The 143,017-nt window shown below is 53.1% G+C and overlaps 1 protein-coding gene across 2 annotated transcripts; it reads right to left on the bottom strand.

Moving 5' to 3' along the window:
- Positions 1-39,209: 39,209 nt before the first annotated feature.
- BMP7 (bone morphogenetic protein 7) lies at positions 39,210-128,366 on the bottom strand. 2 transcript variants are annotated; one of them, XM_004430245.3, is made up of 7 exons: positions 127,429-128,363; positions 95,722-95,914; positions 72,029-72,177; positions 53,231-53,428; positions 45,987-46,063; positions 44,334-44,444; positions 39,210-41,277 (listed from the first exon to the last, which is right to left on the bottom strand). In XM_004430245.3, the coding sequence occupies exons 1-7, from the start codon at positions 127,844-127,846 to the stop codon at positions 41,128-41,130; spliced, it is 1,296 nt and encodes a 431-aa protein (XP_004430302.1). In that variant the 5' UTR covers positions 127,847-128,363; the 3' UTR covers positions 39,210-41,127. The 2 variants fall into 2 exon arrangements, with proteins under 2 accessions (XP_004430302.1, XP_087301216.1); XM_087445090.1 differs by lacking the exon at positions 53,231-53,428 and having other exon boundaries at positions 127,429-128,366.
- Positions 128,367-143,017: the final 14,651 nt, after the last annotated feature.

The raw sequence follows: 143,017 nt of genomic DNA, 5'->3' as shown, positions 1-143,017 counted from the left end.
CAGTCAGCGGCTGTGGGGCGGGGAGGGAAGGCCGGCCATCAGTAAGGACCACGTCCCAGCACTGGGGCGTGAGCGAACACGGAGTGGGCTCCGTGGGTTTCAGAAACACAACTTGACAACACCCTGCAGTGTCTCTGACTCTTGATCTCAGGGAAACGGGCTGGGAAGGAGAGAATTCTCCAAGAGAAATATTATTTGTATTCTATCTTGTAAAGGGAATAACCCTCCCCCATCCCAAAACAGAGGAAGGGAAATCTGAACCATGTAATTTAGAAGCTGGGCTACAAGTGGGAGGGCCCGGCTCCCAAGGTAAAGCTGCCTGGGGCCTTCTGCAGGCAGATCTGGAGGCTGAGCCGCTCTAACTGTTGGGAGGAACTTTCTGAAACTCCACAACCTGGTTGACCCTCCTCCTGCTAGGATTAGGTTGCTCACAAAATCATGGTTTCACAGAATGCAAAAAAATAAAATAGAGCTTCGAGACCACTTAGGCCTCTGAATTCCGCTGGGTCTCATCTTGGGGGTGAGTCCTTACGTGGCAGTGGCTGCCTGGGGCACTGCCCTGAGCAGGTGTGTGACGCGGGAGCTGAACTTAATGAGATGGAACGCTCTGCTGTGATGGATTGGTCACGTCTACCGTGGGCACCGACTGGTACAGGGGAAGCCCGTGTGCCGTGTTTTCTGGCCCTGACCACGGTGAAGCCCTTCATTTTGTAGAGGAGGTAAGTGAGGCTCTCTGAGGGGAAGCAAATTGCTCTGAGCCTTGTGGTAGCTGAGTGGGAAAGAGAGGGCAGTTCTCCTGAATTCTAGTCCAGTCTTTCTTTCACCATTAGTATCTGAGATTGGCCACTGGAACTTTCTCCAGAGCAATTCCTAATGGGCGTCCACACTCCACTCAAAGAGGAGTCGCTGTTCTTCCAAGGAAATCCGTCTCACTTTTTCTTGATTTGCATTCAGGTCTGAGCACAATTAGAAGATGGAGAGTTTGATATCGGTAGTCAACATTCCGCCCCTGAGCAACAGTAGGAGTGACCCTTGTGTGCTGCTGTAACAAACAATCGCCAAACCACGGTGGCTTAACACAGTATGGCAAAGATGACCTCAAAGATGACCACGTGCTAATGTCCAGAACCTGTATGATACTTCATATGGCAAAGGGATTCTGTGGATGTGAGTAAATTAAAGATCCTGAGATGAGGCGATTACCCTAGATTATCAGGGTGGGCCAAGGGTCCTTATAAAAGGGAGGCGTGGGGGCTGGAGGGAGGGTCAGAGAAAGAGAGGAAAGAAGAGAGAGATGTGAAGATGCTACATTCCCGGCTCTGCAGACGGAGGAAGGACCCAAGGACTGAAGGTGGCCTCTAGAAGCTGGAGGAGACAAGGAGGCGGACTCTCCCCTAGAGCCTCAGGAAGGAGTGTAGACCAACCAACACCTTGATTTTAGGGTTTCTGACCTCCAGAACTGTAAGATAATAAATTTGTGTTGTTTTAAGCCATTGAGTTTTGCGTAACTTGTTACAGCAGCCACTGGAAACTAATACACACAGTAAAAGTTTACTTCTTGTTCACATCTCAATCTATGAAGGGAGGTGGCTTTCCTCCAAGTGATGATCAGGCCTCCAGGATCTTCCCATCGTGAGGCTCTGTGGCCCTGGGCGCTCCAGCCGGCGTGCACAGAGAGGGGGAGAACAGATGTCCTACGGGAGATCCCTGGTGCTGGCGTGGATGTGCCCTCCACCTACCCTGCATGGGGCAAACCAGTCACACCGCAGCACCGAGCTGCACATGCCTTCTGGGAGCCAAGAGGAAAATCACAGGAGTTTGACGGACATGTAGCATTGTCTCTGTACTCACTCATCTCCTTTTCCCTCCTTGCCAACACCCCCTCCCCTAATTCTTTAGGTTCTTGAGAATCAAGCAAACCTGGTTCTGGTCCCAGCTTGCCACTCAAAAACCATGAGCAACTCACTGGGCCTCTCTGACCTGCTGTGTCTTCGTCTATAAAATGGCCGCGGGGGGACAATTATTGTTGCAATCGTGAAGATATTATATAATTATTATAAGCATATTATTATATAGGTTTAGATGTTAAATTAGATGATGGGGCACAAAGTAAAATCATTTCCCAGAGGTCCTCAGCCTGGGGGCATCCCCAGAATTGCACGTTGGCTTTTTAAAACCACGGAAGTGGGCACCTCCAGGGTTGGGGGATCCCCCACGTGTGATGATTCTGCAGCTGGATTATTACTGCTCAGCGCAAAAGAAAAGTGTGGGGAACCTAACACCCACTCTCAAGAAAGGACCCGATATCAGTCATTTAAGACACTGCGTTACCATTCCCAGGAGCATCTACATTGTAAATCTGAGCTCAAGCCTCGAAAACAAAATGTTACGCGAAAGCAGCCAGACACAGAAGGCCACATAGTGTATATTCCCTGTGTATGAAATATCCAGGATAGGTGAATCCACAGAGACAGACAGTAGATTAGTGGTTGCCTGGGCCAGGCAGAGGGAAGGGGGAAAGACTGCTTAATGGGTACTGGGTTTCCGTTTGGGGCGATGAAGATGTTTGGAGCTAGACAGACGGGATGGGTGCAGAGCACTGTGAATGGACTCAATGCCACTGAATTGTACACTGTGACATCGTTCATTTTATGTTCTGTGCATTTTACCTCAATTTTTAACAAGTACATCATCTCTTACAGAGACCTCAGGACCTGTTTTGAGGCCAGGATGCCCCCCGGTAGCCTTGAAATTAAATGGGACATTCCTGACTGCTTTGCCTGCACATGAAAGGCCTTCCTGTGTGGACCTAAGGCCCCCACGGCATGAACCATCAGTGCGGGGACCGTCACGGGCTGTCCAGACGCTGTGATGCTCGGTCCGGTCCCCCCATCCAGGGCCCCGGCCTCCGTTCCCCCAGCTGCCCTGCGGAGCTGGCGGCCACTGCTCTCGGCTGAGTCTCTCTCTGTCTCTCTGGGACTTGGCCTCGGCTGAAGAGAGCCACATCCCCAACACCACACCTCCAGCCCAGGACACCAGCCACGGCGTGTCCAACGGACAGGGTAATGGTGGCTCAGCGGCTGGGCCCCTTGCTGGAGATGGGATAACTGCAGGAGCATCCCGGCTCCAGAGCCTCGTGGGACCAGTCGAGCCCCCGTGGCCACCAAATTACCATTCGAGTCCTCTGCCCACACTGCTGCCCTGCTGCCCTCAGTCTCCACACGTGTTATCCCGGGGCCCTCCCTCAATCAACCGCCTGCAGGCAAGCCTCCCTCTCAGAAACTCAAGGCACCTTCCAAACATGAGCCAGGCCACCAGGGTCCAGAGCCGTGGTTCTCTTGGGGGGAGACTGTCCCCCAGGGCAGGGGGGCGATGTCTGGAGACATTCGGGTTGTCACAGCTCAGGGGTGGGTGCTACTGGCATCTAGTGGGTAGAGCCCTGGATGCTGCTAAAGATCCTACAAGTTACAGGACAGGCCCCGCAACAGAGAACCACCCAAATGTCAGAGGCATGGGGGTTGAGAAACACCACTCTAGAGTATGAGCCCCTGACAGCACGGCCTTCTGGTCACGGTCTCGCTCTGACCCCTGCACCTAAGAGCGCCTGGCGCAGAGCAGCTGCTCAGTAACTTCTGGAATGAGCGAGTGAGTGAGTGAGTTTGGGAAACAGTGACAGCACAGCCTCCTCCTCTCAGGTTAAGTCTCCCAGAATGTGCATCAGCCAGGCTCCCCATTTTCATTGGCGTCTTCACCCCGCAGGTCAAGGCTCCCATCCTCTGGCTCTGCCCACCATTTGGCCTCATTTCTTACCATCCTCCTCCCTGCCCACAATGTTACAGTCTCCTTGGTCTTCTTGGGTCCTCAGACACCCTGGGCTGACCAGCACCTTAAGGGCATGGAGCCACGGTCCCCCAGCTCCTTGCAGGAAGGCTCCTTCCCCCACCGACCATCCGTCCTCACCTACAACCTGTCCCCCGCCTGGTTTCTCGAGACCCCATCATTCTATTATTTGCTGCATAGCCCTTACTATCATGCAAATATCCCTGCTTTGCTTGTTGGCTTTTTCTGTTTGTTCTCTGTCTCAAAGTCACCACCACGATACAGAGTCGTCTCTGCTTCACTCTGACCCCACCACTTGCCAGAGGTCGGCACACAGTAGATACCCAGAAATAAGCGGTGATTGAATGAATAAATGAACTGGCAGAACAACTTCTACCCTGGATTAAGATCCTCAGGACCAGCAGCAAGCCTGGCCTCACTGAAGTTCAGGACTGACGGAGGCAGGAAGGGCGGCCCCGCTGGGTGCCCGTTGGTAACAAGAGCTCCTGGAGAAGAACTTCGAGGGGGCTCGGTCGGGCTTTCTCTGGAGCTGTAAGGGAAGCGGCTCCTCCGAGCAGTGCAGAGGGGTGGAGAGAGGGAAGGCAGTGAGAGAGAGGGAGGACCGGATTTTGCAGCGGAAGGTTCCAGGCAGAGCACACGCAGGCTGTGCTTTCCCAGGGCGATGTCGGCTCCGCTGCCCGGGGGAGCGCTCTCTATTACACTGCCCAAAGCGAGGCGCCCTGCTCGCCGTGACCCCGAAGGCCGTATATTTCCCTCACACGCTCTCTTTTGATCATCCCCCTAAGGTCACTTGTATTCCAAGGCCTGAAGACAAACTGTCAGTTTCATGGGGTCAATTTTACTCCCACCAGAAAATCAAACAAATGCACTGCATTGCGTTTGGGGAAATCGGTGTGTGTTCACACGTGGATGCCTCCCTTTGGAAGACGAGGGCATTCTCGGCCAGGACGCTGCTCTCCCCTGCAGGGATCTGCCCGCCGCTTTCTCCCGAGCAAAGCCTTCAGCACACGTTCCTTACCCGGGTGTCACTCACAGGACAGGCAGCAGCCAGGTGGGGTCTGTGCGCATTCAGCCTCACCTGTGCACAGAGAGGGGAGAAAGTCGCTTTTTGAACGGACAAGGAGCTTTCAGAAATCTGTAAGGTACAGCTCTCAAAAGACCTATTATTGCGAATCTCTTTATGAAGAGAAAACTGAGACAGTCAGATGTTGAACAGCATGGTATTGCAGGCTTTACCAGGCCATACTCTGCAGCCCTGAAAACGGATGTGAAGCAAGTGTATTCACTGACCTGGAGAGACATCTGTGTTATGTGCAAAGGGAGGTGGTGGAGGGATTAATGACGAGGACTCTAGCAAACGCTGCTGGGGCCCCACCCCATCCCCTTGGCCTTCACGCTTCCTGGGCATGTGACCAGACAGCTTCCAATGTGGCACCTGTGGGCACTCCCCAGCCTCGCCAGCGGTGACATCCTCCCGGGAGCGGCCCTCGGGCAATGACTGATGGGGGCTGGGGGGTAAGTAGTCTGGCTGCCTCACAGGGTACCTCTAGGGCAAGTCTGACGCTGTCTCCCGGAGGGCCCCAGGGGGACTGACCCCAGGTGCCCACAGCAGGAACCTTCTCTCCTCTGTCCACTCAGCTAATGCATCCTGGGATCAATTCCCAACTCAGTCCTTGCCAGGCAGGGCCTGGCAGGTGGAGAAAGCAGGGGTTTGTGGCTGGAAGCTGTGGGGTCACCGGCAGGGGGATGGCGAGTGCAGAGGGGGCCTGGGACTCCTGCATGTCTGCTGCGAGGCACATGTTAGAGCAGTGCCCGGAGCCCAGGAGTCTGCATCTCAGACAGGCACCCCTGTCCCCCAGGGATTCAGGGCTCGGCTGGGGTGGATCCCCTGCCAACCCCATCTGCCAAGGCCACAGAGCTCAGCTGCGGGCCACGGCAGAGCCTGGGGAGTGAGTTAGAGAGACTGGCATCAGCCCCCGCCACGAGTTGGACCAGGCAGGCGTGCAGTGGGCCCAGGAGTGAGCACATCACACAAGCACCCCAAGCAGTTCTGAGTTGGGGGTGCAGGGGCCACATCTTGAAGAACGCTGGGCTGCAGAGTGGACAGTTCCACGGGACAGAGGCCACTCTCTAAAGAGAATGTGCGCTGCTGTCCCTCCTCGCAATGGCCAAGGAGCACGCCTATTATCTCCCCTTGGCGCCCAAGACACGGGAAGGAGAAATGCCATTTGTATTAGTTTCCTATCACTCCCCAGACAAATCACCACCGACTTAATGGCTAACACGACCATCACTCACTGTTGACAAGCTGCTGCCCCATCTGCAGGTCAGAGGCAGAGGGGCTCTGGTCCTCCGCTTGGGTCCCACAAGGCCAAAAGCCAGGCGTCGGCGGGGCTGCACTCCGTCGGTACTGGAGGCTCTGGGAAGAATCCACTTCCAGGCTCCCTCGGGTTGCTGGCCGGGTTCAGTTCCCTGGGGCTGCAGGGCTGAGGTCTCCACTCCCTGCTGGCTGACGGCCAGGGCAGGTCTTTGCTCCCCCGGGCTGCCCACCTTCCTTCTGGTGCTTGCCACGTGGCCCCTCCAGCAACAGCCCGTCGAGTCCCTCTCCTGCTTCAAATCTCTGTCTTCCCATCTGCCACCACTCTGACTCCAGCCAGAGAAAGCTCTCTGCTTTTAAGGGCTCATGGGATTAAACTGAGCCTACCTGGAAAATCCAGGATAACCCGCTGTCTTAATGTCCATAACCTTAACCAGGTCTGCAAAGCCCTGTCTGCCATGTACCATACATACGCACAGGTTCCAGGGACTAGGGTGTGGGCGTCTCTGGGGGCCATTATGCCCTCCAAAACGCTGTATCACAAACAAAAGCTGACGTAACTCCCAGTCTCCTTGCTCATCTCAAATGGTTCTTTGCTCAGGGACTGTGCTTGTAGACCTGAGACAAAGGACAACAGAACACAGAGGAGCTGGGCCTGCATGGAACTGAGAGCAAAGATTTTCCTCGCTGACAAGAGCAAGGTGTGGGAGGAGAAGAACCTGCCTTGTTCTCCTGCTTGGAAAGCTGTCCTGTTAAGGATGCTTGACTTGGAACCTTGGCAGCCATTTTGCCACCATGAGACAGTGCCCAGCATGGGGAGGGCAGGCCAGGAGGGGCCCAGGAGAGGGCCACTGCTGATGTTAAGTTCAGGCGTCAAACCAATCCTGGAACCATCTGTCTCCAGACAATTGGTGAGATTACTAAATCTATTATTTAAGCTATGTTGAGAGGAGTGTTCTGTTCCTTGCTGATGAAAGCATTCCTAACAGATATGCGTGACTGTTGTGATAGTTGGGATTACTGTTCAGCAAATAGTGGCTCCCCTCTCCTTTCCAGTACGGGCAGAGCATCCCTCCCCACCCTGCTGACCATGCACTTGGCCACGAGACTTGCTTTGGCCAGTGAACAGTAGCGGATGTGAAACAAGCAGTGGCCTTTAAATGCTTACACGCTTCCGCTGGGCTCTTGTGCCCCAGGGATCCGCCGTGGAGAGACTATGCCCGTGGTCAGCTGCTGCCCCTTCAGCCTGGGCCCCAGAGCAAACATGCATGGAGCTGAGCGAGCCCAACCCGCGTCCTGTACCCCCAGCCCTGCAGACCCTCAGCCTGAAGCACAGACCCCAGCAGAGCCCAGCCTGGGTCAGCCAAGCCACAGTCTACCGGTCCTGTTGCCACAGGCCACGGGGCTCAGGGGCAGAGCCCTACACAGCACCACTGTGTCAACAGCTGACTAACAACGACGACCATGCCAGAGGTCTGCACCTCCCCCTTGCCCCAGGACTCCCAAAGTTAGGCAGATGGGGCGGGACAGACCCGCCTGATACTTTGGGGACCCAAGAGCACAGAAAACCCACGCCCACCATTTGTAGAGGAGGATCCAGGGCCTGGCCAGCCCAGAGACACATAGAGGGGCAGCTGCGGAAGAGATGTCTGTCAGGGGTGCTCGGGAGCTTAGAGTTTCCTCTGCTCAGAGCCCCACAGGATCCAAAGACAGCTCACCCTAGGGAGGCTCTGCTCTCAAGACACAGAGGGCACTTGTGTGGCCAGTGGGGATGGAGGACCAGGGCAGAGGGGAAGGAGGCGGGCTTGGCAGATGCCCAGGGCACCTGGGGACAGCCGGACCAGACACCACTTGCCCACCTGGGGCTATAAGGGCCCCTAAACAAGAATCCAGAGAAGGGAGGAGCCCACATCCCTAAAGTTAGGTGTCTGCCCCCTGGCACAGGCACTTGAAGGAGAAATTAACCTCAGTTAGAGTTACACACCAGTCTTTGCACACCAGACAGCAGATGGAAATTCACACCCACTATAGACAGAGAATTTATTTGGTCTTTGGGTAAAGTGGTCAGCTTGCTTCAGTTTTGTGTCTCAGTTCCTACTCGGATAAACCCAGGCTGGCAAACCAGGGCCCGTGGGCCAAATCCAACCCACTGCTGGTTTTTGTAATAAAGTTTTATTGAGACAGCCATGCCCATTTGTTCACATACTGTCTGTGGCTACCATGGCAGGACTGAGTAGATGCAAGGGAGACGGTCTGGCCTGCAAACCTGAAAATACTTATCATCCGGCCCATTGCAGAAAAAGCTTGTCAACTCCCGCACCAAACCATCCCTGACTTTCTTATCAACTCTAAATTCTAAATGCCCACCTACTGAGCTCGGCCTCCGATAGAGGAACTCAATGACGGCTTGAGAATGATGGGCATTCCCAAGAATGGGCATTAACAGGAGTCACACTGGCTTTCTAAGAGGAAACCAAACCCCTGAGCGGGCCAGGGAGCTATTTCCCACACGCCACAAAATTCTCCAGACTTCCCCTCCAATTAGCCACGGGATGTGTCAGGGGCCTGCCTGGATCACGGCATTTGTACCCATTCCCGTCCAAGAAAAATGACTTTTCCTCTCACTGCCCGCATTGCCTCCCCGCCAACCCCATCCCCCAAACGCGTCTCACAACCCTCCCTCACCAAAGTGTTCCTCGGGAGAGGCCGGAATGAGAAGTCCCAGGGTCTGAGCTGCACATGGAAATCTGCTCGGCCGGACTCCACCCAGCGCCGCGGATGCCAGCAGAAATCCGATGTTTGTCTCTGTTAATCACAGGCGGAATCTGCAACTCAAGCCCCGTGCACCAGAAATGAATGGAAAAAGTGCAACCTGACCACAAAAGTATTATTTTATAAATAAGACCCTTCAGTAGTGGTTAATTGGATACACATTTTGCAAGATTTGGGGAACAGTCAAACTATCATACTCAACTTGACTGGCTGGGTTCGCGTTACAGCAATGGCCATTTTCTCAGCAGTGTCAGGCCCCAGGTTGCAAATTCTATCTCAGAGACTATTTTTCCCTTAAGGATGTCACTGTTCCACTCCCACCATTAAAAAAAAAAAGAGCAAGATTGATTTAGCGTATGTTTAATAGCTCCATAAATCACTCAACATGCTCGAATCTCATCAAAATTCTGCCAGGAATGATTTTCGCTAAAGCAGATGGCCTGTTTGGGAAACTAATTTGCAAGCTTTGGTTTCCACCGAATTTTGATGTGGTCCTACTGTGTGCCTGTCTACACCAGCACGGGAAGGAACTGAGAGGAGTTGTGTCCAGTACCTGGCTCCACATCCCAGAGGAAGCGAAAATTGCAAGTGCTGAAGTAGAAGAGGATGTTCAGGAATTCAGGAAATCGGCGAGAAGATCGTGAGATGCAGGCCACGCTCCTGTTTGTTCTGGGGCGGGTTAAAACGCACAAATTTCTCATGGAGACAGAAGATCAAACCCAAGACAAGAATTTGGGGGGGAGGACTAGAAGGAAGGGTGGCAGGCTGGGGAGGCCAGAAACTTCATTCAGCTTATCTCGTTGATCCCTCAAAACGACCCCACAAGGAGGTACTATTATTACACCCATTCACAGATGAGAAAACCAAGTCTCTCGGGTTTCTCAACTTTTCCCTCAAAATGCTTCTGATGCAAGATGAAAAGGGGCAGACAAGCGGGGGATTTGGTGGGGTTTCCCAAATATACTTGCTGCAAAAGCAAAATTGCTTTGAAGTTTTGGTTTTTTATGTTGATCTGTTTTTTACACTCTGCTCTATAATCTGTTTGTTTTAATATAAAAATGATGTTTTTAATTGTCTATCAGTGAAATTCCACAAACTTTCCCCCCAAAAAAACTTGTAATAAAATTCATTTTCCCAGAGGATGTATCTCACTCCCTCTGGGGCTTTTCCAACCCCTTCACCCTCTGACTTGCACCCAGAGGCTAAGCACGGTCCAGTGTAAGCTCAGCCAGAGAGCGGGGCTTGTAAACTGGTGGCCTCTGGTCCTCTGTTTTTGTTTGGCCTCTGTAGTGTTTTTAAGTTTTCACAAAAAAGAATCCAGACTTTCAGGTTGTCTTGAAAGATGGTCCCCAAATAGCCATCACATGGCCTCAGGTGGGATGTGGGTTCTGTAGTTTGCCACAGTCCCCACCACTCCCTAGTGTCTCTGGCTTATATACTCATTTGGACCCTGGAGGCATTGAGTATGTGTTCTTGTCTTAGAACTCTTGGTATTTGGGGTACAAAGTGCTGAAAAGCCATGGGGTCCTCCCTGGGAAGACAGAGAGGGCCACAACAGAAAGAAAGAAAAGCCCATTCACAAAAGAACCCACAGAGCCATGTCAAGGAAGAGGGAGGGAAAAAGCCCAAATTATGCTCAATGAAGCCTTTTTATTTTCCACTCCACCTCTGATGCTGCTCAAAGTGATGGATTAGAGAAGCTCATTTCCTTTGGTTGAAAAAAAACCAAAACAGAATGCAAAAGAAAAAGCCAGTGTTCAATAAAACGTGGAGGGATGACGCAATGGTGCCTGGAACCCTCTGAGCGGAGCTGTTAATTGCTTCCTTCCCCAGGACGCTGGTTAGCCCCTCTCATGGACTTGGACGTGTTTGTCAAAGAAAGTATCAACCCTCCATAACTCTCCGAAATGATACAATACATCACTTGAAAGTAAGCTAGGATCAACACGTTGTTAACTGTTTGATCCTTCAAGTCAGAATTAATGATAGGTATTTCGCACAAAGAAAAAAATGAATGTTAAAAGCCCATTTACATTAACTCAAGACATCCCTGCCGCATTGGGTTGAGTTGGAGGCGATTTCCTGCGGCGCAGCTGGTCCACGTTTGCTAGTCTGCGGGTGGGTGGCAGCCACCGGTAATCAGAGCCAGGCTGAGGGTGCGGGAGCCAAAATGATGGGGGAACAGGAACCAGCAAAGAGGAAATCCCAGTGACCGACCGGAAAGAGGGGGCCCCGGGGTTAGAGCTCAGAGCGAACTCCTTTAGAGCTCTGGGGATCAGTTTCTTCATCTGAAAAATGGGCTTCATTCATTCATTCTGAAAATACTGTACTAAAGAGCCTGGGCCAGGCACAGGGCGTCCAGTGGGGAACAGACCAGGTCCCTAACCTCATGGATCTTACATTCTCCACAAAAACACTTTAACCGATAAGGAAACAAGTAGATTAACAAATAAAAAGACTACAGGTCACGATGATACTATGACAACAACAAACAGGGTGACGTGTCCAAAAGGGACCAAGATGGTGGTCAGGGAAGGCCTCTCGGAAGAGGTGACACTAGAGTTGAGCCCTGAATGGAGTGAGCCAGGCAAACACTCCAGGGAAGAATGTTCCAGCAGAGGCTGAAGCCCACGCAAAGGCCCTGAGGCAGGAATAGGCTTCAGAGTGTTCAAGCTACAAAGGTGGCCTGTAGCTGGAACCAAGGGAGGGAGGAGAGTGATGGAAGATGACGCTCGGGAAGCAAGGACAACGGTGTGTAAGGCTCCGGAGCAGAGTCTGGCCTTGTTCTGAGTGTGAAGGCTCCACTAGAAGGGTCTGAATGCGAGAGGAACGAGATTCGATCTTCATTTAGAACATCTCCCTGGCTCTGGCTGGGGAATAGACTGTGGGGGCAGTGGAATCACAGAGAGCAGTGGCTGCTGGAGTTGTCCAGGCCCGGAGGAGGATTAAGCCAGATGAGGCAGGCAGCCCAGGGCTAGCACAGCCTGAGCCAGGCTGGAACCAGGTGAGGCGAGGGAGGCACTCACCGCAATCGCAAAATTTAAGGTTAGGGAGGGGGACTGCCGAAAATCTCAGGAATAAAGATGAATCAGGACACGATCAGTACTGCTGATCTTCCCTTTTGCCTCAGGGTCCAGTACTGGTCCGCCCAGCGCTGTGACTGATCCTGTCTCTATTGAAAGTTTTGAATATTTTGTTCATAACGGATTTTTTTTACTTTTGATTTTTTAAAACACTGCATTGAAATATGATTTATCCGGATGACTGCGTTTTTCGGTGCCCCCTGACATTTTGCTTCCTCACCCTAATTCCGCCCCCGCACTGAGCAGTCAGCAACTGCGAGCAATCGCTGTCACTGAAAATATGAAAAAGCTTTCCTGGCCACCAGGGGAGGCAGGTGCCAGGTGGCTTCTGGAACCTTCCACGCTCCCCAGCCCACCCAGGTTCCTGAGGTGGTGAAGAGCGGAGCCTCTAGAGCCGTATTCTCAGGAGTCTCCGGGCCGTGGGCAGCAGGACCCGCTCCCACCGGCCCAGGCCGAGGGGCCTCTGTCGAGGGCACCGAGGCATCTCGCGGCCCCCGAGCGGGGGCTGGAACGGGGCCAGCCGCGCACGACCGTCCCCTGGGGGGGCCCAGGGGACGCCGACGCTCCGGCCCCCCCAGCCCAGCCCACAGGCACCGCGGGGCTGCGGCTGCGCCCCTGCCGATTCCAACTTCCAACCGCGTGGAGAACCCGAGCCTGAGCAGCCAGGCCTCGGGGAGGGGTCCACGCTGCTACTCCCGGGGGGCAAGGACTCGGGGGTGACTTCGGGGCACCAGCGCCCGCCTGGGCTCCGGGGACAGCCGGGAGAGGCCGGACGCACACCGAGGCCTCTGGGCAGGGTTTCCCCTGCTGCCCCTGCTCTGGCTCTCTCCGCCCGAGCTCCGCAGAGAGGGCCTCTGATTGGCCCACGCGGGTCACATGTGGCCCCTGAGCCAATCAGCTGCGGCTGCGCGGGCAGGCTCTGGGCGCAGACGTGGCGCCCGGGGGCCGCTGTCTGGCGGGACGTCCTCTGGAGGGAGCCGTGTGCGCTGCGGGTGCTCCCGGTGCCTGTTTCCACAGCAGTATCCCCTGCTTGCGGGGGGCTGGCGCTAGGCTTGGGAAAGGCTGGCGAGCTGAGTGAAGCCCCCACCTGAGGGCCAAGGGGCCGCTGAAGATGCTCTGAGCGCAGCCCGGGGAGCGGCGCTCCTGGACGGGACCCGCCTCGCCTGCGCGCCCTCCTCCCTCTGGCCGCGCGGAGCACCCTCTGATTGCTCGGACTCGTCGGAGGCTGTGCCCGCCCGAACAGAGGAGAGGCTTTCGAGAGTCAGGGACCGTCAGGGAAGGCTTCCCGGCCGGCTCAGCTCCCCGAGTGGGGACGGGTTTCCAGGCGCCAGGCAGCCCCCGAGGTGTGAGGCGGGCCACCAGTGTCCCCGGCACGACGGAGGCCCGTCACGACCCCGCGCCCTAGTGCAGAAAATGGGAAGCCCCCAGTCTCCTCTCAAATGTTCCAGATCATGCTATCATCAAATATTGGTTAGAATTAATCAGTCATATCTTGCATTTATAATTTTTTTGTATTGCAAAGGATTTTCACCTTTATGAGTTTATTTCGGTGTTTCACAAAGGCTGTTCTGAACACCCCTGGTGGCAGGTGAGACGGTTTTAGGCAGGACAGTGAACTTTTTTTAATTTTACGTATTTACTTTTAACTGTATTAGAAAAAATACAGCAAGCGCATCAAACACATGGTAAAGATAGTTGGCTTAAGTCAGAGCTAAAGTGGTTATTTAAACGTGGGAAAAAAAGAGGAGACTGTGGGGTTGATTTATATAAAATGTTGAATAATACGATCATTTAATGGGTACAGGTAAAAATCATGAAGGTGAGTGACTGAAGTTTGGGGAACACTTGCTCAGTTTTGGGCCACAAGTTCTGGAGAATCCATTTGAAGTGTGCTGTTGTCTCAAGGTGACAGATGACGAAATAGAGGGCATTGAGAAACGTCTCTCCAGTCACACATGGTGATGAAGAGCCAGGCCAAAATGCCGGATTTTTTAAACTCTTCAAAAGTCTTGTCACCTCCACCAAGCTGAGAAGTCATCTGTCACCCTAAAATGTGACTTTTGCAAACTCATCCCAATGTGGTGTTTCTTGAGACTTCTCTAGAAGCAGAGAAAAACACGATAAAATGTGATTTTCACTCTGTTCTCGGTTTTCCTTCTACAGCAGTGGTTCTCAGCCGGGGTGGCTTGGCTCCCAGGGGACGTTTGGCAGTGTCTGCAGACATGTTTGGTTGTCACGAATGGGGGTGGAGGTGGGGTGGGCAGGGAGGCCAGGGATGCTGCTTAGCATCCTGCAGTGCACAGGGCGCCCCCACAACAAAGAAGGATCCAGCCCCAAAGGGCAGGAGGGCCGAGGTGGAGAACCCCTGCTCCATAGTGATGACCCCTCTCACTTCACAGAACCGAACCTCAGACTGAAGGCTCAGAAGTCTGTCTCTCTGTTGAGTTCCTGAAGTTTGCTCAGAAATTAACATTTTGTTGGCTAAAAATGTAGGGCATGTTTTCTCACAAATAGCCATTGTACGGTAATATCTTTAATAACAGCTAACATTTATGGAGCCCTCATGTTGTGCCAGACACTGGCCCGACGACTTTGCATGTAATCCTCACAACCACCCCATCAGGTGGGTACAGAAGAGGAAACTGAGGCACAGAGAGGTGAAGCCACCTGCCCGAGGCTCCACAGCCTGGACCTCAGAGGCAGGATTTAGCCGCAGGCCGTCTGGTTCAGAGCCTGTGCTCTCCACAACGCTGTTATTCAAAACAGTGTGAGGCCTAAGTTGTAAGAGTATATATTTTCTGTGGGACACACTTTAACGATTTTCGTTATTAAGCGGGGAACACATGCCACACGTAAGACTTGTGTTTTCCTGAGTTGGGCTTCGTGAAGAAAGAGGACGCACCGCTGTTCCAGTTGTTCTGCTTGATTGCGGTTTCTTCCTCTGCAGTTTCCCTGGTTGGCCTTCATTTCCTCTCAGTCCTCGAGTGCCGTGTAAGCTAGAGGGGAGGAGTTCATGGAGAGGGCTTCTGTCCAGCTCCCCGGCCCAGGCCAGCTCGTCGGCTTGTTTGAGCGCGACTTTCAGGCTGGGCCGTGTGAATGGAAGAGTTCTAGGCTGTGCACGTCTGACCGTCGACTTCCAGGGAGCCAGATCCAGCGAGTTCTTATCACGTGCCAGGCGCCCTGCAAATACTTCCCAGGTGTTATTTCATCTCAGGCCCAGCTCTTTGGGGGTAGATATTGGTTTTTTTTTTTTTTTTTAATTGAGATAAAATTCATATAACAAAATTCAACACTTTAACAATTTTAAAGTGTGGAATTCAGTGGCTGTTAATGTATTCACAATTTTGTGCAACCATCACCACTCTCTAATCCCAGAACATTTTCATCACTCCAAACAGAAACCTCATATCCATTAAGCGCTCACTCCCCATTTCCCCTCCCCCCAGGCCCTGACAACCACTAATCTACCTTGTCTCTATGGATTTGCCAGTTTGGGACATTTCCTATAAATGGAATCACACGACGTGTGGCCTTTTGTCACTGGCTTCTTTCACTCAGCATCATGTTTTCAAGGTTCATCTGTGGTGTAGCATGTGTCAATACTTCCCTCATTTTTTTGGCTGAATAGTATTCCATCGTATGGACACACCACATTTTGTTTATCCATTCATGTATTGATGGATGTTTGGGTTGTTTTCACTTTTTGGCTGTAGTGAACAATGCCGCTATGAACATTCGTATACAAGTCTTTGAACACCTGCTCTCAATTCTCTCGAGTATATTACCTAGGAGGGGGATTTCTGCGTCATACGGTAACTCTATGTTAGGTGTAGTTTTACAGATGAGAAATCTGAGTCACAGAGTAAACTTGCCCAGGATCACTCACTAGTGAGTGTTAGGGCTGGGATTTGAACCCAGACTGCTGGTCCCCGCTGCCCGTCAGAAATGAGGCTTGGGAGATGGATCGTATGACACAAACCCTCACTTATTTATTTTAACTTTTATATTTCTTTGGTTTAATTTTATTTCATTATAAAAGTAATGTGTGCTCATTGCAGCTGCCAAATGATTTTTAAAAGCAAGTATATTTAAAAAACATGATTAGTGGTCCACATGCTTCGAGCGTTCTTACTTCTGAGATGATTTTTATCATCAGTAAATGCGGTGATGGCACAACACTCCGACAGAGTGGCGCTCGGGTTTAATCACTTAATCTTTGGGAAGGAGGACGGATCCTCAGCGGCCGAGGGCTACACTGTTCCTGGGGATGGGAGTGGGGGGTTCGGAGGGCCTGAGCTGAGCCCTCCTGGGAAGCTTTTGTGCCCTCCGCAGCCCCTGAGGCCTGGCTGACAGTAATGGCCACCCGGAGCCAACAGCATCAGCTCCCAGGTCAGGGCAACACCGTCTGACCTGTGTTTGAGTCTCAGGAAAACTGCTATTTTCCCTCCCATTTTTTGGATGAGGAAACTGAGGCTCTGACAAGTGAACTGACTTGCTGAGTAGCGAGGAAGTGGCTGATCTGGGTGTCCAGACCCACTCTTTCTGAACTTAAAGCCGGAGAGGTTTCCTTACTCTATACTCTCTCCCTTTATATCCATTATCTCGGTTTTTTTTTTTTTTGAAGGTTTTTTTTTTTTTTGTGACGAAGATCAGCCCTGAGCTAGCATCCGCGCTAATCCTCCTCTTTTTGCTGAGGAAGACTGGCTCTGAGCTAACATCTATTGCCAATCCTCCTCCTTTTTTTTTTTCCCCCAAAGCCCCAGTAGATAGTTGTGTGTCGTAGTTGTACATCCTTCTAGTTGCTGTATGTGGGACGTGGCCTCAGCATGGCCCGACAAGCGTTGCGTCGGTGCGCACCTAGGATCCGAACCCGGGCCGCCAGTAGCGGAGTGCACGCACTTAACCGCTCAGCCATGGGGCCGGCCCTCCATTATCTCGTTTGATTCACAACAATCCTGTGAGTAGATGCTTTCATTGTCCCTAGTCTGCAGAAATGGAAACTGAGGCTCAGAGACAGGGAGTGATTTAACTGAGATCATTTGGCTAAAGGTGGAGCCAGGCTTAAACTCAGATGCCCAGTCTGAGGCTCTTTGTGTTACAAGAAGGTGTTCTCTGGCAATCCAGGGGATCATGAAATGCATTTCTTTTTGGCTTTCCATCCCAATGCTTAAAGCTTCTAAGCTTCCACCTTGGTTAGCTGGATGGGCCTTGTATCTTACAGATAGGCCTTGGTTTCAAATCCCAGCTCTGGGCAAGTTGCTTAATGAGGAGTTGAGCTAAATAAATTGAGGCATATCTAGTCCATGGAGAAATAATAAAGAAATAACCAACTCATCCAAAGAGCTTATTTTGTGTTGGAAACTGACAAAACACTTTCTATGCATTAATTAATTTAATTCTCACAGCAACCCTTTGATCAAGGTACTGTTTTTATTCCCATTTCATAGATGTGGAAACTGAAGCTCAGAGAGGTTAAGTGACTTGTCCAAGGTCACCCAGCTCCCAACTGCCAAGGCTGGGATTTGCAACCCTGCAGCTCTGGGGCCTGTGCTCTCAGCCACCACTGCTTAAAATCACGCTGTAGAACTACATCCACCCGCATGGAAAACTCCATGAGTTCAGTTTAAAAAGTAGGTCACAAATCAGCACAGATACAGATGCCCCTGTTTATTTTAAATTTATATGTAATACCGCGTTTCTGGAGGGCTGACTGTACTGGGCACTAAGGTAAGCACTTGGACTCTGTTGTTTAACTTAATCTTTAAGCAGCCCTGCGGGGAGGGCACTGCCATGGACACATTCAGATGCAGAATTGAAGGCCCAGAGGGGTTGTCACTTGGCTTCAGTCACACAGCCCTGAGTAGGAGCTGGGATTCCAACCCAGATACTCAGGCCCCCAGAATTCAGCCACGTGGATGCACTCGCTGACCAGCGGTGGCACAGCTCAGCTGCCGGAGTTCTGAGCGCCTTCCGCATGGCCCATGAAGTGGTGCGAGGGCCCGTGGCTGGTGGCTGTGATCTGTGGATGCACAGTGTGGCCCTGTGTTGTCCCTAAAGACTCACACCCCCCACCCACCCCCACTTTTGCAAGGTGCTTTTCAACATATTTAATAACAGACAGTTGGAGCAGGGTGCTGCCCCTTTAGATGCTAGACTAGGGGGCGGTGAGGGGGGTCCGGGGCAGTGGGAGGGGCGCTCGGAGGGCTCAAAGCTGCACTGTTCGCCAACGTGCAGCTTTCCCTGCAGTCACAGTCAGCATCAGCCTGGTTCTTTCCCTGGAGAGCAGGCTGGCTGCCGGGGTTTCCTGCATCTCCCCAGGCGCTGCCTCCAAGCCTCACCCCCAAGCACCTCCAAGTGCAGAGCTCTAAGTGGGAAGCCAGAATCTGCAAGACGTCGGGCTCATGAGCAGCTGCAGATACGCAGCAGAGGGGACTTGGGGGGACGCTGTGGCTCCGATGACTGCCCCTCCATGTGCAGGCCAGATGCAGGCCGGGACGTGGGAACCGCATCAAAGTGGCGGGCACCCAGGCTGGAGCGGGAGGGGACCGAGGAAGTATGCAGCACAGTGATAAAAACCCGAGCCCCACAGGGCCACCGCCATCTGCCAGCATAGAGCCCCGCCAGCAAGGGGGCAGCAGTGACAGTGGCCTGAGTGGGCCCACGGCCAGGATGGCACTGAGAACTGGGGCTCCCTGCATCTTGGGGTGGAGAATGTGGGCTTGCTGGTCAGCGGGCCCCGGCAGGGCTGTATCTCCACCAGTGCCAGCAAAGGGGTGTGAAGCCCCAAGCCCTACAGGGGGTAGGAGCACAGGCTGTGGACCCAGAAGGCCTGGGTGCGAATCCCACGTCAGCCAATCATGAGGACTAAAACCTTACAAAGGTTATTTAGCCTCTCTGGGCCTCAGTTTCCCCATCTATAAAATGGGAATAATAGTGCTGACCTCACGGGGTGTTGGAAGGTTAGAGGGTGTTTAGGACGATGCGTGGCACATACTGAGCACTCCAGGAGTTAACACCCCAGGCACGGCCCTCGGCTACGGTGGACAGAGTTGGTGGATAAATATCCCAGCATCCTCGCCGCTCTGACATGCATGCTCCATCCTGTCCCCCAGAGTCCCCAGCAAGATGGAGGCTCGACTGCCACAGCCATAAGCTGTCCCTCTGTTGGCTGCCTCCCCTCCGTGTCTGACTTCCCCGCTCCCCTGCCTCCCGCACACACTGCTCGCCTCCCGTTGTGGCTGTTGTCACCGCCTCAGGCACGGCTTTGAGAAGAACCCAGTGGTTAGAACCCAGTGGTTGACGTCACCCCGGCTGACAGCACGGGCTCTCCATGCTGTGAGCAGACCTCAGTTCAGATCCTGCTCTGACACTTGCTCGCTGAGACCTCAGACAAGCCAAGCAGTGTCTCTGAGCCTCCGTTTCTCATTGTAAAACGCAGACAACAATGGCAGCCCCCCTCTAGGTTAGCTGTCAAGACTCCATACGCTCTGTGGGTCGAGTCTCTAGCTTGGACCCTGGCACATAATAACCAGGGGACAAGTGTCAGCTGTTCCTATTACAGTCGGTTCCCTCGTCTGTAGGGTGGGGTGACAACATGGTAAACCCACCCTGCAGCAGTGATGTGGGCAGAAGAGTGTGTGCCCATAAAAGTGCTTTGCTAGTAAAAAGACAAATAACCCAATAAAACACTGGCAAAGGACCTGAACAGATATTTCTCCAAAGAAGATGTACAGATGGTCAATAGGCATGTGAAAAGATGCTCAACATCGTTAGTCATCAGGGAAATGCGAGTCTAAACCAAGGTAACATAGTACGTCACACCCATCCCAATGGCTAGGCTCAAGCAGACAGACGTGACAAGTGTGGACGAGGACGTGGAGAAATCAGAACCCTCACACGCTGCTGGTAGGAATGTAAAATGGTGCACCCACCTTGGAAAACAGTCTGGCAGTTCCTCAAGAATTAAAACATGGAGTTACTCTGTGACCCAGCAATTCTACTCAGTATCAACCCAAGAGAAATGAAAACATATGTCTATACAAAAACTCGTACATGGATATTTATAACAGCATTATTCATGATAGCCAAAGTGGAAATACCCATGTGCCCCTCAACTGGTGAATGGATAAACAGAATGTGGGCTAGCCATGCAGTGGAATATTATTCAGCCATGAGAATGAAGAAAGTACTGAAATGTGCTACGACATGGATGAACCTTGAAAACATGATGCCAAATAAAAGGAACCAGACGCTGACCACATGGTATGTGATTCCACTTACACAAAATGTCTAGAAGAGGGAAATCCGTAGACACAGAAAGTAGGTTAGTGGTTGGCAGGGGCTGGGGGAGGGGTGGAGAGAAATGGGGAGTGACTGCTTCTGAGTCTCAGGTTTCTTTTTTGGGGTGATGAAAGCGTTCTAAAAGTGATTGTGATGATAGTTGCACAACTCTGTGAACGTACTAAAAATATTGAATTGTACCCTTTAAGTGGGTAAGTTGTATTGAGGTTATATTTTTGAAAATGTGCTGCTGTGCAGACTCCAAAGTGCTGGACAACAGCTGTTAGGATGATGGTCACAGCACAGCGCCCCTGACTCCCACACACTCACACCCCATGCACGCACGTGCACACACTCACACCCCCATGCACGCACGCACACATACACGCACACACTCACACCCCCATGCACACACGTGCACACACACGCACCCACTCACACCTCCACATGCACATTCACACACGTGCACACACTCCCCACCCCCACGCACACAGTGGGCACACACACACATGCACACATGTGCACACATACTCACATTTGTGGTCCTGGCTGCCTGTGTGCCAGACCTGCACCACACCCCTGCTGGATTCTCTGTGTTTATTCTTCATCTTTAGGAAAACACGTCCACTGCCAAGTCCTCTGGGGAGAGGCCCCGAATAAATACGCCAACGGGAGGACTCCCTCTTCCTGCTGCCCACTCCATCCTGCATTCCAACGTGGAGACAGAGGTCAGAGAGAGTCCCTGGTGGGACGACATGTGATGTGGACCCTCCCCAGGGCAGGGACAGCTTTCTCTCCTTGCCAGCGGGTAAAGAGCCTTCTCGCCTTGTTCAGGCTGCAGATGACAGAGGGCTCAGGACAGTGGTGCCCAGACGGGGGCTTTCTAGAGCAGTCAACGTTTAAACAAAGTTGTGGGGACTCATGTGAGGTCCTCTCCTCCTCTCCCTCTCTCTTTCCCTCCTGTCCCCTCTCTCCCCCCAGAGAGTGTGTGTGTGTTCCCCTCTGACCCTCTGATTCTCCTCTCTCTCCCCGTTTCTCCCTTCATCCTCATGTTCATCACTTCGTGGTTGCAAGTTGGCGGTTGTGCCTCCAGACATCAAGCCCACGTTCCAGGCAGGAGGGAAAGGCAGAAGGAACATTAATCAATGCCTCAAAATATTTTTCCCAGGGGCTGGCCCAGTGGCATAGCAATTAAGTTTGCGCGCTCCGCTTCGGCGGCCTGGGGTTCACAGGTTTGGATCCTGGGCACGGACCTACTCACCGCTTATCAAGCCATGCTGTGGCGGCGTCCCATATAAAGTGGAGGAAGATGGGCACAGATGTTAGCCCAGGGCGAGTCTTCCTCAGCAAAAAGAGGAGGATTGGCAACAGATGTTAGCTCAGGGCTGATCTTCCTCAAAAAAAATATATATATATATTTCCCAGATATTTGTGACAGTGATGCAAGTCAGAAAATGTTTGAACACTCCTTCTTTTACCTAAGCACCCCAAAATCACTACCACTAAAGAGGATTTCATATTTCGCTTGCTCAGTTTTCTCCCCTTTTCCATACCCTGAAGGTTGTTCCTGGGCTTTTGTGAGGTAGAAGGGGGAGAATCAGTTGGGGTAGAGGGACTGGGGAGGCAGGAGGCACAGGAGGGAGAGAAGGAGGGATGGGCGGCTTGCGGAGTCTTGGACGTTGTGTCGGTTCTGGTCCTTCAGCCCTGTGGGCTTCTGCCAAACCTGCGTGCGCTCGGCCAGATCGAGTGTTTTAGCTCACTCATTCATTCATTCTGTCGCTCATCAGACTGTGGCGTGATTGCCTGGTACGTGTCGGTCTCCCCATGTGACTGCGAGCTCCGCGAGTCCCTCTAGGGTTGGGGTCTGGCGTGCTGCATGTTTGTTAGACAAACGAAGGTGTGCGGGGCCTGTGCCACGCTGCTGCCCGGGGCAGGCTGGGAAGAACTTGAGTCAGGAATCTCTGGGCCGGAGGGGATGGAGACAATGGACCTCCCTGGGTGGCTTTCTCCGTGACCCCTTGACGTTGGAATCTTGCTGCCCTGGTCTGGCTCTCCTCCACGGGTGGGACCCATGACCTTGACTGGACCCCTGTTTAGCACCTGTGCTATTACAAAGCCTCCAGTGATGGAGGCAGGTGGAGATGCTTCCAGGAGGTTGGCTGGGCTCTATCCTCTTCTAGGACGTGCTGGGCAAGTCCTCGCTGTCCCCCGCTTGCTGTGGGGTGTAGACATGTCAGTGCTAGGGGAAGGGGGATCTGGTTAAATGGGCCGGCTGGTTAGTTGTGTTCCAATTAATTGTGGTCTCACTTAGCTGAAGGATGGCTAAAGGTCTGCTCTTTCCCGTGCCTTCCACATCAGGAGGTGGCGACCTCCGGCAAGACGGGGATAATTTCCACCGCAGAGTCAGATGGGTCCTTTGAAGAATGGCCAAACCAGCCCAATCATTGTAATAACAGCAATAACAACACCAGTCATGGCACACTTATTATCTTCCATATTATCATGGTATGCCAAGCACGTGATAGTTTTCTTTTTGTTCTTCACAACAGCCTGCTGAAGGAGGTGTATAATTATACCCAATTTGCAGATGAGGAAACTGAGGCTCAGGGAGGCCAAATAACACAGGCAATCAGCGGGGGAGCTGGGATTTAACCGCAGGTGGACCCACTGTGGAGCCACGAATCTTGGTCCGTGCCCCTCCTCTGCTGCCGTCCTGCGGCCTGCCCCCCAGCCACTGCCTTGTGCTGGGCTTCCCTCCCTCTCTGTGGAAATTAATTTACTCTAATGTGTGAGTGACTGCTAAGCTCAACTCATCATAAAGATATTTGCCTTTTTATTTTAAGTGCTAGTTCATCCGAATGCGTGCTTAATTGATGGAATGTAGAGAAACATCGAGCAAACAAAAGGGCGCCTCCCGTTTCCGTGGGGTGCGGAGGAGGACCTGCTGACTCCCCTTCCACCTGCAAACCCAGTGGCAGCAGAGACGGTGAGAACATCACCTCCAGCCCTGCCCTTGGCCGTGAGTAAGTCCTTCCAGGCCCTTCCATGGCGGCTGTTAATCTCCAGCCCTAACAACCAGCCTGCTCTCTGCGCTTCCAGGTCTGGTTTGGACTGGAACAATTTAGAATGCCGTCTTATAATTACAGAGGTGGTGCAGGCAGGGGCTGCGCCGCGGGGAGGCCGTTGGGCTTGCGTGTCTCTGCTGCAGCCAGCAATTTCAGTAATGATAGTCATGCATGCCGTTTATCTTTGGGGTTTCCAGAAATACAGGGACTTTTCCAGACATTCGTGAGTGTCTGTGATGTGAGTGGTTCGGGCTGCATCATGCTCTGAGGCTGGGAGGACTCACATCCTGGAGGAGCTGGGGCACATTCAGTGGCTGTTTAGGGAACGCTAAACTCAGATGGGTTCAGACAATCGGTGAGGCGAAGGAGACTCAGAACTTACAGTAGGAGAAACACAGTTTTCTCAGGACCAAGGGATTTCCTGGGATGCAGGATTTCAGTTTTAAACCCAAGAAAGTGCTGGACGAACCATGACAAATTGGTCACCTTGTTCCTGGTGAACCCAGGGAGTTGAAACTTTTTTTTTCTCCATCCAGAGACTTTCAAAAGAGGCAACAAATAAATTTTTAACCTAGACCTGAAGAACAATAGGGGAGATAGAAAGATAGGATAGAAGAGGGGGCAAGAGCAGGTGAAGGACACCCACAAAATGTTCTAAAGTGGAAATCAAACGATGGGGACGATCCGCTGAGCCCAGCAGAAAAGCTGGCCGCTGAGAAGCATGGGTACAACATGCTGAGAAGCAAGGCAACAACGGAAGGCCCAGAAAATTAGGTTCCCTAATTCTAGCCCTCTCTGGAAGGAGATGGGAGGCCTGCCCTGCGGAGAGGTTAAACCTGAGACTCTCCAAAACCGTGACGCCAGCACGAGAAGGACCGGGCGGGCCTGTTGTGAAAACAGGACACTTAAGTGCAAGTGAGTTTGGGAAATGGCGAGGCCTCACCCTTCTCCCATCATAGGGACCGCCACCACATCAAAACCAGAAACCAAAACATGCAAGCAGAAAACAATGGAACATAGAGGAAACAGACGATTTGGAAAGAAGAAACATGCTTGAGAAAAAACAGAAAACATGGCTAATATCCTCACAGAGATCAAAGATCAGATTCATGAAACAAGGAAATGTTATTTTTTTTTAAAAAAGAAGAACTTTCAGAGAAACAAGAATGCCTTCTTGTAAAACTGTAATAAAAGAGTAAATAGAATAATTGAGAGATAAAAGTGAAGAAATGCCCCCAAACCTGGCATAAAAACACAGAGATGGAAAACTAGAAGTAAGAGATAAGAAAGTGAGAGGTTCCATCCTAAGACCCAACTTCCAAATAGTCAGAGTTTTAGCAGGAGGAAATAGAATGGAGGGAGAAATTACCGTATCAGAAAACAGGATATAAAAAAGACACTTCAAGTTTTCAAAGAGAAGGAAGGGGGAAAGTTCATATACAAATGGACAGGAATCAGAATAGCCCTGATCTTGTGAACAGCAAGACTGGAAATATTGCAACTATGAAGAGCATGGAGCCAAGCCTTATTAGCCTTCCAATGTCTGGAGGAAAGTTATTCTCAAACAAGAATTTTGTGTTGGGCTAAACAGTCAAAGTGTGAGATAGAATAACGGTGTTTTCAGATATTAGAAGTTTCAAAAAGTTGCCTTCCGTGATTCTCACCCCAGGCAGCTCCTGGAGAACGTGTTTCAACCACACAACAGTGTAAATCACGAAAGAGGAAGGCACAGGGTCCAGGACCTGGGGGCCCATTGCAGGAGGGAGGTGAAGGCAAGTCCCAGGATGGTGGAAGGGAAGTCGCAGCAGTGCAGCAGACCTGGAAGCCAGGCAACCAGGAGGAATAACTGAAAAACCAAAAAAAAAAAAAAAAAAGAAAATCACCCAATAGGTTCCCTGGTGTGCTTGTGATGAGAGAAACTGTAGAATTCTTTTGGAGAGTCGGAGAAAGACGTAATGATGGATACCCAGAAAACTAAGCAGATTATTTTCTAAAGGCGATTATAAACTCCAGGAAAAACAAAAGGTTGTACAAGAAAGGAAATGATGCCCAAATATACTACATGGTGTAGAGGCAAACAACATTTACATGGCCATAATTATGTAAACACTAAATATTCATGTCATCAGAAACTTGGATCAACAGATCAAGAGGATGTGGGAGGAGAAGTCTATATATGGAGGTGTTGTAAGGTTTTCAAACCTCATTTTGCATATGAGAATTCAATGGATAATGTCTAAAATAGAAAATCAAGAAAGAACAGTATGGGCATATTATTTAGATGTATAGAGGGATGTATGAGAAGAAACAGCTAAAAAAGTAACAAGGAAAAGTGGTTTCTTCTTGAAGGCTCTAATGTCCAGATTTAAAGTGCCCATCAAGTGCCCAGTACAATAAATTTGAAAATGATGGATCCCAGTCTGTATCCCCACTGGGAGTAGGAGCTGGAGGGGCCAGAGCACAGCTGCTCTTTATTATAAACCTTGTATTACAGTTTAACTTTTATTTACCTCTGCACAAATAGAAGTTAAATTTCAAAAGTAACAAAATGACAATTTTCTATGGCAAAAAAAAGTAAGAAAAAGAATTCACTGGTATTCACATCCTCAAAGCAGGGAAATAGCCTGTTTCAGGGACAGCTGGATTCAGCAGCTCAAGTGATGTCACCAAGGGCTAGGGTGGCCAACTAGACCCGGTGTGCCTGGGACTGTCTCAGTTTTACCACGGAAATCCCCACACCCTGGGGAAACCTCAGTCCCAGGCAGGACAGTTGGTCACCCCAGCAAGGGCCCCGTTTTTCTGTCTCTCTGATCTGCCTTCCACGGGGTCAGCATCGTGCTCAGATCCCACAAGGCGGCCCCTTGAACATCTGTGTGGTCGTCCCATCTCAGGTGCCCAGCGCCATTAACCTCACTGCTCCTTCTTAAAAACCTCTTACTCCAATTTTATTTAATCTTCCTATTTTTCATGTGTTTAAGTTTTTTGTTAAGCCTCCCACAAAATCTTTTTTGGGAAGCAGTCCATCTATAAATCCTAAATAAATAAATACACTACTCTCCTTTCCACAGCTGTCCTGGCGAGAGCGGCGTCCACGGAGGACCTGCCAGGCTTCCCGATGGGCTGGGATGGCCGGAGCCAAGAGAATACTTTAGCCTGAATTATCAGGTTTGCTCATCTGAGTGGTCAGCAAGCAGAACGATTGCCAAATCCCCTCTTCGTGTTGTGCTCAGTAGATGACCGGTGAGGTCACTTGTTTTTGTTTTAATGCATCCACATGTAGGTTTGGGCAAGAAGCTGTTTTCCTGGACTCCAGTTCAAGTTCTCAGACGGTGGGCCCCACACGTGTGATGTTCAAGGCCGAGGGCAGAGACCAACGGGAACAAGAAACGATCGTCGGTCTGTGGAGCAGAATCATCCGCTCTCCCCTCACCTGGCGGGGGGAGCACTTTGACGAGTGGAATAGCGCTGGGGGCAGGAGCAGGGTTGGGAGTGGGACAGGCCTGGGTTCAAATCCCTGCTCCCAGCAGTGTGCCTGTGGCAAGTTACTGCCTCTCTCTGGGCCAAAATCCTTTCCTCCGGGCCTCTCTGAGCCTGCCCAGTGCCTGTGTGTGAGTAGGGAAGAGGGGCCTTCTGGGTAGCTGTGGTCCGCCACACGGCTTGGGGCCAACCACAGCATCTCCCTCAGGGTGGACTGGGGCGACGGATGGAAATGCCCAGACTGGCACCCGGCCCACAGGAGGTTTGAATGCCTGGAACAGCAACTAGCAGACAGCTGTCCTCTCCTCTGTCTCTGGTCCTGCCCCTTCCCCTAAACAGTTCTGAGTGGTTGTAAACTCCCCTCAAAAACATTAATTCAAGTCAGAAAATTCAAAATTCAATTAACTCACCAGAACTTGTAAAATGAAAAAGACAGACATATCAAATGTTGGCGAGGATGTCGAGCAGATGGGACTCTCCTGTGCTGCTGGTGAGGATGTGGTGTCAACCATCTTGGAAAGAGTTTGCCAGAATAGACCAGAGTGGACAATTCACAAATCCTATGACCCAGCTCTGCTCTTCCCTTCCTGGGACTAGACCCACCAGAGGCACATGCATGTGTTCGCAAAAGACAGACAAAGAACGTTCATAGAGGCATTTTCTTATCAGCTGGAAACTGGAAATTACCACATGCCAATCAGCAGTAGACAGATTTCCTACATTCACATTTGGAATATTACACAGTGACGAAGATGAACAAGCTACAAACACGACATGATGGGTAAATCTTATAAACATGATGTTTATTAAATCTTATAAACAAGAGGTCAGACACACAGGAACAAGTGTGTCTTATACTATTTTGTTTGCGTGACTTTCGAAAACAGGCAAAACCAACCTACAGAGTGAGAATTCAGGGCAGTGGTTTCCCTGGGGCAGGGCGATGACAAGAAGGGGTCCTCTGGGGACCGTGATGCTGCTTCTTGATTTGCTGCAGGTGCAGAGACGGTCACTCTGTGTGCACTTGGTGAATGTTCACTCTCACAAGTGGTGCCCTGTTCTGCATGGATATCGTTCTTCAGTAGAAAACTAGAAATGAGTACATCACACACTCTTCATTGTGTTTCCCTCGTTCAAGGGGTCGTGGGGACTGGGTGACTCCCCTTGTCATCCTGTCTCAGCTGAAATGTCGCCTTCTCAGAGGAGCCGTCTCTGAAAACCTGTCCCAGTGGGCCAGTGGTACCTGCTCCGCTTGTTGGTGGTTTGTCACTTGCTTGTTAGGTTCCATTGGTTGATTGTTTCTTATCCGTCTCCCCTCCCAGCCTGCGAGCACGGGAGGTGGGACCCTGTCCGTCTTTCTCCCTCCTGCACGTCCTGTTTCTAGAACAGTGCCTGGTGCAGGGCCAGAGCTGACGACGTCCTTTTGAGCATTGGATGTTGAACGGACCAGTCAGACATTTGTGAACAGCACAGAGTTGTGGAAACATGTGCAGTGTTTTATGTCCAGTGAGAGGAGAAGGTTGGATTTATGGGTGATTTTTTTACCTTTTCCTGTGGGCTGTTCTTTATTTCCAAATCTAGGGTTGGGCATCTGATGATGAGCCATGGGCAGCCAGACAAAGGCTAAGGCACGACATTGAAGAAGAGCACCCCGTAGCCAATGGCAGGGCAGAGGTCACAGCTGGGCAAAGGCTGGGCGGACATGCCGCCCAGGCTGAGTCCACCCTGCATCCGGGTGCTCACAGGCCCTGCCCTGGCCGAGGACACGTGGGCAGAGGCAGTGGCAGTCCCTGTGCACACATGACTCTTGGTGGGTGTCACGGACCCGGGTGCCAGGCTCCACTGCGACGTCACGCCTGCACAATCAGGCACGGAGCCCGCTGGACTATTTATACTTCTGGAATGTCACCAGGCCGGCTGGGAAGCAAAGACCCTTGCGATGCATCAAGCCCACGGCCGCCACCGTGTCTCGGCCCAGGGCTTCCGCGAGGCCCGCTCAGCGTTATCAGCAGGCCACTCCGGAGATAAGGAGCCGCCGCTTGGCCCCGCTAATGGTATTATTTTAGGGACCACTCAGAGGACAGGATAGGATGGGGGCCCAGGTCATCTGTCATCCTTTCCTTCATCGCCATGCTAACCAAGGGTGGAACAAAGGGTAGCGCTTGTTTGGGGAGCTGGAGAGGCTCCACTGAGCGGAAAATCATCCTCCCCAAAGGCAGCCGGGAAAGGAATCCGCTCAGAGTGACTATTTCCATTCCCTTCCCAGCACCTCCGGGCGACGCACCCACTCACAGGCCAAGGGGCAGTGCCAGGTGGGGGGCAAAGCTGTTGTCTCTAACTCTGGGCTCGACGGAATGGGCAAGATGATTTCTACTAAAACCTCCTAAAATAGAGAGATATTGGGTCTGGATTCGGTTAGAAAGGGTCAGAGCTCAAACATGTAATTTCTCTGTTGGCTTTAGCGATTGAAACGATTTTTATTCAGCATTTCTGTAACTTAATGAAGGTGGACACGCGCCATTGAGGCTCAAGCTCAAGGGGGCGACCTCTGAGCAAACTGGCCCACGTGTCTGCCCCTGTTCCCCCTACCCCCCGACACACACACACACACACACACACACACACACACTTTTCTTGGGGATTATTCAGTCTGTTACTCGGCAGCTTGCTAGTGGCATTAAATACTGATGTGAGTTTGGGAGAACACGGATCTAGGTCGGATTCGTCGTCCCTCATTTCCCCAGCCACTTCGGTTCCTGGAGCAGGAAAAGGGGGGAAGACAGCTGGGGGTCCGGGAGGGGAGCCGGCGGCCAGCTCACCGCTCCGTGGAGCACACTCCGGGGCACACCTGAGAAAACGGGTCACTGGTGATCCAGTGCTGCCCACCCGCCAAAGGAGCCCACCAGATGGAGCCGACCGGGAGCCCCAACTCTAAGCCTGAACTGAGGGGCGCCGAGGGCCAGGTGAAGGCCGTCTCCAAGGTCCTTCAGCTCCCGGAGCAGAGCCCAAGTCTCCTGGTTCCAGGCCTGTTAACAACATTAATGACACTTATTCATCAAAACATGTCAAGGGAGCTCTGCTTTATGCCAAGCCCTGGGCACAGGGGACACCACAGTGACCCAAACAGACTAAAGTCCTTGCCCTCCGGAGGGTGAGATGGACAACAGCCACATAAATAAGTCAAACGTTTGGCTCGCCAGGTGGTGAAGAGCATGATGGAGAGCAGAGGCGGGGAGAAGGTTGGGGGGGCCAGAGGGAGACTGCGGTAACCAACAGGTCAGACGAGGCTCACGCACAAGGTGACTTGGGGCAAAGATCTGAAGGAGCTTAGGGAACAGCCTGCAGCTATCTGGAGGAACAGCGTTCCTGGCCTGGGGCAGAGCCAGGGCAAAGGCCCTGAGGCAGGCGCGCACCTGGGGTGTGGAGAATGGCAAAGAGGGTGGTGTAGCTGGAGCAGAGTGTGTGAGGGGAGAGATGGAGTGGGGGTGCAGGGGGCTGAATAACCGCCCCTCAAAAATGTCCATATCCTAATCCCTGGAACCTGTGATACGAACCTGTGTTACTTTGTATCAACTGTTTTCACTCACAACACTTCTGACACCAAATGTGTGGGTTTTTTCCCAGCACCAATTCTCCAAATCTCAGACACCAGCTGGGTGTCCTACAATCCAGTTAAATTCCGACACTAAGTCCCCAGAGTTAGCACAGACCCCACAGCTTAAGAGCTCAGCCCCTACTTCAGACGAGTTGCAAGGCCTAGGTTGCCACCTTTCCCTCTGACCAACTGCCTACAAATCGGGGTTTCCGTGACTCCCTCCTCAGGTTTGATAATTTGCTAGAACGGCTCACAGAACTCAAGAAGTCACTTTACTTACTATTACTGGTTTATTATAAAGGCTGTAACTCGGGAGCAGTCAAATGGACGAGCCGCACAGGGCAAGGAGCAGGGCAAGGGGCGGGGCCTCCATGCCCTCCCTGGGGTTTGGACGCATGTTCCACTCCGTGGGCGTGATCCAGTAAGTCCCTGGCCCTTGGTGATTGACCCCATCCCCAGCCCCTCTCCACCCCAGAGGTCAGGGGGCGGGGCTGAAAGGCCCAACCCTCTCGTCACAGGGTCCTTCCTCTGGTCAGTCAAGAGTCACCTCATTGGTGTGAACTCAGGTCTGGTTGAAAGGAGCTAATTATGAAAAACAGATGATGCTCCTAAAACTCCTGTTCTTTCCATCACTCAGGAAACGCCATGGGTTTTCGAAGCTCTGTGCCAGGAACGGGGACAAAGACTAAATATCTATTTCTTGTTATACCCCACCTTGCAAAAGGGACTCTGCGGATGTGGTTGAGTTAACATCTTGAGGTGGGAGGTCGTCCGGCCAATGTGGGTGAGCCCAGTGGAAGCACAGGGTCCCCGTACGAGGGAAGTGGGAGGATCCGAGGAGATGTGACAAGATTGAAGATGCTCCCCTGAAGCCAGTGAAGGGGCCACAAGCTGAGGAGTGGGGGGTGGGGGGGGCGTCTAGGAAATGGAAAAGGCGGGGCGCCTCCAGAGCCTCCAGAAGGAGCCAGCCCACTCTAGACCCCGGACCTCCAGAGCTGTAAGGGGATAACTCTGCATTGCTTTAAGGCACTGAGTTGGTGGTAATTTGTGACAGTGGTCACTGGAGACTGCGGGGGGGGGGAACATCCTGTGGTGCCTTTTTGGTTACTTTCCTCTGAGCAAGGTGGGAGTTTGTGAGGGTTTTGAGCAGAGGACACTTCTTTAATAGGGTCACTCAGATGGCTGCAACAAGCCAGGCGCCGAGATAAGAGCTCTGCTTTCATTGTCTCATTTAATGCCCCCGACGACCCTGAGAGGTGATTATTACTGTGCCCATTTTATAGAAGAGGAGACTGAGGCTTCCAGGAACTATGTGGTGGGCCCAAGCTCACTCAGCTCATGAGAGGCTCCAAATTCATCCTTTAGTAGGGCAGACAAGGTCCTCTGTCCAGTGGCTCCACTTGCTGTAGGAGTTTTCCCTAAAATAAATGCCCAGCTCTCTGCTCTCCCCCTCACTGCCTCCTGCAGGTCCCTACGGCCCCCCGAAAGAGGAGACGATGCCAGGGAGCAGACTCAGGAGCACCAGTCCAGCAGGCTGGACATCACTGGGGGTCTCCAGGAGGCAGAAGGGGGCTCCAACGCCCATTCCTTCCCTTTTTCAGTGGGGGGGGGGGTCCCTACATCAGTGGACCCCACCCCTCAAAACTCTCCCCTTAGCTCCCAGGCTTGGGCCTGTGGGCTTGACTGCAGTTTCAGTACTTCAGTGGTTCTCAACCGGGAGTGATTGTGTCCCTCAGGGGACATTCGGCAACGTCTGGGGACATTAGTGGTTGTCGCAGTGGGGGGATGCTACTGGCGTCTAGAGGGTGGGGGCCAGGGATGCTGCTGAACATCCCACAACGCACAGGACAGCCCGCAACAGAGAGTATCCGGCCCCAGCGCCAGGGGTGCCGAGGCTGAGAGCCCGGCTCACCCACCCCCTCCGGACGCCGTCGGCCCCCTCCCTCGGGGTCTGGCGCTCACCCTGCAGGCTCGGGCGCTGTGCGTGGGGTTTCTGTACACTGTGCCCTGCACACCTGTCACCTCCCCCTTCTCACAGCCCCCTCCACTGGCCCTGACTTGAGTGCCTCTGTTTTCTTTGGGCCCCAACACCGGCCATCGTGCCACCCTCTCCTCGACTGTTGATCTGCTCGCGCTCGCTCTGCGGCTGGGTGTGCCGTCCAGGAGAGGGGCCTCCTCGCCTCTGTTCACAGCACATCCTCAGTGCCCGGAACACTGTCCGCAGCGCGTAGGTGCTCAAAACGTGCCTGTTGGACAGTGAATGTGGCAGAATCCGACCCTGGGCCGGCCACCGGCTCCTTGTTCTCACCACTGGGCGCAGGACCAGGATCTGCGCAGCCCGGTGCAAACGGAAAATGCGAGGCCAAGAGGCGTTAAGAATTTCAAGAGGGCAACAGCAGGGCGTTCGACCAAACCCGGGGCCGTCGCGAGCACAGAGCCCCCATGACCGCCCAGGCCGCCGGCCCGCGAGGACGGGGATGGTTTGTACCGTCTTGCAACCCTGTTTGCCGGGGCTGGCACGGTGATTTGTGGCCACACGGCAGGGCTCACAGCACTGAGAGTAGGGCCAGCTCCAGGCCTGACGGCACGGAGTCGGGGGCTTGAGACCCTGCCCCGCCTCGGCCCGCCACCCCCTCCTGCTGGAGCGTGTCTGAGAGGGGCAGGCGGGGCAGAAGGACCGAGCGCGGCGGGGAGCGCTGCCTCCCAGCCAGGTGCACGCTGCCTCCGTCCAAACAGCTGTCGCCAGCTCCGAAGGCTTTGGAGGAGTCTGTGTTTTCCCTCTTCTATTTTTATTTCCTCAAATCTGAGACCAAGAGAGGCGAGTGCCAGAGTCCTGAAGGGGTCTGAGCCAGGAGGAATTGATCCACAGGCGAAGGGGAAATGTCTGCAAGAGGCCACAGTGAGTGCCCTTGGAAGGGACGGACAGACTCCCACCTGAGTGCGGGGCTGGGTCCCGTGAGAGAGGGTCCACCCTGCCGTCAGATGCCCCCCACTTAGGCCTGGGGCGGGGCTGCCTCTGCATCGCCCACCCTGAAGGATGCCGTTGTCAATGACGCCCAGGTGAACAGCGCCCCCTGGAGGTGTGCAGGGCCCAGCCCACCCACACGCAGCAAACATTCCACGGTGCCGCTTCCCCCTCCCTGCACCTTGGTCTAAAGCAGGAAGGGCGGTTGGCGCGCTCGGCTCCCAGGCCTGGCCCGAGGACCAGTGAGCTCGAGGGTAAAGCCCTTCGTGTGCCCTGGGCAGGGGCCCTGGGCCACAGCGAGAGCTCAGGAGCTTGTAGTGTGTTTTGCAAAGATCCAGACGGGTCATTCCATCATCCTTCGCAGGCACATCTGACAGTCGCTGGGGTGACAAGTGACTTTATAAAGAATTTGGGGACTATAGGTAATGACTCCGGTGCATGAGGGTTGCAACTCAAATTGTGCAGATCCCTTGGTGGGTGGGGGGACTCTCAGTGAAAAGACCCTGTATTCAGCGGCGGTCACTATTATTCTCTGCGGGCCTGCAGGCTGCCAGCACGCATTTCTATGTGCCAATTGCCTCAAACACCCTCTGTAAGGTGAGTCGTGCAGTGTAGCTGAGATCATGTGCAAGGCAGAACTCCACCACGGCCCCCAGGATTCCTGCCTGATATGTAATTATCACTCCCAAAGATGAAGGGATTTTGCTGTAATGTAACTACATTACAGCAGTAATTAAGTACAGTAATTAAGGCCCCTAATCAATTGACTTTGAGTTAATCAAAGGGAGATTATCCTGAGTGGGTCTGGCCTCATCAGGTGAGTCCTCAAAAGAAGTGAGAGAGATTCTCCTGCTGGCTCGCAAGAACTAGGCTGCCATGTGGTGAGAGGATACGTGGAAAGCACCCATCAGTGGCCTCTAGGAGCTGAGAGTGACCCATGGTTGACAGCCAGCAAGCACATGGCGACCTCAGTCTCACGACTGCGAGGAACTGTATTTGGCCGACAACCTGAAGGAGCCCAGAGGAGGACCCGAGGTCCAGGGGCGGGTGCAGCCACTGTCCCCTTGATTTTAGCCTGCAAGATCCTGAGCAGAGAAGCCAGCTACGCCCTGCCCAAACTTCTGATCCGTGGGAGATGTAAGATAAACGGGTGGTCATTTAAGCCACCAAGTTTGTGGTAATTGTTATGCAGCAATAGAAAACGAATATAGACAGCTAATTGCTGATCTCCAGCATCCATAAAGTCCTGAGAGCAACAGGCCCCTGACTGCTGACTTCCAACTGTGTACACTGCCACCCAGAATACAAGACTACAGTCGTGCGCTCTGTAATCACATTTCAGTCAACGGCAGACGGCGTATACGGACGGTGTCCCATAGATCAGTACCTGTAGCCCTGGTGTGTAGCAGGCTGTACCGTCTAGGTTTGTGTACGTGCACTCTACGATGTTCGCACGATGATGAAGTCGCCTCATGACGCGTTTCTCAGAACATCTCCCTGTCACTAAGTGACACATGACCGTGTACTTCTCAGCCTCCCCTGTGGCTAGATGCGGCCACGTCACTGTGCTTTTCCTAACGAGAGGTGAGTAGATATTTTGTGTCTGATCCTTGGGATAGCTGCTTAAAGGGAGCATACAGCCTACAGCCTAGATCATAGATATGATGGCTGGTGCTTCAGTAGCTGTTTTGGACCATGAGGTGGATTGTGAAGGTGAAGTCATGAATTAGGATGGCAGAGAAAAAAATGCAGGAAGAGACTAGATCCCAAACGGCACAGTGGAGTTGCCATCCTGACCTTGGACAGCTGACCTTCAGACTTCTTTAAATGAGAGAGAAATAAACTTTTACCTTGTTTAAGCCACTGTCATTTGGGGTTCTTCTGTTATATACAGCTGACCCTACTCCTAAGTACTCTAGGTGGACACCAAACCATCTCACAGATGAGGAAACTGAGGCACAAGAGGGTAGTAAGTTGCTTCAGGCAGAGGTCCCACAGCTAACTAAGTGCCTGAGCTGGGCTGGATCCAGGGCCCCTCTGCCCAGCAGGCACTGCCTCTGGCTCTGTGGCATCAGAATTCTCCTCCATCCCCAACGAGTATCTGTATGAAGGCGGCAGAGGTCTCCCCCAGGGGGTGAGTGAGTGTCCTCTTAGCTGCCTCCATGCGTGGACTGGACCAGGCCCCACTTCCCACCCAAATACCTCTGCAGGGTTGCCCCCCAAGATGAAGAGGAGGGAGAGGCTTAACTGGGGCAGGACGGATTAAAATGCCGCTTCCTCCTTGAAGCCCTCCCCTATTCCCTTACCCACCCCAACTCTTCTCATCATGTCCTCTCCCACCTCCTATGACCCCATGGCAAAGTCCCTCTGTGGCCCTCACAGCCATTCACATCTGGCTGGCTTCATTCCTGCCCGACTCACCGTGCTCCGGCTACATGGGCCTCCTCGCTCTTTCTCCAACCTGCTGAGCAAGCCCCACCTCAGGGCCTTTGCACGTACTGATCCCTCAGGTGGACATGCTCTTCCCTAGGGTGACTCCACCACCTTTCACCCGGAGTCCTTCCCTGACAACTCTTTCCGGAAAGCTTGGCTCCCGACCCCCCCACCCCCCGCTCGCTGCTTCCTCCTCACACTCAGCATCACTTGCCACCGAGCTGCTCACTGCCAGGGCGGCCTCTCCATCAGGCACAGTAGACACGGTGCCTGGTGCCCTTGGTACTTGTAGGGGCCCACAAAATTATTTTAATGTCTTTTAAAATCAGAAGATAAGAAATGAATATAATTCAGCCTGATTTATCTCATCTTTATACCAACGGAGTCATAAAATAGAATCAGTATTTTGCATGGAGGGGGGCCCACGCAGCCACGGCGTGGTGCCAGTTACCGCTTGTTCACTGTGCCCCATACATGAGCCCCTGGCACAGACGCTTTGCCTTGTCCCCCTGTGTCTCCAGTGCCCACAGCAGTGCTGGCACCCGGTGGACACACAGTGAATTAGTGAATGAGCCAACGAGGGAACGAATGCTTCTGGCCGAAGAGGAAGCTCGTGCTGCCCTGCTCCTGTAAAGGGCACCGCGCTCTGGCTGCCCTCGGCGGTGGTCGTCCTCATCTGTGGTCTGCCACTCCTGCAGGGTCGGCCCGGCCTGGAGTCCCTGCGCTTCCTCCGGCCGGCTGGTGGACAGCAGCTCTGGCGGTGCGTGGGTGAAGGGTCGGAACTGGGCGGGGAGCTGAGGCTGGGCTCCCGCGGCCCCTTCTCCAGCCTCGGGACAGGGCAAGGAGCTGCAGGGCTCACACCACCAGCACGGACGGCGGCCGGCAGGGTTGAGGACCAACTGAGGCTGGGTGGGAAGTGCCGTTAGGCCCCAAAATTCTGCGGCGGGAAAGGGGAACAAGTCCTGAGGAGAGTGACATGTAACCTCACTGTCGTGTGTCGAATGGTGGCCCCCCCGCAAAGCTGTCCACATCCGAATCCCTAGTACCTGTGAATGTGACCTTATTTGGAAAAAAAGTCTTTGCAGGTGGAATTAAGTTAATTAATTACTTAATTAAGTTTCCTTGAGATGAGGAAATCATCCTGGATTGTCTGGTAAACCCTAAATCCAATGGCTAGTGGCTTATAAGAGACAAGCAAAGGAAAGACACGTAGAAAAATGGAGAAAGCCGTGTGAAGATGACAGCAGAGTTTGGGGTGATGCAACCACGAGCCAAGGAAGCCGGCAGCCACCAGAAGCTGAAGACAAGGAAGGGTCTTCCCCTGGAGCCTCTGAGGGGAGCGGCCCTGCCGACACCCTGATTTTGGACTTCTGGCCCCCAGACCTGTGGGAATAAACATCTGTGGTTTTAAGTCACTCGTCTGTAGCAATTTGTTACGGCAGCCCCAGGACACTAATGCTCTCAGCTTCTCCAAAAGATCTGAACAGAGGGAAGGACTCAACATGTGTGTGAGGGAATTTTCTGAGCAGGTGGCCCCAGTGACCACTGCCAAGCCTCCCGGCCTCCCAGCAAGGTCCACACACGCCGGGCAACGGAGCAGCCACCAGAGGTGAGGCAGGCTCCACTGTAAAGCACGGGAGGCCGCGGGCCCCAGCGGGGGGCCGCTGAGAGTTCAGCATCCGCTCACGGAGGAAGGCCCTGGAGCAGCTTAGCAGCACGAGGGGCACCCCAGGCCTGAGCGTGTGGTCCAGGAACTCGGCACACACTCGGGGACTGACACACGGGACTGGGGAAGGATGCCGCGGGGGTCGGGGCTAGAGGCCGGGAATCCCCACATCTCACGAGCAGCCCCAGGAGATTCCAACTCGGGGAGCCCGGGGTGGGGCTTTGAGCCCAGGCTTGGGCTCAAATTCCAGTTCCAGTAATCATCAGCCGGTGACTTTGAGTCAATTCCTTCACGTCTCCGTGCCCTCTCAGCGTGGCTGGTGGTGATGTCAGGGCAAGCAGTGGGAACAAGGGTACCTGACTCAGGTGCCCAGTGGGCAGGATTGGGAGAAGAGGCAAGAAAAAATGCTCTAAGGTAGAAAATGAGCAAGAGAGGTGGAAACCAGGAGGGGGGAACGGTGAGGGCAAAAGATGAGGCCATGCGTGGTGCTACAGCCACAGACACACCTGCCTACAGGGACCCAACTAGGAGCCAGGGGCGACCAAGACCGTTTGCCCTCTCCTCCTCTTCCCCAAGTGTGTGGCCTCTCAGCTTTTACTTTCCTACTCTTAATAGAGACATGGGTACCATGGGCACCAATAAATAGCTGGCTACAATTTTAAAACAGCAACTGACATTCGCCCCTTTGTGAGAGAGGCAATAGCGGGTAGCGGAGACTGTGGCAACAACTACTCTGGCTCTAGCCAAGAGCTCCCACGCAGGAGTGGGGCCCAGAGTGGCCAGATCTACCAACTTCTTAAGAGAAGCCAGAATTTGGGATTTTTTTCATCCCAATCTTCTGATTTTCAAAAACATGTTGGCAATAAATTCACTTTTAAGAAAACGTATAAACACTGTGCAGAGGGAATCAGACACGTCTGCAGGCCGCATCTGGCCCTCCAGTCTGTGGCTCTGGTCTTCGGCCTGGAAATAGAACAAAAGCGAAGTCGCACGTCAGGACAATGACAGGAGAGTTTGGAAATCGCAGGGGCTGGAAGTTGTTAGGAGCGGCCGCTTTGTTTGAGGCGATGGGGGAAGAGGGAGCAGCCTGGCCAAGTACGGGCCCGGATTCTAACATCCATCAGGTGACCTGAGTGTGCACTTCAAAGCGAAAAGGGACCAAGACGCTGCTCCCTGCTGCACAGCTGAGGGCTGCTCAGTGCACAGTCAGGCAGCAGGCCCCTGGCTGCCTTCCCCGGGCCCACTGGGGGCCGTCCACGGCAGGAACTGGGAGCCAACAGCAGCCCCAAACCACAGAAATAGCGTGCCCTGGACAATGTCGGCTCCCGGGCCTGGGCGGCTTTGGGGTGTACACTCCCCCTGCCTCTGTCTTCTCTCTTGGGCCTCTGTTTTATTGGGATGACTAAATCTTTCAACTATGTTAGCAGTAAACACAACTAATTTACCCCCCGCCTCTTTGAAACAGCTGCTGACAGCTGCACTGTAATTCAATCAAGGATCTTTGTAGTCGAGCCTACCAAACTCCCATTTGTTGTTTGATTCCATCTCTCCTGCTCCGAGCCCACACAGCTGCACCAAATATTGATGAGCACCCCTCTCTCCCCAGGGCCTGGATGATCAACAGCGTGTTCACGGTGGGGGCCAAGACGGAGAGCTCTTAGCAGACCGAGAACGCCAACATCTAGGAGTTGAGAGAAAAAACAACACACACAGACATACACAGGCCCAAGGACCAGAACCAAATGTCGCCTTTTATTGCAAAGTCAAAACCCTTTATTTTGTCTGTTTGTACAGAATTTTTGCTGAGGACTGCTCTATGCAACAGCTGAAGGTACATTGGTCCGACCGTTAATAAATAGTCTTAAATAAGAAAACAAACAGTTTGGAGGGAAGCGAGCTCATCGTCCCAGACAAGGGATTGAGGAGGGTCCAAGAGCTTCAGATGGACATAAATAATTTCTTTGTTTTGTAACAACTATTTACATGTTTCAATGTACAAATGATGCTAACCAGAGGCCGGCTGGGGCCCACGCAGTGAGAAAACTTGCACCAAGAGCGAATCACACACAAATCCCCAGATCTGCCAACAGACAAAACAAAATATAACAGAAACAGAGACTCTTCCCGTTGACCAGGCAGAGTGAAGCCTGCAGCCCAAGCTACTAAAGAAGAAAAAAAGAAAAGAAAAGAAAAACAGGGCCCCAGTGTTTCTAGGAACCAACTTAACCAAGGTGGAGAAACAGTTCCCCACTGGACAGGACTCCAGAGGCCACAGCCTCGCCTGGACAACAGACAGCCTGGGCCTCCCCACCGCCTTGTGGGCAGCTGGAGGCTGGGTGCGACCATTCAGGGGACCCACTGGCCAGGGCAAGGGAGGCTTGCTCCAAGAGCCATGTCAGAAATGGCACCCATAGTCAGGACCCTTGATTAAGGTGTCACTTTCAGAAGGGCTTTTAGATCCTTCCATTTGAGATTCGCATCCAGCACACCTGCACCTAGCAGACCTCCCACTGTGCCATCTTTCCCTTACTTTAAGGAGCCAATCATTTCAGAGCCTCAGTAGAGGTCTGCAAAGGAAAAGAGGTGGCCACGTGGGGAGGCCCTTGTCAGAACCCAGACTTCAGGACGAGATCAATGAACAAGGGAGGGGCCCACCGAGATGGACAGGACCCCTGCCCACCCACCTGTCGAGGGCGAGGCTCCCTTGTGCTTCTGGAAATAGGGCCGTGTTGGCCGGAGTTCAGGGTCGAGTTTCAAGTTCTGTCCTGAACGCGGGCCCCCTCCTCTCCGCTGTTCCATTGATTTCCTACCTCGAGGAGAGCTGGAAAACCAATTCCAAACGTCTCCCAGGGCTTGACAGGCCTATTTTAATTCCTGCCATCACACCCCCAGCTGAAGGACGGGACACATTTTTCCTTCAAGGACAACACACTCCCTCCTCCAAGCAGAAATTGGCCCTTCCCTCTCCCAGCCGAATCTCGGGTTTGGGCAAGTCTGCGTAAACCGTGGGCCCGAGAGCCTCAGACCGACACCGGGCTGCAGAGGACGGGGCCTCCGCGCCCTCCGCCGGCCACGGCTGCTGTTTATGACATCAGAGCCAAGCAAGAAATGGGGATAAGTTGTTTACGAAAATATATCTGTAACATCCTAACCATTTTCATTCATTCGTTTTATTGTGACACTTATTACAGGAACTTCCGACTCGGTTTTGCTCTAGCACGGACGCAAACGTGCCCACCCCTCGCCGCGCCCCCTTCCCCCCCGCTGGCTGCCGGGTGGCCTGGCTGAAGGGCGCTCCCAATTTCCCCTGGGACGAGTCAGTGCACGGCTGACACTCACGGCCAATGATCGTGGCCGGGCCATTTTTCTTTACATATTTTGTTTCCTGTTAGGTTTGCCTGCAGCAGCTTGTAGGATCTTGTCCATAGGATGCCAACGAAAAACTGATCAAAAGCCATTTGCCTCTCAAATCCCTTAATTCTCCTACACCGCTAAGGTTGGGGAGGGGCGGGAGGGTCTTGAAAAGGCGCCGGGTCTGCTGTGCCTTGCCAAGGCGGGTGGTGGGAGACACTGGGCGGTGGGAGACCAGGATCCCGGAGAACATGGCCCCAGAGGGTCTGACTCCCAGGAGGTGTTAGTGGCAGCCGCAGGCGCGGACCACCATGTTCCTGTATTTCTTCAGGATGACGTTGGAGCTGTCGTCAAAGTAGAGGACGGAGATGGCGTTGAGCTGGGTCGGCGCGCAGCACGGCTTGGGCACGGTTTCCGGGTTGATAAAGTGGACCTGCAACACACACCCAAATGCCGGCAGTGGTGAGAAGCTGTGAGTCACTCCCCCAGCCTTATTTCCATAAGGAACACGTGCAGCATGGGCCAAATGACCGTAGGTGACCGTCCCCAAGCACTCCCAGTTCTAAGCACGTTCCAGAGAACTCACTCAGTTCTGGGATTGCCCTGTTTTACAGACAAGGGAACCAGAGCACAGAGGTCTACACAGCACACAGCTGGGAAGTGAGTGGCCAGATCAGACTTTGGGGCCAGGTCACTCCCTGGTGCGAGGCTGTCCTGTGCACTGCAGGACGTTGAACAGCATCTCTGGGCTCTGCCCACTGGAAGTCAGAGCACTCACCCCCAACCCCCAATTATGACAACCAAAAACGCCTCCAGATGTCATATTTGCCCTAGGGGCAAGATGCCCCAAGTTGAGACCACTGGGCTGAACCAGGTTCGCCCGCAGGTCAATTCCCCCCACGTGTTTTTGTGCACAGTTTTATTGGCACACGGCCACGCCCATCCATTTACCTAGCGTCTATGGCTGCTTTTGAATAGTTGCAACAGAGACCTTATGACTCTCAAAGTCAAACATATTTACTCTCTGGCCCTTTGCAGAGAAAAGCTGCTGACCTCTGGGCTAGACCTGTCCCGTCCAAGAAAAATATGATGCAAGTCACACACGTCATTTAAAACGTTCTCGTAGCCACATTTAACAAGATGGAAAAGAAACAGGTGAAATTAATTTAACCCAGCACTTCAAAAATATTATCATTTCAACATACACTTAAAATAAAAAAATTATTAATGAGATATTTTACCTTTTTGTACTAAGTCTTCAAACCCGGTGTGTATTTTATATTTACAAAACATCTCGAGTTGGTCTGGCCACGCTTCAAGCGCTCACGAGCCACACAGAGAAGTGGTTACTGTACCGGATGGTGCAGGACCAGACTATACTAGACTATCCTGCCTCTTGAGCAATCAAAGAAGAAGAAAAGAATTTGGGCAAACACTTGGGTGGATGTCAATAGGAAAGCAGGGGGTCCAGAGAGTAAGAAGGCAGAAAGAAGCCGTCCAGTCGCTCAGGTTACTGCTCCTTGCACGCGGGCTCCTGTGCACTTTACAGAGGACGAGGGTCAGAGGGCAAAGAAACTCAAGTGCCTGCAGGGGCCACACAAGCACCACTGACGAGTGAAGCAGCCCGGGAGAAGGACAGTAGGGAATAGTGAGGACTGGGGCAAACTAAAGGGAGAAGGCCACAAGATGACCACAGCCAACCACAGGCAGTGAGATCAGATGCGCCGAGTGTTCAGGACAGGCCAGGGATTCGGTTCTGTTTTGTTTTTATGTGAAACTTCCAGGTTTCCAACACACCACATGTGCCAAGTGAAGGCAGTCTGTGGACGACCATCTGCTCACAAGGCCCCAGTCTGTGACCTCTGACCTAAGCCAGCACACTTTTTAAATTTTTTATTATGGACAAACCCTACAAATCTAAACCTTCCCCCATCTCCTGTGCTCTTGAATAATTTTAAAGCAAATCCCAGATGTCAGCTCATTTCTTCTGGAAGTATTTCACTAGGACTCTCTAGAAGGCAAGGATTCACTCCCCTTTAAAACATGACCACAGACCCCTCATTTGAGAATAATGGGAGAGCCCCAGTCAGATCCTGGGGCTCTCTGGTGAAACACAGATGAGTGGGTGGTCACAGGGTAGCTGGCTTCCTGGGCCCTGAAGGCGGAGTCACAGGACCCCTTGTCACCTCCCAGGGTCCTCGGAGCAGGACCTTAGGGGGGACACTGGCACAGGGAATAGGTCCAGGCCAAGGAACAGGCTGGGGGGCACTATCCATTTCCAGCCCAAGGACTTTCAATCCTGAGTAGGGCTTCGGAGTTTACTGTTGGGGGAGGAGGGCTCTGGAAAAGCAATGCTAAAGAAAAGACGCCTTCCCTCAAAGGGCAGAGCTGGTCCAAATGAAAGGAACAGGGGAGCTTTTCCTCAAAGCAGCAGCACATGGGGCAGGGACAGGGAAGAGGGAGGCAAATGACTGAACAAGAGAAGCAGAAAGCTCCGTAACAAACAGAACTGTGGGACAGAGGGGGGATGGCCCTGGGGAGTGAGCTCTCCATCACCAGAAGCATTCAAACCAGGAAAGATGACCCATTGTCAGGAAAGGCCCAGATAATGTTCATGGCAGGGAGCTAGATAACTGAGGTCCCTGAACCTCAGATTCTAAACTAAAGAACAAAGTCCCTAACCCTGATCACTATTGTTGTTGGTAGAGTAGCAAAAATAACATCTGGTGAGCACGTGTCACCAAGCTGGGCACTGAGTTGAGAGCTTTAATCTCACTATCACACTGAATCCTCCAATGCGACCCCCATCTCTCCATCCTGTTACCCAGCTGCCATCTCTCCGTCACTCCCTGTCTCTGAAGCTTCCTCATTTGTTCACTTGACTATTCCCTCCCTGGAAAATGAGGCTGAGGGCAGGGACCATGTCTGTGCTGTCCCCTGCGGTGTCCCCAGCTCCCAGCAGAGGGTCTACATGCAGCGGACGCTCAATAAACACCCCTGAATGACCGAAGTTCAAGGCTAGGGGGCAAAGACATGAGCTCTGGGAGGGGAAAGCTCTCAAGCCCCCCGACCCAGGGGAAGCCCAGACGCTGGACACGGAGCAGACAGCTGACCACCAAGAACAAGGGTCCCCCGACAGGCAGGGCCGGGACCGGCTTTGCCGTTAGGCACAGTGACCGCTGCCCAGGACACCTTCAGGAGCCCATGAAACTGTTCTCATTTCTTTTAAAATTAGGAGAAATAAATGAACTTTAGAGTCGAAGAGTATACACTTCTTCATGCCAATGCAGTTGTAAAGTATGATTTTTAATCTTTTCTTTATGAAGGAAAGGCCCACAAAAGCTGAAGTGCCCAAGGCCCATGAGAGTCCCGACGTGGCCTCGGGCAGAGGTTTACTCTGGCCCCAGCTGGAAGGAGCACGAGGCAGGGTCTGGTGGCCCTGGTCCCCCCAGCTGACCAGACCCCAGAGGGCATGCAGGCCACACTCACCAGTGTCTGCACGATGGCGTGGTTGGTGGCGTTCATGTAGGAGTTCAGAGGGAAGGCACACTCCCCCTCGCAGTAGTAGGCGGCGTAGCCTTCAGGCGCGATGATCCAGTCCTGGGGGAGAGTGGAGAGGGCGGGAAGGGGGGTGGTGAGGTCCGCAGCCGGAACCACACAGAAAGTGTGAGCCATAGGGTCCCGCCCTCCACGCCGAAGCCCTCCTCCTGTGGGCCCGACTCTGGTGCTCCCAGAGGTCAAAGGCACGGCCCACCCACTCCTGAGCAGCCGGGGTCCTGCAGAGGTGGGAGAAATGGGTGGCAGCCTTTCCTGGTCCCAACAGAACGCAAAATGATGGAAAGACCACCGTGGGTCTGGGCTGAGGCCGGAATGGACGCCTGTGTGGCTTTATTGGAAGGTGGCACGGAGAGGGGTGACCGGGGCTGGCATCAACTTCACCCCTACTAGGGGGTAGCACGTTGGCAGTTTGCTTTAAACAAAACCTCCACACCTCAGTTCACCTGCCTGGGAGAGAGACTAATAACCACAATGGTGCGAATTAAATGAAGCGTGGACGAGCCAGCACAGTGCCTGGTATGCGTGCTGCTAGTAAGGGGTGCACGTGGCTGCACTGGCCTTTAGGGCTGGGTGAGCACAGAAATATCGTGCTAGCAATAAATACACCCCTCATTGACTCAAGTCCACAGAATCTTCCAGCAGAGGCCCCTGGAGACTGGGGCTCTGTTCCAGCACCAGAACCCAAGCACAGCCCTGCGCTCTTCGAGCGTGGGTGCTGTCATAAATCTGAGGACAGAATCGCAGGAGGGCTCCAGGCTGGCTGTGTGTGCAAGTCCCCGGGCGCACTTGGGAAGATCCTCAGGGAAGAATCTGGACTCGCCCATAAGCTACAGGCTTGCTGAGGGGAGAACAAAACCAGTGGCCCTGGTGACCCTGTGACAACGCTCTGTCTGGGGCTCTCTGAGCTCCACGAGGGCAGTCACTTTGCAATGTCACTGCTGCATCTCCAGTGCCTTGGAGAGGCCCAGAATGTCGTAGAAGCTCATAAATAGTTGTGAGATTCCACGATCCTCACTCCTTTTCTAGGATTCATCCCTCGTCTTTTGCCCTACTCCATCCACATGGTTCCACAGGGGCAGCCATGTTCCTAGACATGACTCCGCCCCTAAAACCACTGACTGGTTCAGGAACAAGCGCCTGACCCGAGCTGGGCCAATCAGTCCCTTCCCTGGGAATCTGAACCACAGAAGGAGGAAGGAGAGACAGACAGGGCAGAGGGTGGGAGCTGGGTCTTGTGGGAGCTGGGTCTCCCAGGAGCTGGATTCCAGCACACAGGCTTGGGCATGTCTGAGAGAAGCAGCCAGCCGCAGGATGGAGATGGGGCTCACGTGGAGGATGAGGTTCAGAGTCCAAAGTGTTTGGGGTCCTGGTTCTGGTTTCAGTCTCAACCACAGTTCTGCTCTTGGGCTTCATGAGGCATCCCAGTACCCCTAATCTAAATCCCCTACCCCAGTTGGGACACTTGACACCAGAGTCTTAACTGACACAGACGGGAAACAACTCAGTGCATATTTGGGACACAGCCCCGCCACCCTGGGGGCCCACGGGGGAGCCCAGACCCAAGAGATCCAGTTGACCCCTCACCTGCCAGCCCAGGTCGCGGAAGCTGACGTAGAGCTCGTGCTTCTTGCAGGCCTGCCTCTGGTCACTGCTGCTGTTTTCTGCATTGACGAGGACACAGAGGAGCGGAACGGGGAGAGGAAAAGGACACATACACACATATTAAAGTTCCCTCATTCTAAGGCAGTGATGGGAGCACAGGTGGACTCAGAAAGCTGGAGGGTCAATTTCTGACACAAGAGCCGTCGGAGCACCTGTAGCCTTAAAGCTCATTTGCATGTCCAGCCCACGGCCTCTGTAAGGGAGGCGGCGCCAGCGCCCCATCCCTCTCTCATGCAGTCTTAGTCACAGCACTTTCTGGATCCTTCTGTGGACACTGGTTTCTCTTACGCACACGTGTGGTTCGGAGGCTGACATCTGCATGGATTACGTAAGAGAATCAAACCCCATCCACACCCCACAGCGCCAGCTGCAGGAGCCCCGCTTGGAGGGATCTGCTTCCAATGCCAACCTCGCCTTGTGAGGCCAGCTCACCCCGCGATGCTCAGCCTACTGGAGGGGCGAGAGGGGCACAGGGGGCCTGGGACAGAGCCCCCATCACCACCACCACCACCAAGAAGAAACCAGAGGGCAGAAAGTCAGATCCCACTGACCTTCCATAAAAACACACTACTGGGGTTTCTTTGAGGAGCGGAAATTATGCCCTGGGGTTTTCCAGAAGTATGTAAGGTTTGTAGGCACTGGGTTAGGGGTGAGCACTTGTAAACATGTAGAAATCTCTGTCTCTCTCTGTCTCTTTCACTCCCTCTCTCTCTCTCTTACACACACATAGACAAACACACACTCTCTGTTGCCACTGCACAATCTTCCCTCCACCCCTCAGCTAGAGGGGTTGATTTTTTTCTTAACCTCAACCCGTCTCACCTCCACCTAAAACTTTCCAGGAGCTTTCTATCATACTTAGAGCAATATCTCAACTCCTGCCCTTGGCCTGTAAGGCCCTGACTCCTGAACCATCAGCCACCAACCTCCAGTCACACCAGCCTTCTTTCTGTGCTGTGAATGTGCTGCCAAGCCCATCCCCACCTCAGGGCCTTTGTACCTGCTGTTTCCTCTACCTGGACTGCTCCTTCCCATATTCTTTGTATGTCAAGCCTCAGCTCCAACGTCACCTACTCAAAAAGGCCTTGTGAGATCACGTGGGGTCCACAGAGCCCAGTGTCCACCAATATTTGTGGAAGGAACACACAAATAAAGGAGGGGTTAACACCTTAGTTTCTGTCCACTGCTCTGATCCCCTCAAGGCTTAAGTGTCCCAGAAGGTAATGAATACCCGTGGTGAGGGGCACAGGAAGAGGAGAGGGGAAGACCCAGGAGATGAACAGGGTTACCTGCTCCCCTGAGCTTGCCCTGGGAGACACCCAGGTGCACCCAGTTCCCACTGCCTGGTCGGCTTTCTCAGATGGCCTGCTGGGGGCCCCTCCTGGACTCGGGCTGAGGTCCCTCATGGCAACCCCAGCCCTTGCCAGTGACTGGCTTAGAACCCAGGCTAACCTCAGCAGCTCACATCCTGTCCTCAGAGTAAGGACTGGTTCAGATAGGGCCAAGCGATACAGTGCAAGCCAACAGGACACAGGTGGAGGCACACTGGGGGCTTCTGGAAGAAGTTTCCTCATTCCTAAGAAAGACCCACAGGAAGAGATGCTCGCTGTCTTCCTCCTGTTGCCCGGGGACAGAAAGGAGCGAGCCTTCAATGGCTATGTCCAGCCGTAGCCTTGAGATGAAGCCAACACTGCAGATGGCGGGGTGCGGATGGAAAGAGCCAGGCTGTTGACTTCTGGATCAACCAACCCTCGTGCCCACACAACCTCGGTTCTGGGAGCCGACGACGTTCCTAATGCTTGAAGCCCATTTGATCTGGGGTCTCTCTTACTTGCAGCCAAACCATCGCACAGAAGGTTCATGTGAGGGGTCATCCCGATGTGGGACTGGTAGTTGGCTTGAGCCCAGGTGTAGACCCTGGAGCACGCCAGCCCGAGTGAAGTTTGACCAGTGAGTCAGGACCGGGGAAGGGGGACGCTCCAGCTCTGGAGCCAACCCCCGGCTCTCCTAGATCCTCAGCTCCTCGTCTGCAGGGTGGGGAGAGGGTGCCTACACTTCCCAGGGCAGCCTTGAGTCTTCAAGTCAGTTTAGCACCGCGCTTAGCTCATGGCGACTTGCTATTTATTATCCTTCCAGCCACCCGTCAGGGATGTTTAAACATCCACACATCCTTCATTTACACGCCTACCCTTTGACCATTCGGAGTTAAAGACCGGCTCCTCCAAACCCACTGACATGCCATCCGGGTGTTCGGCAAAAGGTGAACCTCCCCGCCCCGCCATGTTCTGCTTTCCCCTGATTCACAGGAATTCTATCTGCACGGCTTCTAGGTTAACAAGAAACGGTCAGATAAGAAGGACACGGCTGACTTCCCTTCCCTGGGCCTCAATTTCCTCATCTGTAACATGGGTGTGGTAGGAGTTGTGTAGCGAGCTCATTTCGTATCCATAAACCTAGTGACCATCCACTGCAAGTCAGAAGGCCTCCTCTGGCACACACTGGACATCACGTCGTCCCGGAAACCCTCAGCGTGGAGGGGAGGGGAGTGAGGGCGGGAAGGAGAAAGAAAGAGAAAGAAGAATGGGGTTGGGGAGAAGGGGGCTGGAAGGGGGGAGAGTGGAGGGTGCAGTGGGAATCAGAAGATGGTCTCCTGCCGGTTTTCCGGAAACACTTAGGTCCAAGATAAACAGTGTTCCTGGCGGGGTGGGTTCGATCTCAGGCTACTTCCACTTTCATCAGCGTTGTCGAATATCCCCAATTTTATACAGATCTTTATGTCTATAGTTCAGAAAAGCAATTTTTAAAGATATACAAACCAATGAGGAAATTACACTTAACTGATTACGACAGAATTGTGGTCTTTATGGGAGGGAACCTGGCTCCTAGGAGACCTCAAAACCAGTGAGACGACCTGAGTGAGGGGGCGATGGGGCACCGGCAACCGCCGCAGGCTGGGGCAGGAAGCACTCGCCTTCCGACGTCTTCGGCCCTCACTACCTGGGCGCCTGGCGCACCAGTCATTCATTCATTCATTCATGCACACAAACTGCACTGAGTGTCTACTGTTTCAGGCATTGGAGCTACAGGTGTGAACCAAACAGAGCCCTGCCATGGCGCAGCTTCTCTTCCAGTGAGAGAGCCAGACAGTCAACCGACCCGTCACACGCTGTCAAGATGAGCACCGTGGAGAAGAGCCAGGGAGGACAGGAGGACGGGAGGACAGGGGGATGGGACGACAGGGGGAGGGGAGGACAGGGGGACGGGAGGACGGGAGGACAGGGGGACGGGGACGGGAGGACGGGGACGGGGACGGAGGACAGGGGATGGGAGGACGGGACGGGGACGAGAGGACAGGGGACAGGAGGACAGGGGGACGGGAGGACGGGAACAGGGGATGGGAGGACAGGGGATGAGAGGACAGGGGACGGGGACGGAGGACGGGGATGGGGGACGGGAGGACAGGGGGACAGAGGATGGGAGGACGGGGATGGGGGACGGAGGACAGGGGACAGACGATGGGAGGACAGGAGGATGGGAGGACAGGGGGACGGGGGGTGGGAGGACAGCGGGACGGGAGGACAGTGGGACAGGGGGACGGGGGGGGGGGAGGACGGGTGATGGGAGGACAGGGGGACGGGAGGACAGGGGGATGGATGGACAGGTAGGGTGCGCTGGGGGGAGCCGTGTGATGTGATGCAAACGAAGGCCCCTCTGAGGAAGCGACATCTGTGTGAGAACCAAAAGGGAGTGAGGAAGCAGGCCAGGGAGGCATCCAAGGGAGGAGCGTCCCAGGCTGAGGATGCAGAGGGGTGGAGAGGAGGGGCCCTCCGTGAGGAGGAGCAGTGGACAGCGGGACAGAGGGCCGGGCACCGGAGCCCCCAGGAATGAGGAGGCAGGAGCCAGGGCCAGCGTGGGCAGTGTGTGGAGCAGCACGGTCCACTTCACTGGCTGAGCTCCAAGGCTGGGGGTCAGGGCAGGTTAGGGAGGACGGAGCAGCAATGGGGACCCCACCTCCAGGCCTGGTAGCCCGAGGCCTGTGAGAGACAGAACCAGCTGCAGGGTGGCAGGGCCTCTGGAGGGCCAGGTGGCCATTAGCATGTGAAGATCAAGGGAATCACAAGAGAAGAGCTGGAGAAATCTACTGGACCATTCCCTGTACCGTCTGGAATGCACTGGGTGGGAATCCAGGACGGCCTCCATCGCTGTGGCGACGCCTGAGGCCGCAGGGAGCAACCTCAATTCACAAGCCTCCTTCTCCCTCTCCCCCTTAGGGAGGCGGAGGGGGGAGGCAGGGAAGGAGCATCCCTCAGCCCAGCGATGTTTGCGAAGCAGCCTGAACGACACAAAGGTCTGAGCACGTTAGCTTGGGCCAGGGACGTGGCAAAGAAGCTTCGTGCCAAGGGCCAACACTGCCAGCTGCTTGGTGCCCCGAGTAAAGGAGGATCTGACACTACGTGAGGGCTCAGTGAGAAAGAAAGTGCCACGATTGATTAGCAATGTCTGCCACCAGCAGAGGAAGGGCAAGCATCAGCCCGAGTGCCACTTTTCCCAACCCTGACTGAAAGCCAAGCAGTGACATGTGGTTTAACGTTGGAACCCAAGGCCCAACAGACTGAGGCTGTGAGAAGCTCATGAAGCCAGCAGTGGGCATACAAGTGTGGGGTGGGCAGTGGCCCTGCCGTCAGGGACCCCAGACACCAGCACTGCGCCTCCAGGCCCCCTTGGAGTGTGGCTGCTCTGGGGAAAGTGGTCGGAAGTCCCGTTTCACTATGACCCCTTATTAGCAGAAAGCTGAGGAGAGGAAAGAAAGGAGATGCTCTGGAGGTAGACGCCCAGCTCCCCGTCCCTCCAGCCCTGCCCCATCCGGCGCACGCAACAGCGGGCCAGCGAGCAGGAGGCCAGGCTGCTTCACCCACCTCCACGGGCCCCCGCCGGAGCCTCTAACAAGTTACAACGGGCTCTGGGACTCAGCTCCCGCCCCCACAGGTCACCTGGGGAAGGCGGCTAATTACCAGGGAGGTGGGTCCAAACACGGGTGGGGAGGAGGAAGTGGGAGGCAGCCAGGGACCCAGTTTCCCACCCCCAGACCACACCACCTGAAGAGCAGCTGGAGGCCCTGGCGGGGGTCGGTTAGCCTGCAGGATAGAAAGCTCCGCGGCAGGTGGTGGGCCGGAGCGTGTGTCCCTCCGACACACAGAGCTGCCGGGTCAGAGAGGATCAACTTGTGCGGCCCCACGGCAGCGTTCCCGGCCCATCACGGGAGGTAAAGCACTTCAAACGGGCGGGTGCGTGCACACACCCACACACTCAGAGATGCTGGTTTACAGACCCGCGGTGGGGCCCAGGCCATGGCATTTTTTTAATCATTAAACTTCCAGGCAGGGTTTAGATGAACTTCAAACAGTGCCAGGAAGCAGAAATCCATGGGAAGGAGGTAGATTCCCGGCAAGGTGGAACAGCTGTCCTGTGCGGTAGTGAGAGCCCCGTCCTGGGGGTGATGTAAATGGAGACTCGATGGGGGTTTGGTGAGGATGAGGTGGGGAAATTGGGTGTCGGATTCTAAGGCTTTAAGGCCAGGCCCCTCCCCTTGCATAGCCGAGGTACAGCTGGCAGACCTCCAGGACACGGGAGTCTTTACTGGGATGGAATTTGCCAGCACTTCCTCCTGGTTGATGTGGAAAGGCCTCCAGCAAGTCTCCCTCGTGTGACCCTCCCTGAGCACCCCGCCCTGCTCCCCCCATTCTCAGAGCAGCTAGAATGATCTTATCAGCCCTACCCCACACCAGGATGTGGATGTGGTTCCCAAGAAGACACTAGACTTTGCTCACCTCTCCCGCCCACCCTTCCCCGACAGCCACACGGCCCTTCCTCTCCCCTCAAAGGTGCCACTCACCCTCCCATCACAGGCCCCACACCTGCCAGGCCCACTGCCCGGAGCACCCGTCTCAAGCCGACCCAGCCTGGCCTCGTGGGCACCTGCTCATCCGAGCTCTCAGCTGGGACGTCTTCTCTGAACCAGCCCTCGAATGGGTGAATGGGTGCATCCCTAGTCCCCACGCCCCGACTCTCAGGCCTGCTAGTGTGGCTGTGAATGATGGCGACCTCCTGCCCGTCCTGAATGAGCTCCATGAGGGCAGACCACCGCTGGGCTTTCAACATTGAACCCCGGCCCCCAAGAGCCCGGCGCAGACGAGCCTCCCAATACGAACTAAAGGATTCAGTTGGTTTTCAATTTAGGGGATCACAGACCCCTTTGAGAAACCTAAAACAGAATGGATGCACCTGCCAGAAAGAATCCCCCAGAATCCCTGCCCACAGACCCTGGAGCCACACGCACCCACGAAAGTCCATCCGAGGGCCCCTGGGGCGTCCCTGGGGGCAGGAAGCCCTGCTCTTAGAAACAGCACCAACCATAGCAACCATACCTTCCTTTTCCCTCGAAAAGGAAAATGAACAGAAATTTCAGAATTGGCTGGGAAGGTGAAAGCTCTTGACAACATCAGGTTAATCTGGGGTGGGGGCTGCTCTGTCGCCTCACCGCCATGTTTCTAAGTACCCCCACGCTCCCCCTCCACGCTTCCTCCGACCAACCCCAGGCCCAGGAGCCAGGGTGCCGACGAGCTCAGCTCCGAGCTCCCAACGCGGCCAGCGGGGCTGGTTGGAGCCTCAGACCATCCCTGCTCAGGACCCACCCAGAGCCGTGCAGTCTCCACAAAAAACCCGCCACCCATATTCAACAGATGTTAGAATGTGCCATGAGTTTCAAATGTTTTTCACTTTAAGAAACAAAACTAAAGAGACAGCAAACTCCCCCATTTTTCCTCCTCCCCACTCCCCAGGCAGCGCCCCTCGGTTGGTGTGGAGCCTTCCCACGCACGCACGCCTTTACAGTTTTCTCTCACTTATTTGTAGCCATGGTTTTGTCTCTTCAGAAATTTACATGGTTGGCACCTTGTTACATTAATGTTTTGCTACTTGCATCTCTAAATGAATCTGTGACTTTTACACAATGAAGATGGTGAGCTCTGCGCAGGACGGGATTTTCTGGGGTTTGCTTCCTGCTGCACTGGTTCCAGAACCATCTGTGCAGCACGTGAACGGACGTCGTGTCCCTCCCCTGCTGGGGTCCCGCGGGGCTCTGTGTGGTAACCCCCACCCGGGCGTACCTGCGACGTTGGCCACCCGCAGGGCCTCCTGGCTCCTGGGCGTCTTGGAGCGGTTCTGGCTGCGCTGCTTGCCCCCGGTGGAGCGGGTGCTGCGGAGGTGGACCTCGGTGGCCTTGAAGAAGGCCACCATGAAGGGCTGCTTGTTCTGGGGCCCGTGCCGGCCGATCAGACCCGCCAACTTGGGGTTGATGCTCTGCCCTAGACCGGAAGCAGCCAAACGCAGAGAAGAGCGGTTACAGGAGAGGCGGTCAGCGGGTGACTCCATCCACGCCTCCCAGTTCACTCACACGTCTCTTTCTCGTCCACCCAGCACGCATGTGTTCAGCACTCACTCCATGCCAGGCTGTGGTAGGAGCTTGGGACACAGCAGGGAACCACGGGGAGAAAAGCCCCTGTCCTCTGCGAGCCCACGCCGGTGGGGCAGGAGGCAGGTAGCCCGTGGTGACGTGTGTGGACAAAACGAAGCGGAGGAGGGGCAGAGCCGGCTGAGGCTTGCGGAAGGACGGGCTAGGGGAAGTTCCACTCACATTTCATTGGCCGGGGCAGGTCACGTGGCCCACCTACTTTCAAGGGGTGGGGGCAATCCTGCTTGGTGCCAAGGAGGGTGGGGACAGTCGCAAGCAGCCCTGATGACCACCACCTTCTGTGCGGAGGGGCCACTTGAGGAGAGAACTGGGTAATGGCGAGGGAGGGAGCCACATGCGTATTTGGGGAGCAGGCATTGCAGGCAGAGGACACTGCAAAGGCAAGTGACCGGAGGTGGGAGCGAGGTGGGTGTGTTCAAGGAGCAGAAGAGACTGGCCGCCTGGTGGGAGCAGAGACTGGGGGTGACAGGGGTGGTGGGGTCAGAGGGTAAGTGGTGGGGGACCACAGGGGACACGAATAACACAGGGTCTTGTGGGCACCAGCAAGCTTTCCTGGGCACTGGGTTGCGGTGTCCCCCCAAATTCATGACCCAGAACCTCAGGATGTGACCTTATTAAAAAATAGCGTCTTTGTAGATGTAATTAATTAAGATGAGGTCATACTGGATTAGGGTGGGCGCCAGGCGAGTGACCGGTGTCCTTAGAAGAAGGCCATGTGAAGACACAGAGGTTCACGCACGCACACCCACACGGAAGACGGCCATCTGAACACGGAGGCCAAGGAACACCAAGAGCCACCAGAAGCTGGAAGAGGCAAGGAGGGACTCTTCCCTGGAGCCTTTGGAAGGAGCACAGCCCAGGGACGCCTTGATTTCGGACTTCCAGCCTCCAGACCGTGGGAACATAATGCTCTGTTGTTTTAGCCCCCAGTCAGTGGCACTGTGTTATGGCCGCCCCGGGACACTCGGACACTCGTTAGGAATGGAAACCACGGGGTGTTGGAGCCGAGGAGTGGCAGCTTGAGCTGTTTGTGAAGCCACCTCAGGCCGTCCCGGGAGACTGGACTGTAGGGGTCAAGGACGGAAGTGGAGACCAGGCAGAGGCGACTGACCAGTCCAGGGAGAAGGACCTGGACCCAGCGGTGGGAGCCGAGTCGGCCAGGAATGGCCCGATCCTTGATAGTTCATTTTTAAATCTATCTTTAGAACTTACTTAATTTTTTTGCTGAGGAGGATTCGCCCTGAGCCAACATCTGCTGCCAATCTTCCTCTTTTTGTATGTGAGCCGCCACCACAGCACGGCCACTGGCAGACAAGTGGTGTAGGTCCACACCCGGGAACCGAACCCAGGCCGCAGAAGCAGAGCGCGCCGAACTTAACCACTAGGCCACCAGGGCTGGCCCAAGAACTTATTTTATTTTTAACGTCTTGTTTTGAAATAATTACAGATTCACAGGAAGTTGCAGGAAAAAATGTACAGGGAGGTTCCATGTACCCTTTACCCAGTGTCCCCCAACGGTCGCATAACTAGCAGACATCCAAACCAGGAAAACAACCAATCCTGGGTATATTTTGAAAGGAAAACGGACAAAATTTGTGGAGGGACTGGATGTGAAAGGTGTGAGAAGTGCAGGGTCCCACGTGAGTGACTCTCACGCTCTGGCCGGAGCGCCATTAGAAGGGGGGCAGAGAAAGCAAGGCGGGGGCGGGGACAGCGGGGAGGGGAGGGGAGATGAAGTGCAGTGTGGTTTAGCCGCTGCTGTCCGGAATCGCCCCCTGACACCAAGGGAAGCTGGCAGGTGGGCAGCGGAACGTCCCAGCCTGGGCGTGGCTCCTGGTCCAGGGGACACACCTGGAACCCAGTGCCAGCCTTCCTGGGTTCAAGTCCAGCCTCTGCCACTCAACGCACAGATGCTCCTCAGAGCAACGCTGTGCACATTCAAAGTGCTCGATAAATACCGGCTCAGGGCAGCCGTCTGGGCCGGCGTGGAGACTGGACGAGCTCACCTGGGGAGAGCATGCTGCTGAGAGCTGAGCCCGGGAGCCCGTCTCCACCACTGAGAGGACAGAGGGATTTGGCAGAGGCTTCACAGGAGTGCCAGTGGGGAAGGATCTGGAAGGATCTGGAAGAAGCTCGGGCAGGAGGAAGGAGGACACCAAGAGGATATGGGGTCCTGGAGACCAGGGGGACAAAGTGGGTGGAGCAGTCACCGTGTCCTATGCTCTGCCGATGGATCAGGTGTGATGGGGGCCAAGGATGGACTGTCTGTCGGCTCCGGCAATGATGAGGCCACTGGCCAATATGTATTTAATGTCACGTCTGGTGGTGGTAAATACTCCAAAGAAAGAAAGCAAGAGACAGGACAAAGAAGGCCTATCTCACTCATGACAGAACAGCTCAGAGAGGCTGAATAACCTGCCAAGGACACCCAGCTTGGAACCTACAGAGCAGAATTTGAACTCAGGTCAGGCTGTGTGACTGCGACATATGACACCCCCAAGTTAGGCGAGGGGGTCAGAGGCCAGCGGAAGCGGTGCTTCTGGAGGCCCTGGGCCCATCCACATCTGGAGTTAACTTCACCGGGAGCCCCCCAGACAGACCGCAAGTCGAGAAACCAGCCTCCCGAGGACCGGATCAGCACCAGGGGGTTCGTTGTGGTTTTTTAACAACTAATGCTTAAAGAGCAAACCTCCCTGTCCACCACTATTCTACCTTAACTCCTTTTAACGCTCGGCTCTCCTGCATTCTTTGCTGGAGTGTCCTCGAGTTCACCCATCTATAATGCGAACAATTCTATAAAAGAAACCATTAAAGCTGAGCCCCTAGGAGTCGTTTCCCCCCTGGAAGGCTTTTAGGGCAAAATAAAAATGCCTTGCCTGAAAACCTGATGCTGTTCCAGAGACAGCAAAGCCAGGCACGGGAGCAGCCTCTGCGCCCCTGGGAGGGGCGTCTAGCTCGCTCCCGCAGCCGTCAGGACAGCCAGGTCCGGGACCCACAGCCTCAGCTGAGAAATGGACAGACAGAGGCGAGAGAAGAGGGTCTCTGGGGGTTTTAACCCACATCCACCGTCGACCAGCCTGTGTGGGCTGAGGGAGGTGAGACTGTGTGCTGGGGCCTCAGTTTTCTCATCTGTAAAATGGGGGTGATATCATTTGTCTCACCCATGCCCCTCTTTCCTTGGTACCCAAGCCAATTTTCATTTCGCAGCTGTGCCTTAGCTGACCCTGCCGTGGCCACAATGGTGGGGCCTGTGGTCCAATACGTGGCAACTAACCCTCTGGCTACAATGATTGGTTCAGGGGTGGCACATGACGCAATTTAGCCAATGAATAGAGGAGAGGTGTCCTGGAAGTTTCTGGAAAAGAACCTTCCCAGTCTAGTGTCCAGAGCAACCTTCTCTCTCCCTAGACAGGATTGAGGGAGGAGGGATGGATGGAGCCCCAGAAACAGCCACCATCTGGTGACCACACGTGGGCCACATTTTCAAATGGGGCTGATCTGGTGGAAGAAAGAACAGAGAGACAGACAGACACAGGGGCTCTGGTGACATCACTGAGCAACAGGATCAAACCAGTCCTGAAGCGCGTGTCTTGCCCCAACCACCAAGACGAATAAACCCCCTTGATTGTTTAGTCTGAGCTGTCATTTGGGGTTGTTCCTGCCCTTTTCTTAGAGGCTTGAGGACTAGAGAACATGGCAACAAGCCATCCTGGGCCTGGCACTAGAGCAGGTACTCAGAGGGCAGGTATGGATCATTCCCCTTCTGTCACCACATTTGAGAAAAGATTAAGGTTTTCAACCTAAAGGCTGAACGACACCATAGCAGACACTTACCTTCAACAAAAAAACAGGGACATGGAAAACTACAAGGAGACAGCAGTTCCCTCCCACTCAGATGGCTACAACAAGGCAGACTAGAAACACGTGTGGAGAGGAGATGGAGAAAGTGGAACCCTCATACACTGCTGCTGCAACTATAAAAACGGTGCAAATACACTGAAAAACAATCTGGAGTTCCTCAAACAGTTAAATATAGAGTTCCCACATGACCCAGCAATTCCACTCCTAGGTACATACCCAAGAGAACGGAAAACACAGGTTCACACGAAAACTTGTACACAATGTTCACAGCAGCATTATTCCCGATAGTCAAAAAGTGGAAACAGCCCAAACGTCCAGCAGCTAATGAATGGATAAACAAAATGTGGTATATCCATGCAATGGAATATTATTCACCATAAAAAGAAATGAAGTTCTGACACATGCTACAACATGGATGAACCTTGAAAACATTTTGCTGTGTGAAAGAAACCAGTCACAAAACATCACAGGTATGATTCCATTCACATGAAATGCGCAGAACAGGTAAATCCACAGAGATAGAAAGCAGGTTAGTGGTTGCCAGGGGCCAGGGTGGGTGCAGGGAATGGGGGGCTGAGTGCTAATGGATAGGCAGTTTCTTTTCGGGGTGATGGAAATGTTCTGGAATTAGTAGGACTGTTGCACAACAATGTGACTATACTAAAAATCACCAAATTGTACACTTTAAAATGGTGAGTTTTATATGTGAATTATATCTCAATTTTAAAAAGGACAAAAAAAACCCACCAAAAAACAAAAACCAAGGGTAGGAATGACCCACCAACCAAACCCTGGGGCACAGTTTTTTATAAAAAGGATGCCTCCCACAGTGCCTGGCACTCATGGGCTCCTGACATCCATTTACTAAATGAACCAATGCCTCTGTGCCAACAGCGGACGCACTCACAGCCCAACCGATCCCCAACACAGCCCCGGGCAGGCGCCGGGACCTCACTTGACAAAGAGAACGAGGCTCCTGTGACCAATGCCCAGCAGCTGGTCAGTGGTGGAGTCAGGATTGGAACACCGGTCTGTCGGAAGGCAAAGCCGTGCCCTCAGCCACGACACCAGCATGTCCTTGTGCTGCAAACACGCCCAAGCCTCCATCCTGGGCCGCCCCACGTGCTGGTGCCAAACAGGGGTCAGGGTTCCCCAACATGGGGCGGGGGCTGCAGGTGAGCACGGATGCCCCCTCGGCCCAGGGCCACATCTGAAACGCCCACCTTGGGGTGGGGAGGAGACCACTTTCTCCCAGCGGCAAGTCTTTCCTCCCTGGTATTCCTTGAAATGTCAAATACGTGACCATGGTCATTTGGAGGAATTTGAATGAAAGACTCTGAACTGGGTTCATCTCCCTCGCTTCTTCCTGGGGAAACGGGATTATAAAAACACTGCCTGGTGTCTGCAAGCAGAACACAGTTTCAGGATCCCCTGGAACCTCCTGCACAGAGCCCATTCGGGGTTCTAGAAGATGGATCAACTTTCCAGCCATCCCCTGGCACCAGGACCAGCTACAGAATCTGCGGGGCCCAGTGCAAAATGAAAACGCAGGACCCCTTGTCCAGAAGTCATTACGAATTTCAGGATGGTGACAGCAGAGCATCAAACACACACAGGGCCCCCGGTCAGGGAGCTGTGCGGGTCACACCATGAGGCCAGCCCCGGCATGCACAGACAGACAGACACGTGTGTTCGATTCCTCGTCATTGGTACTGTGCTGTCACTGCTGGTCCATATAAACCTGTTTTTCACATTATATACCATGGACATCTTTCCACGTCAATGCAACACCCATTGACCTCCTCCCTCGTGGCCACAGAGGAGCCTCGCAGCTGGAAATTCCTTTGCTTGCCCTCTCCTGCCGATGGACATTTGGGTTATGTGTCTGAGGCTTGAGCAACCAACTCGTTTATTCGTTTACTAGTTCATTCAACAACTATTTAAGGACCACCTGTCGTGTGCCTGGCACTGTGCTCAGTGTGGGGTACAGCGGAGAGCCAGAACAGGGCTACAGCCCCCCAGAGCTGACCAGATATGCTCAGGAACAAGGGGGACGGGTCAGGGAAGGCTTCTCAGCCATGGGGGTTCTGGGGGAGGACCATTTCCAGCAGAGGTAACGGCAGATGCCAAGTCCAGGAGACGGGAATGTACGTGGTGTGTTTGGGGAACAGCGAGGAGGGCAGTAGGGCCGGAGAGAGTGAGGGAGGGGGCGATGGCCAAGAGGCCGGGAGGAGGGCAGGGGCCGGTCATGCAGGGCCTCAGCGGGGGCTTTGGGTCATGTTCTAGGTCACGTTCTAGGTGTGACGGCAGCCACGGAGGGTTTGGCGGCGGGGACATGGCCAGAGTTCCGTGGCGAGAGGCCCACTTGGGCTGGTGTGTGGGGAACAGACGGGGCGGGGAGAGAGGAAGCCGAGTGGTGGTCCAGAAACGAGCCCCTCCCACCGTGCCCTCCTCCAGACCCCCACAGCGCTCCTGGTGGGCCTCTGGGCCCTGCACACGTGTTGCTGTCCTCCTCCAACAAGCTCAGGGCAGGGACGGTCCCCTCACCCACCGTCCCAGCACAGGAGAAGCTCCAAGATGGGCCCACAGCATGGTCACAGCCGGTGCACTGCCCGGCGCTGGCATCTGGGCTGGATGATTCTCTGTGGGGCTGTCGTGGGCACTGCAGGACGTGTAGCAGCGTCCCTGGCTGCTCCCAAAATGTTTCCAGACATGGCCAAGTGTCCCCTGGACAGCAAAACGTCCAGGTCGAGAGCCAAGGCTTTACCTATACCGTCCCTAAGTAAGCCAGGCAAGACAGACGTGCAGAGGGAAGTCATTGAGTCAAGTTTTTAACTGCAAAACCCTAGAGACAATGTGGTGTTTTATCAAGACGGGATGATTAAACGAGAGGGCGTGCGTGAAGTGCCGACCAGCCACCTAAACAATCATTCATCTATTTACAAACATTCCTGCTGCATGTGGCCAAGCCCAGCACTGCTCTGTGCCCTGGGGTTTGCAACGGGAAGAAGACAGGACTGGTGCTCGGGGGGTCCAGAGAAGGAAGGTCCCCTCAGATTGGCCAAGAAGTGAAGGCAGAACATGTTATGGTGTGATTCCACCTGGGAGAAAAGAAATTTAAAGCATTTACCAGCCTATGTGGGTATGTTCATACACAAAGTTTATTTTTGTTTTAATACCCCCAAAAAGGGCCGAGAAAGCTTATATTGGGGGAGAGGACATGTGGGTTGGCTGGGAGAGGAATTCCTTTTCGCTTTATGATGTTACAATATATAGGCTTTGTTTTGTGCAAGTATTCATTTTGATTATTCGTATTCAAGCGTCCAGGGCAAGTCACACTGTACAGGGAGCCAGGCCAAATGTATTGGGCAGAAGGACTGAGGTGGTGAATTAATTGATCCAAGCAGGTAGAAAAGACACACATAATGTTTAAACATAGGTCTATATCTTTGGGAAAGTGGAAACGATTTGTATTCTAGCCCAGGCTTAATAGGTTAAAATAAAAAACACCTGAAGATTTGCCCAAGAATAGAGTTGCCAGATTTTGCAAATAAAAATACAGGATGCCTGGTTAAATTTGAATTTGAGATAAATGAACAATATTTGCAATATGTGGGACCTACTTATATTAAGCAATTATTTGTTGTTTATCTGAAATTCAAATGTAACTGGGCGTCTTGTATTCTATCTGAAGTCAGGAGAGGAAGGTTGTCCCAAAGTATGACGGTAACTGGTCCCCCACAGGCTGCAGCCCACACGGTGGGGCGGCACTGGGCCCACCCAGCACAGGTCAGGGCCCACGGCAATGACTGCGCTGGTTTCTGCTTCTTTAGTAGAACTCACGGCTTGCCTCTGTGGGGTGTTTTGCTTCCGTTTTTGTTTTCTGGCTTTTTTAAGTTTTTAAATTAACATATAGTAAAATTGACCTGTTTTTGTATACAGATCTGTAAGTTTTAACACATGTATAGACTCATGTAATCACCACTTCTATCAGGATAGAGAGCGGCCCCAGCACCCGGAGAACTCCCTTGAGCTGCCTTTCATCGCGCTGTGTCGCGACAAGGGTGACTCTGCTCCCCAGGGAACATGTGGCAGTGTCTGGAGACATTTTTGGTTTTCATAAATGGAGCTACTGGCATCGAGCGGGTAGAGGCGAGAGATGCTTCTAAACATCCTATAATGCACAGGACAGCCCCACAACAGAGGATGGTCCAGTCCCCAATGTCACTAGTGCTGTGGAGAAGCCCTGCTTTCTAGACGTGCCTCCCCCCACCCCAGCCACTGCAACTGCTGACCTGTTCTGATCCCTCTGGCTTTGCATTTTCCAGATATCGTGTAAAAATGGACTCCCACAGTCTTGTGTCGGCTTACTGCAATCTGCGTCTTTGAGGGTGACCCATGCGTGGCATGTATCAGTAGTTCATTCCTTTTTGTTGCTCAGTAGTATTCCACAGTACAGTTGTACCAGTGTGTTGATCCATTTCCCTGTGAAGGACACTTGGGCTGCTTCCAGTCTGGGGGATCATGAACATCACGAGAAACCATCATCGACAGGTTTTCGTGCAGACCCACGTTTTCATTCCTGTGACGTGAAGCAGAACTAAAGTCCCTCGTGCTGCCTATTTCCCAGAGGCCTCGCACACTCCAGGTGCCATCCGTGTGAACCATCACATCTGTACCTGAAGAGGCCGGGAAGCTGTCTAAACAGACTCTGCTCTCGCTCCAGGGCTGAGCGGAGAAGGCCCAATCCTGGAGCATTCAGTGAGGCACAAGTGGCTGGTCGCAGACCCCACAGCCATGCCCAGCCCCCTGGTCGCTGGCCCTCCTCAAGGGGCCTGCAAGGAGGCTGCAAATCAGACCCTTCTCCAGCCTCATTCGCAGCCCCTTCTAGGATGGGTGCTGCGGGCTTCTCAGAAACATCTTCCTCCCAAAAAGGCAGACATGAGAAGAGAACATCATTTATCCAGCCCACCAGCCTCCTTCCTCCATGCTGGGGGCGTGGAGGCCGCTGTCTCACCAACCGCAAGGTGATGAGCCTCAGGACACATCAACCCACTCAAGACGGCGGGCTGGGGATGGGGGAGCCTTGACTGCAGGGGATACTCTAACCTAGAGGTCTGCAACTATAGCCCGCGGGCCAAATCCAGCCCACCACCTGCTTTTGCAAATAAAGTCTTATTGGAATGCAGCCGTGTGCCTTCATGCACAGACCGTCTGTCTCCTTTCACGCTCCGGCCGCGGAGTCGAGGAGCCGTGATGGGGAATGTCCCACCCACAAACCTAGAACCTTTGCTATCTGGTACTTGACAGGAAAAGTGCCGTCCTCTGCTCTAACCACCCCTAGATCCACTTGCTTCCAGACTTGTAGAGAAAACCATAAATGTCCCCACGAGATAAGACACTTTTACCGTCTATTACTTGCCAATGAAAGTGTTCCTGATAGAGCCAGTTGCACCCTTGTTGGTTCTCGACAAAGATGAGAAATGACCAGTTACTGAGGGTCTGCTCTGTGCCAGGCAGCGTGCTGAGCCCATTGCTGGTAGGACTCTTGATCCCATATTCACAGAGGAGGAAAGTGAGGTCACAGGCGTGAAGTCATCCACGTGGACCCACCACCAGGGACGGCCGAGACGGAGTCCACACTCAAGCCAAGCTCTTAACCACCAAACCATCACCAAGTCCAGGTGGACGTCGGGGGACACGTGGAAAGGAGAGCTCGCCCAGGCATGGATGTGGTGGCCACCTACGGGCCCTCCAAGGGTAGGAAGGATTCACTGAGACACAGAGCAGGTAAGCCCTTCCAAGAGGCGAGCCAGGTGGGCAGTGGTGTGGACACAGGACTCTGGGAAGTGAGTTGAGGACAGGGACAAGCTGGTGCATCAGGCCACCACTGGCAGTCCCCGGGGGGCACGAGCAGAATCAGCATCCTTAGCACAGAAGATCCCCAGGAGCAGGCCCAGAGCACAGATGGGGCCTCTCGGGAAAGGAGGGGATGCAACCCGCCTACAGGGGGCTGGGGGGGCATCTTGGTTTTCTTGTGGCTTCTTTGTTTTCCAGGCTCAGGGCCATCAGCTGCCCCTTGGAGGCCCACAGCATAAGAATGTTCCTCATTAATTGTGCAAAACATTAATTTCAGCCACTGCTCTTGATGGACCAAGGCCTGAGTGACAAGTGAGCACGTAGTTAATACTTGTGACATCTGCCTGGCCCCAATTACCCAATGCCGTCCCCGCCACCACTGCCAGCCCAGCCCTGGGAGGACCAATCCCAGCCTCCGGGTCATCAGGCCTCTTCTTTTCTCTCTCGCTCCGGCTTCTGGACAAACAGGATGTGAAGCAATCGCAAGGGCGAAGGCACCTCGGAGCCAGCTGCGCTGTGGGCGGGATCCGGTGCTCGCCAGCCTCGGCTCTACCGGGCTCGCCTCCCCAGCTGCTGTGGGCGGACGGTTCACCTCCCGAGTCCCGGCCCCAGCTGCCTCGGTGAGCGTCACACTTGGACGGCATCCGCGCTCAATCCTTTAAAGGCCTTGCAAGCCCATTCGATCCCATCTGGGACGATCAAGAAGAGGGACACGTGCTCTCACGCCTGGGGAGAGAGGCCCGAGGCCCTCTGCGCATAGTGACGTCCAGGACTCACATGTGTCTCACTTCAGGGGGCAGAGACGGCGGGCCAGAGGAGAAGGGGCCCTCCCGGTCGGGGAGCTCGGGAGCAGCTGGAGCCCCCGACGAGGAAGTGCGAGGCGGGGAACTGAGGACACCAGATCGTCTTCTTGGGTCAGAGACGCGGGGCTGATGGATGCTGCCCCCAAGCCTCCAGCTGATTTCTTTTGTGGACAAGGGAGGGGAGGGGGACCCCGTAAACTAGGACAAGATGTTGGAATCCTTGTTGGGGAACAGATGACCAGGGGCTTCCATGTCTGCAAAGACCAGAGTCTCCAGCCCAAAACGGTCTTCATCTGCCCGCAGCTTTGGGACAGCGGGCGGCACCAGACACCGTGCGCACTGATCTGGAGAGCAGGAGCCCCTGAGCCACTCTCAGACCCTCAGAACTTGTCCTCAAGGCCGCTTGCTTGACCTTCAGCATATGGTCCCTTCACTGTCTGCCTCTTCCTACGAGAACGTGAGCAACGTGACAGCAAAATCCTTGTCCTCTCCAGGCCGCAGCCCCACTGCCTACAACAGCCCCTGGCACGCCATAGGTACACACAAATGTTTGTTGAGTGAATAAATGCGCTTCCCACAAGGGTGAAGAGGCCTGGGACTATAGGGGGCGGGTTCTCACAACCAGGTGCTGGGGCAGGGAGGGTTCAGCATCGCTCCCTGGCCCGGGATTCAGGCCGAGGGCCAGCTCATCCATCAGGCACAGTGCCCAGCCCACGGTACTTTTAGGGCCCATGAAAATGTTTAACGTCTCTTAAAATCAGAAGACAAAACATGAACTTTTTAGGGTGGGAGAAAATGTCTTAATTTTTAATCCAGCCAGGATTATATTTGTCTTCATACCAACATGATCATAAAACGTAACTTCCAATATAGTTTTTAATGGCAGGAGGAGCCCTGGCCACTTCTGCGGGAAGCTCGCTGTCTTCTGGGTTCTTTTTCAAACTCTTTCCTTCACAGGAAGGGGGACGTGGCAGGAACAGCCAGGCAGGAACCAAGATGCTGTAGGGTCCCGGGCTCTGCATCTGGATGGCCCAGCCGTGTACCCAGCAGGGGCTCATTAATTACACACCAGCCCCACAAGTCTGGTCCCTGGAGACCACATTCCTCGGAAGGCTTTTCAGCCAAGAGTGAGGGGCTGGAGTTAGAATATGTGGCAAAGCCCAGGTCTACTCCAGGAGGTGAGGGACTTTAGTCAAGTTGCTCGGCCTTCTCGGCCTCCATTTCCTCATCTGTAAGATGCTGGCGATAACAATCGTGCTACGTGGGCAGGGTCACTGTGAGAATTAAACACATCAACAACAACAACAGCAACAACAACAATATCCAGCACTGACGAGCATGGACAGGGCGCCAGGCCCAGGGTCCAGCATCCTGCATGAATTCACTCCTGTCTTGCTCCCCACCACAAAGTGCAGGTGACATTATTATGCCCGTGGAACAGGTGAAGAGACAAGACACCGAGAGGCTGCACCAGCTGTCCAGGATCGCGGAGGCTGTCTGGAGCAGCTGCCATCTGACCGTCGGGCTCCGCAGTCTGTGCAGGAGTGGCGAGCCTGTCCCCTTTCTGGTCCTGTACGGGAGCCCCGAGCACGGGGCCCGGCCTCAGCTCTCACCAGCACCTCCTGGACAGCCCCCTCGCCAGCCCTCCACTCCGGTGGGGCCAGAATGTGCCAGGTCCCCTCCATCAGGGCGCCTCTTCTCTCCTCTCCCACTCACTCCTGGGGGGACTTGGGGGTGGGGAGCGCAGCCTGTGTGGCTTGTGAGGGAGGGCCCCTCCTCTCTTCTGCACAAAGGGAAAGGCAAGCAGACACCAGCCCTCCTTCCTGCGGCGCCCAGTCCCTCACCCATGAGCAACGCTCCCCAGTGATTCCTGATGAGCCACAGGTGCCCGGGGAGTTTATGGGCTTCTCCCCCGCACAGCACGCCAGCAGGAGCAGGCCCCAGCTGTGCCGTCCCAGGGGTGACTAACAGGCAGGCCACAGCTGGAGGAAGAGGGAACAGACGCAGGCTTCCTGGGTGGTCTCGGGTGACGTTTGCAGACCCAGTGAGCACGCAGCCAAACACCAGGCTTCTGAAGGAAAGTCTGTGACATCTGTGGCCCCCTAGGCCAGAAGCACGCTCTCCCGGGTTACCGTCATCAACACGCCCATCGTGTGGGCGAGGACACTGGGGACCCCTCTCCATCCATGGCGCGAGTAGCCTGGTGGCTGCAAGATGCTGTCGAGAGTGAGGGCAAGGATAGGTGCTGTGCCCCTGACTCGGTGCCCCGTCTCCTCCTCTCCCTGATGGGGCCCTGGAAGCTGGGCATGGGGGCTCCCCCCGGGACTCGGCCCATCCAGGTGCCGTCTCACTGGGTTTACGCTAACGCCAGTAGGAGGTCCCGGGGCAGGGACCAGGCTGTCTCTACAGCTGGGCGCTGGCACACAGTAAATGCGCACTGGGCTGCCCAGCAAACGGACCCCAGAACCCACAGACTCCCCAGTAGGTTCTGCTGGCCTCTCACCAGTGTAGACATCTAACAGGAAGAGGTTTAGACCCAGGACCTGAATGGAGCCGGTCACCCCGGGTGCCGTCTTATTGACAGGGTACCCTAAGACGTGGGGCACGACAGAGTGTGGTCACGGGGCCAGGCCCAGAGGCGTCCATGGAGCGTTGAGAAAAGGCAGATTCCTGGGCCCTTCCTCAGGGACTCGCCGTCAGTGGGTCTGGGGATGGGAATCTGGGTGCTCCGCGTGCCTCCCGGGGGATTCTGAGGGACGCCATGCTGGAGAACCACCGTTGTAGAGAAAAAAGACTTTCACAGCCAGAAGCCCACGGTCTCAGAAATGCTGGGCTGGCTTGCTTCTTATCTCATCCCCAAAAGGCCCAGAAATCCACACACTCGATTGGCCGCTGCGCACTTTGCCCTTCCCCGACAGGCAAGCGGGTGATCCCTCCCTGACCCAGGCAGCCACACTGAACTTAGTGCTCACAGCGTCTGGACAAGCCGAGTCCCAGGGCGGCGACACCCAGGCCCCGCAGGGAGGGGAGGAGACCGGGTACCGAGTCAGAGGGGCAGCATCTAATCCTCGTCCCGACTCTCGGCAGTGTCCTGAGACCACTAGGTTACACTGTGCGTGGATGGAGGGGGGTCCCCAGGCCGCTGCCGGATACGGAGCCCCGGCACCTCTCAGGGGCCTCGGAGTCCCCCCCGCACCATGGGATGTTAGTGACAGCACTGACCTCACTGGGTGGTTGTGAGGATCACAGGAGACAATGGCACAAAGTGCTTACTCTGTGCTTAGCAGCTACCACGTGTGACGCAATTAAGCTCTTCCCTTGCATGAGCTCATCTAATCCTTCACAACCACCCTGGGAGGTGGAAACTATTATTAACCCCATTTCCCAGATGCGGGACATTAAGTGACTCACTCTGGGTCACAAGGCTGGAAGCAGCAGAGCTGGGATTTGAACCCAGGGAGTCTGGCTGGTTCCTCAGCCCAGGCTCTAACCATCAGGCTGCACCGCCTCAATAAATGTTATGCCTCATCCACAGCCTGGGGGAGCAGAAGCTGGAGGCAAAAGGGCACAAAGACCCTGACTTTGGGGAGAAAGATGATGGCCTGACGCTAGGGGAATCAAGTTGAGTGTCACTTAAGAGAAAAGCCAAATCTGGGCCACCCAAGTCAGCAGGGCAGGCAGGACAGAGACGCACAGGACCCAACGGGTCAAGCTGAGAGGTCTAGCCAATAACCACAAGTCCAGGGAAATGGTCACTCTGAAGAGAGGAATCAAGTCTACCTTAGCCTCAGTTTTACCTCGTCCCAGTATATTCCACAGGGGCTTTTAAGGAAAAATAAGAGTTGAATGATTCTATTGCCCAAAAAGTTAGGAATTCTTCTATGCTGTATTCCCCATCAGTAGATTCACAAATAAAGGCTCTGATAAGCCCTGCAGAGAAATCTGTTTCGTTTATCCAACCTAGCGTTTCTCACACTTAACTGATCACAAACTCCTTCCCTTTCCCCCGGGACACCCATTGACATTTCAAGGAACACAGTTTGAGAAATGCTGGTCTAGAGCAGGGGTTGAAAACTTTTTCTATAAATAATTTTTCTGAAAGTAATAAACATTTTCAGTTTTGTGGGCCATGGAATCTATGTTACAACTACTCGACTCTGCTGTCATAGTACAGAAGCTGGCCCAGACGATACATAAACCAATGAGTGTGGCTGTGTGTTGATGAGACTTGATGGACACTGAAATGTGTATTTCATATAATTTTACACATCAGGAAATATTCTTCTTTTGATTTTTATCGACCATTTAAAAATGTGAACACTATTCTTAGCTCACAGGCCCCCCCAAAACAGGCTGCAGGCTGAATTTGGTCCACCAGGCATAGTCTGCCAACCTGATGTAGAGCAATGGAAAACTCCAGTACCTTCTAGGACCCCCCTTAGGTGTCAGGGGCCTGGACAGGGAAGGGGGAGGGGCGGGGAGGTGGGAGGACCATCAGTAGAAAGAAGACCGGCCTGAAAACAAGACAAGTGTGGTCCTAAACTCTGTGGCCCCTCCCACACGGCACGTGGCCTTAGGCGAGTAATTCTGGTTTTCTGAAACTCAGGCGGAGGGGCAGCTCCAGACAAAGCAGTGGCCTCTGATAGGAAGGAAGAGTGAAGCCCAGGCACAGCAGGGAAAAGGCTATCAAGTTCAGCTACACTGTCTGAATCCACTTGGCAAAACCCAGCGTCAACCACGGTCAAAAGAAAAACTAAAAACTGGGAAAATAGTTGCTGCTCAAATCACAAGGGGCAAGTGTCCCTAAAATATAAAGAAGGAAAGAGCAACACCCCATCCGAACAAGGGCAGAGGCTGTGAACACACGGTGCGCGGGGGAGAGACCACAAAGGGCGCCTGGGAGAGGGCTCAGCCTCAAACACAAGAGAGAAAAGCAGGGCCGAACTGCAGGATCCCAGGTGTTACCGTCAGATTAGCCAAGATGGATGAGTTTGAGAACCGGTACCAATAGAGAAGGGGACACGGGTGCCCCCGTGTATTCCTGGTGAGGGTGTGAATGGAATGACCTCTAAGGAGGACCAATTGACAATATCCATCCAAACCACAGAAGGACAATGCCACTTTGAGGACTTGATCCCAGAGCTCACTCTCTCAGGCACAGTGACGCGTGCACCGAGGTTCCACTGCTGCCCTGCTCGTAAGAGCAGAAGACCAGAAGACACCTAGACATCCATCCAGGGGCTGGATGAGTCACTTTGGGGGTAATAACAACAACAATAACAATAACGGTAGCAGCAGCTCTCACAGGGCGTGTACTATGAGCCAGGTCCTGTTCTCAGCCCTTGCTACTCAAGGCAGGGTCCAGCGCCCAGCAGCCTCTGCATCCCCGGGGGGTGGTGGGAAATGCACGCCCGCCCCCTGATCCCCAGACCTGCTGAACCAGCGTCCGCATTTCACCCAGATGCCCAGGGGGCTGCATGCACATTAAGGCACTATTGTTAAACTCTGCCTGCTTAACTCATTTAATCTCAGAACAACCCAATGCCAGGCCCTCTTACTTTCTGTATGTTGGAGATGAGGAGCCGAGGCTCTGACAGGTACAGGGTCACACACAGGTGTAGGGTCACACGCAGGTACAGGGTCACACACAGGTACAGGGTCACACGCAGGTGTAGGGTCACACACAGGTACAGGGACACACACAGGTACAGGGTCACACAGGTACAGGGTCACATGCAGGTGTAGGGTCACACGCAGGTACAGGGACACACACAGGTACAGGGTCACACGCAGGTGTAGGGTCACACGCAGGTACAGGGACACACACAGGTGTAGGGTCACACAGGTACAGGGTCACATGCAGGTGTAGGGTCACACGCAGGTACAGGGACACACACAGGTGTAGGGTCACACAGGTACAGGGTCACACGCAGGTACAGGGTCACAGGCAGGTACAGGGTCACAGGCAGATACTGGGACACACACGGGTCACATGCAGGTACAGGGACACACACAGGTACAGGGTCACATGCAGGTGTAGGGTCACACGCAGTTACAGGGTCACACACAGGTGTAGGGTCACACACAGGTACAGGGTCACACGCATGTACAGGGTCACACACAGGTACAGGGTCACACACAGGTATGGGGTCACACACAGGTACAGGGTCACACACAGGTGTAGGGTCACACACAGGTATAGGGTCACACACAGGTATAGGGACACATGCAGGTACAGGGTCACACGCAGGTGTAGGGTCACGCAGGTGTAGGGTCACACGCAGGTGTAGGGTCACACACAGGTACAGGGTCACACGCAGGTACGGGGTCACATACAGATGTAGGGTCATACACAGTTACAGGGTCACATGCAGGTGTAGGGTCACACGCAGGTACAGGGTCACACGCAGGTGTAGGGTCACACGCAGGTGTAGGGTCATGCAGGTGTAGGGTCACACGCAGGTGTAGGGTCACACGCAGGTGTAGGGTCACGCAGGTACAGGGTCACACGCAGGTACAGGGTCACATACAGGTGTAGGGTCACACACAGGTACAGGGTCACACGCAGGTACAGGGTCACATACAGGTGTAGGGTCACACACAGGTACAGGGTCACACGCAGGTACAGGGTCACATACAGGTGTAGGGTCATACACAGTTACAGGGTCACACACAGGTGTAGGGTCACACGCAGGTAAAGGGTCACACACAGGTACAGGGTCACGCAGCAGAGCCACCCTCACACCACATGTTCACAAACACACAACAGCCTTTAAATGAATGAGGAAGCTCTTTAACAGCTGAAAAGGACCAACCTCCAAGCTAAGCTGTCAGGTGAGCAAACGCGGTGAAGAACGGTAGATACTACGCCGCTACTCATGGAAGGAGGAAAAAAAGGACAGCAGAATCTACACGGAGCTGCTTAAACACCCAGAGAGCATCTCTACAAAGACACGCGATAACATGGAAGGGGCAGCCGCCTCTGGGGGAGCGCAGCAGCTGGGGGAAGGAAGCCAGAGGGAAACGATTCACTGTCGCACACGCCTGTAACTTTTGGGTTTTGAGCCACGAGCATGTATTACCTATTCTAAAATAACTTTTTTTTCTTAAAACTGGTGTAAGAAAGAAGCTACAGACCCCCAAACCATCCCCACTTATTGAGAAATACGCTCTGGGGAGGGAGCAATCGGCACGGCAGGTCCGCCCTGCCTCCCCACTCGCCTTCCTGTCTGCCCTTCTAGAACAAGACAGACGCGCAGGGGGGTGAAAGGAGCTGGGGGGCAGGCGGACAGCGGATCCTCCAGTATGCGGTACTCACAACCACACCCAGACTCTTGGAAGGGGTGCAACGCCTTGCCCCAGTGCACTGGTCCTTACCCAAGGGCAACTGTGCCCTGCGGGGACATGTGCCAACATCTGGGGACACTTCCGGGTGTCACGACTGGGAGATGCTCCTGGCCTCTGGTGGGTAGAGGCCAGGGATGCTGTTAAACATCCCACAGCACACAGGACAGCCTAGAATGTCCTGCGTCCCGCGGTTGAGGAGCCACATCAGCACGTCCCAGCCGGTTACGTGTCCCAGCGTCACCCGGGGGTCCAGTGAAAGGCCAGGTGCTGTCCACACAGCAGGCCAAGGATGGGCAGAGATCCTGCATCTCTGACAGGGGGGTGCCACCCCTGCTGCTGGAGGCTCTGCCCAATCCAGCTGTGGCCAACTGTGGAATCGTCTCGTGCAGAGCAGGTGAGGCTGCTTTGGGTTTGGATCTAAAGGCTGGCATTGAGTACCACCTGGGCATGGGGCAGGGGAAGCCCGTTCTTGATGGAAACAAGCAGGAGTGCTGCTACGACCCTCCTTAAGTCCAGGATTGCAGCCACATCGGAATGAGCTGGGGTGGCGGCCAGGGACTTACCGCCCAAGGTCTCCACCGAGAGCTGCAGGCCCAGGTTGTGTCGCGGGTTGACCACCCAGTGGTTGCTGGTGGCCGTGATGTCGAACACCAGCCAGCCCTCCTCCGAGGCCCAGAGGGTACGGCTGTCGAGCAGGAACAGGTCCGACTCCCTGCAGAAGAGAAGGAGAGAGACGCGGGCTCCAGGTTAGCAGGTCACAGCTTGGTCAGCCACACTGATGGAGAGGAGCACTTTGTGGGGTGGGGGAGGCAGGAAGAGGCCCGCTGGTCCCCTAAAAGGGGGTTCATCAGACCAAGAGCCAGGCACGGAGACCCCTTAGTAGCTGTGGTAGGGAAAGGGAGTGCAGAAGAGGTGTAAAGAGACACACACAGGGGACAGGGAGCCACTACGAGGCAAACTCGCCCTTCAAACTAGTTAGGGGGGTGCCATAGGACAGAGTCCGGGAAGGCCAGTACTACGCAGCCTCCACGTGGCTGGAAGTCTTAGGGAACAGAAGTTCCCATTTGTTGGTTTATTCACCATTTGCCAGGCACTGTCCTGAGTGTTGTGCACACGTTATCTCATTCAATTCTCACAACCCTAAGTTGTAGGGATAGTATCATCTCCATTGAATACATGGTAAAACTGTGACTTGCCCAGGGTCATTTAGTCAGCAAGTTGCCAGGGTGGGGTTTGAGCCCAGGCAATCAAGCACCAGTCCAAAGGCTCTGCATTTCCATGCTATGCAACTTCTCCATGAGTCCACCAAGTGTTAGGAGGTGGACTCCTAGACCGACATTATTAATAGAGGTAGCCCTTTAATTCCCTCTTCCTCAGATTTTGCAATAGCAAAATGGATAAAACCACAGATGACCTTGTAGTGGATGGAGGATGGGTGGATGGGTGGATGGATGGATGGATGGATGGGTGGATGGATGGATGGATGGATGGGTGGATGGATGGATGGGTGGATGGGTAGACGGATGGATGGATGGATGGATGGATGGATGGATGGATGGATGGGTGGGTGGGTGGATGGATGGGTGGGTGGGTAGATGGATGGATGGGTGGGTGGATGGATGGGTGGGTGGATGGATGGGTGGGTGGATGGGTGGGTGGAGGAGTTGGTGGATGGGTGGATGGATTTTTACATTCCTAGATAGAAGAATTCTAGTATAAAAGGTATCATAATGTCTCCTTTGTACTTTTGACTATAAGGATTCAAAGTTTCAATATTTTGAATCCTTCAATAGTCAGTTAAAATATTTGAGCCCCTACGCTGTGGCAGGCGGTGATGAACAACACCCAGCCAGCCCCTGCCCTAGGGCACTGACTATCTCTATCGTACCTGGAGTGAGCTAACTTTTCTGGGAATTAAGGTGGATTTTCTCTGCTCACACACGAAGACATCAGATGTAGCAACTCTTTATTGAGCACTTACCACGTGCCAGGCCCTGGGCTGAAACGCCCGACCAGCATCATGTCACTGAGTCGTTACAATAACTCGATGAGGTGGGTAATACTGCCTGCGTGATTGTGCAGATCTCAAAACTGAGGCTCAGGGCCGGCCCCGTGGCTTAGCGGTTAAGTGCGCGCGCTCTGATGCTGGCGGCCCGGGTTCGGATCCCGGGAGCACCCCGAGGCACCACTTCTCCGTCCAACGCGAGGCCGAGTCCCACGTACAGCAACTAGAAGGATGTGAACCTATGACGTACAACTATCTACTGGGGCTTTGGGGGGAAAAAACTGAATAAATAAAAAAAATCTTTAAAAAAAAAAACTGAGGCTCAGGAAGGCAAAGTTATTCACCTGGGGTTACACTGCTGGGACACAGTCGAGGCAGGATTGGAACCCAACCAGGCTACCTGCACGCCCAAGCTTGCAACCAGACAAGAAGACAGTTCCTCTAGACACTACCTCTGCTCCGGTGTAGTCACCATTTCAGAGGCTTTGTCAAATCACTCTCACTGTAATGAAACCCATCAACCATCGGCTGGGGCCGAGGGGCTGGTCCCCCGTTAGGTAAGGCACACATCTCCTGCTGGCCCCGTCCCCAACTCTCCCTTCTAAACTACTGCCAACCATCCCCATTAACATTTCCTGTGTGGTTCGGAGACCTCCAAGTTTGCGAGTTCGCCAAATTTTAATTCTATTTCATGCCATAACACATTAGACAGTTACCAGGCACGGTAATATGTACAAGACTCACGAGAAGGCACGCAGGAGGCATAATCAGTTTATTAGTGTTTATGATAGCCAGCCTCTCAAATTTACTTTAACTTAGAACCCACTGGAAATGTTCTGGGAGATTAACAGGTCACACAGAGAAGCCTACACAGGGATGGTGAACCAGGCTCAGAGACAGACAGGAGCCAAGGCCGGTGTGAGGCTGCCTCACTAAGCACAGCTATCAATGGGGTGAACTTGAGCTGTATTTCCCTCCTTGCATCTCTCCATCCAAACGTCTGGGGGCAGAGAATCTAATCGGCCTGGCCAAGTCTGTGCCCAATCCCTGGCCTTGAGAGGGCAGGCAGGGCACTCTGTGGTGACGAACAGCATCACCAGGACAAGATGGAAACTGGAGTTATCCCCACCTACATCCCCCAAATCCCACTTTTTAAGTAATACTCAACAATCTCCAGAACCCACTTGAGAAAATGTTGGATTATATTATATTATGGGTGTGATGGAATATGACTTCTGATCTTATGACCAACAAAGTGTAGCCACAATACAAGACAGAACATTGTCTCCCAGCCAGGCACACTGAAGTCCCTTATGATCTGTAAGAAATGCACTCTCCTCTCTAACACAGAAAGATTACAGAAGCAAGGAAGGCTTTTCAGAGCCACAAAGGATTTTGAAGACCCTGAGTTTGACTTTCATGCCCAAACTGAATAAAAATAATGAGTCTATCTTTCACGACTCCTGCTTCTCCTCGGTGCCCTTTCAGAGGCAGTTTCCGAACTGGCCTGGGGGATGTCCACACAGATTTTAAACTTACAAACAAGAATTTCCTGCTGCCTTCTTCTCCAGTTTGCTTTGATGACTTTCCTGGCCATGGAGAACTATCAAGATTGTCAGTGAACCAGTTAGCTGTTCTCAACAATGACCAGATGAGAGAAGAAACACCACTCTGAATCACAACAACTCCCCTACTCAGTCAGGCTCCCAGGGCCCCTTAGGAAACATCCACACCACAGCACGGAAGTCACAAACCTGGAGTGACTTGCTGGAGAACTGTTGTTCGCAGGACAATGTGACCACGTATCTGGATAGGCCCTTGTGGACAGTAAAACAAGGAACAGTAACTTAGGGAACAGCATCAGCCTTTGAACAGTAAACGCCTTGCCAAACAACATTAAATGTTCTCTTATTACAGGCCATGGCACTGAGCATCAGATGTCACAGGCTGGTGTTGAGTCATCTGTGAATCAAAGTGGAGGCCCCGACTCCCCTCCCCCAGGTCAGAGTTCACAGTCCATTCCAGGGATGCTTGGAAGAGCAGACCTTCATCTGAAGGCATCGGGACAGGAGAGACTTGTGGAGGTGGGACGAGTGAGACGCTAACACAGGCTTTGCTTTCGGATCAAAGGCCCAGGCACAAGGTTGGCCCGCATGGAGGGGAAAAGGAGGAAACTATTCAGCAGCCAAGACCAGAGAGACAGGTGGGAAAGTGGGACTTTCTAGCTGCCACCTTCAGCATCTTATTAGAACACAATGGTTCTTACAACCAGGGGGAACTGAACAAGCCCTTTGTGAGATTTTTGTTTACCTTGAACATTCTGGCCTCCCTGACCCAGCCCAGGAGAGCAGAGGTGGGGAAGCCTCAGCGAAGGGCCCCGGGGAACCTAATTGTATTCCTGCACCTCTACCACTGCTGGAAACCTAGGTGCTTTCCTTAAATCAGTTTTCTGAATCTCCCCAACAGTAAGGTTACTGTTCCCATTTTATAGATGAGGAAAGTGGGGCTCAGAGAGGTAACACCAAGTGTCCACACCCATAGACCTTATATGTGACAGAACCAGGACACAGGACAGGAAGTCTGCCCAAAGAACCAGAGCACTTAACCCGTCACCTCCTTAATGCACCCTCTCACCAAGGGACAGGAGACACAGGAAGTTGTTGAACATGAATGATGCCTGTTATTGTCACAATATTGAGTGGGGCAGAGAGAATACCAGAAGGGATGAGATCCAGGTGGCAGGGAATGGAGAAGGCAGGTGGGTTAATCCAGCTAATTCCTGAGCCTTAGTTTGCTCCTCTGCAAAATGGGGATAATGCAATCTTCTTTGCCATGGGGGATAGCCAAGTGAAGATTAGCCTGGCAACAAATTCGGGCATCTCTAGAGTTACTGCAAGTCATGTAAGTGTTGGTGTACGCTCCCTGCTAGACTGTGGGAAATTCTAGGACAGGGGCTTTCTCTGTCTTGGCCCCAGTGTCATGTGACTCCCCAAGATCCACGAGTCAATAGACCACATATCCATTCAAAGATGTTCACTTTGACTCCAAAATTTTTCAGATGGTTGTGGTCGATTTTCTGCAAATATGGCCACCAACAATTCCTCCTATCTCTGTACCCACATGCAGCTCTCCCATAAATCAGTGGAGTCTGTTCCCCACCTCTGAAGTCTGGGCTGAGCACAGGACTTGCTGGGACCAGCAGGACCCGGGGGAAGGGAGGCCCTGCTGTGTCCAGGTCCAGGATGTAACAGGCTTAGCAGCTCCGCTTTGCTCTCTGGGAAGCTAGCCACTGGACTGAGAAATCTGACTACCACTTCAAGAGAGAGATCCCATGGAAGGGAAGGGGGCAGTGGCCGAGGAGGAGGGTCTATGAACAGAGGGAGAGAGAGAGACGAAGCCACCCCCCAGAGGAGGAGCCATCTTGGGCGTTCCAGCCCCAGCCAAGCTCCTGGCTTCATCAGTGACCACAGCAGACACCACAGAGCAGAACCAGCCGGCTGAGCCCTGCCTGAGTTCCTGAGCAGTAAAATGCTTATTGTTTTAGCCACTGCTTTGTGGGTGGCTTGTTCCCCACAGAGACAGGACCCAACAACAGTCACACTGTCTGTAACAGGAAAACTGAAAACTAACCATCCACTGAGAGGGACTTGTAAAAACTTACGGCACATCCAAGGACTGCATAGCTGCTCCAAAGGATGATATAAATCTATGCTTCTTGACAAGCGGGAAATGGGGTATTCAGCAAAAAGGTGTTATAAAACAGGTGTAGTACGTAAATGTCTGGGAAAAGCAAAGTGCTAAAAATGGTGGAAAAAAAAATAGAAAATCTGAGTCCTTCAATATGCATTAAAGATGGTTTTACACTGTATTTTTACCAAACCAACCAAATTATCAACAGATAATTCCTTCTTAAACGAATTGATCAAGAAAATGGAAGAGGGCATGTTACAAACCTATATTGTAAAGCTAATATGCCACTGATTCCAAAAATGGCTAAGCCCAACTTGAAGAGATATTTCTCTAAAGTTATACAAATGGCCAGTGAGCACATGAATAGATGGTCAACATCAGTAGCCATTAGGGAAATGACTAATCAAAACCATGATAAGATTGCACTTCACACCCACTAGGATGGCTAAAACCAAAAACATAGACAATAGCAAGTGTTGATGGAGGTGTGGAGAGATTAGATCCCTCCCACGCTGCCAGTGGGGATGGGAAATGGTGCAGCTACTGTGGAAAAGAGTCTGGCAGTTTTTCAAAAGGTGAAACAGAGAGTTACCATATGCCCCAGTAATTCTACTACTCAAGAGAAACAAAAATACATCCACACAAAATCTTATACACAAATGTTCACAGTAGCATTATTCATCATAGCCAAAAAAGTGAAAACAACCCAAATATCCATCAACTGGTAAATGGATAAACAAAATATTGTAAATCCATACAATGGAATATCATTTGGCAATATAAAAGAGTGAAGTATTGACATAGGCTACAACACGATGAACTTTGAAATCATTATGCTAAGTAAAAGAAGTCAGACACAAAAGACCACATATTGTATGATTCCATTTATACGAAATGTCCAGAAGAAGCAAATTTACAGAGACAGAAAGATTAGTATTTGCCAATAGCTGGGGTGGGGGAAAATGGGGGGAGGGTGGCTGCTAACAGGTATGGAGTTTCCTTTTGGGGTGATGAAGTGTTCTAACATTAAACAGTGGTGTTGGCTGCACAACTCTGAATATACTAAAAATCCCTGAATTATATACTTTACAAGGGGGAATTGTATGGGCTGTGAATTATATCTCAATAAAGCTATATTTTTAAAAATGGACGAGGCCAACATAAGCCCCAAATATAGAGCGTGGTGCCATTACAGTAACAGTATTTCTAAGGTTTACACACCTATGCATGAAGAGCCCATATACACACCCTCCAGAAGGATGCTGCTCCTCTCTGCACACGGACGTCAATATTGTCCCAATTCAGCAAGCTCCTTCTACTTCTGGAAGAAGCAAGATCCGTACAGGGCAACATATTTCCATATTCTACTTGATCTGCTGATTAAAGAAACAGCAGCAAGACTCAGAAAGTCAACCTCTCCCCTCCTGAAACCCAGGCTCCCCCAAAGCCAGCTCTCTGTGAGGTGTGAACCGCTGGTGACCCCAGCTCCGTGGTGGGGAGGGTGTTAATGTTTAACCACCAGCCCAGGGAGAGAATGCCACTGGGTTTGCGGGCTCCTCCTCCAGGAGACCCACGGGAACCGGCTGAAATCTAACCCACAGGGAGACGTGGGAGGAACCACAGCACCACCAGCTCTCAGCCCACCTTCCCCTGGAAAGTTCTACCACAATGGAAAAGTAGGTATTTTAAAATCTCCAACGTGAGAAGGTGGAAAGTCCTTTTTTTGCCCCCTGGCTCCTTAGAGACTATTTAGAGACTGTGATCTCAGGGGCCTTCACCCACAACCCACTCCCGGAGCAGTTAAGATTCCCGTGTGGGAGGCACCAGGGCCTCAGAGAGATGGTTAACGCTCTGTACAAACAGCTCCAGGGAAGATGGCCCAGAACTGGCACCACGGGGCCAGTCAGAAGTCTGAGGGCTCCCCCAGCCCCAGGGCACTCCAGGCAGGAGGCGGAGCCGCAGGAAACACGATTCCAGCCAGGTGGCCGGTGCCCACTGCCTCCCCTGGGATGTCCCTGTCCAGTCTCAGGCCCCAGTTTCACTCTCCCTCCGTCCTACCCTGCGGGACTGTGGCGGTGACGCCTCCTTCAGCCTCCTGCCAGTGGGCCCCAACGGTCCCGGGTCTTAAGAGCCAAACAGGACCTTGGAAATCTACTCCAGCTGCTTTAACTGTCTGCGCGGGAGACCAGATTTCTGTCTTGTGCACAGGCCGCTGGTGGCCGCGTGGGAATTAGGACTCAGTTCCGGCCCACTGTCTAGGGGGGCGTGATGGAAAACACTATTGTTGTCATAGCTGAGACCCCGCCTGACTCCCCGCTGCCCTCAGACACAGCCCATCACCTTCAGGGAGCAGAGGCCAGCCGGGTCACAGTCAAGGTCATCCGAGGTCTCTCCAGGAGGCCTGGCTGGTGGCTGGTGGCCTCAGCACCCCATCACCATGTCCCGGGCACCTACTGTGCTCCGAGCTCTGGAGTGACACTCTCACCTAATCCCTCCTCTTCCAACGAGGTCTGTGCAACCCCGATCCCCACTTTATCGATGAGACCACTGAGGAGCAGCGGAGTTAAGAAGCATCCTCGGCTAGTGAGCGGCAGGCCCCAGACGGGAAGTGACGTGCAGTACACGAGCCATCCTTCACATCAGCACCCCCCGCCAGGAAGGCCTCCCCGGGGTGGAGGAGGTGGAGAGAATCTGAGAGAATGTGGCTGGCCCAGTGCCAAGCGGCCCCCCATCAAAGAAAGGGAAATCAGCTTCAGATTATGTGGTAGGCGGAATAATACCCGCCCCAAGGATGTCCACATCCTAATCCCCAGAACCTGAGGATTTGTTCCCTCACCTGGCAAAAGCGACTTTGCCGATGCGATTAAGTGAGAGATTTTTGAGAAGGGAGATGATCCTAGATTATCCAGGTGGGCCCCGTGTAATCACAAGCGTCCTTATACGTGAAGGAAGGAGGCAGGAGAGTCGGAGAAGGAGGCGTGAGGCCAGAGGAGGGGTCAGCGCAGTGCGAGTGCTGGAAGGAGGCCACGGGCGGGGAGTGCAGCGGCCTCTGAAGCCGGAAACGGCAAGAGACCGGGTTCTCCCCGGAGCCTCCAGAAGGAAGGCAGCCCTGGGGACCCCTTGATACCAGCCCAGTGAGACCTGTTTCAGACTTCCGACCCCCAGAACCATAAGAGAACACATTTGTGTTGTTTGAAGCCACTAAGTTGGTGGTGATCTGTGGGAGCAGCAGCCAGAGGAACTAACAGAGTTCCACTCCTGAAAACCCCCCTGACACCTCCTGCGTCTCAGGCGCGAGGAACCGGAGACACGACAGCAGCTGGGGACAGAGCCCTGGGTTCAGGGGCCTGGAGGGCACCGCACAAGGGGCGTAATTAAACCCTGATTCGGTGGCGCAAAGGAGAGGAAGGGGTCCCCTAGGGGAGCAGGCGAAGGAAAGCACCAGACTTGGCTGCTGAGGGTGCTGGGGGAGGACGTTCCTCAGGAAGCGTCTCCCAAGGGAGGGCAGAGGGATGAGCAGGGCTACTGCAGCCAGAAGGGCTGGAAGGGTGTCCCAGCAGAGGGAACAGAAGGTGCAAAGCCTGATGAGAGAGGCCAGTGAGGACAGGGTGCAGGTGCGAGAAGAGCGGAGAGGTAGGTGATAAACGGAACCTGCAGGGCGTCTGGCCACAGGAAGGTTCTGGTCCTAAGAGAACTGGGAAGCTGGGAGGAGTTTAAGCAGGGGATGGAGATAACGGGCTTCACCACTAGCAGTGACCGGCAGACTCTCTCCCTCCCCCCTGCTCTGACTCTGACCCTCACCCTCACCCTCACCCTGCGGCTCTTTGGAAAACTGCGAGGCTGGACATTTTAAAACCCTGCATGTTATGAACTGCTGCTGGGCCTCCAGAACATTCCTCAGAAGACAAAGAGCAAGAGAGAGCACTTTCCCAGGCTAACATGATGTCATGGAGGGGAGCAGGCATGTTGCTGCTCGGGGTGAGTCAGGCTGGGAAGCCAGCAGCCCGCTGTGCACCTGGAGTCAGACCAGCGTGCAAACAGCAGCCCTGCGGGGACGCCGGGAAGCAGATCAAAGGAGCCCACGAGGAAGTCGGGCGAGGCCGCCGCGAGGCTCCCGGGCCCAGGGAGTGCCCCTCCTGAGCCCCAGGCTGCGGAGGACCCAGCCCAGGTCCCTGCACCCCACCTCGGGCTTCAGGGAATGCCCTGCCTTTCTACCCAGTCACCCCGACAGTCCCCGGCGTCCCTGGACGGGAAGATGAAGTCAGGGAGGTCTACGGCTTTTTTTAAACACACTTTCTTTCAGACTGCTCACATCCAGGAAGACTAAAATTAAGTCATTTGGGAAAAAGGTGGAAAAATACACAAAGAAGCCTGATCTCCTCCCACGGCCAGAGCATGAGTCGCCAGCCCACGGCTTCCCCAGCCCAGGACCATCCGTCTGTCTGTCTCTCTCCCTCCTCCCGTCCCCACCCCGCTGCCTGGCATTCACCAGAGGGTCAGGAACACTCCTGTCCAGAGTCCAGGAGGCCCGTGTTGCCAAAGTCAGGAAGCAAGTCAGCAGCTATTAAGGTCCGGGCCTCAGTTTCCCCATTTGCAAGATGAAGCCTGGGAGTTTATCAAGGTCTTGAAAACTGTCCCCCATTAATAGGATGCCCAGGAGAGGAAAATGAGGTCAGAAATCAAAAAGGCTCCGCGTTCACATAAGGTTGAGAAGCACCACATGATCCTTGCTCCTTAGAGATTTCATAACGCACATCAGCTCTTTAAGGCTCTAAGAAGTCCTGCTGCAAAGAAACTTCCACACTGGCAACGGAGTGTGATAAAGAGGCTCTCAAACTTGTGTGTACATGCGGATCTCAGGGGCAGGAGGTGGAGAGAGGGGAGGAGCACGGCTGAAAATGGAAGGTTCTTCCCTGTCAGGGATGCATCTACCAGCAGGAGAAAACAATCAGGAGGTCCGAGTGGAGCCCAGGATCCTCTTTGTGACGAAGTCCCCAGGTGGTCCTTGTGTCACACTTTGGTGGTCAGGGATGCAGGCATCAAAACACAAGGCTTTGTGTCCTAGGAAATTTATGGTAAAATCCCAGTGCAGTGACCCTGGGCAAGCCAACCTCTGTCCTTCAGGTTGTTTGTAAAGCGGGGATAACAATGAAGATGGTTCTAAGGCTGGATTAAATGGGACGGTGCAGTCAAGACGCCAGCACAGAGCCAGAGGCTCACGCTCCAGGCTGGAGCAGACCTCCCTCACAACCCCATCATTCTGACCCTGACTCAAGATGCAACGATCTCAGACCAGACCTGGCTCCGCGACACCCAGAGAGCTCGCCGAGTCCCACGATACCTGAGAGCAGGTGCTGCTGTCCCGTCACAGGTGGGAGGCTGAGGTTCAGGGAAGCCTGCAAGTGTTCCCACGCTGGAGGGAGGGCTGCCGCCTGGAGGAATCTCAGGGGTCCTCCTTCCCGATTCCTGCACCCCATTGCACATCCCCAGCCACCTGTGTGGGCGTTCAGAGCCCAAATCTGGACAGATAACTGGCCTGCCTTAAACCCTTTATTAGCTCTTACGATAAAAAGCCAAAATTCCTTAATGTGCTCCATAATACGGAAGCCTATGCAACTAATGGTCCAAAGTGGGGAACTTTTGTGAGAGAAGAGAGACACCATTAATAATCCCAGAGGGGCACACAGGGCCGTTTAACCACCCTACCTAGGAGGCCCTGGGTGGTCCGGCCCCCGGCCTCCCCAGCACTCCCTCCCACCCCACTCTCCTTCCGCCCGGCCCCAGTGTTCCAGCCACCCCAGCCTGCTTTCAGGCTCTCAGCCCACCACAGGCCTTTGCACATGCTGTTCCCACTGCCTGGAACACTGTGCCTTAATCTTTTACCTCCTTCACACTTGCTCGTCCTCAGCCCCCCCGGGAGGTGTCCACCGAAGCCCTAACAGGCGATTCCTCGTTAGACACCCTCCACGCCTCTCCTTCCCAGCACGCAGGCTGGGGTTTAGATTTGTTTGTACAACTTTGGGTTTTCCTCTTTCCCCATCAGATTTTAAGCTCCTTGTTGGCAAGAATCAGTCCTACTTTGCTCACCATTGTCGTCGCCCCAGCACCTAGCGAACAGCACAGCACATAGTAGGTCTCAAAAATATGCTGAATGGACGTGCTAGTACCTTTGGCGTGTTCTTACCAGCCAAGGAGGTTTTCTGGTGTCACTTTCTGTAGTTTGTGTTATTAAAAGAGGAAGAGTGAATGTTTTTGCAAATCACTCAGGTGCCTCCAGAACTGGACTTGCCCTGTGCCCACGGGAGCCCAGGCTGCCCGGTCACACACACCAGTCAGCCCCGGGCACCTCCACACACTCCCATAATCAGAGGGCTGCCAAGTCACCCAAGCCGACACCCGTGGGAGGCTGCCCGGTTGTTCGGGCTTCACCGCCTCCACCTCTGTGCCCTCGTCACTTCACCAGGGCCAGCCTCTTCATCCACACATGTCAGGGGGACCAGAGGCCACAGGCGGGAAGGGAGCCATGGCCGGGAAGAAAGCCAATCTCAAGTGTACTTTTGAACCCAACTCTTGTTCCCTCTTGCTTAAGATTCCAGGGTTTGGGCCCCAGAATTTCTGGAAAACTGGAGACTCTGTCATTCCAGTTCAACCCAGGTGCGATCCACACAGAAACCACACGAGGAACCACGCTGGTGACTTCAGGGCTCAGAGACTGTGATGAAACGTAGACTCTGGAGTCCCCCCAGAAAAACCAGACCCCATGGGGAACCCCGCGGATTCTCTGAAGCGGCCCTGGAAATCCCATGCTGCCGGGCAGCTGCGTGCGTCTGGCATCGCGGAGGTGGGCGGGCCAGAAGCCAGGGATGGGAGACTCATCTTTTGAGACTTTCCCTGCTTGCCCCATCTCCTCCAGCCTCCAGCTCCAGACCAAAATAGAAGGAGGTAAATGCAGCCTCTTTCACGCACACTCAAGGAATAAACAAACCAACACAAACATGGTGTTCCTGCCGGGGCATCTTTCCGCCCTCTTTTTTTAAAGAACCACAGGCTGTTTTAAGACTCCAAACCCAGCAGAAAAGCTAAGTGCAATGGGCAGAAAACGGAGAGAGGAAATGACCTTAACAGAGGAGTCTGCAGACAGAAGCAAGTGCCTCCGGTGATCGGCTCCAGGGTTTCCAAAAAGAAAGGCCAGGTCAGAACAGCTGGAGTGGGAGGGGGCGCCTGAGGCTTCGCTCTGACTGCGGATCCTTACACCAGAGCGCTGGCAAGGAACAGAGGAGGCCAAGGAAACGGCTCGCGCTCACAGAGCACTTGCTGGGCCAGGTGCCACGTGCGCCTCAAGCCACCAAACCTGCGACAGCCCTGCCAGGCGGATACTGTCATCTTCCGTCATATTTCGGGGACCCCCAGAAGCAGATCCTGAGACAAGGGCTTGAATGCAAGTAGTTTGCCTGAGAGGTGACCCCAGGAACCACCTGGAGGGGCAGGAAGTGAGGCAGGGATGGAAAGAAGCCCAAACAGGGTGCCGTGGGCATCTGGGGCTCACACCTGCCGGCCCTCTGGGACACGGCATGAACACAGCTCAGCGTGCTGCTCCCAAGCCGCGAGGAGGCTGGGGGCTGCTCCCGGGGCCTCGACTCCTCAGTGGGCTTCGCACATTCCCAGGGTCAGAGAAAGCCCTCGGGCAGGAAACGCCAGTGGTCAGGGCTAGCAGCATCCCTGGGGCTGGTCCAGCGGGCTTCCCCTCCCAGGTGCCACGCCCACGTCCCCTGTGAGCATCAGTGGATGTGCCTGGGGCTGGGATCCCTCCCCTCCATCCCAGAGCTTCTCAACCTGGGTCACTCCTGCCCCCAGGGGACAGGTGACAACATCTGGAGGCACTTTGGGTTGTCGCAACCTGGTGGTGTCATCTCGTGGGTAGAGGCCGGGGGTGCCGCTAAGCACCCACAGTGCACAGGGCACCCCACACACAGAACGATCAGCCCTGAAGGTCAGGAGTGCCCAGTTCAGAAACCTGCCTTGGACGATACTGACAGATGTGGAGGTATAGACACGTCAGTTCCCTGACCCCTGACTGGGGTACGGGGTGCCACTCTGTCTCCAGAAGCCCCTGCAGGAGGAGGGAGACAGAGCCACCCTCTGCAGGACTCCGTGTGCCACCGCCCCCTCGCCCAGCTGCCTGCCTTTACGGGCACCCTTCCCCCACGCTCCCACCTTTCCTGGAAACACTTTCTTATCTTTCACTCACACACAATCCTCATCTCAGGGTTCGGCCTCAGGGAACCCCGACCTGAGACCAGTGACCAGGGCTTCACTCAATGGCGACTTCACTCCACTGGCAGTTTCTGCGCGCGTGGGGGAGCTGCACTGAGGGTTCCGGCCCAGTCCGGTTCCGGGAGGGAGTGCTGCACTCCACGAGCAATACCTGCCTTGGGTCCGGAGGGGACTGGTGGGCTGCATGCTGGAAGGCAGGCCAGCTGTCAGCCTTCCTTCCTCCAGTCTCAGAGTGGCAAAGTGCAAAGCCCTGGGCATTGTGGAGGAATAGGGAGAAAATGGCAGTGACAGGGGCTGGCGATAGGAAGACAAAGGAAGAAGCAGTGTTGGAGGGACCTTGGGCTTCTACCAGATGCCCACTTCTGCCTGGCACGTGAATAGCCAAGCACTTCCCTATCATGGTTGGCTCCTCTAAAATGTTGTCCTCCAAGTGAGCCTGTCTTCCCCATCCTTACCGAGGTCACAGTTGAGCAGACACTCTTCTTCCCAGCTACAGATGACCGCTCGTGACCAAATTGAAAAATAGTCATTCTCTTTGTCTCCTGCCAAAAAGGCTAAAGCAATTACAGGCCCTGATATGAAACACAGATGTTAATACATTTGGAAAAATAGGCTCCTATAGGCGAGCAGAGGGCCAAGTATGAAGTGCTCTTGGAATTAAATCGCCGGATCAAGTTATACAGCCAGCCCCCAGGACTGAAGCCCGTTCTCCCAAAATTCATTCCCGTGTAGGGGGTGGGGGCCCCAGCACACACGCTGACATTTCCCCATGTGCAGACGAGAAACAGTCCACCCTTGGGTGCCCACTGGCACACAAGTTCTAAATAATATAATTATAATCATCAGAGGGAAACTTCCCTGAGATCGAAAAGTATTATAATTATGGGCAATTTTCACTTTTTGGAAATTGGGCTCAGATGCTGAAGGAAGATTGCAAACAAGGCATTCTCGGGTTTCAGTTCTGGAAGAGAAAACATGCTGGAAGGTCTGCTGGGAGGACCGGCCCACGGCTGGACATGCTGGGAGAGTGTGAGGCAGGGACCGCAGCTCCTTGGCCGGCGCTCACTCAGACAACAGGTACCTGCCGTGCACGTCCTCGTGCCAGGCACCATGCTGGTGCTGGAAACGCCTGGATGCAAGATGATCTGTCCACTCAGGAGGACCTCACTCCAGAAGAAGGCCTCATCATTCTTCCATCCACTCACACACACGTGTTCTACTGAGTGCCCACTGTGTGCCAGGCTCCGGGTACCAACGATACAACAGTGAGCAAAACAGAGCAAACTCCCGCCCTCACGGAGCGTCCACCCGTGCCCGCGCCCCAAGCAACCATCACGGTCACCGCAGCTCCACGCTGATCTTCGCTGAGGCCCATGCGGCTCTGCGAGGCTCCACAACCACCCAAGTTCACACAGCTTCCAAGTGGCGGCGCGAGAGGCGGATCCAGGTGTCCCCAAAGCCCCCCACCTTCACCTCCTCACGACACGGCGTTGCTGGGACAAGCTGGCAGGTCTTGTCTTCTCTCTCTCAGTTTCCTTGTGCAGAAAATACGATTTCTCCACCACTGCCCGATTACTAGGATTGCCATGAAGGGAATGGAAAATGTGTATCCGCCAGCCAAGGAAGAAAAACAAATGTGACGGGGGACCGATGCCAGCTCCTTTCCTTAATCCCTAACCTGGCAGGTGCCTCAGTCTCCTTGTCTGTAAAATGGGTGGGTGATGGTCCCTCCCTCGGGGGGGGGGGTGACAGGAAGTACTACAGAGTGTCTATTGCATGGTAAGTTCCCAGGACAATCAGCTCTGTCATCACCACTGCTCACGAAGGCAGCCATCTCCCCCCTCAGCTCAGGGAGCTGGCATTGAAAGGGAGGTATGTGACAACCTGAGCGTGCAGTTGACGTTGAGAATTTGGAAGGCATCGGCCCAACTGACGGAGATGCAAAGGGAGCAGGTCTGCAAGGGGGCGGCATGACCGCTTCATGGGGACATCTGCTCAACTTAACCTGCAGGGGCGTCACAAGTTAAGTCCACGTGCAGTGATCCCACGGGCTGGACGCAGAGGAAGCGCCTCATAAATGCTCCTCGTGTCATCATTCGCACTCTCCTCCCCTGGAGAGGCATCCGGGTCCTGTCCGCTCACCTCGGGGACCCTACACTGCCGCTCACCAGCACTGTCCCCAGGAGGGGAGCAGGACACGAGTCTCCACCCCATTGAACGGACGAAGTGACTCGTCCAAGGCCCCTCAGATCCTCAAAGGAGCAGGACAGAGCTGGGAGCAAGTCCACTCTGAGGAGCTAAAACTATCAGGGCCAAGGTGACACCAGGACCAATTGCATCAGAACTCTGGGGCTGGGGCCCAGCACCCGAAATTTTACTTATTACCTGGTTTGAATTCCTCGTCTAGTATGTGACCTTGGGAGGGTCACTGGACCACTCTGCTCCAGCGACCTCCTCCACAGATGGGAGAACACAGACTTTTCGAGGTTGTCGTGAGGAATAAGAGAGGATGCGTGTCACTTGCTAAGCCCTCGACTCTCCGGCACTCCACAGACAGGATCTGTCACCACTGGTTCTCCAACCACTGCCCGTGCTCCCCCTGCAAAGCCAGTCTGGGGATGAATTATGGAAGGAAACAGAAGGCACAAAGACCAACAAAACCCCCAGGTCCACTGGACGGCCTTGGCCTGCAGGACCGGAAGCCAACAGGCCATGTCCCCCCAGGATGCCGAGCAGGGCAGGCTGACTGCGCTTCGACCCACTCACTGGACTGGACGCAGCAGCTTGCCGCCCCTGCCCAGCGAGGTGTCGCTGACTGCAGGCGTTTCCCAGAGTGATCCCTTTGCACACGTGAGCGGACCCCCAGAGGAACCGAGAGGCGTGAAGGGCCCTTCGCTCCTGCTCAAGCAGCTCTGAGCTGGGATTTGGAGTGGGGCTAGAGACAGGCAGCAGGGAAAAGTGCCAAGGCGTTCCTGACCAGGCTGCTCTCGGGCATGCCCTCCTCTGACCTTCCAGGACGTTCCGGCCGTGCCCTGGCAGCCAGCTGCTCCCCCATGCTCTCTGAAAAGGCTACTGGGGAGCTGTACCAGCAACTCCTGGGAAAGCAGCTCAAAACCAGAGCTCACACCCTGGGGCTGGGGTGTAGTGGGAGAGGTGGAAGCCAGGAGACGCAGAACCAGGCACGTAGGCCTTCGGGAGCAGCAAGAAGGCTCCAGAAGCTTCCAGAAGCCTTGGGAGCCAGAGCCCAATGAGATCTCCACCCTCAGCCAGCTCCTTCCCTGTGCCATTCAGACTGTCAGTCAAGGCCTGGACCACACTTTGGGCTCAGTTCTGAGGGAAAAAAAAAGTCGTCTTTGAGAGACCAAGCCAAAGGGAATCTGGGGGCCTGGACTAGAAGAAATCTCTCCACTTCCATCTCTCGGGCACATTAGACGGCTCACAGATGAGAGAGAAGTGAGATCTTAGCCACCTGTTCATGGCCCTGGCTACACAGGGAATCGCCTGGGAGCTTTAAAAAATACGGGTGCCCAGCCCCAGCCCAGACTCCGATGTTTCCAGGGTTGTAAAAGCCCCGCAGGTGGCTCTACGGCACAGTCAAGGGTGAGGACCACAGCTTGGGACGCACAGTCACCCTGGTTGAGCCCCAGGCGAGGAAACAAGGACGAGCGAGAAGCACTGTGGTCCTGCCGTGGCCAAGGCCGTGAGCGCTGGAATCTAAGGCCCTCGTTCAAGTCCCAAGTCTGCCACTTTCTAGCTGTGTGATCTCAGGTAAGTTACTTCCTCTCTCTGAGCCCATCTCCACACCTGGCAAATGGGGATAAGAAGTCTTTGTAGGATCGTTTCAAGGTACACGAAGCTGAAGTGCCGGCACACAGTCACATCCAGCGAGCACGAAGTAACGAGGAGCCTGGGGCACGGGGTGGGGATGTGCTCTGGAGTGTGACCGTGTCCCTCTGCCCAGACACGCTCAGGGTGAATGAAGTCAGAGAAGAGTCAGAGTCTCGGTACCAAGTCCTTAACCTTGAACACGATGAGACAGGGGAAGGGTCAGGCGACCCGCCATCCTGGGGCCGCCTGGTGTGGGGACTGCCAAGCTCTCCCAGTGAGACATCCTCTGCACCCAGCACCCACCCATCTTCTCACCCGTTTCCATGGATCGCCGTCATAAGGCACCCCCCCAGGAGCTTTCAGAAATGCAGGAGCTCAGGCCCCCCCAGCTAGCTGGCTCAGAACCTGCATCTTCCCCTGACCCCGGGGAGCCATGCCTCTGAACTGAACTAGTAAAGGGCACAGATACTGCTGGGCTCGGGTCAGAGAAGCTCTGAGTGAAGCTTCCTTCTTGAGAGAAGGTACGAGCTGCAGCAGGTGTGTGCGCTCCTGCAGGGTTGGGGGCACTGGCTGGGGACACTCACGACGCCTCCTCCACACAGGGAGCTGGGAGCCCTGGGGAAGGCTGCTGGCGGGGCTGTGGTGACAGAGCCCCCACCTGGGCAGCACAGGGCACAGTGCTCGCCTCCTCCCTCCTCATCGCCCCGCGGGCCGCCCTGGGCTGAAGGAAGCTGGCAAGCAGCCTTCCCCTCTGGCCCATCACGGGGACAGCTCCCTCTTCCTCAGAGTGACTCAGGCAGCAGCTGATCCAATCTTGGCCCTGGAGACCACTCTGAGGTCACCCTCCTGGCAATCAAAGTCCCGGAGACAGACCAAGGGATATTTTCATCCAGCTGCCAATATCATCTCGACCTTGGCAGTGACTGACTCCCTCCAAGCAGGTTCTGCTGCCCTGGCTGGCCTGCGGCCCCCAGGGGTGTGTCACAGAGCAACCACGTCCCCTACAGATGGGGCAGCACTGCGGGGAGCAGGCTAGGGGTCAGGATGGAAAATGCTCAGTCCAGGTTCCACAAATAAACCGGTTAACTAGCGCAACCACCACCCCAACACCCTCTCCTTCAGCTGGAACCAGAGTTTGAGCCAACGGGGACAGAAGTGAGTCCAGCTCCGGGAAGCTGGGTCCCTGCTGGTCTGGCCCCGGGCCTGTGGTTCAGAAAAAGAGGGCAAGACTCTGATCCCTTGGCCTCCCCACCACTGCCCAGCAAGGCCACCGGAGCTAAGACCGCCCCCCAGACTGGCCTCTCAGCCCTACTCACCCCACAGCCCACCAGCACGCCTCTCCAGCTGTCTGGGGCCGCACGGCAAGCAGGGCCCCGGGGCCGTGGAAGGCCTCCAGCTCCGCTCATTATCGGAATTTAATCTGGATTCCAAGAGATCTAGAGGACTCGGTGGAAAGTGGCTGCCACAAGAGGAGAGACGCCGAGGCCAACCCAAAGCCAGCTAATCCCCGGCACCCCCAGGGCTTTCCTGGAGCTCAGGCAGAGGCTCGCTGGAGAGCCAGATGTCCCAGCTCTGCACAGCTGGGCGGCCGGCAGCAGCGAGGCCACGGCTCCCTTAGCAGAGGGAGCAGGCCGGCCACACAGCAGGGCGGCAGGGGCAGGACGTGGGCTCCTCGGGCAGATCAGATCGGGCGCAGGCCTTCAGCTTGAAGAAGATGCATGGCCCCAGGCTGGCAAAATGCAAACAAGGGCTCCATCTCCACACAAGCCCAGGCCTTCATCCCTATCTGAGGCTGCAAAATTAATGGATTTAACAAAGAGGGAGAAGGCAGTGCCACAGCCAAAACCTGGAGCTCTCCATTTTCCTAAGAAGGTCTCTCTCCAGTCTCTGTAATGATGATGAGGATGGCAATGGTGACGGTGATGGTGATGATGGTGATGGTGGTGATGATGGTGATGGTGGGATGATGATGGTGATGGTGGTGATGCTGGGAATGGTGATGATGGCAATGGTGATGGTGGTGATGCTGGGAATGGTGATGATGGCAATGGTGATGGTGGTGATGATGGCAATGGTGGTGGTGATGATGGTGATGATGATGATGGTCATGATGGCAATGGTGATGGTGACGGTGGTTATGATGGTGATGATGATGATGGCAACAGTGCTGGTGTTGGCGGGTGATGGTTATGGTGATGGTGATGATGGTGGTGGTGCTGGTGGTGTGGTGGTGATGATGATGATGATGATAATATTAGTGAACCTTTATTGAGCACTTACTATGTTCTAAGTAGGTATGTTAACTCCTTTTATCCTAACCACAACCTTGGGAGGTAGATTCAATTATTATCCTCATTATACAGAGGGGGAAACTGAGGCTCTGAGGGTTACTACGGCCCAAGGCCACACTGGTATGTGGTGTCGGGATTCGAATCCACACTCTTAATAGCTGGGTTATCCCACCTCGGGAATTACATAATAGGATCATTTTGCTTCTGGAATCAAAAACAAAACCACTCACCCAGAAAAAATAAATAATTTTTTAACAAAAATTTTAACTTTTTAACTTCTGGAGAATGAGGGCCTTGCTTCCTTCTTTCAAGTACAGAAAGGAAACTCAGAAATCTAAAGAGAGCAGGCCCTTCCCCCGCCACTGCCTCTCACTGCGCTCCCTGCCTCCTCCAGTGTGGGCTCCTGGAGGGCAGGGACTTGGGTCTGGTTACTTCCACAGGTGCACGGCATGCAGCAGGTGCTCAGAGCTTTGCTGATGGAGGACTTGGTCTCCCAGCAAGCCAGAAGTGGCATCCCCAGAGATGGCCTGTGGCCAAGCTGCTCGTGGGGGGCAAACTCTTACACCTGCCCTGGCTGCCTCCCAGGGAGCCCCAGACAGCTGTCCTGCCCCTCCCTCTTCCAACCACAGTGACTCAGGCCTTCTGCCCTCCCCAGGGCCTCTGGATCCACCCCTCGGATCTAAGGCAGGGTCGAGGAGGCAGCCATCTCAAGCGGTGATGGAACCAGGTGCCCAGAGAGTCAGCAGGCAGACATGGGCAGAAAGGAGAGCTGGCAGCCTGGTGGGGAAGCCAAGGCTCATGCTTCATCTAAGGAAGGACTAAGTGGCTCACCATCGCCTCCCTCACGTCCTTCCTAGGACCCACACTTGTCCCCGCCTTAGATGGCAGCCCTTGCAGTTCCCCTGAGACACTCCCCCACCCCGCCCCCCATTGCTGGGTCCTTGTTGTCATTCACACGTCCCTCCCTGCCTCAATCACCTGATCACCTTATCAGGCCAGTCGGTTTATTTACTTGTTTAGTGCCTGCCTTCCTCACCCCCTGTTGTGGGCTGAATTGCATCCCCCAAAAAGATGTGCTCAAGTCCGGCTCCTGGTACCTGTGAAGGTGACCTTATTTGGAAACAGAGCCTTTGCAGATGTAATTAGTTAAGTAAGGTGAGGTCATTCTGGAGCAGGGTGGGCCCCTAATCCAAGAAGACTGGTTTCCTTATAAGAAGAGGAGAGAGGCGCACAGAGAGAATGCCCTGAGAGACAGCCGTGGGACAACACAGGCAGAGACTGGAGCGGTGCAGCTGTAGGGCAGGAATGCTGACAGTCCACCACCACCAGAGGCTGGAGGAGGCAGGAAGGATCCTCCCCTGCAGGCTGCAGAGGGAGCGCAGCCCTGCCAACACCTTGATTTCAGACTTCTGGCTTCCAGAACTGGGAGAGAATAAATTTCTATGGTGGTCAGCCACCCAGGCTGTGGTACTTTTTAGGCAGCCCCAGGACACTAGCACACCCCTCAGCCAACATTTTAGACGAGGTCCCTGCCCCTGTGACCCGAGCCAGCTTGCTCTCATAGTCCGGCTCAGAGACCAGTGCCTGGCACGGAGATGCTTAGCAGCGGTGGAATAAACGAACCACTGGGCTCGTCTCCTTCTGAATATAGCGGCCTCTGACTCTGTGAAGGAGGCACCGTGCCCATCACGTCCCTTGCAGGGTCTCCAGTGCTCTTTCCAGCGTATGGAGCAGAGTCGGAGAGCACAGGAGGTGTGGGACCAATACGTGGGGACACCCCTCTCATCCAGAGCAGTGCCTGAGGGTGCTGCCAGTCCTGCAGCAAGCTCTGCTCAGGGGAAGGGGGGGGCTGGCATCGGCAGAATCCCGGCTAACCCCAACGACCACCGACCAGGGAGGGCAAACATATTCCTGCGCGGAGAACTCGGAGCATGAGCCGCATGGGAGACACCAGCCAACCCCTCCAGTTCTGTCAGCCAGATCACTTTCCTGAGGTTAAACTCTTGATGGAGATTCGCAGGCAGGTTTGGGGAGCCTGCCTGGAGGTCCGGGGCGTGAGCAGGGCTCGAGGTTTGCACAAATGGGCCTATCGAGTACTGTTGACGATAGCCTCTGGGTACCTGCCTCGCTCCCAGTTACTCAGCCTTCACGAGAAAAGTCAGACATGTTCTTGTTCAAGAGTCCGGGGGATCTGTCAGAGTTCAGAGCAAACATATGTCACCCCCTCCCGGGAATGAACTCGATGCTTCCTCTTGTAAGTGGGCCTGGGGGCCAGGGCACAGCCCACCCGGGTTAACTGGGGCACCTGAGTGCCTCTAGTAAGATTTGGAGGCAACTGCCAAGGCTGTCTGTCGCCTTCCCCATCCCCTCCGGGGGCTCTGCCGTCCTCTCCAGCAGGGAAGCAGCAAGGGCAATGCATTCAAGTGGGGCTCTAAAATGCAAATGTCATCCACACTGAGATACCATTTGTCCCCCACCAGACTGACAAAGATCAAAACAGTTTGATAAGAGATGGTGTTGGCGAGCACAAGCACTCAAGGAAACAGGCCTTCTCCATGTTGCTGGAGGGAGTATAAATTGACAGAAGGACAGCAGATCAGCAAAATCTATCACTTACTGCTATGCACGCCCTCTGACCCCAGAATTCTATTTCTAGAACTGTATCCGACTGATAGTGATGCACAAGTGTAGAATGATGTGTCGACAAAGTTACCCCCCGGCCCTCCTCCCCGCCGCGCCGTCAATAATACGGAACAACGGCGAGCCCCCGTGTGCACACAGGAAACTGGATAAATACCTTATAACCCAGACAGTGAAGATGTGCAGTGATTCAACGAACAGGGACACTTCGTGGGAACCGACATGGAAGGACCGTCAAGGTTTACTGTCTCGAGGTGCAGGAGAGGGTATATGACATGCCCTTTGTGAAAATATATAAGCACAAATGTATTCGCTGATTTGAGGAAACCTAAGACACTGGTGGCACAGGCTGCCTGAGGGATGGGGCGCTGGGGCACGGAGGAGAAGCCTCAATTTTCACTCCAGCTGCTTTTCTCTCTTTTGAATTTTACACCATGAACGCGTCTTACGTATTCAAAAACGAGCTTTTAAAGGAAATATATTTTATATGCCTGGGCTCAAGCCCCAGTTCAGCCGCCTTCTCTCTGGGCGGCCTCAGGCAAGCAATACACCTTTGCTTCTTAATTCTCCCCAGTTCACAGACGAGGGCTGTTGTGAATATGAAATGAAACGACAAATGCAACACGTCGGAAACACTCAAGAAAAGTCTGGTTTTCTGAGTATTTAAGGAGACCCCCAAAATGGCAGCACTTAGCAAATGTGGTGATGGTTCCTTTGCCCCTGAATGTGGTAACAGGTCCCCGTTCCAGCCGAAGATGCTAGAACTTCCCACGAGAAGGAGGCACCCACACCACCTTTCTTCCATTAATTACCAAGGAATGGCATCCGCGGGGATGGTAAAAGTCCAACAGCCTGATAACGTCCAAAACCCAGCCACTGGGTATGACCACGTGGTCACGTCTATCTCAGGACTGTAGAATGTACTGTAAGATGTTCCAGCACATTCTCTTAGCCTTCTGACCTCTCAGAAGACCTTGAAATTAAAGGGTCTCAAGAAATCAAAGTCTTCCAACACAAGCTTTTGGTTCCTGAACTCGTGATTTTTGGAAGGCTGAGAGTTCTCTGCCCATTTATTTTTGGTTTGGGGGTTTTTAATCCCCTCATATTGTGTTACAAATGGCGACTTTCATTGGTCATCTGACACCATGTGCTGGGTTTCAGAGTGATGAATGGGACAGAGGTAGACCTTCAAAAACGTTTCTTCCTCGTTCCCATCCCCCTCTCTTCCATGCCCCCAAACACATGCCAGACCCAGGCCACCCATAAATACCCCTAAGGGACACAAAACCCCAGGCCCACCTGGCCGACCCCTATTCCTAACTCGATTCGCTGACGGTGATAGTGTTAAGAAACAGCGACATACACCATAAGCCTTCTTTAAAAATGATATTCAGTACAGGGCCTGGCCCATGGTTGCTGCTCCTTGGTGGAAGACAGGGTGACTGCCCTGCCCCAAAGGGACCACCTGCGGCCATCCCTCCCTCCCTCCCCTCAGCACCAGCCCCCCAGGCACGAGGACAGCACCCACCTGCCCAAGTGCTCCTGCAGCACCTGGTAAACGCTGATCCGGAAGGTCTCGTTATCAAAGCGCTCCCGGACGTAGTCCTTGTAGATCCGGAACTCGGCTGCAGTCACGGCCTCCCCTTCCGGGATCTTGGATAGGTCAAACCGGAACTCCCGATGGTGGTAGCGTGGCTGGAAGAACTCTCTGTCGTGTTCCACTGGACAGGGAAGAAAAGCGGGCACCAAAAGCCCATCAGTAACTGGATTTCACTGGCTCAGGGTCTGAGCATCTTGCTGAAGCTAGAAGGAGACGTGCCCATTGCCAGTAACCCTGGTGACCACCGCCCATTCCACGCTGACCCGCTGCAGACCAGAGGGTCACAGGCTCAGACTCCACGGCCACCTTGAACAACAAGGGCAATGACTCTGCATCCGACCTTCTGGGAAGAGCAGGGCACCGACCGAGCCATCCCAGAGGCCCTGGACAGACTTGAGTTCCAGGAGCTCAGGCCTGGGTTCGAATCCAGACTCAGCCACTAACTAGCTGTGTGGCCTAGACAAGGTACCAGGGAACCTATCTGGACCTCAATTTCCTCATCTAAAAAATGGGGATATAATCCTCCTTCATGGGTTGATGTGCGAGTTAAGTGAACTCATTCACGAAAACAGCTTAACCTCCGGTGAGGCTAGAGAACAGGGAGCTGCTGGTAAACACAAACCTTACTATCCTGTCACGGGGTACTGAGGCCAGTGGTGCTCAGCCCTGGCCGCATATGAAAGTCACCGTGCGAGCTTTGAAAAAATATTGATGCCCTGGCCCAGCAGTGGGCTGGCAGATGTTTAATAATCGGCTCTCGGGGACCTGATCTGTAGTGTTTGCCATTTTCCATCTTGGCAGATCTCAAGCTACCAAAGCAAGGTCGCTGAAGATGGAGGTGGGAAGACTGGCACACAGGGGGCTCCAGCACCCCGCTGTTCTTGCCCCTCTGAACCTATTGAATCAGCATCTTTGGGGAGGCAGCCCAGAAACCTGTACTTTTTAAAGAACCCCAGGTATCTCTAATAGCAGCCAGGGTTTACAACCACAGCCTCAGACTAAAAGCAGAAAAACAGGTGAATGGCAGAGTTGGGGAGGGAAGTTTTGACAACGACTTCAGGACAAAATAAGGCAAGGGCCTCAGCCCTTCTCCCTGATACTGGCAGATACTAGACTAAGACATTATGCCCATTTCATAGATGATAAACAAACAGCAATGTGCAGATAAGCCCGAGAACAGAGTTTCTGGGAGTGGACCTATGCTTACCAAGGATCTTGCATCCTCTGGACCAAATGGAGCAGGGATGACGCTGGGAGTCAGCAAGTGCTGGAAAGATGCAGAATGGGGCAGGTCTGCAGCACCTGCAGATCCTCTCATCTCCTGGGAGATACAGCCCCATCTCCACTTGAGATGAGAGGAAGAGACAGAGAGACGGCGAGAGAGAGGGAGAGACGGCGGGACCAGCTCTGCCACAGAGAGGAGAAACCTGAGCAGAGGAGAAACCTGAGCGCGGGCGTGCTTCACAAGCCCTGACAGCTCTCGGGCTGGGTGAGGGCGGCCACGGGGGCAAGCAGGATGGGAACGCCTCCGAGGGAGAGGCTGCCAACACTGGCAGCCCGAGGCGCTTCCTACAGGTCTCCATTTAAAAAAAAATTCTGTTTTAAACCTTAATACTCGTTCTAAAAGGTACTGGGGTGAGGGCAGAGGGGGCAGGTGAAGTCCTCGAGGCCAGGGGACTCTGGCTGGGCACGGGAGTGGCCCTCCCTCTAGAGAGACCTCGGGAAGGTAACCTCTGAGCCATAGCTGCTGGAATCCTGGGCCACACGTGGAGAGCTGGCCAGAGGAAAAGACTCTCCGGAAGCCATCCACAGCCCCTCCAGACTAAGGCTGTCCTCCTCACACACCCCCCCTGTACCCACGTGCAACAGTGCTCTTCTGACCCAATCTCTGGGAATGACTGAACTGGACGGCAAAGAATGACGGTGGGGACGTCACCAGTCTGCACTCTCCTTTACAGACAAGGCCACGAGGGAGGGTCTTCTGTGGCGGCCTCTAGGAAGTGCAGTCCACCGGGAATCAAATGACCCTCGGGAGGGAACCCCAGGGTGAGGGGGCATGGCAAAGAACCTGGACTCTGTCACTGTGGACATGCCCTGGGCCAGTCCTCTGTCACCCTTCCTGCTCAGCCTTCAGGTCACCCTAGGAGGTGAGCACAATGCCACCCTGGCGGGGATGCACGTGAGACCCCGGAGGTGCCGAGCAGCCTGCCCGGGGTCAAGGAGCTGGGACTCAACTCAGGTCCCACCCAAATCGGAGACCTTAACCACGCGTCTCAGTGGCAGGCCGACAGCTAGAACTTTTCCACCGCATCACAGCGTGCAGATAGTATGTGCACAGACCATACGTGTGCAGCTCAGTGAACCGTCCCAAAGTGAACCCCCACGGAACCCCCTCCCAGACCAAGAAACGGAACACACCTGCACCCCCTCTTTCCCCACCTTCTCAAACCATAGGTTAGTTTTGCTTGTTTTCGAACAACACAGCATACATTCTTTTGTAGCTGGCTTCTTTAATTCAACAGTGTTTGTGCAATTCATCACATTACTGTGATGCCCATCCATGCTCATCGCCATATAATATTCCACAGCTTGATTATACCATGGTCAGTTACCCCTTCTACAGTTCATGGGCATTTGGGCAGTTTCCAACTTGGGCTCTTAAAGCAGTGCTGCTATGAACATTCTGGTGCCTGTATTGTGGAGAATTTGGGTAGCATACCTAGAAGTGGAATTGTGTTCAGCTTTAGCAATACTGCCAAGCTATTCTCCCAGAGTATTGCACCAGGGAGTTTTTTAAGAGTATGCCAGGAGTAGTGGAAGAAGACAAGTCTGTCCTACAAAGGAGATGGGTACAGTCTGGGGACGACTCATGGCCTCCCCAAGTGCTTTTCTGCAGGGGACTGAGAGGGGGACAGTAAGGCAACAACTCCTGGGGAGGATCCTGGCACCCCCAGTGAGCAGTCAGTGTGTGCACCCACACACCCCACCCCACACCGCCGGGGAGCAGTTACTGTGCACCCATGCACCCCACCCCACACGCCCAGTGAGCAGTCAGTGTGTGCCCAGGCAGCCCACCCCACTCCCCCAGTGAGCAGTCAGTGTGTGGCGAGGCACCCCACCCCACACCCCCAGTGAGCAGTCAGTGTGTGGCCAGGCACCCCACCCCACACCCCCAGTGAGCAGTTTGTGCACCCACGTGCGCCCCCCACCAGGCAGCCCCAGTGAGTGAGGTACCAGTGCACACACCGGTGCTGCCCCCTAGCCCCAACACCCCCCGATCCAAGGCCACCAAAGACCATTCCATAACTAAATGGGAAGGACATTCCATGATCATCATCTTGCTGGACCTCCAGGGAGCAGCATTCAATGCTTAGCTGTTCCTGCCTTCACAGACCTTGCCTGCCGGTGGCCCCCTTCACTGGGAACTCCTAGGTCTCCCTCCGACTCTCTGGCCACTCCCTGAACATTCCCTTAGATATTCCCATTTAGGGGAGTTACCACGGGGCTGTGGAATATCAGGAGAGCATTCCACCAGCCACTTCCCCTCCCCCATGCTGACAGATTACACAGTCTCCATTTCAACCCTTTCTCCCCACCCAGCAGAGCAAACCTCCAAAGGCCAGGAAGAGCCCTTGAGGGGCACGATGCTTCAACGTTCAGCAGAGGGCTGCTCCACGCCATCAGGCATGGGAGCCCCAAGCATGATGCCTGGAACACAGTAACACCCCCCAACAAACCTCAGCCCCCCTGTTCCCAGTGCGGGGACTGACCATGCCTCAGAACAGCTCCTACTGGCAAATACGGCAATCAACACAAGCGGATAATGGGGTGCAGAACCCCCGTTTACAATGAAGACGGCTGAAGAACCCAGAAGTCCAGAAAAGCACGCTTACCATGTGTGTGCCCTGCAATGGGCCCGCCCTGAGCACTCTTCGCCATCATCTGATGGAACCGGCGAGGCAGGATTGATCCCCATTTTACAGATGAAGAAACTGAGCTCCAGGAGGTCAGGTAACTTGCCCCAGGTCACGAGTTAGGTGAGTGGCTGAACTCCGAAACCCACACTCTTGACCTTCACGGTCTCTGGAGCCAGGTGGGCTGAGTTCAAACCCCAGCTGTGCCACTTACCAGCTGTGTGGTCTTGGCCAAGTTACTTAACCTCTGTGTGCCTCCCCTCCCGCCGGGGATATAATAATGGCCCTTTCTCACAGAGTCATCGGGAAGATCACAGGAGTCGGCCCTTACCGCCGTGCCTGGTAAATGGAAAGCAATTCGTGTCAGCCGTTGTGACAGGGCCTCTAAAACAATGAGCCAGGAGAACGACAATCAATGAAGAAGCAGCGATACGTGTGTGTGGGTATTTACATAGTTCAGCTACGATAACTTTATTTGAAAAAAATGGCAATAGATCAAACGACAAAGAAATGTTTGAATAAGCATGACATTAACACAGGTACAATCACTAAAGTCACGCCCAATGAAGAAAGAAAACATTGATACATAATCACCAATAGAAAGTTTATTTGTAGCAGGTGTATGTATAACTTTTTTTAATGTATAAGATTAAATGTATCTTAACTGTTAAGATATCAGGGTTATAAGGTTTCTTTTTTAAAAAAGATGTATGGATAAAGTGTCCAACTAAATTTCTTGCAAACATTTGCAGGCTCTTTGGGATGTTTCTGAGTGAATTTCCTTCATTAATTATTTTAAGACAATGAGAAGCATGAACCATGTCACCATTTTGTTCTTCCTGAAATCCACATCATCATATGTTCTAAAAATAATTTTGTGATGTATCAAAGAAAAAGTCATTTTTTTTTCAAAAATCAGTGAATAATTCAAAGTCCAAACCAAATTCTAAGTCTAGTCTTGCCCAAGGTTCTTATTTTATATGGAAGCCACTCCACAGCGTGGAATCTATGCCATTTCAATCCCAGGGATCAGGATGGTTTAATTGTCACCACTAAAGTAGATAGAAACACGCATGTACTTTTAGGGAGAAAATACGTCTTTCTACTTGCTTCTTAAGTTACCATAGTTGATTACTCAAGACTTGGATTTTAGAATAAATGTCTAGAGTTTATATCGTCCTGTGCCCATAAAGAAAAGCTTCCTAAGGAAACCAGAGCCTAGGAATCCAGCTCTTTCTCCCGCCGCCCTCTACATTCCAGCTCCCCACCGGCTCAGAGAGCTCACAGGCATTAACAAAGACTTTCATCTTCACAAGATTAAAGGGCCCTGATCCCCAGGACCAAAAGATAAGTCCAAAGAAAACGGATTCCGGAAAACACCATCCTGACAGCAACCAGCCCCGGGACTGTCCCCAAGGCCGATTCTACTGTCCTTCTTTTACAAAAGCCTGAAATAATAATCCCAAAGCTGGCCCGGGGAGGGGAAATTCTGGGCTGGAAGGTGTCAATACAGGGTAGTAGCAGGTGGGAACAGGAAGCCACCCACCTGGACGTCCCCTCTCCTGTCCCCTCTCCTGACCCTCTGACAGGCCAGGGAAGACCTCTGCCCCACATACAAGTCAAGCCTGCTCCCCAGCATCACCCAGGAGCATCCTGCAGCCTCTCAGCATCTAGGGTTCCTCCCCCCATTCACAGCTGCATAAATGTACAGGTATACCCCTCGCTAAGCTGGTGACCTCTGAACAAGGGGACTATGATAACCAAATGCAACTCGCCGTGCAGACTTGCAAAGGGCAGCACGTATGTAAAGGGTACCTAAGCGTAGGTATTCGGAACCATGCTGTACAGAACTGTATTTAACACCCTAAGAATCAGGGGTACGCACCCCCCAATATATACATACTTATGTGATACATAATAACACACAAAGATAAATGAGTACAGTAAATTCTTAGAAGCATGAGAAAATAGATATAGAAGACATCATATTTCTCCTGCTCCCTTATGGATTATTTTGTGCCAGGGCACAGCTCACTGTGATGTCAAAAGTAGGTGCCACACCCATGCCATCTCTGTCTCTTGGAAAGCCTCATCATCACTCTCCCAGTCAAGCCATGTGGTCCCACGGGAACTGCCTTCTTGTTCCACGATCCCCTTCCCCGGAGTTGAGGGATGGGAGGAAACAAGCCCCAAGCTGGGCCCAACACAGGATTTCTTTCATTTTTCCTGGAATCTGGTGGGAAAGAGCCCCTGTTCGCTTTCTCTGCCTTGAACTCTAAGAATGTAGAGAAAGCTGGTCTGTGAGCAAGAAGATTCCAGGCAGGGGAAAGGGACAATCGGAATTGAGGAGGAAGACTTCCAGGTTTGATCCCCTGGTCTGGTGGCCCTGGTCTTTCCTGAAGTTGGGGTTTCAGTTCTTCCAATCTGTGAGTTATGTGGAGACCCTTCAACCAAGCCCTCTTTAAGCTAATTAAAGTCAGGCTGCTACCATTTGCAACCAAGCCAGTCCTGAGCAAAACAACCATGAGCCCAATTACACACGCCCAGAGACGGACAGGCAGGAAACACGCTCAGGTACCTGGGGACCTGAGGTGACCATTTGCCCTGAAGGCTGCGTTCTTCAGACTTGGATAATTTCCAAGTACCAGATCACCCCTTGACCGAGCACTGCAGGAAGAGGGACAATCCTGAACTCCCAGTGCCCAGCACAGCCTGACGCTTAGTAGGGCTCCATGAGTCTATCAGACTGAATCTATCACTGCTCGCAGAATTTCCATCTAGTCTTTAAGTAAACGATTTTATTAACAACATGCATGTGGTAAAGCACACAGACCGTAAGTGTTCATGAAGCTCGATAAACTTTCTCCAGGCAAACACACCAGAGCAGGACACGGCACACTCATGACTGGCACCACAGACACCCCCACGGGCCCCTCCAAGCACCAGCCCGTCCTCCCCAAAGGCGACTGCCACCCCAGCACCGGGCACCACTTCCTCGTCTGCCTCCTCTACTCAACCCCCCCGCAGTGGGTTTGCGCAGTGATGGAAGTTCATCCATCTCCACTGCTGTATAGGACCCGTGGTATGAACAGGCCACAGCTGATTTTTTGATGGGCATTTGAGTAGCTTCCGGTTTGGGACTATTACAAATTGTGCTACGATGAACATCCTTGTACACGCCTTTCGGTGAACACGTGTCTGTCAGGTAAACGCCTTGAAGTGGGGTTGCTGGGTCAGAGTGCTGAGTGTGCTCTGCTTTAGGACATGCATCTGAATGTTTCCATGGCAAGAACTTGGGTGTAACTGGGTACGGGGCCAAATGAGACACAGTCCCTAAAGGGATAGCTCATTTTCGTTTATTTTAGTAAGTCCCAGTGCATTTGTTTAGGCATGAGGGTGGTGGGGGTTCTTCACAGGAAAGATGTTGGATATGATCGAAGGCCTGAGAAATAAGCAACAGAGCATGTTCGTGAGTGGTAAGAAGTCTATTGGGAATAACAGAGAAAGGCAAGCTAGTTCCTCATTGGGAAGGTTCTTGAATGACATGATACGGGGTCAGTCATTGACCCCATCAACCATGATTGGTTTGGTCCACTGTTATGCTGGGTCACGCCTTGATCAAATCTATTTTAGACAGAGGGCTGGCGATAATGTGGAAAGTGGATAGAAGGGGTGAGAACAGAGATGGAGGCTCAGAGGAAGGTCCTGTCCAGGGATGATTCGTACTCGTCTGTGCCCCCTTTCTCCCTTCCTGCACCCAAGGTAGGCATCGCTAAACAACCGTAATGCTCTTTGCTTCAGCCAGGCACTGAGGCAGCCATTGCCCATCCCGGCTGGCTCCTGAGAGAAGATGACTATATCTTCCATCCCTGGTCTGGACGACAGAAGAGATGGAATGACTGGAGGATAAGACTGGAATTTAAGATGACACGATGGTGGCCAGATTCAGATAAAAGGGACAGGGATGCCGTTCACTGGATTTGGTCATTGGCTGCTCAGAGACCTCAGTAAGGAGCTTCGTGGGGACAGCCATGCAGAAAAGACACCTGACGAGCAAGGCCGTGGCCAGTGGCAGAGCGGAGACATTTGCATCGTGGAGGGAAGTGTCAGCCCGTTCTCTGCTGTCTTCACAGCCTCTCCAAGCGGCCCTCCTGGCCAGGGCTAGGAAGAGTTGATAAACGGGTAGTAAACAAGTTAATCGCCCAGCAGCTCCTTCCAAAACTTTATGGTTTTCAGAAAAAGCTTGGTTAACCTTCCAGATTATACAGTCCTCTCACTGTCCCCAAAGATGCCACTAAGCTATGAGATAGGACCAAACATTTTATGAGCAAAGAGACATTTTCCAGGTGAAAACTGCAAGGCCTCTGGGAGGACCTCTGCTCCTCACTCGGAGGCTGGTTTCCGTGAGCTCCCGCTGGACCAAGGAGCTCCAGTTATGGGCTGGGGACAGACCCCGGAACCCCATTAATGAGGATGAGGCTCTGGGAACAGACAGAACCAACCAAAGTCCACAATATAACCAGAGGCCAGAACTGAGTTTGCAAGGACCCACGACTGCTTAGAATCCCACGGCCCAGGACCTCCCCCATCCTATTTTAACTCTGAAACTTCCAACCCAGACTCCCTCCTTTCCTACAAGGATACAGTTCATCCAGAAGGTTCTGGCACACGCCAGAATTCACTGGAGCTGACTGTTACCAAGGCTGCTGTCAGGAGGCGATTTATGGCCCCGCAGCTTCGGGGATGTGAAATTCGATGATGGCTCTTCATTCATTTGAAGATTTACGTGGCCAGATTAAGGAGCTTGAAAAAGCCGCCAGAGGCATGCCATAAATTGGGAGTTCTGGAAAACGGAACAGACATACCCAACTACTCCAACAGGAAAACGTTCTCTTAATAACATGAGAGTTGACATGCTGTGCTGCACAGTTCTTATGGGAGAAGGGAGGGGACGGCCCCAGACCCAGAAAAAAGGAACGTCGAATAAAAGTCTAAAACGACCTATGCTGCCAGAAGAATATTTTGGTGTCTCCTCGCATCCACTGTACTCATTCAACAAGTATTTCTGACCACCCCCTTCAGGTGTGAGAGCCCTCAGTGTCCTGCTATGCGGGAGCAGTTGATAAAAGCCCAGGTCGATTGCAGCTCTCACCTACCTAAGCCCTAAGCTCGGTCACGGCCACCATTATTAAATTTTTATTTTTAATTGTGGTAAAATACACATAACAAAATTTACCATCTTAACGATTTTTAAGCGTACAGTTCAGCAGTGTTAAGTACATCCACGTTGCTGTGTGACCAGAGAGCCAGAAATAATTTAATGTTGCAAAACTGAAACTCCATATCCATTAAACACTAACTCCCCATTCCCCACCCACCCCAGCCCCTGGCAACCACCATTCTACTTTCCGTCTCTACCATCTGACTGCTCCAGGGACCTCATATCAGTGATCCCACTTATTTCACTTAGCACAATGTCTTCAAGGTTCATCCATGTTGGAGCAGGTGTCAGAATTTCTTTCCTTTTCAAGGCCGAATAATATTCCATTGTACGGATATACCACATTTTGTTTAGCCAATCATCTGTCAATGGACACTTGGGTTGCTTCCACCTTTGGGCTATTGTGAGTAATGCTGCTGTGAACACAGGTGTGCAAATATCTCTTCGAAACCCTGCTTTCAATTCTTTTGGGTATACACCCAGAAGTAGAATTGCTGGATCATATGGTAATTCTATTTGTAATTTTTTGAGGTACCTGCATACTGTTTTTCCAGAGAGGCTCACCATTTTACATTCCCACCAACAGTGCACAAGTGTTCCAACATCTCCACATCCTCACCAACACTTGTTTTCTGATGGTTTGTTTGGTTTTGATAGCAGCCATCCTAATGGGTGGGAGGTGGATGGCCACCATTATAGAAGCCCTCCCACTGGTCCAGATGCCACATCACATGTGTCACGTACATTGTCTCATTGAATCCTTATAAAACCCCTGCTCAGAGGTAGGCACATGCATCATGTCCATTTTACAGATGAGGACACTGAGGCTCAGAGAGGTAAGGTCACTTGCCCACGGCCACACAGCTAGTCTGAACACCCAGATGGTCTTCAGCACTTGGCCCTACTCTCTCCCTCACACCGGGCACCACCAGCGACCTCACAGCTGTGGAGAGGATTAAATAAGAGCAGCCCGGAGTATACCAAGCTCTTGGTGTACACAGCGTGGTCCGAACATTAATCCCCTTGAAAGCTGAACTCAGAGGGTGAAGGCTCTGCGTCCCACTCAGGTCCCTCTCTGGTTTGTAAATTTTGCTCCTGCCCGAGGCCAGAGTCACCCTTGACAGAAGCTGCCGGCTTGAAGATGTTGCAGCATTAACCCGTCTCCCCATCATCCCTCCCTCGCCCCCTGAATCGGGGGGCAGGGCCCTGCCTGGCGGAGGGCACACAAGCGGCATTGTCCTCCCGCCCCTGAACTGTTGCTTCAACTCTCGAACTTTCCACCAAATGCCTCGGCTGCGAGCAAGACCACCTGGAGCCCCAGCGCCGGGCACTCGGAGAGGGTCTTCGGAGACACTGCCTCCTTGTTAGATGCAGGGGCTGCGTCCAGAGACGCGGGGCTCGGAGGCGAGACCGCTGGCCAGCCAGGCTTTTTGTCCTCAGCCTCACAGCCCGCACAGATGTGGGGTGGGGGTGGGGCGGGGGAATTACTGCACCGCAAGATTAAACACTTCAGTGTCAACATGTGAGCAGTATTGCTCGAACAATGTTATCATTGTGAACTGAGTGGACCAAAGGCTTTAGGGGCTGGGGCGGAGAGAGGGAGAAAAGATGGGTTTAATTATCTCTAGGGCTCAAGCCAGTTGTTTGCCTAAAAAGCCCCAGACGCTGGTAGAGCTGAAAAGAAAAATGGGCCGTGAGCTCTGTCGATCTTTCCGCCGTAAACCGAGGCAGCCATCCTTCACCCATGGGCGCCCCATCTCCTGGGAGGGAGGAACCCAGCCCTCAGGATCTCTGGGTCACAGCCCCAACCTTGGCTAATTGAAAATGAGAGAAAAGAATGGAAACTAGTTACTATTTTCAGCAAAGGAGTGATTCTCAACCAGGGGTGATTTTGTCCTCCCCCCACCCCCACCAAGGAATACTGGGCCATACCTGGAATGATTTCTGTTTGCCACAACTTGGGGGTGGGGGGTGTGCTACTGGCTCTAGGGGGTAAGGCCAGAGACATTGCTAAACATCCTGCAATGCACAGGACACCCCCTCTCACGTGCGTGCACCCCCACACACACCCAGACACTACAGGGAAAGGCCCAGCCCCAACTGTCAGTCATGCCGAGTTGAGAATCCCTGATCTAACAGGCAAACCTCAAGACAGTCAGGAGACCTGGGTTTTGGTCCCATCTGGGCTCTCAGCTAGCTGGGTGGGACCCCACGCTCACTGGGTGTCAGTTCATCCCTCTGTAACAAAGCAATGGATTTCACTGGTCTGAAGTCCCCTTTCACTTCTATTAGGCTGTACCCTATAAAGCTGCCGACATTCCACCAATTTTGACCTATATATGGTTCAACCTAGCACCTCTAAACTCGAATTCCATGTCTGTGCTCTCCATCATGGCAGCCACTAACCACACGTGTCTCCTGAGCACTTGAAATGTGGCTGGTGTGCTGGGAATGCCACGTTTACACTTATTTCAGTGTCATTAATTTAAATTTAGGTAACTGCACGTAGCTAGCGGCTCCCATCCTGGACAGCATCTCCATCATCGAGGAAGGTTCTGTGGGACAGCACGGCTCTGTGGCATCAGCGCGCTGGCTTCCTTCAGCATCAGGATGATGTAAAGTGCTGATTGCCAACAAGGGTCCAAATACGTGTTCTCAATATAGAAGGTTTTCCCTCAAAAAGAGGCTCCCAGGGTGAGAAATTCCTCGGAAGCAGGGAGGATTTAGTTCCAGAGTCGTGCGAGGCCTGGAATTGACGCTGGCAGCTCCGGGGCTCTCAGCTCTAAAACAGGCCAGACGACCCCTGCTCGGGTCACAGGGCCACCTAGGAGCGTGTCACCTGGTGAGCGACATCCCGCTGGATAATCGTCAGACACACCAAGGTGGGGACCCAGGCGCGGGGCTTTGCTCCCCGCCCGGCCGGCACGCGGCCCCGGACTCCCCTTTCATTCCCAGCTGGAGTTACCTGCTCTGGTTGTTTTATTGACTGGTCTGTTGATCTGCTTATTAACTGTCATCTCTTCTGGATTCTGACCCAAAGAGAGTAAGGACCGAGCGAGGGCACAGCGCAGAAGAGGCTGCGACCGTGGAGCCAGGCTGGGGTGCGGGGGCCAGCTCTGCCGCCCCGGGCGCCTAGCAAGTCACTGCTCGTCTGCAAAACGGGAGGATGACGACACTGACGGCAGTGGGCTGTTGTCAGAGCAAACAGACCCGGGGTTCGCAAACTCCATCCCGCTCCAGCATCCCCTGGGAGCTTACTAACCCCCCGACCGCTGGGCCGGCTCCCAGCGTTTTTATTTCAGGAGGTCTGGGTGGGGCCCGGGAACTTCATGTCTAACACATTCTCAGGAGACGCCGGTGCTGCTGGTCCGGGGACCCCACTTTGAGAACCGCTAGAATGGAGACCGTTTTGGAGGGCTGGCACCGCAGGAACGTGGAGGGACGTTAGCTAGGAGGCTTTCGTTGCTCCCCGTTCTTCCACCTGCCGCGCTCACTCGCCCGGCACTCGGCAGGCTCTCCGAGTATCTGAGTGAAGAGACGGAAACCTTCCCCACGGGCTCCCTTAGGAGGACAGGAGCCCCCCGGGCCTCACTCAGCTCAGGAAGCAGGAGGGAACGGGGCTGGGATGGGCCAGGGGCCTGACGGCCCGGGTTCGAATGCAGGCTCTGCCACCTGCCAGCAGTGACTCAGGGCAAGTTACCCATCTCTGGGGAGCTCAGCTTCTCCCTATAAATGGGGACCTTCAGCGGCCCCCAGTTGTGAGAACGCGTGGAGACAGAGGCCGGAGTCGTGGGGCACTGCAGGGACGCGTGCCAGACCAGAGCAGGCCCGGGAGCAGCAGGGCTGGGGGACGAGCTGCTGCAGCCTGCCCCCCTTCCCCAGGACAGGAGGGTGCCTCCAACACCTTCCCCCAAAGCAGCCAGAGACTCCTGGGTCAGCTGGGCAGGCACAGCTGGTTTAAGGTATTTTAGAAGCAAATCAAATCAAATGAGAATTTATAATCCTTCCTGAGGTCTGGGTTCCATCAACCTAAACTCATTAGGCCCTGGCGGTGCAGGTGCAGCTAAGGAAGAGACTGTTCTGCATTTCCTTCATGCTGGGCTCCCATCTCCTTTTCAAAGTAAGAGTCTTCTCTAAAGCCCCGTACTTGGACCAAAACACCACACAGCCATCGGCATTCATTTCTGCAAACAGGACGGTGCAGAGCTGTGCAAAGGCCGCACCAGGGGCCGGCGGGGGAGGTTTGGTGGAATCCAGCCATCTGCAAGAGCCTCATCCATTTCATGTTCACATTTTAACCCACTGAACTGGAAGGCCCAAGCTGAACTGTCAAAACATCCTCAAAATTGCACGGTTGTCCTCTGAACCTACTTCTGGTGAGGGAAGGAGAATCCGAGATCAAACCGAAGGATGGAGATTACGTTTTGGGTCCTCTGTTCACTGTAACCAGTGGAGTTGCACACAGACTTCAAAGTGGGTCTCCGGTTTACATGAGACAGCTCTGAATAGGGGCGTCTTTCCAGATCATTGGAAACGATTAGTAGTGATTTAAGAGAATTCCTATACAATTAAATTTATATAAAGTTTAAAAACAGGCGAGACGAGTCCATGCCATTAGAAGCCAGGACAGTGGTCACCCTGGGCGAGGGTGCGAGGGGCTTCTGGGAGCCGGTCATGCACTGTCTCTTATCTGGGCACTGGTTACCCGGGGGTGCTCACTTTGCAAAAATTCCTAAGCGTTCCTGATTTGTGCACTGTTCTGTACACGTTACACTTCAATAAACAACGTTATTAACAATAAGTGTTGGCTGGCTCTATCTCCAGTTCTACTCAAGAAGTATCTGTCACCGTGTTTCCTCTACTGTAAGAGGTGTGATCAGTTTAACGACAGCTCTTTGTGGAAAAGATGCCAACACTTTTATCAATTTTACGACATCTTGGTTTCAGAAACATTGATAATCAAAGAAACGGGACATTATGCCTAAAGCACATCGTCGGAAAACGTTTATGTGGCTTCCTGCTGCCTCACATACGACACTCCCATTGGCAAGACTGTTTATTAACCTGCTCCAAACCCATCCTCCAAACCTGAGGAGCAGCTCAGCACCAAGTATAAGACGAAGGGCTCGCAACTGGACCTCCAAATTCAAACAAACTTCTTGGCTATGTATCCTGAGCTGGCTACTTACTTCTCTGGGCTCAGTTTTCTGGTCTATAAAATAGGGAGGATAATAATAGCCCCCACCTGAAATGGTTGTTATAAAAATTAAATAAGTTAATATATGCAAAGAGGATAAAGGATGCTTGGCACATAGTAATTCTTGACAAACATGAGCTACCCAGATTATTATTATAATGGCTAATATAGCTGTAATTGAATAGTAGGCACACTTCCAGTCCCCCAACCCAGCCACAAAGGGCCAGAGGCTGACTCCCAGCAACCTTGTTGATGTAGGGTGATCTGCCTTCTAGACCCAACTGATTCATGAGTGAACATGTGATTCAAGCTGCCTAAGAGTCTCTCCCCAGGAATTTTAGTTGGGTGCAATAGCTCAACCACGTCATCAAGAACCCAAGTTTCTTCTGCCTTTCTGCTCTGCCATTGTCTGCACACTGACTTTTAATCCTTAGGCTTGTTGCCTCATGGTCACAAGATGGCTGCCATGACTCCAAACATCATGTCTTCACAGAACCACATTCAAGGCAGAAAAAGGAAGAAGAGGACAAAGAGTTCTGTTTGCTCAGCTGTCACTCATCAGGAAGCAAAACATTTTTCAGAACCACCTCCTACCCCATTTTACCCATAGAAAATTTTCTTTTGTGTCTCACTGGTTAGGACAGCATCCTGTGGTTATTCCAACCTGCAAGGAAGCTGGGAAAGCAAGTATGTGGCTAGCCAGATAACCGTAACTACAAGTTGCTGTGCGTGGCCATCTTTCTCGCAACAGGCAGGGTAGCAGAGGAATCCAGTGAGGCAGAGAAGTAAGAAGGAAGCTGTTCAGTGACAGAGATGAAGGACGTGGAGAGAATAACCCCTGGATTCTCTAAGGACCTTCTTGCTGCTAGTATGTCTTTCCCCAAGGCTTCGGGATGCATTGATTTCCCTTTTTTTGCTTAAGCTAGTTTGAATAGATTTCTTTTGCCTGCAACCAAACAATTCAGTTACATGTACTTTAGTTCACACCAAACATACACTGCCTAGAAATAACCCCTGAAAATACCTTCCACCTCCCCTTTCCCTGATCATTCCTTCCAGCTAGTGGGCCCAAGCATACACTCAGACCCTCTCGCATCTTGGAAGCAGACGGAAGAAACTCAGGTGCCCCAAAACCCACTTACTGGAAAAGTTTGTTCAGACTCTCAGTGCACATAGAAGGTTCTACCAGGATGGCAGGCCGTTCCTGCACGCAGCTCTCTACCCCGGCTAGCAAACAATGACACAGATTCTTCAAATGCCTCGAGTATCTCGATCGGTTCATCCTCTACCCACAGGGAAACAGGAGCCACCCGTCCCACAAGCAGAACGCAGACCAAGCCCCACCCCGCCTCTGCTTCCTCCCAGAGGACAACCACGCCGGACCTTCTCGGGGCATTTTCAAGAACTTTTGACCCTTGTCTAAGGAGATCAGGAGGGTTCAGTTGATAAAATAAAGTTTGTTTTCAGCAAACAACTGGCTGGTGGCTCGAGTCCTGTGCAGTCTTCACAGTTAGGGCTGAAGTTGTACCTACTCACAGGTTGGAGCTTAAAGAGAAACGGAAGTCTCTCCACGGGCTGCAGAGGGCCTGGCTGAATTAATGTCAACACGCACCAAGCTTCTGCCTAGAGTCACAATGGCACGCTATCCGGAGACCGAGAACTAGCTCAGGGCCTCCATTTATCTATCTCCATTATCTCCATACAGTGGAGCCAAAGCACACGTGCAAATAACTTACGTAAACCCAACTCTACAGCACATAGACAACAGGCACGAAGAAGGAGGGAGAAACAACTGAAACCGTTTGAAGTGGCCACCCAACAACCACTTCCAGCACACTTTTCCCTCACCCACCTCCCACTGTGTTGGCTAGAGGCCAGTTTCATACCTTCCCATCCCCCTCTGCGGCCAGAGCTGGCCTTATGAACCAGTTTGGCCCACAGGACTTAAGGAGAAGTCTTCTGGGGAACTGCTAGGAAACCAAGAGATAGGCAACCAAGGAGAGCTCTTTGGACCCTTCCCCTTTCTCCTGTCTTGAATGTGACATTGTATGAGGATGTGATATTGGGAGCTGTAGCAGCCCTCTTGTAACTATGAGGTAACAGATGTGAGGAATTTGAGAATGGTGGAGGGAAGGTGCAAATTTCACGTATACCTGGATGATATCACTGAGCTGCTACTCCAGACTTAGAATCACCTCCCTGAAGACTTGCTGTTACAGGAGATAATGACATGTTTTTAGTGCCGAAGACACGGTTAGGCAGGTGTTCCGTAACTTAGAACAAGTCCTAAACAAGACATCCTTCCCATCCATAGAAGCAGGGAGCAGGCTTCGGGAGGTATTTATCTCGCAGCATCTCCTGTCCCTGAGAGAGGTGCTAGGGTTTAAAGATGAGTATTTTGGTACACTATGGGCCATAGACTTAAGCCAATTATTTCATCTCATGTGCAACAGACGAAGCAGCAATCTGTCCCACGCTGGAAGCAGATACAGCCGTAGGGACTTACCACACAAAGACAGAGTGTGTCTCTCCCCAACGTGGCAGCTTCCTAAGGGATTTCAAGGGTAATTTCACTCTGCCCAATTTCTGTCCTACCCACTGCCTTCCGCCTAGCCCCCATAGGAAGGAGCGACTTAGGAAGGAGCGACTGCAGCATCACACTTTTTTTCAAATGTCCAGGCCTCTTGTCAAAATCTATAATGGGAGTTGAGTAAAAAACATAAGTAAATTCTAAAAATGTGAAGCTACTTGGGGAAATGCATAGTCTTGGTTATAAGGGCCCAAGCTGGACTCAGAGAAGAACTTGCAAGCGTCCCCAATGAGTTGCAGCTGGCAGACTAATCAGGACATCTGGCCATGGTCCATCATCACGTCCACAGAAGGGCCTTGAAGAGACTCTGCAGCCAGATGGGCTCCAAGGGCAGCCCAGGGAGCCACCCCGTTCACTGAGAGCTCCCTGCCATTATCTCATCTAATCCCAGCCGCCCTGAGCCGAGCCCCCACATTAGAGGGAAACTGCTATGGACTGAACTGTGTCCCCCGAAAATTCACATGTTGAAGCCCTAAGCCCCAACATGATGGTATTGGGAGGTGGGGCCTTTGGGAGATATTAGGTTTAGATGAGGTCACAGGGGTGGGGCCCCACGATGGGATTAGTGTCCTTACAAGGAGAGGAGGAGACTAGAGCTCTCGTTCTCCACCGTGTGAGGGAGGACACAGCCAGAAGGCAGTCGTCTGCAAGCCGGGGAGAGAAACAGAACCCCCCAGTGCAGGCACCATGCTGGCCCCAGACTTCCAGCCTCGGAACTGTGAGCAATAAATTTCTGTGGTTTGAGCCACGCAGGCGATGGTATCGTGTTAGGGCAGCCCAGGCTGACTAAGGTGGAAACTGAGGCCCAGAGCACTTGGGTGCCTTCAGGAACTTGCCTGACACCACACACCAGTGACCTGGGGCTCAAAGCCAGACACCCTGCTGTCCCCAAAGCTGGGCAAGTGACTTGTCGTCTCTGAGCCCCAGTCTCCTCACACGTGAAAACAAATGCAGGCGTTGTGCTATCTGATGAACAGCTGGTGTGGGTGGGTCCTCCCTTAAGATGGAGAAGTCTCAGTTGTCCGTATCAAAAAATGGGCCGGCCTGGTGGTGTAGTGGTTAGGTTCTCGCACTCCGCTTCGGCGGCCAGGGTCCGCAGGTTCGGATCCCGGGCACAGACATATGCACTGCCCATCAAGCCATGCTGTGCCGGCGTCCCATATGAAGTAGAGGAAGACGGGCACGGATGTTAGCTCGGGGACAATCTTCCCCAGCAAAAAAAACTGAAGGGACACAGGAAATGCCGCCCCACTAAGTGTGGCATAAATGGAGTTCAGAAAAAAAAGAAAGAAAGGTACAATTCTACTGGGAAATTTTTATTTATTTACTTTTTTAAAGATCAGGCCAGCCCACAGGGAAGGGCATGAAGCTGAGGGCTGGTCTGCACCCTAAGCTGGCGGCTCACACATTGCTGGTCCTGGCGGTTCGCTGTTGCCTTAAAACTCTGCGTCAATAAACGCAGATTGTAATCAGCACGAGGCAACTTTCTAGTGTAACAGGATTCGTCATAAGACAATCGGCTTCCTGGTTTGTCTCTCGCCCAGTCAACAAGAGACTAGCTTCCCCTTCCACAGGGGCCTCACCGCTAAGGGGGTACCACCCCGACCCCGGTCCCACACGGCTCGCTGCGTGGGACCCGTGCAGACCTGGTCTCTTGACAGAATAAGCCAGGCAGCGCACGCCACCGCCCTGGATGCCGAGAGGAGCCAACGCAGGCCCTGCACAGGGAGGCCCGCCACAGAGCCAACCAAGGGACAGCGTCACCACCAGCGGCTAACGTTCCCGGCACCTGCTGCCATGCGGCCCCGTGCTGGGCCCTCCTCCTGCCTCCACACAGGCACCTCACAGCAGCCCAGGGGGCAGGCACCAACATTAACCAGGAGGAGGAAATGGGGACCCAGGCAACTACCTGCCCAAGGTCACCAAGCTAACAAGGGGCAGAGGTGGGATCTGGACTCACGTGTCCGACCCCAGAGCCAGAGTCGTAACTCCCACCCAAGACCTTTCAGGAGAATTGTTTAAAAACACAGCATGGGGAGGGGGCTGCCGGGATGAAGCAGATTTAGGAAAAGCCACGCAATGTGCTCCATCGCCTTTGTGGGGATTCACAATATGCGCCTCACATTCAAGATGCTGAGAGGGCTTCAGAGGAGAAATCTGTTTACATCAGGGTTTCCTCAGACTAGGAGGAAACATCCAGGAGGAGAGCAAGTGTCTGCGTCCCTGGTCGTCTGTAGAGGGACGAAAGAGGAGGATACAACTCAGGCTTTTTGTTTTTACCCTTTCCCAGGTAAAGGTTGCAGGCAGTCTAAAGCAGGAGTCAGCAAACTTCTATCACAGGCCAGATAATCAATATTGTAGGCTTTGAGAACACACAGCCCCTGCTGCAACAACTCAGCCCGTGGCCACAGGATGCATGGTGTGCAAGGTGTGCAGGGTGTGCAAGGAGCCCCAGACAATACGGAGACGAATGGGAGTGTGCCAGTAAAGCTTTATAGACACCGGAATGGGAATCTCATCTAATTTTCACATGTCATGAAATATTCTTCTTTGGTTATTTATCACCCTTTTAAAAAATGTAAAAACCATTCTCGCTCACAGGCTGTACAAAAACAGAGCAGACGGATCCGGCCCGCGGACTGGGGTCTAATGCAAGCCGGCCTCCCTGCTTTCGGCGGCTTTTGAGCTGCAGGGAGACGTGGAAAATGCAGCTTCTCTGCTCCCCACCCTCCCCCCAGTAAGTTACCGGCCGAGAGCGGGGAACGAGGTAAGAGAGAGGTTTGCCTTATTTCCTCCTGAGAGTAGTTGGAGGAGGAAAAAAAAGAAGGACCAGTTCTAAGCATGTGTTTAATAGTCTTTTAGTATCATCAGACAAAAGACGCTGAGAAAATATTTTGGTTCCCCGGAGACAATGCCTGCTCTTTAGAGATCTGACCTCCATCTCCGTCTCCAGGGTGTTTCAAACCCAGGCAGAGCTGGGTTCCCAGGAGAGGGCTCACGTTTTGATTGCAATCTGTGCTCCTTTCAACCGGAAAATAACCCATCAGCCTAGCAATGCTGACTTCCCCACTCACCGCCATGGGCCAATGGGTCTGCAATAATGGTTCTCCAATCAATTTCCAAGTTTGAAGAAAGTTACCCTAAACCAGTGGTTCTCAACTGGGGGCGATTTGTTCCCAGGGGACATTTGGCAAGGTCTGGAAACACTTTTGGCTGTCACAGCTTTGGGCAGGGCTGCCACTGGCATCTCTGGTGGGTAGAGGCCAGTCAGCATCCTGCAGTGTCCAGGACGGGCCCACACAGAGAACCGTTTTTACTTCAATAGTGCGAGGCTGGGAAACCCCGCCCCAAACCTACCTTAAAAAGGCACTTCCAACTTCCTAGGGTGTTTGAGCCACAAGAGATTTCTGGATCCCCACCCCCCAACCACCAGTATATTAAGACAATGAGAAGCTCAGGGTTTGAGTAGGTATAAGGCAAGCTGCTTCATTTATTGTTTCCTCCTAAAGGAAATGACCAACCAGTGCCTCCACCCTATAAACATTTACTAGCGCTAGAAGGTTCTGAGGCCCCACTGCCATTTTTAAGGGCTTCTCTCTCAACAAATGTCAGGTCGAGCCGGTCAGAAAGTGGAACCTGAGAAGGGGGAAGATGGTGGGAGGCATTTACAAAGCTCAGGACCAAAAGGAAAACCGAAAGACCTAAAACGACCTCCCTACCCCCTCTTTCTTGCCCATAAACAAATGGCGGCTTTATACCGGGCATCTTACGAACGGAGGCAGAGAGAGTTTTAAAGGCCTTGGGGCACAGCCGTGCGGGGTTTCCGGTCGCTGGCTGAGTCCTCGTCGTGTGAGCGGGTCTGTAGATGAGTTATCGGCCTTTGGGGTGTACGCCCTGGGCACGCTCTGAGCCTGGCTCTCCGGGACCCAAGCTTTGGAAACAGCGACACCACCAAAAGTCACCACACTTCATCTCCAGTAGGCGGGTTTTCTGGTTCGCTGGGGCTTGGAAAAAATGTAATCACAAAGAAGAACGCAGAGAAAAATGTAACAAATCTCCAGATACCCACAACTAACAGGCAACAAGAGTTAATATCGGGGTTGCCCCCTTTTTCTAAAAAAATTAACTTTTTATTTTAGAATAACTTTATAGACTTAGAGAAAAGTTGCAAAGATTGTACAGAGTTCCCGTGCACCCTCACCCAGCTTCCCCCAACGTTAACATCTTCCATAACCACAGGATGCTTGTCAAAACTAAGAAATTAACATCAATGTTTCACTATTAACTCAATTCCAGACTTTTTTTCAGATTGCACCAGTTTTTCTACTGATGTCCTTGTTCTGTTCCCAGATCCAATCCAGGATCCCACATTGCACTTCCTAATGGTTTCTTAGTATTAAAAGAAAGAAAACTTGACAGGAACATTTGGAGTTTATTTGAAATTTCTCCCCCATCCCATCCCTTTCCTGCCTCCCCAGAGGCAGCTGGTGCGAGTCCTCTGCCCGTGTTTTCATGGCCTTACTACATATGCATAAACCTACAAATGATATATAGTATTCTCTGGTGCCCTTGTGTGTGTGTTTTGACACATTGACAAATGGTTACACCCTAAACATCCTTCTGCAACTTGCTTTCTCCCTCTTGACGTTCTGTTTTGAGTCTATGTTGATACATGAAAAAGAAGTCCTTAAATTCCCTTCTGGTTTATTACAAATTTATAAATAAATTTGTTACAGATTTATTTCTGCTCGTGGACATTTAGACTGTGGGTGATTTTACGCTATTACAAACAATATGCGATATTTATTCTGGTACACATGGTATAAAGGACCACTTCATGGTCTTTTTTACAGTGTCATGAGATATTGCTATTAAAACACCAATCTCTAGCTGCCTCTGGAATTTCCCCATCAAGGGGGTGTGGGGTGCGTGTAGGAGACCCTGTACATGGACACTCTGGCCCCTTTGCCCTGACAATTATTTTTAAGCCATAGAGACAGAGGAGAGAGGAGTTATCACACGCAGGATGGATACAGAAAGGGAAAGATGCGTGCTGTGCATCTTTATCTCGCTCTTTAGAGCACAGATCCACAGTCAAGGTCAGGAGATCGGCATCTGTTTTGGTGGTCTCAACACCACTCTTCTTGTGGCCCCCCATTCACATACCCCCATGGGGCCCGGAAGAGTGGCTGGCCCTACATCAGCAAGAGCTGGATTCAAATGCCAACCTCACCACTTCCCGGCTATGCAAGTTTGAGCCCCTCAGTTTCTTCCTCCCAACAACAGAATATTACCTGCTTTGCTGAATGCTGAGAGAATTCACTGACGAGCCTGATAAAGTTATTCTACATATATTACTGCTACAGAAAGATCTCAACCCTCCCCCTTGATCACTATGATTTATTTCAGCGATGCATTTAGATAATAAAGGAGTCTCTGAACTCCGTTTCTGGATTCAGCCATGCAAGATCCTGCCTGGACTAGAAGTGCCTTTGAGGCCCAGGAAGAAAAGGCAGCTCTCCCACTCAGGGCCAGACTTCAGGACAAGTCAGTAACCTCACAGCCAGGACAGACGCCTCTTTAGCTGGGACCAGAGTCAGGCTCCTTAATTCCCTGGGTAGTGACCCGGACTAAAGCTGAAGCTTTTGCTGAAAGACAAGTCCTGAAGAGGCGAGTCATTTTACAAGTGGGAATGGAGAGAAGTGGTTATTCTTGTTGAACCACGTGAATACCTCAGTGATGCAAAAGCTTCTAGAAACACTGGTCTCCAAAATGGGGGGCAAGCACTTGGGGGAGGCAAGAGGGATTCATTGGGATACAGGGGGAAAATATTACAATCACAATCAGGTAAATTTCAAGAACTGATGGACATTGGGGAAGATGGAAATTTACTAGCTGGACTCCAACAAAAATCTCTGCATAACTAGTGGATTGAAAACTAAGGGTCTCGTTTCAGTAACACAGCCAACAACTCACTTGTTCTGTTTCCGTCTCTTCATCTTGTGAGACAGTCTTCGCCTACGATAGTGTGGTACAGTCACAGTGCATTTCCCACATCCTCTCTGGTGCTCACCTTTCCAAGCAAGCAGTGGAACTGTAAACTTCTGCCCGCGCTGGGTCAGGTTTGACCATGTGACTAGCTCTGACCAATGAAATGTGAGCAGAAGCACCAAGTCACTTCCAGGTGGAAATTTCAAAAGCTGTGCACAATTCACATTGTCTTTCCCACTGGCACCGTAATTGGTGACACGTGAGAGAGTGACAACTCCATCAGCCTGGGGATCTGAGCATCCTCCTGCCCGGCCAATGTGCAGAGCCCCCCACCACCTGTGACGGAGCCATAACTCAATACAAGAGAACAAACCTCTGTGGTTTAAAGCTACCAAGATAGTGGGGTTCTTTGTTATCACGTGACAACTTCATTTATGCTGACTAGACAGACCAAAATTTAGGCCCAGGCCTTTAGCTCACTGATCCCAAACTGCTGAACCACGATTTCTGAAAGACATCAAATTGCATCCCATTGAAAATTTTAGTGATAGCAAAATTAATTAAATTTGTCTTGCTAATTAAGTAAAATTGTAACCTTTGTATTAATTGATAATCATCCAATAGTTACAATATGTATTAATTCACATTAGAATTTTGTATTTTTTTAATCTTTAGTGCCTCCTACTTAAATGTCTATGTTAGTCTTTGTTTTATAAAGTACAAACTATCCTAAAACAGTAGTAGTTATACAATTTATTTCTATTTAGGGTGTATACTCAAAAATTTACTAGTGGGCGGGCCGGCCCCGTGGCTTAGCGGTTAAGTGCGTGTGCTCCGATGCAGGCAGCCCGGGTTCAAATTCCGGGCGCACACAGACACACTGCTTCTCCGGCCATGCTGAGGCTGCGTCCCACATACAGCAACTAGAAGAATGTGCAACTGTGACATACAACTATATCCTGGGGCTTTGGGGGAAAAATAAATAAATAAATAAAATTATTAAAAAAAAAAAAATTTACTAGTGGGGATGCTAGATCAAAAACCATTGAGAAGGATGCTGCCTGAGAGCATCTTCACTCTGTTCACGCACACAGGTACCAATGTCTGAGCACCTGCTGTGCCAGAATTCTTCGAGGAGTGCCAAAGCAGGATTTCTCAGTAAGTATGTCTGAAAAGAGTCAAGAAGAGTCCTTTATCAAAGGCCAAAACACAAGACATTGAAACCACAGAATAACCTGCCTGCCTTTGCGTGCGTTGTTAAATTGCTGACCAGATGAGCACTGGGACCATTACAGGACTATTCTAGGCCGACTGTCACGCTAAGTGCTTAGATTTTTTTTTTTCGAAACTACATGAAAGAAAGAGAGATGCTGACATTACAAGACGGTACAGGCCTAACTCCAATGCTTAAAAACAGGCAAGTCCTCAATTTTGGAAACAGTGCAAGTTTTTATTCACAGCCAATTTAATTAAGCCAGACAACAAAAGATTGAAACTTGAAAGCTACTCTGGGGAGATAAAGACGTGAAAGAATAACACGTGACCTCAAAGATGCAGGGAAACTTAATACTTGCTAAGTCGGATTTTTCAAACAGTATTGAAAGAGCTGAAGGGAATTTATGGGGAGACTTGAGGGAGAAAGCGCACCCCTCATCGCGGGCCCTGGAGACGTTCTCTTTCGTCCTCTGGTGTCCAGAGGCTTCTAAACACACTGAATCCACACAGGGCTTTATTGTAGCCTAGCCCCAGCTGGGGGAGCGGGGCGGTGGGGGGGGGCAGTCTTGCACCTGCTCCAGTAAAAAGTGGGGAAGTTGTGCTGTTCTGTTAATGAATGCTCTGGGCTTGTCACTCCCTTGAAAGGAAAGACAATTTGTACTTTGACCGTCTTCCGGAAAGCGGTAGGAAGAAATACTTCAGTAATGCAATTTTTTAAAACTAAAACTTGTTATTTTGGAATAATTTTTTATTTAGAGAAAAGTTGGAAAGATAGTACAGAGAGCTCCTGTATACTCTCCCTCAAGTTTCAGTGTCCTTAGGTGTAAAATTTTTAAATGGCCACAGATGCAAAAATCAAGAGAAAGAGTCAGCAGTATGCTCTATTTATCCTCAAATAAGTTTGGTGTGCTCATTCAAATTTCATCAGTCTCTGAAAGAGGAGGGAAGTGTGTGTGTGTGTGTCCACGCACACACATCTTTGGGGCCATTTTCACGGCATCTTTAAAATAACACGGGTGGCTTCATGTCAGTATTTTAAGATTAAGTACTCAAAAACTGAAATTTGGACTAACATACCAAAGTGAATAGTGATCCAGCCACCACAATAAAAACAAGAGCTACCATTTATGGTACACCAACCGTGTGCCAGACTCTACACATTAGTGACGTGATTTTGTCTTCACGAGGATCTGTGGAGGAGGGGATTATTATCCAGCTTTATAAAACAAGGAAACAAACTCAGAGATGTTAAGTAACTTGCTCAAGGTCACACAGCTAATATGCAACCATAGTGGAAACAGACACATGGGTTTAAGCTGTGTCTGAAGAGGATCACTGTAGATGCCGTTCCCCTCTCCCTTGCCAAGTCACACCCTCTGCTGTCACCAAGAACTTCCGTTACACGGCGGTGAAGCCCCCCAACCCCCCACTCCATATATCACCCAGAATTAGCTGCAAAGTGTCAGGAAACTTGGCCAGGCAGCCCCAAGCATCAGCAAGGGCTGGAAGCCTTCACCGTGAAGCCCTTTATAGAAAGCCGCAGTTGGCAGCCCCCGCTCCTGCATGGGAACAAATTAACATTGGCATTCCAAACACAGGAAAGGAAGGAAATTGGAAACACAGTTTCTACTTGGCCAGCCCTTTGAAATACTGTACCATGCTACCGACATCAATTAATGAAAAGCAGGGTTGTGCTGAGAGGCTCTGGTTTGGAAATGCATTAACACACGTTAAACATGTTTGTACAGGAACCAGATTATAAGCACCCTGGCTCCAAAACAATAAAGCAATTACCCTAAAACTGGTGCTCTCGGAGTTGTCATTAATTCAATCCACTCCACTCGGATCAGCAAAGGCTTTGCGCCGCTCCCAACAATGCCTTCCGACACAAATGTTGAAAGGACGGCATCGCACACGCTACTCCCAGTTTCACGTAAGTAAGTGTCAAACTTCACGCGCTCCTAATATCCCCCCAAATTATAAACACTCCACTTCGGAGAGGGGAAAAATACACAGCGGCAGCCGTGCTATTCATTGGCCCTGCCATTTCACATCGGGTCCGAGTAATTTTTCACCGGGGAAGGTTAACTATGAAATATCTGTTCCATATTAAGAAATACCGAGCCACATTTTTGTCAAATATTATTTGTCAAATGCCATTTGCTGCAAAACCCAGAATTCAACTGCAGCTGAACACACAGCTAATGCCGAACGGTTCACATAATAGCCGCGGTTGTACATGGGATCATTTGCAGCGAAAGAACCCCCCCTTCCCTGTCAACTGTTTCAGGAATTGGAAAGAATAGCATCTGAAGCTCTGGAATAAATAAAGGACTGTGCCTTGAGCTGCCCCTTACAAAGGACCCAGCACATTGGGAGAACAGACTCGAAACAACCAAGAGGCCAGTGCCTGCTGAACAATTCTGTAAGAATGCTTGAGAGAAAAGATTTGAGATGATGTGGGTGAATCTCTGTATTACTGGCGTGCAATGAAAGAACTGGCTAGTTTCTTGAAAGGCTGGTGTCCTCAGCACTTCACCCACAGACCTACCCACCTGCAGCGGCATCAGGGGTCTAGGCAATGAGCATCACCGATGTTGCCGCCCTGCTCCCTGCCCTGGTGACGTCACCCCTCAACTCCACGTTGATCTGGGATCCATCAAGTCCGAGCAATTTGGGTGTGTAAAGCTAAATGTGTTATCATTTCCACCACAAATCAACAGTTTCTCTGTAAATATTGGTATTTCCTCACCCCATGAAGGCAAGAGGCGGCAAACGGCACCAACGCATTTGATTTAAACTAATTAAAAGCAGAGGGTCATGCAATTCAATATATTGATTTTACCAGTGGGACTTAAATCTTTTATAATAAGTGTGCACAGCTGCAGTGCTCTCCCACCAGCACGTTCTAACGGCTAGTCCTCGCATTCCTTCTGACAATAACGTGACAGGTCCCACACATCCCTGCCTGTGCCCTAACCCCGGTGACACTGACAGAGTGCGTTAAGGCGAAGCGTTGCAGCGGCCTGCCAGAAAGAGAGCGTGTCAACAGCCTCCAGCCAGGTCTGAAGAGTGAGCGCAAAAAAGTTAACATGGCCAGCCGTTTGGTGCAAAGGGCACGCAATTCAAAATATTCAGCTGGTGAAATGGACGGGCAGGCTGGGGAAGGGTGGGGACTGGGGGAGTGTTGGGACACTGATTCTGGCAGTGGGCCAAAGATGACCTTACCCGATAGGGAAAAAATGATATTAAAGCAATATGGGTGATCAATCAACTTAGATGGGACCTCCCTGGAATGAAGTCATCATTTGTCTCTGAGTTCAGCAGACATGTGACATCCACTCATATCACAAGCAACCCGGTGGCCAGGGGATCCGACACCAGCTGTGTTTAGCTGAGCAGAGGCCTGATAGCCTACTGTGTGATGTAAGCCCCCAAACCAGAGCTCACAGAAGCAGTTTCTCCTCTCTATGCATCCAGAGAATCCTCCCTTCGCTGCCCCGAAATAACTTGTCATCGGGGCCACCTCGCCTTCGATGGGCCACTCTACGACCGAGTGGCAACTCTGGAATAAAAACCAAAAATCACCACCCAAGCTGGCATCCAGGGCTCGGCCTCAACCTGCTTTGATTCCAGAAGGGAAAAACAAAGAAGATCAAAAAAGTTCAAATCTGGGTCACAGATATCCTTGAGAGAAGGGGGGAGAAGATCTTTGATTTATATAAGCAGGAAAACGAGGTTTAAAAGAAGTGATTTTGAAAGGGTTACTAAAAACACAGCTGTTGGTGCACTCCTATAGCGAAGGCGCTCTGCAGAAAGAAAGAGAAGAGGGAGAGAAGCCTGTGTGACATCTATATTAACCTCTGGCTGCTTACCAGTGAGGGCCGCGCTCCGAGCGCTGGAATGTGGAACAGCCCTTCCAAATTTTAACACAAGCCAGGTTACAGCTGCAAACGCCTGCGGCCCTGCTCCCTTCCCGGAGCACTCCCTGAAGGAAATTTTTAAACTGTAACAGAATCTTTTTCTAATACTCTACAGTGGTAGGGCCTGTTCTTAAGGGGCAAAAGGAGAGATCTTAATGCCAAACACTTGTCAACAAAAAGGATAGCCAGATGGTATACAAGTCACACTGCAAAGCCTTCTCCCTGCTCCTCTGCTACATTCACAAAAGCCACTTTTATACCCTGAGTCCAATAATGACAGGTTTCCAACTTGCCCTTTTTTTAATTTAGCTTCGAAGATTATACAAATTTGGTTCCTTCATAACCTGGACCAGAGATAAATATGCATCATGCACCCCTCCTGCCAACCAGCTTCTTTAGAAGATTCCAAGAGGAGCTGCTGGATTTGCCCAAAGAAAGAATGGTGGGGGGCTCTCTCCAGATTCAGTCTGCAGGATTCACATTGCCTGGGGACAATTTAAGAGAGGATAGCCTGTTTTGAATTCCAAAATTAAGTCTACACAGAGGAGTCGGGGGCTTGTTAATCCAAACCAGTTTACAAATCTCGCCATTGAACTTAAGAGGCCCAGGCTGGGAAGATGGGAGCTCACTCTGCAGCTCGATCAGAGTTACACGGGGCTTTATCGGACAGGCTGGTCTTTGTCATAAGGTGCAGTCTGAAGTCCTCACTCTCAGCACCTGGTTTCGTCGTAAATTCTCCTCTAGTTCCCTCTCTAGTTTAGATCCTGCTCAGCCTGGCAAAAAGCTTGAATTCCGAGGAGAACGACTTATAGGAACAAAAACCAGTTTGGCTGCAGACAGAAGGAAGGAGAAACGCACCAGGTCTGCAAAAGCCTTCAGAATTCAGTCAGAGGTCCCCCAAGCACACAGGACAGCAGCGGAATACAGTACAGTGGGGAGGGCACAGTGGAGAAAGTCAGCCTCCCCTCAAGATCTCTGTCAATGACCCCCCCAACCCCCCCCCAGGTCCCCTGCATGATAACAAGTAATGGTTTGATATGGATAAGTGACATTTTCTCATTCTTAGAAGTGTGAGACTAAATGGCACCTTTGGAAAACTTTGTAAGTTACAGATCAATTATGATTTGCAATTCAAGGAAAAACAGTGGGCATTCTCAGGAATCTCAGCTTCCAGACGTGTCTCCTACACACTCCCCTTCACCCCTACTGCCACCCCCAAGACCCTCCTGTAGAGAAATTCTGGAGCCATAACAGAATGGAAGGGACAGGCGGTTTATTCCTGCGCTGGTGCTGAGCAGAAATTAAAAGCCCACCTTAGAAGCCTCAACAGGATGAGTCTTGCCAAACTGCAGTCCAGGTCTTCACCCAACTAATCACCTCGAGTTTTAGGGACACGGAGAGAAAGAAAACAAGGTCAGTGCACTCTGTTCAAAGCCACTCCGCCATCTAATTTGGAGTTATGTTCCCGAAAGCAAGACCTGAGAAAGTCAGGACTGTCCCACAAAAGCCCAAAGCCAGCCCGACTGATTAAGAGGCTCAGACAAGCTGGTCTTTGTCCTTTCAAGATGAAAGAAATGGGTCTAACGGGGTTGAAAGGTGTGTGTACAGCCAGAGGAAAACCACCCAGCTGCCCCAAACAAGTCCCAGCTTGCTCCCCCCACCAAGAGGGGGCAAAGAGCCCTGCCCCCAGGTCCCCAGAGGCGGCCAGTCAGCAACCTGGTCCTTCTCTGGGGAGGGGGAAGGCCCAGGTCTGACCATGCTGCTGGTCCATAAGAAGCAGCACTGGGTCTGCAGAGCCTTCCACAGAAGCCAGGGCTTACAAATACCTTTGTAATGACCCCAGCCAGGCTCTGGAGGCCACCACCGGGACCTGCTGCATTCACTCGGAGTCCCGGGTACCCAAGAGAACCGAAGATGCCATGAATCCCCGCCAGAGAAAGGGCCATGTTAAACCCTGGCTTCAGGATGGCTATAGAACTCTGCTTTAATTTACTTGTTCATATGTATGTATTTGGAATTTTTCCTTAGTTTCTGGTATAGGCCATAAATACACAAGGTAAAAAAAAAAAAAATCACATGGATAGACAAAAGTGCAGACAAGGAAAGATCAGACCCCAGCTCCCAATCCCAAAGCCCCAGCCCCAGTTTCGCCCCACCACTCCCAGCCCTAAAATCTATTTCCAGTTCAAAGTGTCTTCTTCCAGTGGGAACGGATGATACACCAGCACATAAGTAACCTCACTGATCTGCACCTTGATTTTTCCACCTCATACATCTTGGAGATTGTTCTGAATCAGGACATATGGAGCCGCCTCCTTCTAAGAGGCTGCTTAGTATAATTTAAACTTTCTTGAAGTTATTTTGGCATCTAAACCTCCCACCCCCTTGCTCGCTGAAACTCGTTTCACTATTTGATTTTTGGCTATTATTAAGGACAGACAATGGCGTCCCGAGAACTCCAGGGACTTCATCAGGAGCCGGAGGCATTAAGGTTGATCCCCGCTTCCCGGCTCCCCCATCCACGCCCCAGGTGCCCAGCGGGGGACTCAGGGTCATTATTCTCCTGTTGACCCAGCGCCCGTGGGCGTGAGTTTGCTGTCCTGACTTCGTTGGGATTTTCGCAGCAAGTTACACGTGTAGAATGAACGCGGCTCAGGAAACAGCGCTATCGGGGCGTGTTATCTCGGAAACCAAATATTTGATCATCAGCCCTACAGCGCGCTGCCGGGGGTTAGTTTGAGCAAGTCTGGTGAATGTGGGGGCACAGATGGAAGGGGAGCAACTTCGCCCCCGGGGCTGTCGCGGCTCCAGGCGGGAGCCGGGTCCCCCAGCCGCCCCCGGCGGCGTCTGCTTGGAGATCCCGCGCCACCCAATCGCCAAAAGCCGTGGTTTGCGCGCTACACGTGATAAACGCTGAAAATGGATTCTGCCCGTCCGGGACCTATCATTAAATATTTAAAATAGAAAGCTCGCAATGGCAACGTTTCTTCTCTAGCTCCAGCCAGGAGAGAGGAGAGCTAGGGGGGCGCCCGGCGGCCAGGAGAGGAGCCCGGAGGCGCTCAGGGCACGCAGCATGCTAAGGCGGGCGCACCGCGAGGGGACAGGTAGGGTTGCCAGGGCGGGGAAGGGGGCGCGACGCCCGCGATGCCAGGGCCAGGCGGGGCTGAGAGGGGCCCAGAAAGGGCGGGAAGGCAGCTCCACCGAGCAGGGCCCTTTAAATCCAGGTAGCGCGGGAGCGCCGGCCGGGCACAGCTCACATGACCCGGCCCCGCGCTTTGAACTGAGCCGCGGCCGGCCCGGCGCCTCCTACTCCAGGGGTGCGGCCGCCGACTTAACCCCGAGGGGCTTCGGACCAGTCCTGCTCTCCCCAAAACTCCCAGAGGCCAGATGAGCCCCGCCCGCCCTACCTGGGGCGCGCACAGCTGGGGGTCCACTAGGACCTGGGGTAGGAGACCCGTTGCCAGGCACTGCAGTTTCACAAATGGCCAGGAGTGGAAAGATCGGCGGGCTGGATGTAAGAAGTGGCTCCCTGTCCCAAAGTGCCTCCTGACCGAGACGCGCCCCCCCCCCCCGCCCTCACTCACCAAGGTTGACGAAGCTCATGACCATGTCTGCGTCGGTGAGGAAGTGGCTATCTTGCAGGCTGGCCAGAGGGGGGCCCTGGGTACTGAAGACGGCCTTGTAGGGGTAGGAGAAGCCCTGGCCGTCGGGCCCGCCGCTCTCCTCCACCGCCATGGCATTGTATAAGTCCAACATGAACATAGGCGCCGAGTTGTGCTTGCCCTGGAGATGGGGGCGCGGGCGATGGGGCAAGCCCAAGATGGAGAGGATCTCGCGCTGCATCTCCCGCCGCTCCTGGCTGCGGAGACGCCGGTGAATGAAGCTCGAGTGCACCTCGTTGTCCAGGCTGAAGTCGGCCAGGGCAGAGCGCAGCAGGAACAGGGGCGCCCAGAGCGCCACAAAGCTGTGGGGCGCCGCGGCGCGCAGCGAGCGCACGTGCATCGCGCCGGCTCTACGCGCGACCCGGGCTCGGGGCACCGGGGACCCGGGCCCGCGCCGCCCCAGGTGGCGGAGCGGGGCAGGCGGCGGTCCACGCCGCTGGGTCACTTGCTGCAGACGGGCCCCGCTGCGCCCGCGCCGGACATGGCCCCTCCCCGGCCGGCTGCGCTCTGCCCGGACCCCAACCGCCGGCTCGGCGCTGGCCCCGGGGCCCCTCGCCCCGCACTCTCCCGGGCACACCGCGGGGCTTGGAAACCGGCTCGAGCGAGCGAGCGAGCAAGGAGGCGGGCGCGGGTGGGAGGAGCTGCCAGCAAACCTAGGAGCCGGGAGAGCGAGCGCCGGGGAGGCAGCGAGGCGGCGGGCGGGCGAGCGAGCGCTTCTTCTTCCCGCTCCTCTCGCGCTCTCGCCCTCGGGCGGCGGCGACCCACCCTCTTCCGAACTCCGGCGCCGAGAGCAGGGGCCCCGGGTCGCTCACCCAGCTCTGCGCGCCCTTGATCGCACGAGAGGCCGCCTCGGGAGCCCGGAGTGGTACGCGCTGGGGCCCGGAGGAGGAGGAGGAGGAGGACGGGCTTCCAGGGGCCCCTCCCGCGCCCGCGGCCTCCCACCTGCCCTCGGCCCCGCCCTCCCCCCAGCTGCACCCAATGGGTTCATTCATTCCTTCCAGTGCGCTCCACAAATATTTACCGAGTGCCCACAGGGTGCCCAGCGCCCGGCCGGACGAAGCGGGGATGCGGAGGGAGGAATCTGAGCCGGCCCTGCCCTCTCCGGACTGCAGTCGAGACTGGGAAGGAGGCCTGAGTGGGACCCGTGGGATTCAGGCTGCGGTGGAAGGAACTGGGGGAATGGGCAGGAATCAGAGAAGGCTTCCCGGAGGAGGTGACCCCCAAACCCCTCTCGTCCCTCTGCCCCCGCCCTTCACTCCAGCCACGCTGACCCCTCCGCGCCTCCCCGTGCTTGTGCAAGCTTGTCTTTGCACTTGCTGTTCTCTCTGCCTAGAACTCTCTCCACTCCCTTTATCCCTCTCCTCCATCAGTGCCTAGGCTGGCGACTCTCCCCTCCAGGTGCCACTCAGGTGCCACTTCCTCCCAGAGACCTTCCTGGACCAGCAAAGCTAAGGTCGCTTCCCCCCCCCCCCCCCCCCCCCCCCCCGCTCCCGCTGCCCCCCCACACACACACACACACTTGTTTTATTCTCTTTAACGCCTCTCACAGTCTGGAATTACTGTTTGAGTCATCCGTGCCTTCTTTATTGTCTTGTCTCCCTCACTGGAAATGGAGCACCCTGGGGGCCCAGGCTGGCCTCCCTAGGTTGCCCCTCTAGCGGCAATGCCTAGGACCCAGGGCCTGGTAGCCCCTGTGGCTAGACAATCATTATTTATTCAATGAATACATGAAATTGTGTGAGCTGGAGAATTCCCTTCCACTTCCTCCCCTTTGGGGACCCGTTTAATTCCAACCACTTCTCAGCCTGAGACCAGACACCCCGGGCCCACCACCCCATACCTTCCCCATCAGCCCCTGCCTGGCAGTGTCTGAGGAGCGTGCAGCTGGGCTTGCGCCCAGTTTGCATCCAGTTCACCTCTGAGGGTCTGTGCCTGGGACCCCCCCAGACAGTCAGCCGCTCCTTGCCTCCTTTATCCCGTCATTCAGAGCCCGGCTCATGTGGCGTGTGGACACAGGCACCCTAGACACCTCAGAACCTGCTGTGGGACTTGAGTGAATTACTGCTCTTCAGAACCTCGGTTTCTTCATCTGTAAAAATGGGAGTAAAATAACACTTCATCCAGAGTGGCAGTGAGGACCATGGGGTTAAAGTTCAACCTTCCTCCTTCCCCTCTGGTGTCCCCCCAGGAGGCAAACCCACAAACCAGTGGCTCCCTTCTGATGGGCTACATGGAGGATCACCCCAGGGAGTTTGGGGACAGGGGTTTCCTTTGGGAGAGTCTGGCTAAGCCTCACTTGGGGGTGAGAGAAAGCTCCAAGAGCTGGTAAAGAGGAACCTGGTCTTCTAGTTTTCTGGAGCAGAGGTGGCTCTGCCATGCGGCCCTTTGGGGGCTTTTGGACAAGTGGCAGCCTGAGGGGGCACATGAGTGGAGATAGGAGAGGCCGGAGGCCAGGCAGGGAGAAGAGAAATGCAAGGCTGCAAGGTCCTAACCATTCACACCACATCCTCCGACCCTGTTATATGGCCCCAGGCTGCCAGACGGAAGAGGTCCTGAGCCCCCTCACCCAGAGCTGGGCCTCTGCCCACCGTCAGTCAAGGCACTCTGAAAACCCCTCCACCTGCCCTTCGTCTGTTAACTCCTTCCTTCAACAAAGGCTTGTGGGGTACTTCCTGGGTGTCAGGCAGGGGGGCTTCATGGGCCCAGGCGCCCGCACTCACTCAGAAGGGCCTCACACTTGGCTTAATGCTCTGCTGTTGCCGTCTTGCAATTCCTCATAATCTATGAACAAAGAGCCCCTGTTTTCATTTTGTACTGGGCCCTACAAACCATGTGGCCCATGCCGCTGCCAAGCACAGCACCAGGCTGGAGGGTGCAGAGTGCGTGAGCCACACGGCGGCCTCCATCCCGAAGCTGGCCTTCAGGCCCGGGGAGACAAAGCAGGAACTTATACACGCTTTGGGGGCCGGAGGAGAGGCAGTGCTTGTCCGTCGAGCCACTCAGGGAAGGATGTGTGTACTCAACCACTGCAGCCAGGCAGAGGGAGCACACGGGAGGGTCAGGGAGGAAATGTGGAGGGTGGGAAACTAACACAGGGACCCACCGAAGCAGTCGGAGGAGCACTGGCTGGCCTCCAGTGTCCATCCGAGAGTGTACGACCCAGATCATTTTAGCCTGTGACAAGTGACAGGAGTAAATAAACAGGATGAGCTGAGGGAGGTGGGAGGGATATCTCCCAGGGATACGCCATTGACCTGAGTCCTGGAAGGATGAGAAAGAGAGGGCTTCCCAGGGAAAGGCATCCCAGGTGGAGTGACCGGCAAGTGCACAGGCCCTGCAGAGTGAGCCACAGACACCGGGCTGTGTCTCCCCAGAGCTGCCCGTGTCCCCAGGGCTGGCCTTCCAGGGGCAGAGCCCCTGCACTGCTCTGCTATCTCCGACGTCAGCTGAGATGAAGGAGGTTGCTTTCTTCCCAGGTCTAAAACGCTGCTCCTCCGCAGCAGCCTTCTCTAGTTTTCAATCCACTCTCAAATCTTTTGGGGGGATTTTAACAGGCAAGTGAGGCTTGGGGTGGGGGCAGCAGGTATTGGTGCTACCCATTTACATATGAAAACAACAGACTGGTCAGCATCTACCCTGTCCCCCCTCAGCCATGGCAGGGCCCTGAAGCGAGGATCATTTACCCCTCTGTGCATCTCACCTGAGCCCGCCTGAGCCTGGCACACAGCAGGTGCTCAATAAGTACCTGTTGAATGAATAATGATAAGCACAGCCAATAGCTACAGAGCAGGGTGGACAGAGGGCTGACTGTGCAGGTGCCGGGCTAAGGCATCTCCCAGGCTGCTCACCCACCACCCTTCCTCTGGGATGCCATCTTTTCTCATGCAAGATGAAGAGACAGTGTGCTCTCCATATCCAAGACCTGGAAGAGATAAGCTTCCCTCTGAACTCCCACAACCCCCTCTTTAGCCTTATCTTTCCTGTGATCCATGCTGGGGGGGGGGGCTCTTGATTTTCCCTGCTTCGTCTCCCAAAGGAGCCCCCAAGACTGCACCAGGCCTTCAGTGAGTGCTTGCTTGATTGCTGAATGAATGAATGCAAACAAACATGCAGGCAAGGGATGTCTGGCTGGGAGTACGTCAGATGCTGGTCTGGGAGCTGAGGCTACCAGCAAAGGCTTCGAGATTGTTTGGAGGAAGCCTCGGGTGAGAGCTAGCAGCCTGGACTCCGGAAGCCTGCCCACCTGGTTTCACACCCCAGCTCTGCTACTTCCAGTTGTGTACCCGGGGCGGGGGGGTAACCTCTCTGCGCCTCGGTTCACCCAGCTGTATAATGGGGGAACAATAGCGCCTGTCTCCTAGGGTTGCTATGAGGATTCGGAAGTTAACTCAATTCACATAACAGACTTCGCAAGGTGCCTGGAGCACAGAGAAACCATTTGATAAATGTCAGTTACCATCTGGATAAAAAGAAAATTATGTTAACAGGAAAGCCTCCTGAGTTTAAAAATAACAACGTAACTTTTCACGATGGTCTGCTTTTTGGCCAAGCAGAGAAAAGCAAATTTATCCTGACTTTGAGAGATCCAGAGCAGGAGCGAGAGAGCGAGAGCACAAGGGAGCCGAGCGGGAGAGTGGTGTTAGAGAGAAAGGATAATCCTTGCATTCCGATCCTCTTGTTGTCCCCCAGCCCCCCTGCCACGCCATCCAGGCCCAGGAACATCCCAGGGCCTATCTTGTTTCCCCAGCAGCCAGCCCCCCACCCACCCACCCCCGGTTGTGGTTCCCCAGGCCGGGGCATCCAGCTCCGGACTCCCAGGGCCGTAACCCGATCTGCCCGTCTGCTCCACACCTGGGGCCGGCTTGGCTTCGATGAAAGATGGCCTGGAAATGTGAGGGGTGTTATTGTGTCTGGCCAGCCCAGCCGAGTGTCCGCGCCCCTGGCTCCCTGGCCTCCCAGCGCTGGGCAAGGAGCTTTCATTTCATACATCATCAGTCACATCTTGCCGAAGCAATTTTGACCAAGTCAGCATATGTCTCGAAGGCAATAAAAAGAAGAAAAGAATTCTGCTGACGCATACATTCAGCGGGAGGTAGGGACCCCATCTTCATGGGCAGAACTCTACACCATCTGCCCTGGAGGAAGCTCAGCCGGCCTGGGGGCTCCCTAAGGGCACCCGGCACAGCCTAGGGAGACTGGGGGCTGCTCCCTCTGTCCACCCACCTGGCCAAGGCCTGATGACCTGGGCCTCAGCCCCCGGCAGGGAATAGGGGGCCGAGAGCCTCCTCATGCACAGGCTGTAAAATCCTTGTGTGCAGAGATCTACCCCGGAGAGGAAATTAGTTTAGCACACCTGTAGCGAAATGTTGATTTCCATGCAAATGTTTCATTGCACTGGAGACACAGACTCAGGCTTGCTCACTCTGGGACTTTCTTTGCACAATTTTTTAAACAGAAGAGTAAGATACCAAACAGCTTCTACCAGTCTTAAGTACACACGGCAGTAGTCACAGTTCCAAATGGAAAACACAGACACGCACACAGACACACATACACACAGACAGACACACACACACTCCAGAGAAAGCTGATGCCCAGGGCAGGATTTCCAGGGTCTCCCAAACAGCTAGGGGGAAGCTCCGGGTTGGTTATTACTAGCATGGCTATTATTTCTTCCTCGATTGGAGTAAATCTGGTTTGGTTTTGAGCATTTAACTATTCCTCGTTCAGCTTTGGAGAGAGACTTTTCCTCTTTCCCAGACGTGAAGAAGAGTATCTGACAAACCCAAAGCATTTCCCTCCACCAGGCACCTGCTAAGCCCAGCACTGGCTTAGCCCATGTCACCCTCGGACATGGAGGGGCCTGTTCTGCTTCTCAGATCCCAGAGAAGGAGCCCGAGATGCGAGAGTGAGTTGCCCAAAGTCACACAGCTCATCCGTGATGGAACCATTATCCAAAGCCACATTTGTCCCCACAGCCCAGGCTCTTAACCATCGGTGGTTTAGTGATCTGGGAGCCAACCTTTTCTCCTTTACTTGTTCCTAAAGCAGCACTTGTCCATCCTGACTGCACACAAATTCCCAGGGAGCAGATTCCCACACAGCTGGTCTGAGCAGGGCCCGAGATCCTGCACATCTACCCGGTGTCCCGAGGGTGCTGATGCTGCTGCTCCAAGGACTAGACATTGAGGAGCAAGGCTCTAACTTACATTGTTTGAGGCTCCCAATTAAAACTTAAACATTTGCCAGCTACTATTCCAAGCGCTTTTTTTATTAACAGGTTACCAGGTAGTTCTAATTTTCAAGAGAAGCTGGAAGTCTGGGTTTGTATGTGACAACGCTCAATGTGTATTTGTTGGCAACTAATTCAATTTGTTTTTTTAACCATTAGACCAAAGAAAACCCATCTACCAGTCAGATTCAGGAAACCAGTTTGCCCCTGGCCTGATAAAGGGCTCTGCTGGGTTTGGAGGGTGTACCCAGCCTCGGCCCACCCAAACTGAAGGCAAACCGAAGGACCACCAAGTTGGTGCATTTCAAAGTGGCTCCGTTTAATTCACTATTCAGGGAACACTGAGTGAGAAGTTGTAAAGACTGAGCCTACTACCCCCAGGCAAAATCGGACACTAACCACTAACCACTCACCACTCCAGAGGCCCCTTCCCGCTGACGCTACTGCTGTTTGGCCCTGGGAACTGATCTTCAATAAACTCACCTCCTCCCGGCTCAGAAAATTCATCCAGAAACATTGAAACCCAGAATTCTTTCTTCAGGAGCAGGAGTGTCCATTGCTGTTGCATCTAAGTGTCTCCCTCCTCCCAGGGACAGCTGAACCTTTCTTACATTCAGGGGACCCTCCATCTCGGGAAGCAGAGCCTGCCCTCAAACAGGAGCAGAGCATCCTGGAGATGCACTGTCCCAGCATGCTTTGCAGCCAGAGCATCGGCATATGACCACGTCTCAGCCAATCAGAGGCATCCGCTCCAGAAGCTATTGGTCTGTGCCTGGACCATTCTGCAGAGCCATTGGGGCCATGTTTCTGACTGCAGAGCCCCCAAGCCAGGTCTCTGGCCTTCCTGGGGGCTCTGTGTGCCCCACAAGTTCTTTTGGTGAACTGTTTTCCTGCACCAGTCAGGCCTAGATGGTTTCTGCTGCCCGCAGCTATGAACTCTGCAGGGTACAGCATCAGGGAGCTGGAAGGGGCCATGGAAGTGATGTCGATTAAAAGTTTACAGACCTTCTCTCTTTTTTAATAGCCAAAACTTTTGTTCAAGGAAGCTTTTCATAGATGCCCAACACAGAAAACAGAAACAGAAGTCGTCTGGTTAAATAGAGCAGAAAGGGGGCCACACTTAGAAAATAAAACTATAGGATGCCCAGTTAGATTTGAATCTCAGATAAACAGTGAATAATTTATAGTATAAGTATGTCCCATGTGTTATTTGGGATATACGCATACTAAAAATTTATTTCTTTGCTTATCTGAAATTCAAATTTAACTGGACACCCCACATTTTATCTGGCAACTCCAGCAGGGGCCCAGAGCCCCCAAGCTCACTCTCCTTTCACACCTCTCCTCCCTGCCCCCCCAGGGTTCCACAGAACACACTTTGAGAAATGCCCATCAACTTTGAGACCCCTGCCCTTCTTCCTTCTTCTGGCAAAAGTACCTCTGTTTCCCTTTCCTCACTCTCAGCCCCTGTGTTTCAGGCAGAGAAAGGCATGTAATTTGATCCAGGCCAAGGAGACTCAACTCTAGAACCTGCGGGAATTACTGGGAAAGAGGCTCTCTCCTCCCGCGGGGGTTCCTAGGTCAGGGGCTGCTGTAGCCATCTTGCCTCCCTTTCAGGGAGACCTGCCTGAGAGAAGCCATGTGGAAAAACCGCAAAGCAAGAGAAGGAGGGAGACTGACAGCCTTGGTGAGCCTCTGGAGCCTGTGTGCCTGAAGCCAGCCTCACTCTGAACTTTTCAGTTAGTGAGTTAAAAAAGATATTTGACAGTTTCAGCCGTGGTGTAGTGAGTTTCTAGTCAGTTACAACCAAATGTGTGGTTCAATTCTTTCATCTTGAAAATAGAGACATCGAGACCCAGAGAAAAGTCTTGTAGTGAGTCAGGGCAGAGCTGAGATTCGAATTTGGGCTTCTGGCTCCCAGGTTCCTGGGGGCTCTTCACTAGCCCACATCGTGCTTCTCTCCATCTCTGTTTCCTCTTCCTACTCTTTCCCCCCTCACTGTGTTTCTGCCCAGTTTTTAAAAAATTATTCATTCTTCGGGTTTTACCTCTGTTGCCTCCGCCTTGGTCAGCCTTCACTCTAAATAGTTCTGATTTGGGTAAAAAGATAATTTGGAAAGATGAACCGATTTGAGCTCATCTTATGAATGACTCAGACACTAATAAGAGTTAGCATTCATGACCCCGCTGTCTGGTGCTGAGCACATTACAGGTCATCTTGAATCTTCCAGCAGCCCTGAAATTAGATGCTACGTCTCCCATCTCACAGATGAAGATATGGAGGCACAGATGTCAAAGAACTTGGCCAAGACCACATGGCTAATGAAGGGCAGAGCCAGCATTCAACCCCTGGGTGACCTGATGCTGACCCTCTTATTTCTTCCAGCCGCACCTCTCCATAAACCCAGCCCACAACTGTTATTTCCATAGCTCACACGATGACTGACCACTGAGTAAGGTTGCCAGATTTAGCAAATAAAAATATACAACACAGTTAAATTTGAATTTCAGATAAACAATGACTAATTTTTAAATACAAGGTGGAACATACTTATACTAACACTTAGTCATTGTTTGTCTGAAATTCAAATGTAACCGAACATCCTGTATTTTATATGTGGCAATTCTACACTGAGGGACTCTGTGTCCTAGGCTCTGCCTTGTAGTTAAATGCCCATCTCAGGGCCTTTGTTCTATCTGCCAGCAAGGCTCATCTGCTGATATCCACATGGCTCCCTCCTTCACCATTGCAGCCTTCCCTGACCACCCTGTCTCCCCGCCCCCACGTTCCCTATCCTCCTCTCTGTTCTCTTCTCTCTGTAACACTCACCACCGCCTGAAATACTGTATAGTTACGTGTTTACTGGTTTATCGTCTCTCTGCTCCACTAGTGTGGGCGTGGGTTCCGGTCTGGTTTGTTCACTACGGTGAATAGAGCCCAGAACAGTGTCTCGTATGGAGCGGACGCTCGGCAAATGCTTGCTGAGTGAATGAACGACACCCTGAGAGCACGTCTTGGTTCTGTCTGGAGCACCGCCTGACTCAGAATCAGGAGCTGGGATTGTCACTGTCACCGTCACCGAGCGCTGAGTGACGGCGGGCGTGCCCCGAGGGGCTCAAGTCACTGGGGAGGTCAGGTGACAAAGTGGCCTTGACGGTGGAAGCAGACTAGAATGGCCACATGTTCGAGCATTCCAGTGCGGTTTCCTTCTCTCCTTCAAGGGCTCAGGCCCCCGGACAACGGGGGCCCAGGGACACAAACCCTAAAGGCCAACTCTCCCCATTTTCACCCACTGTCCAGAGGGTAGGCTGCCCCGCCGTCCCTGCCTGACTGCGGGCAGTGATGCAAAGCACTTCTGTGTCGGATGGAAGGAAAACACACTTACAGACGTTATCATCCACATGGCTAGTGGTCTAGGTTTCCAGGCACGTTGTCTGCATGACCTCACTGAAGCCCTATAACTCTTCTGAAGTTATTATTTTTATGCCCATTGTACAGGCGAGGAAACTGAGATTCAGAGAGATGAAGCAGTTTTCCCAGAGTTATGCTAACCACAGGTGACAGAGTCAGACATGAATGCAGACAGCCTGATGGCAGCCTCAGTGCCTATTCCTTACCCGTAAAACAGGTGCAGTAACAGCACTATAGCTGGCCGGGATGTCGTAAGGGTGTGATGTGCAGTACTTGTGTGGGCCCGGGCAGCCGGTTGACACACCTGCCCACCACAGGCAACTACGCCCCGTCCCCGGCCAGAAGTGATTAGGCTAGAGGAGGTCACCTGAGGGCCACCATTCCAAGCCAGCCAGAGTGAACAATGACATGGCTTAGAGCAGGACAGCTAGCCAGACTTATCAGATTCATTCTCTTGGGCATTTGAAGTAGAACATTCCAAGAAAGTGAGGCTCGTCATGAGAAAACAGGACTGAGGCCAGGTCAGGAGGTACAAAGTGAAGCCAGCATGGCCACGATGGGCTGTGAGCCAGCTGGCGCTATAAAGGAGCTCAGGGCCACTGTGTCCAGTGGTACAGGTTGTACACTGCACCTTCCTGGATCACCATTCCCGTCCTAGTCTTTGAGAGTGGTGACCTCCAGAGTTGTGCAGTGCACACCCTGAGTGACTGTACCTGGCAGCCCTGAGATTTTATTGATTCATTGATTCATTCAAGTATATTTATTTAGTTTCTACTGTATGACAGTCTATTCAGGCCCTAAGTTAGCATCAGTGGAGAGACATTCAAAATCCCTTACATTCTAGTTGGGGGAGACAGGTGAGAAACAAGAGTGAGTGACAGTGCCACAGAGGAAAAGAAAGCCGAGAGAGGGGCTGAGAGCGACAGGCGGGGGAGGCGTCTCTGAAAAGGCGATGTCTGAGAAGAAGCCGGGCATGCGACAAACAGGGAAAGGTGGTCCCTGGTGGAGGCAACAGCAGGTGCAGAGGCCTGAGGTGAATCCCAAGAGCGTCTGGGCTACTTCACTCCAGAAATACCTCTAACTCCAGCTTTCCCTGGGGCCTGATGGTTCCCTGTGCCCAGACCCCTGGACACGGCTGTCTTCATGACACCGCCGCACCCCTTGGAGTGGCTTGAGTGGGTGACTAATTCTCACAGCCGAAAGAACTCGGCCCAAGTCCCAGCCTGGGCTCTGCCCCCGAGCAGCGTCCAGCCGCGGGTGTTGCTGGGTGCTCATCCACTTCTGGACTGCAGCTCGGCGTCCTCCTCAGCCAGACCCGGCCCCAGCGCCTCTGAAGGGGGAGCCCCAGTAAGCTAGCTGCAGCTGCAAAACCGGGAAGCGTGATGCCCCAGATGTCAAAGAGGTTGCAAAGGGCGCAGTCACTTCAGACCCAGACCCCTCCCCGCAGCTGCTGTTCAGACACCAAGTCCCAGGCTCGCTCTTCCGGGCTTCAGAGAAGGGCAGAACCTCCAGCCCCCTTCCCCGCCCCTCTGTAACCTGTGGCTCCCTGTCCTCCGTGTCTCTGGCACTGTGGTCCTGATTTGGTTTATGGGGTAATAGTCTTTGATTCCCAAATGCCTTGTGGGAATTTGCTGGGGGTGGAGGGTGGGAACCAGAGAAACAAAAGGATGATTTACGGGGGTTCAAAAGCCTTATTATGACCAGAAAATTTAATTTACAGACATTTGGTTCCTTCATTCCCATTTTTGAAGGAGAAAAAAAAATCGAGTGTGGCCACACTGAGTGCCCCTTGCTTGGAGGACAGTTCAAGACATCGTGACTTCGGAAAGCCTTCTTGGTGTGAAGCGGTAAACAGGCCGAGCAGATAAAACCACCCTTTCATGAGCCTGAAAAGCGGGTCCGTCTCTGAAGCAGAAATTTTATAGATAACACAACAGAATGTGACTTAAGTCATCTCGGGAAAATGGCCCCATGTGGACACAGATTGCCTTGCTCGGGAGCTGAGCCCTATGTCAGACAGGAAGGTTTGGGGGATCTAGATAGTTCTCTCTGTCTGGCTTCCAGCAGCCACCTCAAGGCGCGTTTTCCAGATGAGCTTGATGTTGCAGATGTCGCCTCCTCGCCTCCGCTGTTCTGTTCCCCGGAACACCCTTTCTCTTTCTCCCTTCTCATCAGAGCGCTCACATACGCTGTGTGGAGAAAGGACTTCCTGGTCGGGCAAGGTTAAGAAATGAGCTCGAGAAAGATGAAAGGTCTCCTCAGGGCAGGACTTCTGTCTTTGATTAGAGGACAGTGTTTTCCCGAATCCAAGTGGTGCCTCAGAGAGGGAGGTCCTGTCCGGGCAGTCCTGGGTCCAAGGGGTCGCAGGGTGACCACTTCTCTGTGGCTCTGTTTCTCCCTGTCTCTCTAGCTCCATCTTTCAAGTTGGCATCTGTCTGAATGTGGCTTCATTGTTTCCTACCACAGACAGGCTTCCTCTGCCTGGCGGGGCACTTGGCCACTGAGGGATCCAGATGTACTATGCCGGCTGGTGACCCCGGGGGAGGGGGAGCTTCTCGCTCCCAGGACAGGACGTCCAGGTCCCGGCTCACCTCTTGGACTAGAGAATGGAGCACCTGGATTTCCCTACCTAGGTCACCTGCACACCTCGGAGTCAGGGGTGGGGGTCAGAGCACGGGGTCAGCCCCCCCAGAGACCCATGCCATGGGGCAGGAGCAGTTCCTCCAAAGCAGGGGGATGCTGTCACCAGAAAAAGCAGGGACGGGATAATGGGTAGGCAAAAATGAAACAGCAGATGCCAGCACCAGATTTGATCCAAGAACCCCCTTTATGGCAAACATCCAGCTGAGCTGGGGTTTTGCAGACAGATCGATGCCCTGGGGAGCCAGCACTTACCACTGACAAGGCTGCTACTTTAGCCACAGCAGTCAGGAAAAGCCTCAGGGAGGAGATGTCTGAGCAGAGACTGCTGGAGGCAGTGGGGGGGAGCCATTCACATCACTGGGGAAAAGTATTCTAGGTCACAAGAATAGAAAGTGCAAAGGCCCTGAGGCAGGATATGCTTGTGTGGGTTTAAGGGACAGCCAAGGTCCCTGTGGCTGGAGCATTAGGGAACAGAGTTAGAGAGTCAGGAGTTCAGCTCGGAGATTTGATCAACAGCCACATCATGGAGGGCCTTGAACACCATTGTGGCAGAGAGACTCTAAGTGGCCCCTAGTTTCTCCCACCTGCTGGTGTTCACACCTGGTGTTACCCTTCCCCTTGAGTGGAGGAGGAGGGACCTAGTAGAATATGGCAACAATGATGGGGTGTCACTTCCAGGATGACGCTACATACGACTGTAACTTCTGTCTTGCTGGTGGGCCTGCCTCCTTGCTGGCTGGGATAAAGCCAGCCACCTTGTGTGAGCTGCCCCGTGGAGAGACCCACATGGCAAAAAAATGAGAGCCACCTCTGGCCAACGGTCAGCAAAGAGTCACATCCTGTCAAGAGCCACAGAAACTTGGAAGCAGCTGCTTCCTCAGTTGAACCTTCAGATGAGGACTCGGCCCCAGGCAACACCCTCACTGCAGCCTCACAGAGGACCCAGCTACGCCAACAGCCAGACTTCTGTCCCCCAGAAACTGTGAGATGACAAACGTGTGTTGGTTTAAGTCACTAAGTTTGTGAGAATATCGTGTAGCTATAGATGATTCACAGAGATAAGGACTTGGGATTCAAATCTGGAAATCAGTGGAAGGTTTTGAGCGGAGGAGTGGCAAGATCAGACTTACATTTTAGAGGCTCACCCAGGTTGCCAAAAGGAGACTAGATCTTGGGGGAGCAAGAAGGACTGCAGGGACCAGTTGGAGGTCACTGGGACATTTGGGGTGGAGACAATGGTGTCCCAGACCTGGGCAGGGGCCGTGGAGTGGGGAGAAGTAGGGGGACTCTGGATCCTTTTTGAAGGTCCATCAGCGGGATTTTCAGATGGACTGGACGAAGGGTGTGGGAGAAAGAGAACGAATGATGTCGAGATTTTGGCCTGAGCAACTGGGTGGAGGGTGGTGCTATTCACTGAGGTGACACCCGGGGTGAGGGTCACTGTCAAGAGCTGTGCTTCCTAGATCTTAAAACGTGCTATATAGAAAGCAGACTCAGCTGGGCTGGGTTTGGCTGCAGGGACCCTCTGACTGGTGTCTTATGTAACAAAGATATTTAATAATCTCAAATAACAACAGATGAGGAGATAAATGGTTTTAGAAGTGGCTCAGGAATTTGACAGAGTCATGAAGGACTGGGGTGTCTCCATCTTGCTGCTTGGCCTTGGTGAGGGCAATCTGCCTTACTCAGTCCACCAACTCAAATGCTAATCTCTTCCGGAAACACCTCACAGGCAGACCCAGAAATCTCTAACCAGCTCTCTGGGTACACCTTAGCCCAGTCAAGTTGACACATAAAATTAACCACCATAGTTGGTGAGAAGGCTCCACTGCAAACCTCGGCAATCAGGTAAGTGTCAGGTCCCAGTACCCAGGGCACGGGGATGACGCAGAGGTCATCTATGTCTTTGGGGGAAGAAACCGCCACAATTATGACAGTGTGAAACATACTATAGCAGAAAACTACTAGAGTGCTGCTCTTTCCAGTTCTTTGCCCAGCCTCTCAACTGCTCGCTGAATTGAAGGAAAAAAATTGGCATTAAAATTGATTTCATGCCAAAGCATGTTACCTTACCACCCCACCCATCATTCAAGATGCCCAGGAGGGTTAAAGAGTCCACTTCTGACATTGCCAGCACTGAATATCGACCACTTATTAAGTACTTACCATGCGCCCAGCACTGGATTCAGTATTTGAATATTCCGGATTGCATTTGGCTGTATGTAACAGAAACCTATCCATAATGCCTTGAGGTGTGTTTTTTCTCACATAAGAGGTGTATAAATAGGAAGTCCAAGGCTAATGCAGCTTCTCCAAAAATACTGCAAGTACCTTTCTCCTCTTAAGTTTCCTGCTCTGCTGTCCTTAGCCTGTAGTTTGCTTTCTCATGGTTGTAGTGTGGCTACTCCAGCTCCAGGCATCACATCAGCCTTCCAGGCAAGATGAAGGGAAGAAGGAGGAAGGACAAGGGGAAACATAGCCTTTCCTGATATCAACACATCTCATCCTGACAGCTCATCAGCCAGCACAGGGTCACACAGGTACCTTAGCTACAAGAGAGGCTAACTAGTGAGTGTTTTTAACTGGCGCAATGTCGGTTCTCGTAGAAAGGAAGGAGGAGAGAATGGATACTGGGTCAGCGCCCAGTGGCATCTGCCTCTGCACAGCACAGGCTTAATTAATTGCATCTTCCCAACATCCTACGAGGTAGGGACTGTTTGCATCCACTAGATCAGGGGTCAGCAAACTATGGCCCGTGGGCCACATTCAGTCAGCTATTTGAGATAATAAAGTACTATTGGAACACAGCTGCGGCCGTTTGTGTACGTGGCATTTATGGTTGCTTTCATGGTACAACAGCAGAGTTGGGTAGCTGTGACAGAGACCACACAATGTGCAGAGTCAAAAATGTTTATAATCTGGGGGGCCCAGCCTGGTGGCCCAGTGGTTGGGTTCATACACTCTGCTTTGGTGGCCAAGGGTTCACAGTTTCAGATCCTGGGCACAGACCTACACACCACTCACCAGGCCATGCTGTGGCTGTGGGGGCAACCCATAGACAAAGTAGAGGAAGATTGGCACAGATATTAGCTCAGGGACAATCTTCCTCACCAAAAAAAAAAAAAAAGTACAATCTAACCCTTTACAGAAAACACTCACCAACTCCTGCATTAAATCCTTGCTACTCAAAGTGTGGTGAGCGGACCCAGACCAGCATCACTGGGA

This window comes from Ceratotherium simum, chromosome 21 (genome assembly GCF_057802395.1).
Source record: "Ceratotherium simum simum isolate JZ-2026a chromosome 21, ASM5780239v1, whole genome shotgun sequence".
NCBI lineage: Eukaryota > Metazoa > Chordata > Mammalia > Perissodactyla > Rhinocerotidae > Ceratotherium > Ceratotherium simum.
Note: the sequence above shows the minus strand (reverse complement) of the source record. Positions and strands in the feature narration are given on the sequence as shown.

What these genes read in the sequence shown, in the direction of transcription:
- BMP7 (XM_004430245.3), bottom strand. Translation starts at nt 127,846, where the DNA reads ATGCACGTGCGCTCGCTGCGCGCCGCGGCGCCCCACAGCTTTGTGGCG. An exon ending in CTCGGTGGAGACCTTGGGCG is followed by an intron (nt 53,429 to 72,028) that starts GTAAGTCCCTGG and finishes CTTCCGGTCTAG; the next exon opens with GGCAGAGCATCAACCCCAAG. An exon ending in GCGGGTGGCCAACGTCGCAG is followed by an intron (nt 46,064 to 53,230) that starts GTACGCCCGGGT and finishes TCGTCAATGCAG; the next exon opens with AAAACAGCAGCAGTGACCAG.